The sequence below is a fragment of the Numida meleagris genome, chromosome 9 (genome assembly GCF_002078875.1).
Source record: "Numida meleagris isolate 19003 breed g44 Domestic line chromosome 9, NumMel1.0, whole genome shotgun sequence".
NCBI lineage: Eukaryota > Metazoa > Chordata > Aves > Galliformes > Numididae > Numida > Numida meleagris.
This window is the reverse complement of record NC_034417.1, coordinates 10,325,288-10,469,466: the sequence shown is the minus strand read 5'-3', so window position 1 is coordinate 10,469,466 and position 144,179 is coordinate 10,325,288. Positions and strand designations below refer to the sequence as shown.

The window sequence follows — 144,179 nt, the reverse complement described above, 5'->3', positions numbered from 1 at the left end:
TTAAAGTTTGTCTTTTTGCTTCTTGGTACTTTTGGGAACTCAAGAGAAGCTCAGCAGAATCCACCACCTTGGTTAGGAACATTTTAATTCCCAGTAGACTCATCTCAGTCCTATGAACTTACTGACTATAGGATTTTACATAGAACTCACATTGAGTAAAGTTCAAGTGTAAAGGATATGTCACGACTGGTGTTAATAGACTCATTTTCTAAGAGCATTAAAGCATTTATACATCTTCTGCTCCTTGGTCATACAGAGAATTAAGGCTGCAAATCAAGAGTTACTCACTAAGGCTGTACGGCCTTTCTTTAAGAGCAGAATAAAGCATTAGATTGCATGGTTCACCCTTGTGAGCTGTCTCAGATTTGAGGGAAACTTCAGTGAAGTGCACTCATCCATGAACACACCGGCCCTCCTTCTAGGTTCAATCTGTCTTTCACCTTTAGTTCATTCTCTCCCTTTAAAGAAGTCTTCTGCTACTGAGGATTATTATCTCTTACTCTCCAATATAATGATCCCTCACTTTCCCTGATTTTTTCTTACCTAACCATCAGTCATTCTAACCCGTTAACACTTGCTGCAGGGTAAGCTCATGGTGATGCAAGTGTCAGTTGGCTCTAGCATTGAGCAAAAGCAGCTGCTCAGTAGAACTACCTATAGCCTTCCCTCCAAATGTGATGGGAACAATCGGATTAACTGCATGAGTTCAACAAATTACATTTATTTTATTTGTCTTTCCAGGGAGCTAAGCATAATAAGACTCAGACTTTATATTCAATTACAGTTCTCCTGCCACTGCATATCATGTTTTTCCCTGTAATGAGGTTACATCTCGCAGGAGCGAGAGTCTCCATAAGCGAGCAGAAGTACTTGGTTTACGCAGTCTTAGTTTGAAGTACAAAGAGTTTGGAACTAGAAGAGAAATCTGAAGCATTTTGGTTGCTTCACTCAGCAACGTGTACATACAATCTCTCCAGCACAGAATTTGACTTCCAAATCAAACAGTTTTATATTAAAAAAAGCTAATTCAAAAGCATGCTACTCGTAATTTTAATTACTATTCATGCCTTCCTTTGCTGCAAGTTGTAGGGGACACAAGATGCAAGAAGCTCATATTCATATGACTTAAGTATTCAGGAGATAAATCACTGAATGATTCTTATTCATTAATCGAATTGTTTGAATACCTTCTCCAGCGCTGGCTGCTTTGATACTACAAGTAAGGCCTCCATTCATCCTGATGCACATAGCTGATCTCAAGATCATTTCACTTTAAGCATACGTTAGAATAATTAGAATAAATTAGGACGTACCCAATTTTTCAAACATCTTCTGAATTGAAGTCTCGTTGGCATCGACCATCACACGCTTCTCATCCAGCATTAGGACATTCATGGAGAGCCATTTAGAAGACATCCACAGTGGGTGATCTAAACACAGGAGAATTAACCTTCTACAGTAACCATAGATTTTGTATCAAAGTTGTTTCACTCTTAAGAATACTCTCAGAATTCTTAAAAAAGAAAGAAGGAATATACCTTCTGGGATGAGTGGCAATGGTGGGTGAATCACTGTCCAGCCTGCTTTCTTGAAGAGCTCAATCTGAAAGACAAATTTAGTTAGACTCTAAACAAGCCTCTTAAAGTATCACATGCACTTCACTTTTTCTCATTTTCTAGTCTTTTTCTTAATACAATCTAGGTATACAAATATGTGTTATAGACAAAGGTAATATATGCAGTTCAGAGCCTGTCAGGTTAAAATGATATTTTTAAGAGTATTATATTAGTATTATTTTTGTTATTTTTAGTATTATTACTTCCCTTATGACTACAGTAATCAGCGGTATGAATTAGAGTGCCATTAATAGAGATAGAACAGCAAAAATATCACTTGAAGTTATTTCTGCATCATGCTTCTTATTATGCATTTTATTTAACAAAAGAAAAAAACATAGGCATTGTAGGGAATAATATGTTTCTCTAAGGATTATAAAATTTAGTGAAAATAAGAAGAGGGTAATTTGGCTAAAGTAGAATTGTCTGAGCGCTCTTTATTCAAGTGTAACCACGAGAGGGAGCTCTGATTCTGAAAACTCGGTTAATGATGGAAAGGCTTCCCAAGTAAGGATTAGAAAAAAAGGAGAGAAGGGAGTAATTACTCACTGGAACAGCAGAAAACTATCAATATCTCCTTGGACACAACTACTATATATAAGTTATGGAAGCATTACAGTAGTTGTATATCCTATATATTTGCTTTGATCCTATGATATTATAAAATGGATCATTTTCATCACATTTAAATCATGTACACAGAAAGAAACACACAGCACATCTGCCTAGTTTCACAATAAGAAATCGAAGAGCAGCAACAGCAGCAAACTGGGGGATACATTTCTTAACTTACAATTGCTACTTAAGTTGAATAATTCAGTGTTACTCAAGTATAGACAATTTGTGGGTCAGCAATTGTCCAGCAGGGATCTAATCTATCTGAATAAGTTTTAAATACAAAACACTTGATACTTTCTCTTTTGCTACAATCTTACCTGATGGCAGGGACGGTCTGGGTTAGACAACACAAGACCAGGTCCAATGATATTAAATGTGGCATCAATGTGCATAGGGTTTGGATCCTTAAAGGATATTACATGCACTCTGTAGTCTGGTGCAAGATGTCTCCTCATCCATTCAATGCCCATGTAATTTGTAACCTAAAAACAGAACAAAGTTTCATGAGCTAGAACATAAGCAGCATCCAAACTTAGTTTATATAAGGTTTTATTTAAATAAATATTTAACACCAAAATGTTAGAAGTTTGTATCTCTAGCTAACACCTAACAGCCAAGTGGCACCCTATAAAATAACTTATTTTGTCAAAACTACTATTTTAATATTGTTCAGGAACTTAAAAATATAAACACCAATCATTAAGATAGGTAACAAAACTGCCGGAAGAAACCTCTGTTTACCTGACTCCTTTGTACAAAGATATCCCTTCCAGCTCTAATGAAATCAGCAGCATCAAAACATGGCTCAAATTCAGTAGTTACAAATTTTCCCTGAGCAGCCAGTTTATGCCTGTCTTCAACAGAGCGGATAGGATAATCCTAGTTAAAAAAAAAAAGAGAACAACTTTAGGTTGATGTTGGTAGGAGAAAGTTTTCAATCTATTTGCCACATAAGAGTCTTTTGAAATGAAGAAAATACATTTTAAATCAGTAACTAGCATGTTCCTTGAAGTTAGTTTAGTTTTCTTGCTTCTAAATGAGAAGAAAAAAAAAGCTTAATTATGGAAGTTTAAATAAGGGGTTTCAAGCACATTCAAGAATAGTTGATGAGTTATACTAAGAAGTTAACAGCTCCTCCTTAGAGCCACTGTCTCCATAGTATACTGCCTTCTGGATTCAAAGTATTCACTACCAGTTGAGTTTAATTATCAGTCCAGCAAATCATTGCACAGTGACAGAAATACTGGTATGCAAGCTATTTCCTAACAGAGGTGGACTTCGTACTCTTTCCATGTTTTAGAATGGAGCAGTACTTCAACTTAGAAGGTAGATTTTCAGGAACTTAAATACATTTTAGAATCATACAATGGAATTAAAAACAAATTAGGTGGAAAACAGCATAAACAGAAGCTACTAGATAAATAAGCATGCACTGGAATAGGCTCTGGATTTTTCCTAATATTGATCAATTATTCTAAGGTAATTTCATTTAGCAAAGACTTCCTTCCATCATTGGGAAGTGTCACTGTACCCAAAAAGTTTTAATCATTCCACAAGCAATTTTACTGCACTTATTGTAGATGCTCTTATCAAGACCCTAAAGTATTTGGGGGCCTATAGGAAACTACCAAAATTGCCTGAGTCAAAGTAAACTATTACAGAGGTTAAAAAAAAAAAAAAAAGCAGTAAAAATATTTAGAAATAGTTTAAATCCTCCACTATTTCTTCACTTCACTTCCAAAACACTAATCCTTCATGTAAAACAAGAATTACAAGGTCTGATGAAAAACACGCACAGTCTTTCCAACCTTCCTGATACACTCAGAAAATAGGGACATCCTCGGGGAATCTTAATTCTTTAAAGTAATCTTTGTGATGTCCTTCCAGCATTCTTTCCTTCTTAGCAATGCTAAGTTTCAGTCAACAATCAACTCACAGCAGACCTGAATTCAATAGGCACAGCTTCCTATTTCGTCTTACCCAGGCATACACTCAGTTTCACCTGGAAAGGCCGCAGAATGTTTGCATACATGGATAAGTTCCCTGTTTTCCCCCCTCTCTTCAAATTTTGTGAAACAGACATTGAAACTGTCAGAAGTTCCGAAGCAAAATGAGAATAATACCTGATCATAGAGCTCATCTGCCATTGTGGGTTTGGGGGCAGTTGTCCACTTAGCACCATTGTTGAAGTAATCTTTAATTATTCGTCTGTATGCTCTGTACTCAAAGAAACGAGCACGCCAAGCCATAGGTGCTTCAATGATTTCATTTCCTACCACCAGCAGGATGTCTCTTGGCATGGCAGCATACATACCTAAAAGGAAAAATTGCACTCATTGATGAGACAAATAAGCTTTTCTCATTTCTTTCAGGTTATTCATTTTTCACACTAATTTTCACCATTACTTCTCTCTGACCGACTTGCAAACAGCATCTTCACAGAAGTCAGAAAACCAGACCATACAGAGGACCTTACTGACATTCTTCAATTTTTCTAAGTGATATTTTTTGATCAAAATATTTTCTACAAATCCTCACAACGCTTTGCTACAAAGCCTCACTCGTAACAAGTTTACAGCTAGAAGGAAGTCATCTACAATCTGTAAGTCCCCACTTCCCAAACTGATGAATGGAAATTAAATAGTCAAGCATTTATGGATTACTCAGAAGAGTTCGATAAAGAAGTAGGAGGTAGCTGGTTATCTAAGTTGACCGCATTTCTTTGTATTACATCCTTTTAAACAGAGACAGCACAGAATAGGAATTTTATGCAATGTAGAACTATTCCCAGTAGAGTTTGTAAACAAGCAAAAGAAAAAAAAAAACAGTTAACTGCTTTGTTATTATATAGCGCAGCACTGTAGCATGTCAGAATCTCCTACCATAGAGATTTTCTAAGTCATTGCTACGCAGAACCACTATGACCTGATCTAGCACTGGTTCGTACTCCTGCTCAAAACAGGAAATAAGACTAGATGGCATCCAAAGTGTCTCAGACAAGAGCTAAACAGATTACGATGCCTTCAACAATGGAATAACATTTACCCGTAGATTCAAAATCAGGAGTCTTATACTTCACAGACCAGTCAATTGGATCGGGCCTCTTGACAATTACACCTTCTTTTTCCAAAATATTGCACATCTCTTCAATTTCAGCAATAGCTTTTTTCACGTGGTCTTTAGGGAAGCTTTGGCCTCCAAATTTCTGATAGAACCCCCAATACTTTTCATACGTATTGGCCTAAAACAAAAGTACAAGTGACAAAGAATAAGCAGCAGTTATTTTCATAAAAGTGAAACAGATTCACAGTATACAAATCTTCACGTTCAGAGTTTCTTGTTCTTTCACCAATTCCACATTGCTTTGTGTAGAGTTACCACCATCACATCCTAGCACATCTTACATTCAAGTCCAGCAATGATTCAAGGAGTTGGTAAGAGCTGTTAATGCCCTGCTGATCCTTCTAAAACATGGGGAGAAGCCTCAAGACTTCAGATAAACACTGCCAATTATTTCTTCTTGAGATTTCCCGTCCTAATAGTACACTGCTGTATTTTTGCACTTACTTCTGCTATTAATACTTACCATTGGCAAGATTTTGCTCAGATGCTTTACGATGTGCATGTGTCTAGTTACTAAATATGTGTAAGTGCAGGTGTTAGACTAGTTGTGAATGGCTGATGTCTTCACAAATACTTACACACAGTGTAACAGAGTTAAGTTTCAACTGTACATGCTGAGAAGACTCACTCAACTAGCAGACAGTTTTAGCACTGCTGACAGACTGTACATGTGGCATAATGCCCAAAAAGAGTCTTCTGATGAACAGCAGGAAAAAAAAAAAGATAAATCAGTTCTGGGAAGGGAAGAAGTATACATTTCATTCCTATTCGCAAATGCAGTGCTTTGGCTTTGAGATGGGATTTTCAGAGCATTTTATTTCCTCGTATTTTGAGTTATAGATGGGTCAATAGCTTATATACCTCCTTTCTACTGATGGAAATACTATCACAAATAACATAGTAAATTCCTCCTTTACAAGTCTTTTCCCCTCTGCAGTCACAGTCCTACAGAAAATCTCAATATTAGCATATCACAGATGAAAACCATGACGGACTACATAAACATCTTCTATTTACACTTCAGTTACTATTTACTAGGTAGTGCTGCCACGTGGCCATGGAAGATTTGGGCCTCGTTACACCAGACCTGTACAAACACACCACAAGAAAGGAAAGCCTTCAGACATGTCATCTAACAAGGCTAGCAGAAGTCACCTTGTTACAACCTCACCCCGCTACTGTCACAGAAGTGGCATCAGGAATTCTAAAGCAGCAAGGGACAATGTGCCCTGCTGGCCAGAAGTGGCCATGGTTCAGGTAAAGCAGCAGTCTAGAAAATGCAAGTGATATGTTCATCTGGCAGGGGTGGATTAAACCAAGTACAACACTTAAAGGCAATCCTCTGCTCCTGAAATCCTGGTACTCAGGGTTAAGAAGAAAACAGAGGTTTTCTAAAACAAATTTAAAAAAAAATTAAGCTGCTTCAGCAGCCTGTCTTTGGAAGCACTTCATTCGGATTTATGAGCTGTGAAACCAGCAGCTTGGACGGGACTCTGCTAACACTAACTCAGACAGAGGAGCAAGCGCAAACAGAGCCCTTTTAGAATGACAACAGAAGGGATCAGAAATAGCAAAAAAAAAAGAGCCAGGACCTCCCTCTACCAGTTCTGCTCATTCAGCCAGAGTGAGGGACAGCAACAGGACGGGACACAGGAGAACCTGCCCTCTGTAACACAAGGCTTCTGCTGCCACTGCAGCCCCAACTGCCTTCCCAAAAGCAGCATTCTGGGCAGAGACAAGGCAGTGGTGAACCCCCAAACCTGAGTATTGCTGATATGGCAACTCAACTGAAGGTACTTCTAACAATCCAAGCTATGCACCTTACTCTATTTCTGGGAATTTGCCCTTAAACTAGAAAGGTAAGAAAGAAAAAAAGTCAATCTTTTAGACATTCTTAACATTTATATACAGGCAAAAGCCTCAGTATGGCCATCCTGCTCCTCCACTACTGGAACTTCTTCTCATCCTTCCTGGGGGAATGTATTCCATCCCTCCCAACCCCAGCTGAGGTCTTGGGTAATTTGATCACCTTGGGGTTGCCAGCTGTACAGAAACCACATGCAGATCACATGAACCGCCTAGCATTCCTATGGAATCCTGTTCTGCTAATGAGATAAATTTGTCCTGAGGAGTAAAGCTAGCTATTTTCAGAGCCACCCATGACATATTTAAATCTCATTAATTCCTTAGAGGTACAGCTCTCGTCTACTACTGCTCCTCTTTTTCAAATCTGAAAAATGACACTTGAGGTACACTAATCCAACGGTGTGATCTTAAAATGAAGGCAGAGAAAGGGTAACACAGCAAGAACACCCCTCCTATCCTATACCTTCTGATCAGCTTGAGGAAAAAAATCTATAGACTGGGATGTCTCTTCCATACTAACTGAGGGTTAAGACTTCAGGCCCCTCGGATCATATACTTGCAACTTATTTTAGACTTTTCAAAAAATACTGCAGCCAGGAAACAGGAAAGAGATTTAAATAATCTCCTCAATGCATGTTATGAGCTACAATCTGAAAGCATCCAAGAAATTGTAGTAGCCCTCGAGGGGAAAAAGCAATAACAACACACATTTCTTTTCAGAAAGAAATTTAAGTGTGCTGTAAGAGAAGGATTATCTTTAAGAAATGGGAGAATTACTCCCTATAGTTGTTATATATTTTAAACATTTATAGTGGGGACACAATATTGCCAGGGATCTCTAGACCTACCTTAAGGTAAGCTTCTCACTCAAGATATAACGACCCAACTCTCATACAATAATGCCTCTTCATCAAAAACGTATTATTCACGAAACATACTGGAAAAACATTGCAAAGGACAGTCATAAAGCTCAACTATTTGACTTAATGTCAATGGCTTCAGAAGAACACAAGTGAATGACAAGACTTTTGATCAACATGCTAATTCAAAAAGGGCACCCTCCTAATTAATGTAATGGTTAGCTTTCTAGTTAAGATTTCTCATGGTTTTCCAAAAGTGAATTTACCTCTATGTAACCTACATAATTCCATTTCAAGCTCCCAAAATAACACGCAATAAATTAACTGTGAAATTCATTCATTCCTCCCCTTTATGCCAAGCATTTCATTTCTACATTACAGCAAAAAGACTTCTTGTACTTGTGATATACACAGGTGAGCTGAATGCAGCCATACTTCCTTATATTTTTCAAATTTGCATACAATTTTAAAACACAACTCAGAAGTACCCTAAAAGAAAATACCGTCCAAAAGTGTTTTATAATTTCAGTGTGCTTTTCAAAGTATTTCAGGTACAATACCTTAGTTCTGCTTTTTTAAACTGTGTGTTTTAAAGCTACTTTTTAAAACCCTCATTCATACTTGGCAGAAGGCATGTGATACACACAAACCCTAATAGTTGCCATTTAAAGGAAAGTAGCAGGGAAAAAAATTCTTGTTTACCTCCTATTTCTGGCTGTTTTATTACACTGGAGCAACATGCATAGACCTCCCCTACCTTTCAGACACATGGCAGAGATTTGAACAACATCTGAATCTATTAATATCTTCCACTACTGGCAAAGTAGAATTATTCATCTATGCCTCCAAGGTAGAATTACTGTGTCAGCTTCTACAGCACAATTAGGACAAAAGCAGAGAAAACTAGAAGAAACCACATCTCAGAAATCACACGCTATTACTAATACCTGCTGTGGCCAACGTATTCTTCAGATTAGACATCTTAAGTAAAGGACAGCTAAAAGTAAAGCTTTCTTTAACCCCACATAGTAGGCCTTCGAATTCCAGAGTTAATTGTATACTTTGGCATTCCTTGGTGATCTTTTCATATTGCACATAATAAAAACTGAAGTTCTGCATTCATCAAAACCAGGCCAACTATGACCTTCCAGCAAGGTAGACTTGAAAGAGTATTTTTTCTGACATTAAAGCCCTTGGCCACTACTTGAGAATAGAATTTCACCCAAATGTGATGTTACCATGTAACAAAGATAGACATTAGGGGTTTGGTTTTTCTGCATACTCTTTCTGTCCATTAACTATGGCATTTTATATGAAAGTATATAAATGTACACACATACATTTTACATTAGAAATGCCAACCCTCACTAGCTTCTCTTTCTGAGGCTGCTAGAATTTCTCTAGGGTGTCTGACATAGGATTCTGGAGGTTGGTAAGCAAGCTTCAGCTTTCAAGGAGTAAATAGAAGCCGTAAAGAAGTCAGTAGCAAATTTTCATTGAGCTCACTGGGGCCAAGATACCTTCTCAAATATCCCAGCATACGTCAGAGGAGTACTCCTCTAATTGGCAATCAGAACCACCAAGCTGCAGTAATTCATTCATGCTCCTGCAGACACTTCTGCCCAGAATCATCACCCAAGTTTTAAATGAAAATTTACTAGGGTAAAAGGGGCTGGGGGATGAAAAGTCTTTTCCGTTAGTACATCCAGCACTTCCACTAAATTACCGTTTCCAGGACTTTAAATATCTTTTCAGTACAATCTCTTCTCTGCCAAAAAGGTGCGGGTCCTGGCAGGGGGCATGGAGATGAGTATTAGAGTGAATGTGTTTCTACTTCCCTTTTTACACTGAGATCTTCAGCCAATTTTGTAAAGATATTCTTAACATTTTACTAAGGTCTCTTCAGCAGATGTGTTGTGCCAGCTCATCTCACTGGGACAGCCATGCACTGTAACATCCTGACTCTGTGGCAGTAAGCCCCCCTCACCCTCCCTACATGCTGCAGCTGTGCTGTGGCACTGGAGGAGAAAAATACAAGGTTACCCCCAGGAATGCAGGTAATATCACACATTCAGCACCTTTAAAGTCCACGTAAAGTTCACAGTAAGAATCTGGAGTAAGCCTAGCATTTGATCACTGCTCTTAAACTAGAGAATGAGAGCTTCTGCTTGGTATAAAAGCATTCAAATCCTAACGTTTCATGTAAAGCTTTTCTTAAATGTTCATAAGAAGCAAAGCAAGGCAGAAATGCAACGTTTAGAGAACAAAGAAATGTGGATCTAATTACTGCTACAGTTTTATACACGAAAAAAAGAATCTGAAGAAAAGGTGAGAACACCCTTATATACAAAACATGGGAGTTCTAGCAAAAGCTATTTAAACAGAACAGTCCTGCTAGCCTGCAGCTACAGACCCCTGTCTTTCTCACTAGAAAATTACACTCTCCCTCCTCAAGTGGTAACCCTAAATAGTTCCAAGCCCCAGCTCACCAATTAGGTGGCAGGTCTGATGTAAGTTTATCCTAAATGCTACAATGTGTAGCCTGGCAGCATTTGGGCTGTATTACTGCAGCATGCTGTGCATATTGAAAACTCTCTACTACTAAATTCCGTTAAAGCTAAGTTAGCTGAGAGCGGGAACAAGAACCGTGTCCCGCACCAACGTGGAGATGCTGTAAAATCCCATGGATGTTAACCACCTCCTTGAGAGGAGAACACTCATAAGCAAAAAACACACCTTGAGCACTGCAATGCTTAAGTTGTCTATACAGAATCTGCATTACTTCCCACTTAAAGATGCTTTTTCCCTTCTTTACCTTAACCTCCACAGAAAAAGGAGGAACATAGGCATTTTCAGCTCTTCCCACAATGACCTCTTCCAGGGGATCCCACTCGTTGTAGGAGCAGACAGGGCACTCCTTGGGTGCAGGGCTGGGGGCCTTGTCCTCAGCAGCACAGCGGTTCTGGGAGGCCGCAGCCGCCTGGGTGCTCTGCAGAGATCGCTGCACCCATCCTGTAAAGGCCCTTCCGAGCTTAAAACAGAAACAAAAAACACATTTTCCTCACAGAAGGCAACACGCAACAGCTCAGTCCGCACTGAGTGCCTCACGCTGCAATCGTAAAGCGACGAGCATCGTTTGGAGCATCGGCGGTAACACAGTTTATTAGAGGCATTCTGATTCACGGCACAATGCTCAAAGGACAACATGCCTTTTAAAGCGCACTCAGGCGAACAGCGCTGACAGCGGTGAGCGGTGTCACCGAGCCCGGCGCTGCCGAGCCGGGGCTCTCCGTCCCATGCCCGCTCTCCCTCTGTGAGGAGCCCCGAGGGCACTCAGCCCCAACTTTCCCGCCCAGCACCAACCCGCGAGCCGATGAAATGCGCCGCTTCGGCTCCCCGGCTCCCCCCGCGCAAACACCGCACGCGCAACATCTCCGCAGACGCCCGGCAGCCCCGCACCGCCCGGCCCGCGCCCTTATAGCGGCTGGCCACGGCCCGGCCCGCCCAGCGCGGAGGGGCGCGGCCATTTTCCCCTTGGCGACTGCGGGCTGTCCGCGAGAGGCAATGCCCAAAACAGAGCCAGCGCTGTTTGCCCGTACATGGGTCTCATTATAGTTATTTAGTTATTGAAGGAGTATTTCCATAAAATCCCAAACAACTGCAAATTCTGGCTTCATCAAATGCAAATTGTGTTATGCTGAAAAGTCATCCTAAAGCGGAGACCCACCATTGGTGGCTCCTAGGAGACCCTACAATCTCCTGATAATATTAACAAACGTTGTCTTCAAATAAATTTCTATTTCAGCAAAACTACAGTCTACAATGAGAAATTTGCTTGCTTCCAGCTCTACTTATGTCTAATAATAGAAAATAAAATTGTAATGATTAGCCTGATACATATTGTTCTGCATTTTCTCAGCTTTACATAAAAGTACACTGTTAAATCATCTGATTTTGCCTTACAAAAGTTTTTTGGTTTTTTTTTTAAGAAGTAGATATACCAAAAAATATTTTGGCATGAGTTATTTTGTTTAAATAATAAAAACCTTCCTTCCAATCCTATTATTTTTGGTTTTTCCTTTCCGTACCACACAGTGCCATTTGCTCAGCTTTGCTCAACCCCCTTCAGTCCTTGTTCATTGCTCAGTGCTAGGACGTGGGGATGTCCATGAATAGGCATGAAACTCGACATTACTTCTATATATAAGACCACAAGCAGTGCTAATGAATTTAGCAGACATATATATACAGAAGAGAAAAGGTAAACATTATTAGTACTAATGTATATTAAAACGTAAACTGTGGTCTGAGAATATAGCAAATCAGCGACAGCTTTTAACAGGAGTAAGACAGATACAGGAGTAAGCAAGTTTTACGCTACCAGGTAATTAATCATTCAGCAGTTTGCCTTTTTGGCACAGACAAATGCTGCAGGACAAGTAGAACAGTACAGCTTCTCTCAATATGAAGAGATTATTGTAGCTGCTATGATACTGCTAAGAGTTATTGTAGCTGCTATGATATCTGGAATGCTTTGTCCTGTTTCATTTGACAGCAGAATTTTTTCATGACTCGCTCATCTTAGTTTGTTAGGGCTCATTTGTAATATAGTTGTCTCAAAATCTATTTCCTTGTATTGAATATTTGCTCGTATCAGAAAGTTTATTCTTCATTGTTTCAAAAGGCATTTTTTTTTTACCATCTATTTATTTTTAAAAATAATATATTCTAAATATGCTCAAATGCTTGTTATTTCACTCCGTTGATTTTGCTAAGGTCAGTCTACTCACATTGACCTTCTCTGAAAGAATTAATGATTGGCTTGAGGCTAAATCCAAAGGTCTTGCTTCTTTTCCCGTCCTTCTCAACTTATCAGCTAGTTTGGGACCTTTGGATCATTCTTTCTCAACTCAGTTTACACAGTTTTTACATAGTTTTTTCTGACTCTGCACGATACTTCTTTTCCAACTTACTATATTACATGGGTCATTCTGAAAGTAAGCCTCCTATTTACTTCCATAGAAACTACAACAGATACAAAGTGCACAATAACATTGTTTAATAGAGCAAATTCTCAGCTACAAAACACTCTTTTTCAACATAGTCACCACCATGAGCTATGCATTTTCACCAGTGATGAACAAAAGCCTGCATGCCATGTTCATAAAAGTCTGCACCAGCAGAGGTGACCCACTGTTGCTGTCACCACTGCTGAAACTCACCACCACCGCCTCACTGTGCCCACATCCACTCTTTGGTCTCCATAAACATTCACCAAGCATCAATGAATGTCAGTGGGTGCCATTTTTTTCCTCGTGGAAGAATTCAATGCCATACCTTTCATACACACTTCTGTATCAGACACCATTCTGTCGGACTGCCCCCTCTGCTGCCATCTGCCACATGGCTCTACTGCCATACCACCAACATCTGCCTCTGACTTCATGGGCCAACATGATAATATAGGAGGTATTTACTTTATAAGGTCCCTGAAATTGTTCCCACCATCATTACAGTAGGCTTGTGCTGAATACCCTACTATTTATTTATTTTCCTGCTGGACTGCATTTTTCATGCTTGTGTTTTTTCAGTGAAAACATTCTTTCTCATATCTCAAAGGCCTGTTTCTTCCTGCCTGAGGTGCAGTTCCTCCTGGACAAAAGCCAGTCTTCATTTAAGTACACTCAAAGCAGAAATCCTTTCCTTCTCCTAACTAGCATATATATTATCTGACCTTGAACCCTTTATTCATGCTTCATAGCATTTTCCTTCCCTCTTCCTCTGAGGACCAGCCATTTGACCACCAGTTTTGCCCTCACTGTGGGCCTTGATATCTGTAATGCTATCTATGCACCCATCATCTAAAATGCAATCAGGTATCATTATGCTTCTTTCATCACTTGACTACTTTCTGTGTCATTTGAAAAAAATCTCACTTGTCTCCTTAAAGTAATCACTCGCATTTCTCTGCATCTATTTTTTTTTTTCCTTAATACACAATATGGACTTCATAAAACTCACATTTGCTATGTTTAAATCTGTCATTCTTCACAGTTCACTCTTTTGCATCAACACGAGAGCCTTCTTACTTTTTGTATGCTACGTAGCTCTCTATATTTTCTTCCCCTTCTACAAGAAGGGCTTGATCTATTCACGTAAGTTTAAACAGTGATGTAAGTCATGGAGCACAACTGGAACAATTGTTCAAATAAAGCCAATTTAATTCATTCACATAGAAGAAAGTTACCTAAATTTAGGTTAAGTTATTTGTTACTTAAATGAAACTCTAGAACCTCTGAACATTACATGAGTTGGTTTATCCACATAATTTATCTTTGTGCTCTTTCTAGGTCTAATCAGACATGTGATCTACTAAGCAGGTGCTGAGCTCTTTGGATCAAAAATCATATAAGGCCACATAATGAATGTTACTCTAACACAACTGCTAGAATAATTGCAACATCTTGAAAGCTCAACTTGCTGCCCAAAAGCTTGACAGTTATTCTCAAAATTATGTATGGATCTAGTAAAGATATTTTATTCTACTACAAACTTTGTTTCAGTAGAGAATTTTAACTTGAACCAGGAACAGGAGTTTCTTATCACTGTGGCTGAGGTCTGGCCTATAAAGATTAACAGTCAAATTCGCTTGTTGTTTCGGATTTTTTTGTAATATTCTATCCATCATTTTTGAATGACATAAAGGGCCTTGCATGCTTTCATATACAACCACATCATTTCGATAACTATGTCACCAATTTAAAGCAACGTGGTTCCAGTTAATCAGAAATATTCTGCCCCAATAGTATCAGAGAGAATAAAACATAAAATGGTAAAATTCTAGTTTAAAAACATATAATTAGAAAAAAGCAATGGGGACATGCAGTACAGAGAAGTTAACCCTGGCAACAAGACTACTGTTAATGAAGATCAAGGTATAAACTTAGCTATCTTTTAGTATAGTATCTGGTCTCAGTCTCCTGTATCTTTTTTCTCTAAACTACGTGTATGTATTAGAGAAAGAGATGTCTCAAGAGACTGTACTTTAAATGTGAATTTCCATCTGTCCAGGAACTGACATCCCACCTTCCAGAGCATTTGCTGTCGTTTAAAGTTGTAATGTGAAATAGCAACATGCCTGAGGCACTTGAGGGACGTGATATTTAAGGTTAAAAAACAGCTTATGTCATCTTTCTGCTATATTACTGATTAAAATGACTTGGTATAAGATGTCTGGTCTGAGCCAGTCTTAACATTACACATATTCAATTATTTTCACTGTTCAACAATAAAGTCACAAGAGACTTCAGCTCCTTGTTCCTTTTCAAGGATACAGCTTGCTAAATTCCATCAGAATTCACCCATGAGAAGTTGGCACTGCTGATCTTATCTGTTAGTTAACAGGAGCAACATGGAAGAATCCAATATGCTTCTTAGGAGGCAAGTTTCAAAATTCCTGAAGTACAGAAATCTGGACTGTTTGAGTCGGGAAGAAGAGATACATCGGAAATACTACAAGTTGGTATTATTTCTGCACTATTATTTCCTTTTTGAGCTCATATTTATTTATTTGTCAACTCTATATGGTCTCACATAACATCCTTGTCTCTAAAATGGAGAGATGTGGATTTGATGGAAGGACTACCAGCTGGGTAAGAAATTGGCTGAGTAGCCGCATCCAGAGTGTTGCTGTCAATGGCTCGTTGTCTAGGTGGAGACCAGTGGTGAGTGGTGTCCCTCAGGAGCAGGTCCAGAGGAGGCCACAGAGAAGATCAGAGATAGGCTGAAGGCTCTGGGGAGACCTCATTGTGGCCTTCCAGTAATTAAAGGGCACTCACAAGAAAGATGTAGTGACAGAACAAGGGGTAGTGGTTTTAAACTGAAAGAGGTTAGATTTAGATTAGATATAAGGAAGAATTTCTTTGCTATAATGGTGGTGAGGCACTGAAACAGGTTGCCCAGAGAAGATGTGGATGCTCCATCCCTGGAAGCGTTCAAGGCCAGGCTAGATGGGCTTTGGACAACCTGATCTAGTGAAAGATGCCCCTGCCCATGGCAAAGGGCTTGAACTAGATGATTTTTAAAGGTCCCTTCCTACTCAAACCATTCTTAAATTCTATATATGCACACACGCAATCCATAGTCATAAAACCTGTGTTCTTCAGAAAGACTGAAATTCCCTATCTTAAAGAAATCGTGTGAAAAATTTTCTCCTACGTGAAAATGGATGAATTATGTAGATGTGTTATGTAAGAAATGTAAGCAGTAATAAATCAAACATTTGTAAGATTCCTAGCTCACTGGCACGATTCAGTTAGTGCATTTTTTTTTAAATGCAAACGTACCTCATATCCCTTTCCACTAAAATGTCTTTTAAGTTGTATTGCAATATACAACTAAATCAAAATGGTACAGTACAGGCAGCAGAGGTGCATATATGTTAAGGGCAGGACAGCAGCCAACAAGAAGCTAGAACTTGCAATTAAATAGCAAATAATGACAGAGCACTGGTGAGATAACCACTCGTCAATTTTTTTGCTTAAAGTTAGTCCAAAAGAAGTTTTGAAATTTAAGCAAATAAAATAGTCCTTGTTCACTAAATCCATCTGAGTTCAGGAAGACAGGGCTTTCTACTGTCCTACTGGCTACTCACAAATCATGCTACATGCTATAGAAATGCCTGACTTAATAATCAATTTCTTTTCCTAAAAGAGCTTGCAAAACGCATGCTCTGATTAACTACACTGTATGTGCTTGTAAACATGAGTACAAACATACATATAAATATCTGTTTTAATTTTAGATGCCATGTTTCTATTATAGAAAGGTGACAGAGCTGAAGAAAGTTCTGTGAATGCAAGGGACTTAGTGATGATAATCCATGACATTTTACACTGTCATTTCTAGAGACTGTGCAGTGCTGACTACTGTAGAATGCAGAAGGTTCATACAGCAAAAGGCAGACCCCTGGGTTGGATGGATTTCATTCAGACCAGTATTTCCATGTATACAGCAACATGATCTGCCAACATATCCTAGGGTCAGTACTGTGACAATACTTTCTGTCAGGGCTGGCAACTGAACTTCACAGCTCTACGACATGTGAAATCTCTTGAATCTCAAATAGATAGTCTTTGACAAACACCTTTAATTTGGAGTTAAATTTGAAGACTGCTTTTTTTTCTTGAAAAATAATTATAGACATCATTAATAGAAATTTGCTGTGCACCTAAAGTAACTGCAGCTTTTTTTTTCTTCTTGCTCCTTCTAGAGTTAAAATTACAGCAATGACATATACGTCTGAATGGTTTCAAAAAATCTGGTTCCTTAACCACTTCACTAGTGGCAACTGTAAGAAAACTACTGTGATTTTTGTGCCAATACTTAATATTTGTTCCACTTGTTTTTTTTTTCTCTTGGAAGAGACAGAAAGCATAGGCTTTCCAACAATGTCATCCATCCCAAGCTTCAAGGAGAGAACAGCTCAATGCACCGAAGTTGTTAGACTTCTACATACTTTAGGGAGAATGCTACAAAAACAGCTTTCTTTCTCTTTGCCTTTTCCACACTGAAGCACAGAACAGGTTGAAGAGACTCTCTGACAAAAGTAGTAAGTCATAGAGCCTCAGCTACTCCGTGCAGCTTCTTGAGCTTTTAAACATTCCCTTCAACAGATGAGTAACTACTCAAGTATTATTTCATAGCGCATGCATACAGTTCATTCCTGTGAAAGAGGCTGGAGTACACTTGGACTACACAACATCACAGATCTTTTCTACTCAGGTTGCTATAGTTCAGCAAATAAGGCTGTGGGAATAAAGCTGCCTCTCTCCTCATCCCTTTTTCAAAGAAAAGAGAGTTATTTGATAAGCACTTTCCATCACTTGATGTTCTTGTTGGTAGCATCTGTGACTAATGCTTAAACTTTAATTCCTCTTAAAAGTCTAATATAAATGTTTGTCTTGATGGTAGGATGGTATCAAATTATAAGATAGGGTTTGAATAGTTATTTCATAAATTTATTGTGACTTTTACACTGAATTCGATTCAAGTCTAAAGTTAGTGGTTCAAAAATAACACTTGATCTAGATGCACTTATGTCATCTACTCTTCCATCATAAATGAAAAGAAAAAATACGGTAAGAGCAAAATTTGCTGGGAAGGAGTAACTTTAAATTCTCCTGAGGTTGTGGGTCATCTAAGCTGTATGTTTAAGCCTTATCCTTTCATTTCCCCAAAAGAAAATTGAGCAAGATTCCCTTTGGGGTCTCTGTATTAGGAGATGGGATAATTCCTGAGTTTTGACAACCACATCTGTTCTGCTGAATTACAACCATCTCTACCCAAGGAGGATGAGGATGGGCTCAGTGACAAGAATCTAGTTACTACCCAGTGCCAGGAATCCCTCATATGTCATTGTAGAATAGTACAGTTTGATTCCTAGAATTTCACACCAGTTGCTTTTAACACCTCTGCAACAGAAAGATGATTTTCACTATGACTCAGAGAGCTTCACCTAGAATTTCTTCAGCCTGTTGTATTTGAACAGAGAGCTATAGCTGAGCTGGCATCTCAATAGAAAGTAGTCTAAGGTTTCAGCTTTCATACCTTAGAAGCAAACATGCCATTGTAAGGAGATTTGGCTAGAAATTTCGTAGCAAAACAAGTTTTTAGCTGAAAAATGCCTATTTTTTTGAAATGAGAAAGCTTCATTAAGAGGTTTTAGATCCAATATATGTAGGTAGAACACACAAAAGGTTCTCTTTCCTTCTATACTTCTTGCTCCAGTTTTCCATGAAGGCCACTGGGAAGACAGATGCTGACTGCCTGCTGTGAGTGCTGCTGTGTACTACAAGCCTTCTGACTTTGCAGGAAAATAGTTTAGATTTCCAACAAGAGCTGCTGGAAGCTGTTGAAGGCCAGGACCCTTCTCAAGATACCATACATGCTTCTGAGCAGAGGGCTAAGCAGAAAAGCCAAGATATGCAGGATGGAGTAGCTAAGATCCATAGTTATTAATTACATATATAATAATAGCAGTGTCATTTCATATTATTTGACTAATGTAGCTTGCTCCCATCTCCTCTGGAGTGGAGTACATCTCCCGTATGTCTACTCAATTAAATATCTATATGTAAGATATATAAAATCTGGACTATCTATATGGTTTTGTCTAATGAGTCACACTATGTTTATTCACAGCAAGGTTGCACCTCTTTTACCTTTTACAAACAATTTCATTACCGTGAAGGAACATAGAAGAACTTGTGATAGAGCTCAGCAAAGTAAAGGCACCCTACAACATACAGATTTCTTTTTTTTCTGTTTTTGTTGCTGTTGTTCTTTCTTTGTTTCTGGGGAGGAGCAGATGGACTGGGCAACCCATCAGGCAAAACTTTCTTGGAAATTCCAGCATCACAGGAGAGGTTAACTCACTTTGAAGAATTTTCTGGAGGTTGGTGATCGCAAAATATTTCAGTGAACAGAAGTGTCAAATCAGCTGTAGAGCTGACTGCCAACTCAGCTCACACAAGTGACCTACTAGAAACCCTGATGAATTACAAATTTGTAAGCATCATCTGTCAGAAGTGCGGAAAGATCTGGAAAAATACCAATGAACTGCTGATGTTAGCATAGTTTAAGTGGTGCCAGAGCATTTATTTTACCGACCCTTATCTCATGAATCTCTGCCAGACAGGGAGGCCAAAAATGGAATGGCTTGAACTTTACTACTAGTAGGTTCACTGATTTATCTCTAACCTAAAATGAACTTGGTTCTTGAATTCATAAAAGTGATTTTTCCTGGTTAATAGACATCTTGCAACTCATGCAGAAGAGGAAAGCAAGCAGAAAGAGAATTTGAGAGCTCAAGATGCTGCTTATTATTGCCTCACTCCCTCCTTTTCACAGTTCCTACTGCAAATAGAACCCCTTGATGAGTCAATTCCATCCAACGAGTCAGCAAAGAACTCACCCAGAAAAATATATTCTGCTGGTTTAGGGAGCTGGATTGGTCACTGAAGTGTCAAAAGAGCACCAGAGCTGGAGCAACAGAGGCAGTGGAGCTATGAGATCAGATAAGGATGAGAGGGAAACAGAATCATCCCTTTTGCTACCACTGGTGAATTAGATCAGGTCATCCTATCTCTTCTAACTGCAACGACCTTACAGAAACACTGCAGTAATACTGCAAATAAATCCTTAATAGCAACTGCATTAGCTGTGAACATCAAAATCATTCAGAAAGGCGTTTCAAACTGGAAACTGAAGACAGAAGATTTCAGTTTAGCAATCCTAAAGATTATCCAGTTATGGCTTTCAGTGGGAAGGGTCAAATGAAGCAGGCAAGAAAAGAAAAAAATCTGGATGATCTGTGACACAGATTCATTCAAACTACAAGTCATCCACTCTGAACCCCAGTGATCTGCCATTGGTTAGTAAGTGGAAAGGAAGTGTTTTGTGGTTTGGTTACCGGCACTTGAGATGGCTAGAATGGACTGTGCTGTCTTGTACCATTACAGTGAGATCTCCCACCAAACCATTAAGCAATAGAAAACAGAAAAGAGAGGAGGCTGTATGCACAGAAAAAAACCAGCAGCCTGGAACATTCTATGGTTAGGGAATACAAGGAGTGCTCGGCTTTCCTATGATCCCTGCTCACATATTTTCTCCTTAACTAGCAGTACAGGGAACTCAAACCCCAATGTAATACAAACTTCCAGTTACTTGTTACCCTCCAGTGACATCTTGTGGATAAACAAAAGCTGCCCTTGCTTACCACCTAACTCAGCAAAGCCAGGCACCTGTAGAGCAAAGTCTCTTCCCGAGTCCAAGGAACTCTGTAGCATCCTACACAATTCAGCTTTTCTTTATTTTTTCTTTCCCTTACTGTTCTATGGCTAATGCAAACGACTACTATAGCAACAAGCCCTGTACAAAGAACTAAAAATAGAGGTGAACAAGAAAAAAATCAAATGGGAGAGGTGAGCACAGAAACAGAAAAAGAAGAGCAGTGAATCAATTCCTTGAACTACATTTTCTATTCATAAACAGATACTACCTTCTAAAGGTGAGAGTAAGCAAGTGTTAAGCAATGAGGGTTGGACAGCGTAAGTCAAGGCGAACCTACGCACTGCTTGCTATAGCGGCAGGAGAAAGCAAATAATCAGAACCACATAATCATAGCTCATTGTGTCCCAAAAATATTAAGTGACTAACCCTCACAGTATGCCTGTGCATCACTGACAGAGGCTAGAAGCAACAACTTAGCTCAGAATCAAGTTTGGACACTAAGAAAAGTGAAAGGTTACTAATACATTGCTAAGAATATTAACTGATTTTGGAAGCTTAATTTTGGAATGTCCATTTTGAAATACTTAGGCATTCTTTATGAACAACACAAAATTAACTTATACAGTTAAATTAACATGATATGTCACCTGCAGTGGTTTAATTTATATTATATAATATAAAATATATAATATAATATAAAAATTATTATATATAATAATCTAGCAAGAAGACTTGGTATGATTATTCACTGTTTTCAGTAAATGTCCCTAATTTCTGGAGCCAATCTAGGAAATACAATATTAAAACTTCTCATAGGTAACAATCTATTTAACTTCAAGAGTTTCTTTTTAATAATTTGAGTGATCAGCTAACATTTGTGTCTTTTCCAGGTTATTTCTAATATTTATTCTTGAACTGCCTTCTAAGAAGTTCCATCAAGGCACACTTATTCCAGCATATGTATTTCTAAACAGTTACTCCAAAATAGCTGAAGTTCTTTAAACTTACATTCTATCTTATGTCATGATAATACATACAAAAGATGTAACACTTCGGCTCTTGGAAGGAAACAGGACCTCATAACTTGCTAGTCACAGAAATTCATACGTTATTAACAATAACCACCTACCCAACTGAAAATAGAATGCTCTTATCCCTAGGAGCTCTGACAATACCCTCAGCAAATATTAAGAACATTCTGACAGCGACTTTAAGGGGAAAGGACTGAGTCAGTGTTCTCTAACATTGTAAATCACTAAGTATTTTTATTAGTATTATTATTAAAAAACAGCAACTCACCAATGGGTAGTAATCTGCTCTCTTGCCATTTTTACCTACTAAGTCTGTACACCTACATTCACCAGCGTAAGCGGCTGTTATTGCTGAAAATAACATAATATAACCTCATAATGTGGGAAGGAAAAATTCATTCCCTTCTGAAAACTGCTGACACCTTGAGATGTCATCTCATGGAGGACACTGATGCAGGGAAATGAAAGAGTTCCATGAACGTCAGCTAAACGCGGAGAGATCACAAAAAGGTATCTGTGTTTCAAGAGCTTCCACAAATCATCAGAAGGATGAAAACTGGAAAGGAAGAGACTATGAAGGGGAGCATACACGGGAAATCATAAACTCACTAACAGAGCTCCCACTGAAACTGCAGCAGGCAGCTGTGAGTGGCTTCCCATCTCCATACAGCCTGGCTGCAGGCTCTGCAGGATACCTGGGTACAGCCAGACATCAGCAGGCCAAGGCCCAGCACACCCGCACTGCTGCCTGCCTGCCTTGTGGGCATGAAAACAAAACAACATATGAATTAGCAGTTAATTACCTATTAAAACTGCTGTGATAATGAGAAACACTTAAACAAAACTGTATCTAGCAGTGCACTAACACACCTACACCCCTTGGGACTACTGAAGAAAACTAGGTTGTCCCTGCGTGCAGCACTGACTAATCCCTAGCAGGGCTTTGCATCAGGTCTTTAGAGAATAAACAAATCTTAGTGCTAAATCAGAAGTATCTCAATGAACATTCTAGACATAGGTAGCTAGGATTCAGTAAATACTAGAGAAAATAACAGGAACTCATAAGTATCATTTGTTTTAAATTTGCAGGCTACCCATTTGGGTAGCCTAGCAATGCTGACATAATTCCAGCCTGCTCTGGTGAATTCCAGTTGTCATTGCCAGGTTAAGCATCATTAAACATCGCCTCTGAAATGTGACATCACCTGGACAAGATAGCCAGTGCCTGACTTAAATCATTACCCATGTAGAGTTGAAAACATTTATGAGGGCCTGTTAATTGAATGAGGGTGGAAAATGTGCATCCCAGGAATATCTCAGGATTAAGGGAAAATAGTGTACCTAAGTAGCTACTGTATGTCTGTCTTCATTGTGTTTTCTCTTTTCTTAAAGGACTATGGAATTTCTAATTACACTAGCAATTCTCTCATTTGCTCTTACCATTTACCAGTATGAACATAGGACTATGTTCAAATGTTTCAGTTTGGACTGGAAAAAAAATAAGCTGCATGAAAAAAAAAAACAGGCCATATTTCAACATACAAAGTCAGAAAGGTCTCAGTGAACAATATCTTTCCAGCTGCAATCCTTCAGCACAGTGATACCACTGTTTTCTCAGTTTAATGCAGCTCCCACTACAGACTGTTTTTTTCAAAATAAATATCCATGCAACAAATAAAAGCTTGAAATAGAGCCATCTTTTATACAAGAAGCTTTACATTTGTTTTGTATCGGTGAAGAAATAGCCAAGTTCTAAACTGATTCTAAATTTGAGTCAGAAAAATATTGCAGGTTTGTCACTCTAGTGCTACTTCTCAGGGTACTTAATCAAAATAAACACTGCTCCTTTGAGAAAGGCTGTGTGTTCACTGATGTTACCCAAGTGGTATAACATGGAGATACCAGTATCCCAAATTATTCAATCAACATTTAAATTTTTGAGTTATACAAAGCAACTGACCAGTCAAGGTAGCAGATTGTCTTGCTAACCCATGCCAAGCAGAAGACTTGACCAGTCTTCAACTGTCATTTTCTTGCTCTTTTCTGAAAAAAATTCTACTGCTCTTTGATCTGAAAAAGAGATGCAGATATGCTAATAGCACTGACACTCATTAGTGACCATTAGCATCGGCAGTCTATACAGATGGCCACAACAAACAAGAAATATTAATCCTTAAGAACTTGATAATGTACCTTATTAGTGGTCTGAAAATCTTAGTTTTAATTTGAATATTAAATTCAAAACTGAGTTTTAGTACCTGATAAAATGATGCTCTGGATCAAAACCTTAACAGTTCCTGATTAAAAGTTGAAAATAGCACAAGTAACATCACTAGGGTTTTCCTGCCTCATTTAAATAGGGCAATAAGTAAAGTCTTTCAGTAATAGTTCTACTTCCAGCTCTTCTTTCATTCAGATTTACTGGCCCACACATTTAACAGTTCAATTATTATCTGATGGATGCAGATGGTTTAGTCCTCTATTAGTAAGGTTTCAACTTCTGCACTGTATGGTTTTTAATACAATTCTCTTTAAATCTAGAAAATTTTATCTAATTTCCCCAGTTATATGATGACATTGGTAAGCAGAGCTGTAATTTTGTTTTGCAGAGTGCCATTGAACTTGCAACAACTTATAAGTACCATAAAGTACAACCAGTGAATGAGGGTTTCAATCCAGCTGTCATTAAGGGTTGCTTCTATCTTCTGGGTGACAAAGTAAACCTGTATACACAAAAGACTCAGGACATTTATAACTCAGTAAAAAAACTTGACCTCAGGTTTGTTGTGAGCTCACATTGTGAGCATGTCCAAAAATCCATGTTTTATAATATCCACGTTTTAAGGGATCTGTTATTCTAACCTTGCCAGGAAATTCTATTTCTTAATATTAGCAAATATTGGTATTTGAAATAATGTGTGAACATAGAATTGACTTAATAAAGCAGAACTTCTCTAGATGTATCTCAGTCTGATTTTAGTTCTCCTTTGAATTTCTTACCTAAAATCTTTTTGCTCCTTTCTTCTTGAGTTTTACCTTTCCTAAGCTGCCTGCTCTACAGTGAGGGTGCTTCCATCCTCCAGTGCATTGCTGCTGTCTTCTTCCAAATCTCCACTCTTCACAGGACTAATTTTGACTGTTGACCTGTCCAATTCTGTTCTTCAGTCTAAATAAAAAGTATGTAAGTAGATACTCCCCTTACTCAATTAGTTTCTCAAATGGAACACACTAGGACAATTCAGAGTTAGTCAGATGGAGACAGACACACATACATGATAATTTTAGGTCAATTCCATTCTTGTTTTCTTGAAACATGGTTACATAAAGCCTCCTGTGCACTGTTAGCTGATGAGTGCAGATGGAATGGCATGGTTGCTCTGTTTTTAAACTCAAGAGTTGAAAAACTGCACTAAAGTACAGTAAAATCTCTGGTTACATCATCCTCTTTTCACAGTGCAGAAGGGATGTTGGCATTGTCTACAGACACAGATCCTCACAGCAATTTAGAGAGTTTAAGGTAAGGTATTTAAAAAAAAAAATGGTGCAAAGAGAACAGAATTGTTAACACCCTATCGAGGCCAACGTATTTTGTCAAAACGTTTCTAGTTTACTGACTATCAGTCCTGGCAAAGGGTCGTTTATAAAGCAGAAGTTAGCATCTTCTTTACCACAGTCTACAAATCAGAGAGTTTCTTGTTGTACGTCAGTGAGGTTTATTTGACATTTTAATCTATAATTACAAACAGTTTTGCACCAATAAAAGCACGGGAATTTTCTCAGTGGTTGTTACCACAACTTACATATTGAAGAAAATTACATGTAGTATTGCATATCAATAAGCAAACTTTGGTTCACTTTCTATCTAAAGAGCTCTTATGCACCAATCTCTTTTACTTGTTAAACAATGGCTTGCAGAGGGCAACAAGGCAGTTGAAGGCCACACTGAATGCTACACTCTGGAAAGCTTGGGACACTGTAGAACTTAATTAATTTTTTCAAGGCGCTTTTTTTGAGCATCATCACCTCTTCAGGCAGCCTGGAAAGAATTCTGGCATTTGCATGAGGCTCCTTCTTGTCAGCATCTGTTGCTTTAGGATTACATTGCTCAAGAAGATCGGTCATTGGCACACTGTTGCAGCTAAGCGAACGTGCTGTCTTTTTCTTGCCTTGAACAGACAAATAACTGAATAAGAAAGAGGTTAACTTATGTTTGGTAACATCTTGTACATCTTCTGGAAAACAGTCATCTAGATCCCCTTGACCTTTCACTTGTTGACTGATCACACATGTACTGGGACTCACTGCTAACTTCTTAGGCTGACCTACTATTTTTCTGGAAGGTATTTTGAATTTTCCTTCTTCTGTGTAGAGCTGAGAAGCATGACTAATAACACTAGAACTAGGCTCAGATATTGTATTAGGGATTTTTGCCTCATCACCAGAACTGATGTGGTGCAATTCATTATGCTGGCTAATGATTTGGGCTGCAGTGCGTTGAATGATGTTCCAGTCTTGCAGAATATCTTCCCTGGTTGTGAACTGAGATGTTACAGTAAAGCGAATGATGAACTTGTCATGAATGGTTGCTGGAATAAGGAAGAGCCTGCCAGAACTGCTCAGTTCTTTCAGGAGCTTTTCTGTCAGCCAGTTGGGACCCTGTTTTAAATATGGATAGGAAAAAAAACACGTAACTGTTAAAATTTCCAGTGACATCCAAATATCTTCGTATGAATTCCAGCATTACAAATCTTACGTGAAAGCTTATTCATAGTTCTTAATGCCTATGGAGAGACCAGTTGTAGTCAAATTATTCCAAAAGGACATGCAAATGTCCCAATTTTTACCTTTAAACGAAACACAACCAGTCCAAGATGTCTCTTGGCAGGAATTTCAAACAGCGGATCACTTCTTACCAAAGATTCAAAGAATTTGGCTGTTTCAGTACCCTATGGTTAGGGGAAAAAAAACCAACAGAGCAGTTATACACTGGTTTGTCACAAACCCACTGTAAGACACAAAATTAAGCCTCCTTACGAGGCATCAATCCACTTACACATACTGTAGCAAAGCCAAGAATGACAACAAAGCTAAGAATGGTTAAGACTGTCTCTATGCGTCCAAATCCTTGACAATGATCAAGAGTATTTGGGCTATATATACGAATTCAGAGAAGGTTAGAAATTTAATCTGGGAAAAGAAACATTCAAAGTCTTGTTGCAGCAACCATTTATTCACAATATGATCTCCTGTATTTACCTTCCAAAGACTTAAGCCTGTAAAGTTTCATAGCAGTAGGTTCAGCAATCCATTACATCCTGCCTCCCAAACAGCTACCACTTCAGTTCAAAGAAAGCCTCTACAAACTTACTCAGTGATATGCATTGGCTTACCAAGTTGCTTTCCACTGCCTATTGCTTCCAAGAAGGGTACAGGAAATGTTTTGTCTGCATAGTCAATCTTTACACGTTACTTAAGGGTAAAAATCAGCACACAGTGGATTTCTGTTACTGATCTTCGCATGACTGAGTTTAAGAAACCCAGCTACTGGTAAATGAAACATAACACACTTATGCTTGCACTGTTAAAGCACATACATGCCGGACATGAGCTTGAAGCTTTTTCACCCCAAATGAACGAATCACAAACCACAGCTTCAAAGAACGAAATCGACGACTCAGTGGAATTTGCCAGTGCTGTGAAAATACAACAGAATATCAGTAAGGGCAAAAGCAACAGAAGGACTGTCCCCTTCCTGTACATGGTCTCTTGCTTCAGACCTGTGCTCAACTCAGAAATCTTTATCGACACAATAAATTTCATATTACTGAAACGTAGCTAAGCCTAGAAAAGAGCCATCATGGAAATCCTATGTCTGCGTATTTTTCAATTATTTGCAAAAATAAGATTTTGTCTATTCCCCTTAACCTAGAAGGGAGGAGCTAATCTACAGATATGCTTAGAATTTTTAGTTAATTTCCAGCATATAGCAATTAACAACTTGTTCACACTCAAATTAACTTGAGATGTAATCTGGCTATTTACAATTTAGGATCGAGTGTTCACTTCACTTCCTGTAATTTGCATATTTAAATGCCATCCTGAACATTTTCCCATGTCAACAGCAAGAATTCATGTAGGAGTAAATTCCTGCAGAGAAAATATCACCTACTGTATGGAAAAGAGTGACAAAAGTGTACTTCCAAGGAGCTACACAATAACATGCAAGGTCCTATTTAACCACAAGAGAGACTCATTGATTTTTTTTTTTCCACTCTCTACACACACTCCTAGTGAAAAGCACCATTGATTTCAAGAAAACAGTCATCTTTTCAGGACTTGGGTGAGATCATAGCAGAAACAATTGGCAGTTGAATATTCTTTTGGTTTACTGTATTGAAATCTGCTTTAAGATGGATCTAAAGCGAAAAGCCTCAGTTCTCCTATCTCAGTGCATTTTAATCAGAAGGAAAACATAATTCATTTTACCGTCGTTTCAGAGCCTGGTGTTTACATCGCTTACTCCTTTCTCTATTTTATCACATAGCAGAAATGTAAGAAAACCACCCAAAATGCCATCAATAGGAATTATGCAAAAAATAGACTGCACCAAAATGATTCTTCTAACTTAGAAGGCTAGGCTAGACCCCCACTTGTGTAAAAAGCGTGCACTTCAATCTCTATGAATTTCCCAAAGTCTTATTAATCTACTTATGACCTCAGTATGATTTTTTTTATGCTTTTAAGTAATAAGACTACCTGAAAAATAAGACCGGAGGAATTTCTCAGTCGACATTTGAACATTCTACAGGCAATTTAAAACACCGACTCAAATAAAAACTTACCATGAAATCAACAGCAGCTCCTGAATTGGGATGCCTGAGGTAGACAGGGTTAACACTGAAGGTTTGATGTAACTTGGATTTATCTTTAACCCTATCAATTGTAGAATGAAGTATATTTAGCAAAAAAAAAAAATGTGCAGAGAAAGACTTTACAATTTGCTTATTAGCTTTTTGCTGTCGTTTGTGTTTCACCTTTACTCACCAAAATCCAGTGCAGTCAAAATGAACCATCATCCATTTAGAAGGGTTAAAAGTGAAGGAATCCGCAAATTCAATTCCATCTAAGAACAATCGAAATTCAGGACACAGAAATGCTGTTCCTGCATATGCAGCATCAATATGAAGCCAGAGTCCCTCAGCATCACCTGTTGGAATTGAAATTGTTGTCATGCAAGGGATACAATGAAACAAAGGACCTGCTTAATTAAACTAGTACTTTCCTCTCAAAAAGCATGCATATGCTTGTGCAGGAGGTGGACAGGTTGACAACAAAATAAAATGCAAGACAAGCAATTAAAAATCTAGTTTTATTTTAAGGCTGTGGAACCAGAACCACAAAATAAGGAATAACACTGAATTCTGACATTCATCACATGTACATCAACTGATGTAGAGTTGGGTCTACAACAAAATTCTCAGGGATAAAGGGATAAAAAGACACTTACAAATTGGACCCAGCTCTGAGAGACTGTCAAAAGCACAGACACCAGTTGTACCCAAAGTTGCACAAACCTGGAAGGTAACAAAAACTGTTCAGAAGGCATTTTTTAATAAATGGATGCAGCATTTTAAAACTTGAGAGGCTATCAATATAGTTAAATCAAAATGTTTTATTTCAATAAAATATAAATTCTCCTACACATTTTCATCTTCAACGAAAGCATTTTAACACAGCAAAGTTACATCTAAGATATTTCTTACATTGACATTGAGAATACAACGCTATGTTAATACTCTTAACCAGAAAACGGAACATACAAAGACGGGCACTAGGCCTTTCTTTCTGTCTTCTGCTATGGCTTTCTTCAAAGTTTCACCTCTAAGGGAAAAGTTCTCATCCACAGGCAGAAATTTCATCTTCACAAGAGAAATCAAGCCAGCCTTTTCTACAGAAGAATGTGCCTTAAAAAACAACAACAAAAAACAGAACAGTAAGAAAGCAAGTTCTGAGCCTGAACAACTGTGATAAATTATAGCCTTATAAAAGACATTGGTTGCAATAAGGCCATAAATAAGGTAATTATTGTAATCCAGATCAATATAAGTCTGAAAGTTTGTTCCTTTTGAACAACTAAAAGAAATAATACACTGTAATTTCAAGAAACATATACAATTCATTTATTTGGGCACTGGTCTCTAAAATCTAGTAAAAGCTAAACTTGTCCCGTGAGGGTCATTTATCAGAACTCAAATCCTTAAGGACTCACTAGAAATAGATCAATCTCAGTGTATGCTCTCCTCACTGTTGTAAGACAACCTTGAAATGTGCCTTGTTCTGGGCTGGCATAGATCTGAACATCTCACAAGAAAAAAACCCTTTTAGTTATATGAAGGGAGAGCCAGCATGAGTGTGACTCCTGCTGCTGTCTTCCACAGGGGAATATGATTGTTCAGATTAGGAGCCAAAGGACAGAAGAAGTTTGCAGACAGAGTCACATCATTCTCTAGGCATTTCTCCAAGAACAAGCTTGCAGGCCTAGAGTGTGGTCTACAACTAGCAACATCACCAACACTGAGGTCCTGAGCGTGCCTGTCTCCAAATGGAAAGAGGCTGAGAAGAAACAAGAGTTTGAAGTAGCATGAGATCAGCACATAGCTACAGCTGTTGGAATTACTGGATAAAGTTTTGCAGAAAACAGGAAAGAAGTGCAGAAATCAGTAATTTTTAGACTCCTTTTTAGACTTCCGGAACACTGTGAAGTCTCATCTCACATCAATTTCATTTCCCCAAAGAAAATGGCTTTAGTGTGACTTGTTCATGCTTGTATTTTTCTTTTTGTACTGTAACACAAGTTCATGTTGTCATCTGATGGCTTGCATGAGACAGAGGCCAATTTATTCTCTTAGTAACTGTAATAACCTACTTGATCAGATGCGTAAGCAATGAGACGAGAATTGAGTGAGGACTCATCAGTGTCTGGCTCAGAAAGCTTCATCTCCAGAATTTTGTTTTTCCGTGCAGCCAGGAGCGCAACCAAGGTTGATTCACTCACGGTGCTCTGCAAAGACATTGCTCATTTACTGCAACATTTTCCTACTTCATTGCTATTTTGTCAGTGTTTTAGTAAAGTCATTCAAGTGCCCAGTTACCAACTCGGTCTTTGGTTCTCCTACTGCTTTTCTCAGACCCAGTGGAAAGTCACTAGCTGATGAGCAGCTCTCTGGGCCAGCAACACAAAACAAAGCCTTTTCACTGCTGTTTATTTTTCATGCACGGTACTGAGGTGAGAAATTAAATCACATTTTCCTTTTGTTCTTCTACAGATTTAAATGCAGTATCTCCTATAAAAAATACAAGCCTAAAGAACTGAATCCAAGTAACAATTGCTAAGAACATTTATAGGAAGGTGAGGTTCAGGCCTTGAATCTTGGGGCGCTCAGAGACACAAAGGCAACGTGAGATAAAGGAAAAAGAGTTTATGTGGATGAGAACTGCTGGGAGGACAGTGACAAGTCTTCTTCTTTAATTACGCAGGAATAACTTCAGTGAAGCAACAGACAACCAAATCTGATTATCTCATTTATCCTTAAGTCCGTCTACAAGAATACCTGCTCCTAGTGTATAACATATTAAGCACTAAAAGCAATAGCAATTCCTATTCCATTACCATCTAAATATAAACCTAAAATCTGGGAAATAAATGTCAATATTGGATTTGTCTCCATTTAGACTTTATTGATTTTGCCTCAAAAAAAATTACCACCTAGAAGGAAATTACTTGAGTGATACCAGAAACATCGGTGAGACTAACTCTAATCAACTTTACCTGTAACACTCCCCCGCCCACACTATCAGGATGGTGATGCAGGAATTTATTTGGAAGGCCCAGCATTTTAGCCAGCCAGTCCATCACATTCATTTCCAGTTCTGTACAGGCTGGACTGGAGGCCTAGAAAATTAAACAAGAACAAGGCTGTAAATTCACCCAGCAAACACAGCAGGAGTTCAAGCCTTAGAGAATATGCCACGTACCACATTTTAGTTCATAGCTATTACCATTTAATTGCCTTGGGAGAAATCTCACCTTGATGCAACAAAGATGCTGATTACAAGCTTTGTAGCATTGGTTATATAAACAGCTAACCCTGTAAGACTATGACTCCTACCTAGCAGAACAAAATGCTATTTTAATAAAAATGATGATGTTTGGTGAGTTCTAACGCAGACCTCGATGCTGAGATTGCAGCAAGCTATTTGAGGTAAAAAACACAGAACTGCGGTTCACAATTCACCACCACTGCTCACAGTCCCTAAACAGAAAAGTCACTGATCAATCTTCCAGCCAAGGTGGATTTTTGAAGGGCAGCAAAAGAAAGATTGAAGTTGTTCTGCACTGTCAAGCTCTCCACTTATGAAAGAACCAGTTTATGCGAGTTTACACTACAAACTGAACAGAAACAGAATTACAAACTAAATAGAGAATGTGGAAATGGACTCTTCTACGTACACAGTAAGCTAATCTGATACAAGTACACGGAGACTGTAACCTCCCAGTTCTTAGCTTTCTTAACATGGAGACATACATCTAAGTGGAACACCAAATACTCAGACATTATGGGGCAGGCCATCAAACATTCAATTTTAGAAGGAGAAAAATAGAAAATGTGCTTTCTCTAAATAGCAGGAGAACTAGAATGAAGCCCAGCCTAGCTTGCAGTCAGGGATGCTGGCCGCTCTACTGCCTGCAGTGCTTGTGCAAGTTTTAGTACTGAGACAAAACCATCAGGGAACAATGCTTACTGTGAAATTTGAAAATAATTAGATAACAGACCTGTCTAGTTGTGTATTTTCTCCATTTAACTCTTAATGCTAGGTGATGTTTGCTTTTATATATGATTTCTTTTTACAAGAGACATTCTTCAATTACACAAACAGCTTACAATAGCCTACAGTAAAAATTTATACTGATTTACAGAACCAGAAGGAATGATTAAGATCCCCATAATATATACAGGAGAACAATTTCTAAAGTAACAAAATAAAAAGAGTAATTTACCCAGGTGAATCCCAAGCAGTTAATTGCATCAGCCAGCATATCTCCAAGGAGTGAAGGCCAAGAAGTAAGAGCTGGGAAGTAGGCATGCATGTGTGGACTTTGCCAATGGACTACCTAGAATAAAATTATCTAGAAGTTAAGTCTGAAAATGTGAGAAAATTCTGCATGAGATGTAGCGATTAGTGTCTGTTTTCAGATGGGAAGGATCATAGCAGCATAATATGTGCAGTTATAAAACTGCTAGCAGAAAGCTAGAGATAGTATCAACAGGAGTGCAGCACTAGCAAATGATAAAATTGTGTCGTTATTAGATAAATTCCAAATTATAGCAAAAGCATTTATCTGAATTTAACAGGCAGACAAAGATTGTGAACAGGAAAGAATTGAACAACATCACATAACAAAGTCCGAAAAATTTACCCTGACATGGGGAATCCTTGCAACCAAGTCACTATGGCTCATTTTATCAATGAGCTTGTTTTTAGCTATGTGCCACAATTATATAGCCTTCTTCAGTTCTCCTGAAAGAGCTCACGTGCTGGTCACCAATGTAAGCATGCATCTAGACACACATCCTACAAAACTTGTGCATTCCCAGGTTTTGGGTGTTCACCTCAGTTAGTAATGACTTTTTACTTCTTACCCCAGGCATAATGATCTTCTCTATATCTCCAAAGATGTTGTCCCAGCTATCTGGGTCCATTGGGGCAGAATCTGGCAACTGAGTTCTCATGTAACCTGGCTGTACATCAGGAGTCACTCGTCTCTCTCTCACATTGCTCAGGTACTGGCAAATGTAATCCACCATCTCTTTCCCTGGAAGAAGCAAACCAATGCTTTGAGTTTAGATTGCGGGAAAAGTCAATTGCAGGACTAGCACATTATGCAATCTGTCGGGAACACTGGACACGGCCTAGACTGTTGCCAGCTAACAGCTAGAGAGAAGTTTGCATTACAATTTTAAAATAAACACAGAATTTACAAAAGAAAAAAAATGAAATTTGCTCAACATTTGATTCAGACTAGTCCTCTGAATCATTGTTTAACACTACATGATCCAATAGTGGGGGGAAAAAAAAAATCGACAGCACCGTCTGACAATAAACTCATTACCTTGCCCATCTAAGAAAACAGAGCTATTTTCCCCAGTACCAGTCTCAATTCACTGTATTACAAACCAGTCTCATAAATTAATGTTCTTGTTTACCAGGGATCATGCACATGGCACCCTGCACATAGGAGCTGTACAATCTTCCAAAGGTTTCCAGTTATTCAGAGTGAACATCCTTTGATAGGAGAAACACTGGGCAGCAATCAGGAGACCTAGAATTCTCTCTGGTTCTGTAACTAGATAATCTAGGGAAAACTACTCAAACTTTATGCATTGTCTATATTAGTCCCAACTAACAGTGTAGGGATATGGCTTCTGAAACAAACTTCATGGTGACTGAACAGATTCACAAGGTTGTCATCATTCAGTAATTCAAATGTACTTCTAAAATAAGATCATGACACAAGTACAGACTGACTACAGAGGGAATAGATTTCCTTACCTACAGATAAAATGAAATCATACTCACAAAAATGCAGTTCTCATAATGTCCCATACTTCCCTGTTATTATAGCAGAATCCCTTCTGCATCCTCTGAAAACTACACAGCTCCATGCTGTACCTCCACTTACAAGGCAACCTCCTCCAGCCTTGAGACCAAAGATCGCTCCCTGTCTGCAGAACTGCACAGAGTCAGCCAGGGAAGAGCCATTGTGCATAACCCCTTCACACAAGTTTATTCCGAATCATGGCTTTGGGGCTTTCCCACGGTATCTTAAATGTAAGATCAAAAAGTCTGTCTTCCACTGGCTCTAAGTCCGTTAATTCAAACTCAGTCCTGGGACACATTATCATCTCCACCCCAGCAGACATAAAGCCTCAAGGACATGGGCAGTTAAGCAGCCTCATTGCTGGGTACCATCCACAGCCCTACAACAGCTCTTCCATAGAGGCAAACGTTACCTATTTCCCAGAGCAGAGCATCACTCACCTCTCTGCCTGTACTCCTCAGGCTCCATGCTGATCCCTCCTAGGAGCACCTCTTCACGCTTGGCCTGCAACCTCTCAGGGAGCTGTGGGCAGACCGGTCTGGTGCCCTGCTAGCTGCTCACCCTTTATAGCTTTCTTTATCTCGGACTCACGCACAAGGTTTAACGTAGGAAGGTTATTGGTTTATCTAACTCCTCCCAACTGAAGGCTTTTACAGTCCCTCGTACATTCTCATCTGCGCTCTTTTGATGTATAAGACAGTACATTTGTGAGATGATCTGCCTCAGCTCCAATTCTTTCTTGTTTTGCAAGCATCTTTCAGAAGACATGCAGCAATCTATCATGGATATAAGACACATTAACATCAGAATCATGCAAGAGACGGAGCTGAAGAGCTTTCAAAAACAAGTGAAAGCAGCCAGATTTTTGCAGACTGGAATCAGTACTAGCAGTAGTCATTGTAACAAAGGGACCAGCACATAACAAATTAGACACTGTGCTTCTGAGTAGGTAAGGACTTATCAATCAATCAATAAATTAATTAGTCTAGAACTGAGCTTCCTCAAGAAGAGAGCATCTCCACAACTCTTCATCCTCTGCACTGTCACAATCACCCCGCTGGAAGGAAAGGCATTACAAACGCTGCCAGTTCCAGAGCTGCAATACAAAGTAGTGATTCTCTTTGTGGAAATTCTGCCCTTGCAGATCAGACTAGGTTATACCACATAGTTATACTTGCCCACTGATACCCCTCTGGAGTGCTGAGCTGGGGAAACACAGCTTTGCACATTGCGCTTGCTTTTCTCACACATGGTATGCACAAGCACTGGGACTAGGCCATCTATTTCCAGAATTCCTTCAAGTCCTCTACCTATATTGTTCTCAGTTTGAAAGAACAGTCACGGAGTCCCCCTTGTTCCAGTTTCAGTTAGGAACTGAAAACACAACCTGACCTGTCTTTGGCAGCAGAATCTTTGACACTTCAATGTTGAGCACTAACCATCTTCAGCAGAAGCAAATGACTTGCTCTACACTGCTATCAGGCAGCCCTGGGAAAAGAGAGAGGTTGGACTTAAACATTTTAATAGTCTAAACAACTGAGCTCTAGAAAGAGAAATGATTACATAGGATAATATACTCTATTTTTGCTCCTGCTTGTGGCTGGCCACTGCTGGGGACAACGTACCAGCCGGGCAGACCCTCAGTCTGATACATCGCAGCAGTTCCCCTGTTCTTGCCAAACAGAAAGGAACCAGCTCTCAGAGCAGCTCGATTCAGCCTGATCTTCCATGATTCTAAAAAGCTGTTACTTCTTCCTGCAGTGTACTTTCTACGGAACAGTGTAAAAACCATTCCGAGTTCCTGCTGCGATTAGATATTGGAGAAAGAGCTGTTTCAGAGATACAAAGATGCTGATACACACATATCAGATTAATATACTGAAATTAAAAAAAAAAAAAGATAAAGGCACTGAAAGAAGTGCAAGAAGAGCACACAGAAACATATGCACAATCATTTGTTTTATCTCTCATTCCTCAGGAAACATCAGGAAAAAAAATTAACAAGACGCTCCCAATACTTCATACGAATTTCGGAACCTCTCTCGACTGTACTGTAAATGCTTTCATAAAGGGGAACAAAGGAGGTGGGAGTCAAGTCATAAAGAGTCCAGTGATCAAAAACCGTGACTGTAGATCATTATAAGTAACAAATACATTATTTTCAACAGGAAGCAAGTCTGATCAAAGAAAGCTGGCAGCTAATTACAATTATGATTTCAATTTGGAACAGCAAATAAGGACCAATACTTTTAGCAATGTTTTCAGAGCTAAACTACACAATAAATACTTCATGTGACATATATCCTACGTCTTTTGCTCAAAGCTGACAGTTTGACCAGGTTGGTCTTTCATTCAGTACAGAAGAGAGTAAACAACACGTCCTGTTTGGAACCAGAATAAGATAGGCGATAACGAGTTACAGGTAGGGTAAATATTACTGGAGATAAATCTGGTTTTGTTTTAGCTACCCTGCACTCGGAAGGATTTTGTTACAGACCATGAGAAATAGAATATTTGCTCACAGGAAGCAGAACGAATAGAAAAGGTTCTTTTCATTGTTTGCTGCAAAGGTCAGTGCTGTCAAAACCGTGGGAAATTCTCCATCTGGACGCATACATTACCACTATCACCACTCAGGCTGATGCTGAAATTCTTATCGTTATTAAGAGTTCAGAGAGATTAAACCGTAGTTAAGTTTGTGGGATGTGAGGACACAAATGTTATTTTCATCACGGAATAATTCAGTTGGAGCAACGCCTAACCAGCACCTTACACTGATAACTTGTTCCTGCGTTTGCTAGTGACGTAAGAGTTAGTTTTTGAGAAAAGCCTAAAATACAATAATTTCCAATTAGTCACTGCTGAAGGCTTGCTTCAAGTCGTAATACCAAATTGAGTACAATGACGTCCTTGGAAAATAATCCTTCTAAAAACTACCACCACCAATTTTTGATTGCTACAATCTCTTGACTATTTGGGGGTCATATTTTCCAATTTGGATTCAGTTTTCCAGCTTCATACCAATGTTCGGGTTTTTTCGGAACTGCCAATTCTACAAACTCGGTCCCAAGTTTGAAGGTGGAAGACGTACTTTGTATTCCATAAAGCGACTCTTTTCCCACTCTTCCCTCCTATCTCTGATGATGGATTTTCTAAGCTTAACACAGTTTTTTCAGATTTTTATGAACACGTAACATATTGCGGTTTTGACCTTCTAGCGCACATACAAAACAACTGAAATAGAATTGATTCCCCACTACATGTATGTGGAAAAGATATTTAATTGTAAAATAGAAAAAGTAGGCCAGAGTACAGTTTTAAGGGTAATTGTCCTGTATACAGTATAGGTAAACTAGACTTTTTGCTTAACTTTATATAAACAATTCCATAAAAGCAGTGAAACATGGAACAACAAAGCAAAGCGCAAAGAGTTTTATCTTACAAAAAAAAGGAACCTGCACAGTAGTTTAAAATTTGATGTAACACAGCACTGAACAATCTTAAGGCAGCTCAGTCTAAGCACAGGACCAGAAGCCAGGAACCCCTGAGATCTCTTCCCAGGTCTACCACAGATTCTTGTGGTCTTGGAGCAACAAGGTCCAAGGGTCTTCAACGCTCCCCGTGTTGCGCTTATACCAGTTATAAAACTGAGACAATAACACTCACTTACCTGCCTCAGGCAGTACAGTAAGGGTTCTTTAAAAGATTTTATGATGCTCTGAAGATGTGATGTGCTATATAAATCCTAAGCGTAATATATCACTGCACAGACACACACAAACACAGTATCACAGTGAAGAACAATGATGCCGAGTAAGAGTAGCATCACTAAAACATAAAAAATTACTTGTCCAATTGCATAATTAAAATGCAAAAGTCTGTTTAGAAAAAAAGTATCACTGAAATGATTTCAAGGCTATTGGGGAAAACAGATCAGTAGGAATACTCTAAAATAACTAGTCGTGTTCCAGTGGAGACATTCGTTTCTATTCATTTCTGAACTTTAAAACGTTTGTCTCTGAGAACTGCAAGACACACAAAGTGAAGCTGCAATGCCTCCACCAACAAACTTCAAATCGTCTCTTACGTAAATTAAGATTTTGGTTTCGTTTTTTAATTACAAATTACATTCTTCAAGAAACATATCATCCACAATAAAACCAGCTGCTAGCTTACTTCCAATGACCTATAGGCTAAACATTGTTCTCATAATTTGCCCTCATCTTTGCTGAAAAATACCTATGCGAGTTGTATGTGTAGAAATTATAAAAACATGCAGCATATGTACAAACAAAAAGTTTAAAAAATATTAGCTTCATATACATGTAAATCTACCTGGATATATCTGAAATTAAATATAAAAATTTCACCGCCTAAAAAAAAAAAACCAAACCCAAAAAATGGTTTTCAGAGAATCTGAGACAACTACTTAAAGCTGTACAAAGATTTCCACCTGGAAATGTCTTATTCAGAGAAGTTGTTACCACGTAGAAATAACTGTTAGTTCATTTTGTCACATAATTCATTTTCAAGTTGTCAGATGAATCAACAACATCACCCTTAAAACTGTTCTGTTTTTCAGAAGTTAGATTCATACTAAAATCAAAAATTTCACAAAAACATTGGCTTCGTGTTTCTGGATCCCTTCAAAAAGATTTATCAACTTATTTTGAAACTGTAAAAAAAACAACTATTTACAGTATTTCATTTTAAATACTTTTCACAATTTCTAAATTCAGAGTTTTTATGTTACAAGAAATTCATCAGAGCTCACGGCTTAAGTCCAGTTATCGACTTGTAGCATCTTCTCTATCATGAAATCCTGTGTCTGCACCTATACAGAGTACAGTTCAAGATTGTACTGCACGTTTTTGAAAGTAACAGGCTTTGCAGTATGTTCTTTTTTATTAAACAGCTTCTTTATTAGTCTGGAGGCGGTTCATTGCCTCTAACTTCTGCCGATAGGCCTCTGCTTCTTGTTCTTTCTTTAGAAGCTGCTGACGGTATTTTTGTGCTTCTCTGTTTGCTTCATCCAGCTGCTTCTGAAGAGTTTCTCTTTCCTATTAGAAACAGAACCAGCAACATTTTGTCAAATATGTATCGAATGCAGGTTAAAATGGCAAATACTTGTTCTTTACATGCAGCTCAAGCGTTAGGGCATCCTGTAGAAATTGTTCGGTTCTTACCGAGGCAAATCTATACTACTGCTGCTGAGTAAATTACACAGGAATCACGATATCAGCCAGCTCCCCACAATAAGATCTGAAGTCTAAATACAGCAGACCCAGGTCTCTTTCACTGCAACGACACCAAGTCAGGCCTCATAGAAAAATGATCAAGTACAGAAGTGGATGGAGGGCAATAGCAATCAAATGCTATTAACGTTTTGCCAATCACTCAATTCCCTGTGATTTTTTTTTTTTTAAGTTAGCTTCTAATAGGATTGGAATTCAATCCAATATGATTGCCTCTTTCTGTTAGGCCTTCTGTTCCGCACAGGTATTTCTCATCACATAGTTAGAAAAACTGCTCCCTAACAGCAGTGTGCACCAGAAAGTGACAGCTGCTCACTAACTGGAATTCAAGCAGACCTGGTTTCTAAATGAAGTGACTTGAAGTGACTGATACCACCCCATCCAGAGATACTACAACATTCCCAAGGACACTGCATTATTACCAATTAAGAGGCATTTAGCTAGATGAGCTTTTTCAACACAAGAGGAGCAACTTATTTAAGGATTGCTATAAAATAGTTTCCAAACAAAATAATACAGAAAATATCACTTCTTATGAGGCTGCCTTAGAAACTAAGGAGAATGTATTTCTATCTCCTGTGACGCAGATACTGTCATTTTGTTTGATGCTGTACTGAGCATTATAGAAAAAGCTGCTTGCTTGGAAAAATAGTTTTGTTTTGATCTTCTACCTAATACCATTTCATTAAAGCGTATCATGTTTTATGAGTAAGGTAGGATTTGATTTCACTTCATTCCTTCCACTACAGCTCTCAGTAGCCACGGAAGGGAGGCTGCCAGAGAAGCAATCTATCTTTCAGAAAAACGAAACTGACAAAAACTGAGACCAAGTGAAAGTAAGTTACTTTTTCACCCAAAATATGGGTGGAAACTATGGAATAGTTTTACTTTTACCCCCCACCCCCAGAACACCACCTCTATTCTTCACCTCTTTGATGCACTCACGTACTTTCATGATCAGAGCCTGAAAACAAAAAAATACTCTGCCTCCCTTCTACTCGCTACTGTTCTCAGTACTTGTAACACCCACATTTTGCAGTCACATGCTGTGCTGAATGTGCTTAAATACACTAACACAGGTGATCTGATCACTGCTAACAGCAGCATCTGTATAGCAAAAACAACAGGTGAAGGAGAGATGTTATTAAGAGGTTGATAAGGACTAGATATAACACAAAACATAAAACACTGTAAATAAATCTGATTTTACACAAGGCTTTAGAAGCTAAAGGAAGCTAGCGTTCATGGGTTTGCTTCACTGGGAGCATGCACTAATAAAATGACAGCTCATCTGGTCTTGTTGCTTATTTGAAAAGGAAGTTCAGTCCCCACTTCTGAAAATCAGGATTCTGCTTTTTAAGCAGCATTAGGAATGGGCAACCCCTGTAGCGACTGGGCTGACCTGTGCCAAATGCTAAGGCAAAATTGATGGTAGAGCCCACATCTCACAAAGGATCTGAAATACACCAGAGATGTTCCAGCACCACTCCAAACGGAACACACTGCTATTTCTATAATTTATTATGTAATTTAAGCAGAACCAACATGACTTATGTAAACCAGCCACGTAGAATACCAAGCTGGGGGCAAAGGAGTACAGACAGCTCTCAGGAGAGCAGCCAGAACAAGGATCCCACTACCCCTGGGAAGCAGGCCTTCCCTCTGGAGGACCCCGAGCTCTGTGATATGCTGACCTGAGCATTATCTGCCTCACAAATGTCACACAATTCAATGTCCTACAGTCAAGATGCAAAGCTGCTCTATCTTCTGGGCTGCAGAAGAATGAGAACTACCAGCAGTTCACCTGCCAAGGCTCTGCAGTGCATTACAAAAACAAGGCTCTACTACGAAGCACACACAGACTGCAAACACCTGGGGTTGGAGATCAGAACCCAGAATAAGTCTTCTGCATGCTGTCCACAGAAGAGAGAAACAGAGCCAGGTACTCACAAGGAGTACAGCCACGCTAAGTATGACAGCACGCTAAGGGTGGGATAGAAAAAAGGAAAAAAAAAAAAATAGTCTTGGTGGCAGAGGTAAAACCAGTATCTTCCAGGCAGACTAGCCATTCACAGCATGTTGGTTAGCCCAAGAACTAATAGGTGCAGCTCTTAGACAGATCTAGTCTTAATATAAATAGAATAAGCTGAGGAACTGAGGCCAAACGTAGTAAGTAGGCAGTGAAAGAAATCGGTTCTTCTGGATGAGCAGTGTACACCTGCTGTGGACAGATCAGTGGAAATTAGTTCCTTAACTTTGACATCTATAATTGAGGACTATAACTGGGCACTCAACTTCAGCAAATCCAGAAAATATTCTTAAGGTGCTCTTCAGAACATGAGTGAAAATGCTTTAATTCTCTAAAGTCCTTTATAAACATATAAAAACCAACTGAGGTAAAAAAGTTAGAGAAGTCTGAGTGCTCTTTAGGAATCTTCCATTTTATGTGGGAATTTTCTTTACTACATACAACTTTACTTAAAAGTCTACATATTGAAGAGTGGGCAGCTATAATTCAAATACTTAAGTAACAAATAATGATAACAACCAAACTAAGGAAAAAGAAGGAATATGAATTAATTAATATAATTCATTTACAATTACGACTTTTTTTTAGTGTAATTGTCCTGAATGTTTCTAAAGCACGTCCCCATTCCAACATGCAAAAAGAAAGTAACATTCAAGAATGAAAATAAAATTCACTGTATGTTAATGAATTATGCATGAAAATGAAAGAACAACATCTGCATGACAGGGATAATTTGTTGCTGGCATCACGTAGTTTAGAGAGACCGCTATACCTCTTGAAAATGAGCTGCAGTGGTTGAATTCAACAGACCCATATGAGAAAGTCAAAAACCATCACTGCAGTTTAATCATTCACTATACCTTCACAGGAACGTCTGTCACCTCATATGAGTGGGAGGAAGTTCAACTTAAAAGACTGTCAAACTACAATTAACTGTTCATAAATTATAAACGTAAAACATCTGAAGACAGCACTCTTTGCCTTGAATCAAGTCTTTGTAATGAAATAAAAGGAATGAATCACCAACAAGGCAAAGAAACTAATCTTCAGTAATAGAGGTTTTTCATATCAAAAATCTTTTTTTAATGGGGAAGGGTTCCACTCCCTCCAAATTCAAGCATATACTTCTACGCTAACCTCTGAAGCAAACTGACTTGATGTGCACACCTTTAACGCCCCTGTTACCAAAGACAGGAAGCACCACGCTTGTGGAGCACAATGAGGCTCCTGGAGACAGCTGGCCTCTACAAAGAGAGAGAGCTCTGCACATGCATTCAGTTGTCCAATCAAGGATTAAGTCACTATTCAAAACTTGCACTTAGAAGTAACAGATAAAGTCCATCATTTTAACCAACTACTTTTAAGATCCTAGAAATGTTTTTAAAATATTTAACTGAAGCTGGAGTCCTCTAAGACAATTATTTGTGGGCTTTTTAGTAACTAACTAGGAGCAGGTCAACTTATTATTAATCAATCTGGATTTTTTTTCTTCAGCTAACAATTATTATTTAAGCAAACATAACTTCCTGCAGGAATAATTCAAGCGGATGTTTAAAAGCATGAACAAAAAAAAGTTTTTATTGTAATAATCATACATTTTTTAAAATGCAGCAAGGAAATGTTAAGTGTTGTGATAATATGTACTGACCACAAAGCTGCAAAAGCCAAAGGTATTTGATATGACAACTTAGGGATGGAGAAATTCAGTGATGAAAGGTGGTAATTACTGTTATTAGACATGGACAAGGCATAGCACATACTGAACAACAAACAGTACTCAATTAGGCACAAAGTGTTATTCAATAATATGAACAGAAGTCAGAGAATACAACCTTTGATAAATGAAGTATCATGGAGTTGATGAAATGAGAACTCACAGCCTAGTCAAGGCTGACAGCAATTTTCTTAAACTTTTGACCAAAACTAGTCAGCGCAGTTAGAAGTAGCAGGAGAAGGAATGAGATGGTTGACTTACATGGCTTAATATATTTAGAAAAAAATAAAGCCACAGCTTTAAATTGAAAAGCTGCATCTGTCAAATATGAAAAGCTCTTTTAATATTGACAGGTCTTCTGTGTTGTAATTTCAAAAAACTTTATGAAGCAGAGACGTGTAATAGTAACAGCTCCAGAATTAAGAAAAAAAGAGAGATAAAAACTGACGAACAGAATCTTACTGTTTCATATTTCCATCAAGAGTTATCTCGAATGGAAAGGAAACATTGCTAAGACTGATCTCACAATCAGGATAAGCACGTGGTCATAAAAGACAGATGAGAGGACACCATTCTCATTCACTGCTAGTGGAAAGAACTGAGTTACGTGATAACATTATCAGTGTCTAGTTTTAAAAACTAGCTAGTGATCTTAGAGAGGAAAAAAGCTAACAAAAACTTCAACAAATATCATTTGTACGTGCACAACCAGATGAAGCAAACAGCGCGCCTATGTACTTTTAACAACTTTGTAACAGATCAATTCCAGTAACACATGAGACTGAACAAGTTTTTGCATCACATTCTTCATTCTGCTTTAACACAGAAACTTAACTCTAAAACAACACCAGAAAGCGCAACCACGTATCCAGTGCTGAACACTCTGGTTAACACACATCATGTAATAGACTCCTTACTTCTATTTCTGCAGACTCCACACGATTTTCAACAATCTCAATGCACTGTCTCTTGACTGGTGGCTCTTCACTTATCACTGTTTCTTCAGCAATATCTGTCGCTGGAACTGTTAATACTAAAAACATATTTATATATTTAAATGCACTTTACTTCACACAATACTTACACAAAATAAAACTCATGCAGTTACATAATTTGATGAACAGCAGTAAAACAGTCTTTCCCTTAAGAAAATGTAGCTCTACAAAAGTGGTATCATACAGGCCAGTGCAGGGAAAATTTATTAAAGCATTATACGAATGGCTAAAGCTATCTGATAACTAGTAGCTGTACTTATTCATCGAGATGGTGGACCAAAACTTTTGTCTTCCAGCGTACAACTCTCCACACTGGGAACGTTCATGAAGAAACCAGAGAAGGAAGTTTTTATCTAAATAGCACTGGCAGAACATCTTGAAAAGAAACCACTCAAAAGACATGCATGTCACAGAACAGCACTTAGTAAACTAGAAGCTTCCACAAAATACATGTGGTCTAACAGGAAGAGACAGACTGTGTAATTCTGGTTTCAGTGGTTCTGAGACTACTCTGCCAGAACATCAAACTTACTGGAGATGAAGCCAGTAGTTATCACATCTCCCTTAGATGCATCATTTCTCACCCATGCAGTTTAGTAATTCTTTTCTTTCTCCTAATGCTGAGGCTCAGCTGACCTGTGGCAGCTCTCTGAACTTCCGGACCTCACGCGTCTGAGCATTTTATAGCGCAAGAATTCAAAAAGATATCTGAATTGCTAGCAACACAACGTTTTCCAAGCTACTTGCACCTAGCAACTTATTACTGTAACTAAAATGGTTTCTCAAGCTCAAAAGGCACAAGCTTCCACTCACCTTGCTGTCCATCTGGCATGGTCACAATTATCGGTTGCCCTATTCCACTGGTTGGAATTGAATGCAGATTACCAAGCTGAATGCCATCTGTAACTATAGTAATAACTTGCTGACCTCCAGAACTGACAACTTGCTGAATAGCACCATCCACAGATTCTGCAGTCACCACTTCTTCTGTTGCCACAACTATCAACAGATAAACAAGGAATTAAGCCTATTTATAAATTAAGTTTCATTGTTTCAAATGCATTTTAGCTGAGAAAGAATTCTTCCAAGTCTTTTCAAATTTGATCCTCCCCAATTTAATGCAATATCGCTTATTCTACATATCATGTCGTTAATGGAAAACCTTCATCAGGTGCATAAAATGCACTCATGTTTTGCAATATACATGCAATTTTGCCGTTTTACCTTCCTCATTATAATCAGTTTTTATTTAGAATGATCTTAATAGGTACACACCATTCAAAACTGACTATTTGGGTTCTGTATTAACATGGCAGCAAGAGGCTGAAAAGCACAACTACTCCTCAACAAATACCTTGCCAAGTGTACCTCAGGACTCAGCCCTGACTTCTGTGCCTATCACGATGGTCTTCGAGACAGTAACATACTGAATTACCTCTACAGAGCCTTACAGCTTTGTTTGGACTGCACCAGTTCTTCCACAACAAACATGACTTTAATTACAATACGAAGTACAAAACACAACTAAAGGAAAAGTTCTGCAGAGCTGACATTTTTACACCTTAGAAGAAGGATAATACTAAAAAAGTAAAATAAACATCGTACAAATATAACTTAATAAGCAAAAGTAAAAATTCCCAGCTCAAACTGAATACCCATGATTCAGTAACAAATATATAGTGGTGAACTCTCATTGCTCTTTGACATTAATGTATAAATCGAGTTAAGAGAATGCCTGCATCCGGAACTGCAGCACGCACTATACGTGCTGTAACTGGTGCCTCACACTAGCACACTTATTTTTTAAAAACAACAATATACTGAGTCAAAGAGCAAGATCACTGGTAGTGCAATCAAAGAATTTCAAACACACAACTCTGTAATTTATTTTCAATTTGTGAGGGTAAAAGCAAAGCCTTTGATTTAAATAACAGACATTAGAGGGCTTCCTATCTACAGAGATCCAATTAAAACCCTGTAGACCATGTTGTGATGCTCCAGATGAGAGAAGGTAGATCAAACCCTGAAGCTTTCATCTTTTAAATTAATTATAACACACTCAGAAGTCACTATGTAGTCCAAATGACTGCAGTCATTGCCTTCTGAAGATCTCTACGTTCAGAGATTACTGCCCTATAGCGCTGCTTACATATCCACAGAATGTTTATTCAGTAAACCAAAACAGAAAGTCCTGCATGAATAAGTGGTACTGTATTGAACTTGATTTGGCTTCCAAGTAAGGATGCAGCACTAAGAGAGACTACTGTGAAAAAAAAATCCAAGTTGCAAGTGCCAATACTAGCTGCTGGGGCAAACAGCTCTGATCTTTCAGTTTCAGAATCAACACGGCACTTTCAGTTATAGAAGGAAACATCATTAGGACTTCTGTAGGAGACTTTGGAATAAAAACCTTCAAGATTTTGTCTGAAAAGTAGTTATTTATGTAAAAGAAAAATACTCCCATAAATATGGTCCTAATTCTTTCCTTGCTCTCCATCTACATGCCTATAATCACTAACTGATACACTTTCATATGATGAAAAATACCGGCAAGACCTCTAGTGCATGCAAACAGAAACATATGCCTTGTTCCAACACAAAATACACATGTTAAACCAGACATTTCTCTGAATTTGCTTTCCATCCCAGAGGTCTGTACATAATGAACCATATATTAACACATAACATCCATCTCCTCATATGCACTTCACGAGTAAAAGTTAAAACAAGCATTCTACTCAGCTCCAATCAGAAGCATTTTTCTCTCTTTGATTTTTACAAAAACAATCTGTCTTTAAGCCACAAAGAACTAGAGAAAGAGATCACAGTAAAGTTAACCTGAAAACGGGAGAAAAATCTAGAAAGAAACAGCACAAGAGGCAGAGCCCAACTGCTTCATCCACATTTGTACAATCTGACATAAAGGAAGCTAAATAAAAGGCTAATTGAAAGCCAAACAAAAGAATTCTCTCCACTGAATCTTTTTCACTCTAAGGTCACTGAATGTTCTTGTGCCTATCAGATGAAATGTTAAGAAAAGTGCTGATTAAGTACATGCAAAGAACATCAGGGACTATCTCCTATAACCTAACAAAAAAAAGCATTCAAAGAAAATATTCTCACACCAAATGCAACTGGACTGCTGCATTCACAAAGAAGTGAATTAAGTCTCTTGAATTACGCTTGCTTTCAGCAAGAATGAATGCTAGTAACATTAGGCCTACAAACACCCAGTGTGGTCAGAAATCTCTCTAAGTAGTAATTGTACATGTGTACCTACCAACCTTTCCAGTGAAAGAAAAGGAAAGCTTTTGTTCACATTGAAAAAAAAAAAAGAAACAAGATTGTATTATCCTTTCTACATGAACTGCATCTAAAAGTCACCAGTTATTTACTTCAGTTTAGTTTATTAAATGAAGTCAAATTACATGGCTTTCTAACCTGGTGTTTCTGAAGAATTAGACAGTGGGGCTGATGCTTCTGCTAAAGCTGCTAACGTGGCTAATACTGAAGTTGATGAATTTCCAAACTGCACGGCAGACACTCCTGTCTCATCTAGTAGGAAGAAAACAAAAGTTAGCTGATAATTTGTTTTAACAATCAACGAAGTCCCTTTTACATTTTTATTGTACTGAAGTTTCTAACACACACTACTCTTAGTAACATTCTGCTAAGTCAAAGTGCTATTCTGTAAACAAGTTTCTCAAGTAAATACAACTTAAAATAAGTCTTCATACAGATAAATTATTGGAAGTACTTAGATGTTTAGAAACACATATGAAACACTGAAGAGGAATTCATAAGTATTCTATTTGTACCATTATTTTTCCTCAAGTCTTTTCACTGAATGTAAAATCCTAAAGACAACTAAATACCCATACCACTTGATGTATTTGCAATAGATACCAGACCTGTTAAGTTCACCACCCCTCCAGGTCCAATGATGAACTGTGGCGTTGCTGCGTGTATTGTCACAGTATCTGGACTCTCTGGATTCGTATTGATTTGGTTCTGCATTGCAATCTAGGAGACAAGGGTAATAACATCATCCCAGCTGTAGACATAAATAAGTTATTTACCTTACAAGAACTTGAATTATTGTGCATGCCACTCATGCAGGGAGGATCTCCCTACCTATACTCATGCAATGCACACACAGTGTCACATCTTGTGCTCTGTTAAGTGCATGAGAAAGTTTTTTCTGTTTTAAAGCTAAAGACACAAAGTCTGCTGAAGTGAAAGAGAATAACAGCACCCTGCCATCCCTCCTTACCATTTATCATACACCCAGAGGACCACGTAAAGACAAAGTCTTTTTCAAGATGCATAAGCTCAGTATCTAAAACAGAGGCCAGAAGAACTAAGACTGCAGCAGCAGTACCAATATGCCACCAAAAAAAATGGCTCTGACAGCTTGAAATTGCCATGAATTGTAGATGGCAAATCTTTCCACCTTTCTTTGATTTATTCATTATATCCCTTCTGCAATGAAGAGTGGGCTGAAGGGACAGACCAGACTTTTATACAGTTCAAGATGCAGGGGAACAACAGATTTATAGAGTGGCTTAATAATATCATGTTTTGCTTTCCAGTATTAAGTTCTAAATTATTAAGAAAATTAGTCTTTACAACCAGTACTGAAAAGTTATAGCCTGTATTTCCACTCAATTACCTATCACAATCCTAATCCCAACCATTTTGCCAGCTGCTTAATCCCAGTTTTCCCAATTCAGGAAAGATTGCTGCCTCTCCTCTCCCAACTTCCAGTTCCATCAGGAAATTTTTTAATGAAACTAACTAAACAACGTACAGTGAAACCTTCCTGCTATGGCGATATGTTAAATTTTTTGACTGTGAAGACACCACATGCTAAGAAAGTAACACTTCTTGAATTTGCAGGTGGAAGAAATATTCTTCAGCCAACTCATGTTTATTAACTGTAATCTCATTTCCAACTAAGAAACAAGACGGGAGTCTAGCATTATTAGTATAATTGACTCATGCTTGCTATAAAAGCTCAGCTGATCACATGTCAGAGCAAAGTACTTTGCTCTAAGTTCCTTGAGCATCATGAACCAAAAGTTACCTGCAATATTTCCGCAAGGTCTTCGTTTCCATTGTCTATTGCAATGTCCAATGCAGTTTTGCAAAATTTACTCTGAGCATGAACATCTGCTCCATACTTTATTAAGAGTTCTACAACTTCTTGGTGGTTATGTTCAGTAGCCCAGTGAAGTGCAGTCATCTTGAGCATGTCCTTAGCATTGACATCAGCACCATGCTACAAACAAGAACATTGCATAAACTGTGTCATTAGAAGCATATGAATTAAATAACACCACTCATGGAATGAAGCCCAAAACCATCCCTCTAGCAGTAACTGTTACCTCATTCTTATAGACTTCCTAAAAGGACTTCAATCAATACCACAAATTATTTATCTCAAAGGATCTCTAAAACGTAACACACCTTGGTTCGAAGTCAAATTAGGAAGAAGTCTTATTTTGGAACGGCAATAAATAACATACCTGAAATCATGCCAATTGTAATACCAAAATAAATTACAACTGAATAGAAAAACAAAGCACCCAGTACACACAGTATAAATATTCACATCATTTTGATATTAGTTTCATGACTAAAAGGAAATTGTATGTATTTTATCATAAGACATTGTAAAATCCCTATCTCAGTCCCGGCTTCAGCAGCAGTCTTTACCTTAAGTAAGACTTCTACTATGCTGGCATGGCCTTCTGAAGCTGCCATATGTAACGGCGTTCTGTCCACTTTCGTTCTGGCATCCCGACTTACACCTGCTCGCAGCAGCACCTCCGTCGTTGAGTAGTGTCCATACTGTGCTGCCAGATGAAGTGGAGATGTTCCCAACTGTAATTTAATGAAAAAAAAAAAAAAGTAGACCTTGAACAGATGGCAGCATGAAGAACTTCTTTTTCTGGAGCTAGCAAACCCAAGTGTTAGGCCACCACTTCAAATTATTTTCCCTTCCTGACATCAAGAAAGGAAGCTGCTGTGGTTTCCGAAGTATAAAGAGGAAGAAAAAAGTTTAAAATTGTTTTCAGTAATCAGAACACACTAAAAACAGATCACTGGAAGGAACTTTTTGAGGTAAGTCACAGAAAGAAAAGAAATTTAACTTTGAATTAGACATCAAATGATGTGACTGCAAAATTTCAAAACGGAACTCCCAAGGCTGGCAGTATTAATGCTTAAATATAATCATCCAGCTGTTGGAGTTTTTTAAGGGATGAAAAAAGTAAAAGAATTGATCAAACACTGCAAAATTTTCCATTACCCAATCAGTGGTAAAAGGCGCTCCATTTGCCATCAGAATGCGAACTTCATCATCTTGTCCCGCTCGTGCAGCTTCTAGAAGTTTCTTTCCCAAATCTACTAGTGACATCTAGTTAAAGACATAAAGGAATATAAAGAAAAAAATACATAACATTAGGACTATTTTAAGCACACAGGTATTGCTGTAGTTTTTAATGGCTATTTCTTAATTACTCTGAAAGCCTGAGAACTTAAAACTGAAAAAACTGGAATTTTAGACATTGACAATAAGCTTTCTTGACTGCAAGAAGCAGACTGATTTTAAATTACTGCTGTCAACATAAGTGATGTTGGGGGTGAAGATTTCAGGATAACAAGGCTGTAACCGCAGCAGCTTCCTAGTTACAGCAAACTAAAGTTAAACTGAACTAGACACACATTTCTTACAATAAGAAGTGGTTCAGAAGCTCTCACCTGATACTGCAGCTTTCTGCTGCTTTGTCCAGCTTTCAAGTGGTACTGTCAGAGCTGCCATGCCACACGGACAAAGACATTACAATCACTTATCCAGAAATGCCTGTACATATATAAGAAGTACCACCATGCAAAGGCATTCCGACAAATACAAAACACAGCACCTTTCTGACACCTTGCCCATCGCTATCACTTCATTTTGTTCACCCTGAAATAATGTCTGGGTTCCTATCTAGAGCACGAAGCCACAGGCATGTTACTGTGCTATCTGCAACAGACTGAAATGTCTGCCCGAAAACAAATGTTACTGCCTTCATCAGCTGTCTACAGTTACTGAAAACTATTCAAGCACAATTTGAGGACGGCGAAAGGACGGAGACACGAGCTGGAAAACCTTTGCATCATCTTTAGGTAATCTTTTCCTAAAGCATTCAAGTAAAAATTCAACGTAATACAAAGCATATAAAAGTATGTGTTGACAAAAGACACCTAGCTACGTTCCTATTGCACTAAAGACTTAAATCCACTCTATTTCATGCTTGCTATTAAACATGCTCAGTAATAAAATTTAGAACTAAACCCTGAGTCGTGTTACTAACAAAAATATATTACTAAGTTTTTGGTTTGGTATCTTTGTTTTACACTACCAGATGGCAAGAACACCATCACGTTCAGCAATTACTTTCCAGTCCCAGGCAAGAGCTAACCCATGTGACTAACAACAGCAAGGCCATGCTGTCTATTTCCTACACAAATTAACAGTACACAGTTCAGAAAGAAATCCCAGCAGGAACATTCTTTAATCTCTTTCCTTAAACCTATGCTTCTGACACAAAGCCAACTTGTTTAGAAAGTTCTCTGCACCTGGGTCAACCGGCAAAATCTGTGTGGTATGTTGCTCAGTAAGCTGAAAGCTACTGATTTTAGAAGAAACTAGAAAGCAGGAAGGGGGAAAATATGCAAATGCAGAACCTCAACGTGTCAGCAGAGACACAAAGAGGAGCAGAAGTGGCTGCTGGCATCAGCGTCCCCTCCACCAGAATAACACCCCATATCTGTGCCCACACACAGAGTCTTGTCCAGTCAGACAAGGGCAGAAGAGCAGGAAGGCAGCAAGGACAGCACAAATACAGACAGCGGGCAGGAAGGCAAGCAGCACGGTCAGATGCAAAGGAAGAAACAACAGCTGACTCTCCTCCAGGAAAAGAAAAAGCAAAAGAGAAACAGGAATAAGAGAAAAATCTACTGTTCCTGTTGGAGTAACAATATGAAACAATAGCACAGAAGGCATCTGTCAAGTGCAGCAGTGAAGTAAATGAGCAGTCTTCCCCTTATCCAGCAGCACCCTTCTTTGGGACACAGGTTGCATTTCAGAAGGGAAAAGAGCACACACACGCACATGTTTTCTGGAGATCTAATACCACGCCGAGGCTAGCTAGTGCTTAACCCAAAACGCTGAAGTTAGGAACTAATTCAGAAACACAATTCCTTTTCCTTATACTTAATTTTGTTTTTAAACATCGGCAGAGAAGAAATAGTGAAGCTTAGGAATTACAGGTAGAGACTGAAGGGACCATTCTCTTGGGGCCTCCCCTGAGCCCAGCGTGCAGAGCACCCCATGCACCCACGCTGTGCAGGGCTCGGCACAGAGGACAAGCCCCAGCCAGCACTTGGGCCTCACTTCGCCACCCATTAACCAACATGCTCTTTGGTCACTATAAAGTCTGTATCTCAAACAAGCACAAAACATCACACAAGCTCCCATATTTTTCAAGATGTAGAGCTTTAACTTCAGTTACAAGGACACAAATGCATTTAGCAGTGAAGCTTCACATCTCTCATGGTCCTTGGAAGCACGCATGGGCCACCTGGTGGACGAGCTACAGAGCCAGCAGCTCTGCACTGCTGAACTCTGTACAAATCACCTTTATGCCAACACTGCACTACATCAGGGAACGCTGCTGCCTTTCCAACACAACACTTGTATGCATTCAGACACTTCCTACCAACAAATAGGAGCATTCAGCCTAAAGCTGACTTCTACTTGGCAGACCCCCATGGACCAATGCCGCGAGGGCAGCAAACCCTCAGGTTAACACGCCCCACCCCTTCCTCAGCGCTTCCTCACCACTGGCATTGGCACTCACCAAGGATTTGCAGAATCAGAATTCCTTTTTCCCAGAAAAATCCTTCAGCTCCTCCCCCTCCCCCCCCCGAGATCATTTTGTGACACTGCAACAGCACAGTGACACTATCAAAAGCGAACTTCTCTATATAGTGCATTAAAATACACTTAAAATCAGAACTTCCACATCTCAATATTACAATGGGTACTGCAGTGCCATTAGCCGGGTGCCACAGTTACCTGGTTATTAAAGTTCACATCAAATTATTACTGCTGGTTTACTTTGATTTAGAAGGAGATCATAGCACATTTTTGTACCCCATAGTAGATTCAAACTGCATGTGATCTGCAAGGGAACGCCGTGCTGTCAGAGGGCTACGCAGCACCGCCTGCAGGTACAGCAGCAGTCTGCAGGCAGAAGGAACAGTTTTTAAGTTTGACTTAAAACACCACAGCATCTTTAGGCCTGTACTCTCAGGAGACCACATGTGGCCCTTCCTCCCCTTCTACTGCTGCAGCAGCGCACCCACGTTTGTCAAAGCCAGCGGGCACAAACCAGAGCTGCTGAGGAACAGCTGCGGACAGGGGGACTACACGGCTGCCAGCGCGATGCTACTGAGGCATGTTCCTACAGGAGACGCAGGTGCGCTGGAACAGCACAAACTGCAGCGATGTGAACTGAAGGCATGATAAGGATCTGTAACCACCTCCAAGAACCCCAGCACAAAGTCCTAGAAGACGGCGAGGAAGGAGGTTCCCCTGCTCAAGCAACACGCAGCACAATCACGCGGGAAGCCTGCTCAAGACTCACAGCTCTGGCATCCATTTACGTTCCAAAAAAGACCACCCTTTCAGCACGGCTTTTTTGAAATGGTGGAAAGAAACAAAAATAAATTAAAAACCCAACCCACTTCCCCAGGCCCAACCTTCAGAAATGCTGTTAGCCCACTGATTTCAACATAGCACAGTAGCCCGCCAAATTTAGAACAGCAATTTCTGGTTAATTTTCTACACCTCCCCCTACCATGGTAATATACTTCTTGTGAGTACAGAGTTTAAACAATTAGTGCCAACTATTTAAAACCTTAATCAAGCACTCTGCTTTGACCACTATTAGAGTTAACAGGACCGACTTTTTTTTTTTCTTTACATCTGAGTGGAATACTTGAACTCTGAACAACTTTTCAAACACAACTTCTTGTTTCAATTACAGTTTTGTAACTCCTACGGGAACTGAAAGGCCCACACTAAACCTACGCTTATCTCCATACGCTGGTGTCTCTTCAAAGGGTCAGCAGAATTCTACCTCGTGTCCTATCATTTAACAGTGACCTGTGTGGGATAAACTCAAGCAGTTTTGTAATGGTTCCTAACAGAATCAGACCCCTCCAAAGACATTTTGGCAAAGAGTCCACACGTCACAGCTCAAATCTCAATGTAAATACCACAGGTTTAAAGTACCCACACTTGCGTATAATGAAAGTTATACTGATGTACTAACAGCAAACCATTTTAATTCTGGCACCTTTGGCTTTTCTCTGGATTGTGCTGCGCTCAGAACTAAATTCTCACTCATTCACTCTAACAGAATTATCACTTTTATGTAGGACTATGTAAGCACTAGATGAAAAATACTGGACAGCAGATCAGGAAAGCTAACACTCGGCTGCATAGCTTATGGGCGAGGCATTCACACCTGCCTTTACACAGGTCAGCACCCCGTTAAGTTCATGCATTAACTGAAAGTAGCACCGATCATCAACATAACTCCATTAAATAGCATAAATAGTAAAGAAGCCTTGCCATTAAAAAGGAGAGCAGATTTGTCTGCAAATGCAACATCTAAGAAGTAATATTATGCAACAAGGGCGAACCACTGGCGCAGGGATCGGGTTGGCACTGCAGAGCTCTTGCACAGGTTTGGCACCAAGTAACAGGAGGTGGCATGCAGCAGAGCTGACTGACACGAAGAATCCGTGCAGCCTTAGAACAATAACACAACTTAAGAACTTCTCTCAGATTAATTGAAACTGGAAACATATCCTGGAAATGAGTCACCAGTCTCTTTAATTAAAGTAGCATTTTATTATGAGGTATTTCAACAATTTCTTGCACACAGACCGAGAAAAGCCCCAGAAAACACTGCTTTCAGGAACAAACTTAGGTCAGGAGGAAGAATGCTGTAGCACACTGGTTGTTAGATTCTGTGTGTGCTCTGAGCCCTATTCACAGCACATTTCTGAGTCCTCACAGCATACGTGCTTCGTCCAAAGCGCTTCAGTCTCATCAGTGTTTTCAAAACTCACGGACGGCTCAAAGACACTGTGCTTACAGACCCCAAAGGGCGCTCCAACCGATATGAGTTACTAACTATAAATGCGGAAGAACTCCTCTGGGGGATTTCAGCAACACCTATCGGCCTCGTCAACACAAACTACCTCGACTGCAAGGAGGGAAAAGCGGCACCGCGTCCCGAGCTGACGCACCACCTCCGTGTCTGTGCTCCCACCACAGACTCGGCTAGGAGCACAAAGCGAAGGTGACAGACCGCGGGCAGCGCCGAGCAGAGCCGCTCCCCCCCACCGGGGCCGCTTCCCCTCAGGGCGCGTTGGCGCCAAGCCGGGCCCGGCGGGGCCCCGCGCTGGCAGAACCGCGCCCCGGCCCCGCGCGAGGCCCCACGCGGCGCAGCGGGCCGAGCCGGGCCCCGCTCGGCTCTCCGCGGGAGCGGCCCCTCCGCGGGCGCCCCGTCCTCCCTTCCGCCCTCCCGCCGCGCGGCGGCCCCCGACCCCGGCGCTGCCCCGGCCCCGCAGGCCGCGCCCGCCGCCCGCCCAGGCCTCCGCCGCGGCCCAGGCCCCGCCGCCACGGCCCGCGCCCCTCGCGCGGCGGGGTCCCCGGAAGGCCGGCCAGCGCGCCCGCTCTCCCCAACAGGAAATCCTGGCTGGGCTGGGCGCTGCGGAGGGAGCCGCGGCGCCGGGTTCCGGGGGAAGTGGAATTATTTTTTACCAGCGAAGAGATCAACTTCCACATCCGGTAACAGGGCCCTATACAAAGGCGCAGACTGACCTGGAAAAGCTTGGCCGGCCCGGGGGGGTGGGGGAGAGACGGGGCGCGGGGATGGGGCCTTACCGTGCCGCCGGCCCGGCCGCCGCGACGAGGAGCAGGGGCGCGGGAAGCCGCCGCTCATCGGCGCCCAAAAGCCCCACACAAAAGTCCCCGCTGCGGCCGGCGGAGGGACACGGCGGCGGAGAGAGGGGAGGGGCGCGGCCCGGCCGCCCCGCCGCCAGCGCGAGCCCCGCGCCCCGGCTTGAGGCGGAGCGGGCGACCTGAGGCGGCGGTGGGAGGGACGCGCGACACTTACCATGGGGCGCGGGATTTATCTTATTACACAAAAATCCGCGGCCGGAGGGGCTCGGCGGAGGGATACGGCCTCTCTGCCGCTTGCCGCGCATGCGCGGTGGCGCGGGGAAAAGGCGGGGGAAGCGCGGGCTGGAGGGGCCGCCATGTTCCGGCCGCTTCCCGCCCGCCGGGGGCTGGGCCCGCCCGTGGCCGCGCGGAGAGGCCCGCTGCGCTGTGGGGGGGGTGTAGGCGGGGCTACGAGCACGCGTTGCGATTCTGTACTGCGCCTCTGGGGCTGCCTTGCCCGGAGCTTGGCTGAGGGGCTGTGGGCACAGCGAGCTGGGGGTCGGTTGCCTGCTCTGGGCCTCGCGTTTGGTGTGCGTGACAGCTCCACTGAGCCCACAGCCGGGCAGTCTTGAGCCCCACGGTTGCACTGGAGGCTGCACCTAGGGCCCTGAAACACTTGTGAGTTTGGCTCAACCCAGGTGCAAAATGCTCAAGCAGCAGAAGTCAAGTGCACGAATCCCATAATCTACATCCTTCAGAAAGTTGTATCAGTCAGCAAATCTGCCTCTTGTTGTTTAGGGAGATAATTACACTGCGTGGATTCCCTTCATTTCTATCAGTCTTTTCAAATCCATTATTTCTGCCCCTGCCTGGCTGAACACAGCTGGTAGCCAAGGGGACACTGGGGAACAAGCCTGGACATTGCCAGGCTGCCGTGTTCCTCATCAGCACAGACACTGCAAGCCAGCCTTCGTGTTTCTTTTCCATCACTGACAAGTACTTCTCCTCAGCAAGCACCTCTCTCACCGTGCTGCTAGTCATCATCACACAGTGGCTTGCACAGAAAGCATTTCAGTGTCCTCACGCGTGTGCACCAACTCTTGGTGGCATTTGCTGCAGTACTGTGGATGAGCACAATGCTCTGTGCTGCTGAAAGTCTTGTGCAGAGGGGAAGAATTCACTCTTCATGTAGTCACGGTTCCATTAGCACAGTGCAAGTTTCATTACGATCATAACTCAGTGAAGTAGTGAAGAAAAAAATTACATTTTTGTTAGAGTTCACCAAAATTACATTTAAGAGAGAGATGTCTGACACTGGCAGATCAGAGCACAGCTCACATCTGTAAAGTGCATGGTTTGTTCTGCTTTATTTCACACGGGTATATGGGAGAGTAACTTGAGGCGCTTGTTAACTGAATAGTTTGATACGTTCTATTAAAAAGCATACTGATTCCTACCGTTGAAATTCTTTTTGTATTATTTATTCACTATTGCTACATAGTAACATGCTGATAGGAAAGTACCTTTTAACCTCAAGCAACTCCACAGCTCGTTATAACACAATGGAGGTATCAGCATGTTTTAACAAGTGTTTGATTAGGGTGCACTAATTGTATAGGCAATGGCAGGTCCTCCCCCCGTCTATATGGCTGGATACATAAACGTTATAGAGGGCTGGTTCAAGAGTAATGCCTCCTGTTTTATGATGCTGGCCCACAATGGCAGAGGCTGATGGTGGTACGGCAGCAGAAGTTGAACCTTCCCACCAGTATTCCATTACGTTTTGTTGCCGTGCGACAGATGGCAGCAGAGGGGCAGTCTGACAAAGTGGATGTGAGCACAGTGAGGCGGTGGGTGGTGTGTTTCGGCAGTGGTGACAGTGGATCGCCTCCTCTGGAGCAGATTGTTGTGAGCACGGCATGCAGGCTCTTGTTCAGCGCTGGTGAAAGTGCACACACAGCTCATGGTGGTGGTGGCTGTGTTGAAAAATAGTGCTTTGTAGCTGAGCATTTGCTCTATGAAACTGTTAACTGTGCTCTTTATATCTGCTGCGGTTTCCATGGCAATAAATAGGAGGCAGTACTTTTGGAGTGACCTATGTACATGCAGGGCCAAAGGATTTTCTAACATAATTTCTTCATAAAAGAGGAGAAAGGTCCCTTTGGACAAAATGGACTGAACCCAGAGGAGAGTGATAGGACAAGGGGGAATGGTTTTAAGCTCAGGGAGGGAAGGTTTAGATTGGATGTCAGGGAAGCTCTTTACAGAGAGCGTGGTGAGGTGCTGGCACAGGCTGCCCAGAGAGGTGGATACTCTGTCCTGGGAAGTGTTCAAGACCAGGCTGGATGGGGCCCTGGGCTGCCTGGTCTAGTACCAGATCTGGAGGTTGGTGGCCCTGCCAGTAGCAGGGGGTTGGAACTTGATCCTTGGGGTCCCTTCCAACCCAAGCCATTCTGTGATTCTATGACAGCAGCCAGTGTGGACTCAGTAGCACCTTTCCCATTCTCTTCACCTTCACGGTGGTTTCACAGCCGCCTGAATTTTCTAAAGGAGAAGATCTGTCTTTTGCGGACTTCATTCTGCAGAGGACTGCAGCATAGGATGGTGCCAGGACCGCTGCTTCTTTTCCCCTGTGTACAAGCACAGACTCCAGCACGCGCTCGCCCCGCCCCGACCCTGTTCTCCCCGCACACCGACGCGGGCCGTCCCTCGGACCTCAGCTGCCTCTGGGCGGCCCGGGCCGGGCAGCGCGGGGCCAGGCGGGGCGAAGGGCCGCAGCCACCGCGCACCTCGACGCCCCGATAGGACCGCGGAGAGTCCCCGCCTCCGCGGGGGAGCGAGGCCCGGCAGGGAGGGAGGGAGAGGAGGAGGGAAGAACGCCGCCGAGTTCCGCCTCAGCAGCCATGGCCGCGTAGCGTCTCCGCGGCAGCCGCGTTCGGACATGGGCCTGCCCCGGGCCGGCGGGCTGAGGCAGCGCGTCCCCGCGGCGGTGAGTACGGGGCCGGGCCCGCTTCGGGCACCGCCTCGCGTCCTTCTCCGACAGCGACGGGAGGCGGCGGGCGCCCTTGGAGGGGACCCCGGGCCCGGGCGCGCCGTGCGGAGCGGGGGGTGCGGCCTTCGGAGGACGGCGGGGCTGGGCTGCGCGGAGGGAGAGCGGCGGGGCCGCAGCAGTACGCCCCGCTGTGACCTTGGGCAGCCGCAGCCCCCGGCCGAGGAGTGAAGGGCCGGGGGCAGGCGGAAGGAGGTGGCCCGGAGAGGCGCTGTCCGGGTGCGCTCGGCCGGGCGGTGCGGCGTCACAGATTGCTGCGGGCCGGGCCTCGGTGCGGGATGAGCCGCTGCGGGAGCCGGGGCCGAGTCTCGGTCACCGCCCTGGCACCAGCTGCTTGCAGGCCGGAATTCGGTATCTGAGGGCGTAAAGATGCATCAATTTCTACTCAGATTGAAGAACTTTCAAGCTCAGTATATAAAACCTAACTTTTTTTTTGTTTTTAAGTTAACTCCATAGCATCCTCCTCCCCTCCTCCCTCCATTAATGTCAGTTAAGCAGTTTAACATACTGAAAAATCCTTTCGATTCCCCAAAAGGAGCCATTCTTGTGCACTGCTGTGCTGTCACGCCATGGGCATGCTTGTGACACCCTGCTGCTGGGATGGTGGCACGGCCCAGGGACAGCAGTTGGGATGCTGAGTGTAAGCACCAGGCCCGGTACCAGGCCCCATGCTGCCTCTGCACACCACATTGCAGAGCTGAGGCCTGTGGCAGCACAGGAGCCTGCGTGAAAGTTCAAGACCTCACAGAGAGCACCAGCACTTCTCTCAGTACATAGCACTGTGCGCTGCCTGCAGTGTAACTGCTTCTGCGCGTCGTTCTTGCTGTTGTCATTCCACTTAAAGCTTACTCATATCCGTAGTAAAACAGGCATCGTAATTAAAGGTAGAAAAACCTGTTACCAAGAGGTATGCTTCTCCATCCATGTAAAAATACTCATTTTAAGTATTCTAAATGTCCCTACATACCCAAACACGATTACCATTATATTTTTGGGATATAGGCCTTGTTTTCAGCTTTCCTGAGTGTGAACAAGGGGCCCAAACGTGGGAATAGACCCATGGTTTCATCTGATCTTTGTTTTTAGGGAAAATAGTTGGCAAACCTGAAATAGGTTGGTTCTGATAAGAAAGTACTGTTCATTGCAACTCTTCTAGTGGGATCGAACACCTACACCAGCTATTGCAAGTTCTGCGCAATCTCCCCGTGTTTCACTCTATACACCTTTTTGCAATTATTTTGCTGGACAAAGCATAGAGACCTAGTCAGTTGGGAATCTGATATCTGTGAACACTGAGGTTCAAAATCAGCTGGTTATGTTTATGTATGAAGGAGCTGATGATGATTCTGAAGTCCTAAATTCTTTGTAAACAAAATATCAGGCCAATGAAAAGTTTTTCTTAAATGCAGGTGAATTATTGGTAAAGAACAGCAGCATTTGACTTCAGAACAATAATTTGTTGAAGATAGTATGATAAAAAGATAAGAACCATAGCAGGTAAAAGGAATAGTTGTGAAAACTTTTGGAAAGTGTAAGTAGTAAGGGCAGTTTGGGCTAGGTTGGTATAGAATCCCATACAATATTCTATACAGTGCAATAAAAGAGCACTCATGTCCATGTGCAAAAATTGACACTTTTTGTTTCCTGTTTGCTTCTGTTGTGGGAGAGAAGACTGACAAAAGTATGGTACCCATTGTCTGAATACCTGTATACTAATCCATATATTTGTAAGTGCCTGGCCATAGATCAGATTCTCACCTAGCAATTTTTGGGCAAGCCGAGCGTCTTAAGCATGCCCCCATGGGATGGAGTCAGCCTGAGGATCAGCTGAATACCAGGCACCATCTCCAAGTTTTAATCACTGTGTTCTGGAAGCACTGTGCCCAAAATGCAGTGGTAAAACAGCAAACAGCAGATAGCTTCTGCTTAAAAAGCTGTTAAGAGCTCATCTCCTTCTTCTACTATCCTTAGCTTACAGTAACAACTGGGCAGTATCTTCCTGTATGTCACAGTTTTAATAGGCGTTGCAATTGAGAAGAAGCCTATTGTAATCCAGAATGGTATTCCACTGGTTCTGTTCATTATTTTTCCCAATGTTAAATAATGGAGAAGAGACCCAGATATGCTCCCTGAAACAGCTGGTTCGTATTTTCCTATCGCTACTTTTCTTTTTTAAAGAATAACACAAACTTTGGTTTGGATCAATGTCACTGTAAGTAGAAGACCTTTGTTGGTCACTAGCTCTGGTCGTCTCAGTTTGGGTGATGCAGAGATGTGTTCATTCAGGTCCTCTGCAACTTGAACAAAACTCAGAAGTTTATCTTTGTGAATCTACATCAGCTCACAGAGTGGTAACTGCTTTGAAAAATAATATAAAGAGAACATGAAGGTACAAGCATGCCTTGAACTGCAGGAAAAGCCTGAGGAGTTTTAAGGGTCCTTCTGAACAGCCAACCCTGATAGCGTCAGTCTATAGGCTGCAGATAAGGAACTAACTTTTCTTTCACATGGAAGAACGAATTAGAAGCTGTAATTAAAAACTTATATTAACATCTGATACATGCTGCATGTAATTCCATTAAGTAGGCTGTTGAGAACTTGATTCCCTCCTCCCCCGCCCCCCAAAAGTATTATTTCTAATCCATCCTAAACTCATTTTACTGCAGCATGTTGCATGAATTACAGTGCTATGGGAGGTCAAAGAGTAATACCTCATTCATCAGCTGCTATGGGGAGCTGCTCATCTTCTGAGAAAGGTGTAAAAGTTTCTGCAGATAAGGAAATAAAAGTAAGTTTAGTATTGCATTTGGCAGCTTAAAAACCTTCAGTTCTAACTCTTATTAACTAGAGTGGGAAAATACAGAAAGTCTGTTTTCGTTCTCAGCCAGAGCTCAGATTTATCCTCTATCCGTTATTCTGCATTTGTAGAAATGAGGTTCCAGAGGAGCTGCATTATCAAGGTGTGTCAGCAACGCTGGAAATTTTGCAGGCATCTTCTGCCTTTCATTAAGTGGATCATTTTCCACATAGTCTTGTTTTTTCCTCATACACACAGTAATGTTAAGTTCACATCTTTTTCAGAAGATGTATTTAGTCATATTCTGACAGAACTCAGCCAAATCTTGCCACTTAAGATTAAGAAAATACCGATTACATAACAGCAAACATTGAAGATATATTTAGAAGAGACTTAGAGCTTCAAAGAAAAAGTCTATTTGCAGTTTGAGGTTGCCAGTTAAATATGTGTTTTGAAGGTAGGATTAGACGTGCAGCTCTAAGATCTTAGCACAAGTAAAGCCTCTCCTTGTAATTCTGCAAGATTATTTAAAAACAAATACATCTTTGCATTAGACAAGAAAGTGTTTAGATTGGGAAGGTCCTTTAGCTAGCAGTTGGATGTGTTTTGTTTCATTTCTACTGAACGTAGAACTTCTGATTAGTTTTCTGCTTTGTTTTCGGCAATTAAGTACGTCCTGAGAGTTAAAGCTAAGCATAAGGCATCTTATATTGGGTAGGGCAGATGCATGGGGTATAGTATGAATTCCTAATTTTACGTGCTAAAATTAGTATTTGAGGATTTTATGATTTACTTCCTGGAATTACATGGAATGCAGTCTCCTAAGGAACGGTTTTTGACAAATGTTCTAAGTTTGGACAAATGCTGTATAATTCTAGAGTTTGCAAGGGCAGCATCTGTGTCTAAGCACTATGTTACCTAGCTGGTAACAGCTGTGTGCCATAGGAAGGCCCATCCTCTTCCCCTGCCATCCCCAAAGGCTAAAATAGCTTACTGTATAGCATATGCAGACATTGTAGTTGGACTGTCTGCACGAGACTTGATGGACCGTGTCCAGTTCTGGGCTCCCCAGTTCAAAAAAAGACAGGGATCTCCTAGAAGGAGTCCAGCAGAGGGATGCAAAGATGATAAAGGGTCTCTCCCTGTGAGGAAAGGCTGAGTAACCTGGGTCTGTTCAGCCTGGAGAAGAGAAGACTGAGGGGAGGATCTGATTAATGTTTATAAGTATCTAAAGGGAAGTGGGAAGCAAGCGGATAAGGCCCGGCTCTTCTTGGTGGTTTGTAGCAATAGGACAAGCAGTAATGGCCTAGAACTTGAACACAGGAAGTTCCATACAAACACATGGAGGAACTTCTTTACAGTAAGGGTGACAGAGCACTGGAACAGGCTGCCCAGAGAGGTGGTGGAGTCTCCTTCTATAGAAATACTCAAGACCCGTCTGGACATCAACCTGTGCAATCTACTGTAGGGAAGCTGCTTAAGCAGGGGGTTGGCCTTTGTGGTCTCTTGAGGTCCCTTCCAGCCCCTTTAATTCTGCAGTTCTGTGACTGCTACACACAGAATGTCAGCTGAGAAGATCTAACAATCTCTTCTGGCCAGCTCTGCATAAGTGTGTAACCACTGCTTGGGAGTGCTTCCCAGAGGCCACAGAAAGACGACTGTACCTGGGAGTCCAACACCTACAGCATGGCCGAGATGTTTCGAGCAGACTTCAGTCCGCTTTAACCTTCCCGTGTCTTACCAACACGTAACGAGTCACCTTGCCGTTAGTAGAGCATCTGTGTGCAGGGCTTGTGTTAGGCTAGTCATACGATGATTATCCAGCACAAAATTCACGGTACAGATAGGTCAGATGGTTTCTGAAAATATATTTACTGACTTTATAGTTGAATAAACTTGCTGGATAGATGAACATTCTTAAGTCAGCATTTCCTTCCTCCTTGTTTTCCTTATTATTCTGCTTGTATTCTTGACAAGTTACCTAGCGTTGTTTCAAATAATTCTATCAATTGAGGAGGATTAATTTATACTGGTACCTATTTAGCCAGTCATGCATGAATAATACATACAATAGATAAAAGAGGACTGTTATGAATGATTAACATTTAAGTAGTTGCAATTTAAGCACTATTCCCCCTTTGGCAAGGAAGATTGGGTGTAGGAGGGAGCTGTTCTCCTTCAGCCCAGAGGAGAGAAGGGAGACCTCACTGCAGCCTTGCAGTACCTGAAGGGCGCTTACGAGCAGAAGGGGGAGCGACTTTTTCATGGTCTGGTACTGATAGGACAAGGGGGAATGGCTTTAAACTAAAAAGAGAGGAGTCTGAGGTTAGATGTGAGGGAGAAGCTCTTTACTCAGAGGGCAGTGAGGCCTGGGCACTGCTGCCCAGAGCTGTGGGTGCCCCATTCCTGGAGGTGCCCAAGGCCAGGCTGAGTGGGCCCTGGGCAGCCTGAGCTGGGGGCAGCCAGCCCACGGCAGCGGTTGGGGCTGGGGAAGCTTTAGAGTCCCCTCCAACCCAAGCCATTCTGTGATATATTTAACTGCTGGAATTGTTTTCCACTCATGCTTTTTGATACAAATGATTGCTTAGAGTAAGCATGAGATTATTTTTTCGTTTGTTTGTTTTAAATAGTGGCATATTTCTATAAGAAATTCTGGTTTTAATAGCAGTAATATAGATTAATGCCAAAGGCGTAGATGCCAGTGCTATAGTAGCAGAGTAACGTTTCACCAGATTGAAGTGGACCAGATCAACCACCGGAGCTGTGAGTGATTACCTATGCTCAAATTACATTTAGAATCATTAATTATAATTTACACTTCAACTGTGTAAGTTCCAGATTGTTTTATGTTCATGTTGATTCATGTAACATGAGCTAGATTAGGCAATAATCACGTACAGGTCACTATAGTAACTGCATTAGAATTTTGGAGTATAATGGGCTTTTTTTTTTTTTCCAGAAAACTACTGGTAAAGGCTTGTAAGAAGTTGTACCGTCCTAGGAGGGAAATAAATAACAACATTAACATGCCTGCTGTGGCTTCTGTACCTAAGGAGCTGTATCTCTGTACTTCATTGAAAGATCTCAACAAGAAGACAGAAATAAAACCTGAAAAGACCAGTACAAAGAGGTATCTATGTTTTAAGGGATTTGGAATTAACTATACAAAATACAAATCTCAGGAGCATATAGTAAATAGAATTTTTGATACTTATGTAAGTTAGATTGTTTCCTTATGTATTCAGCAAAATATTTTTTAAAAGAGTACTTTTTCCTACATCACAGCATGCTCTTTCAATACAGAAGATTTTAAGTGAGGCTAGTAAACAAACCAGCAAAGAGAAACGTCATTTGGAGGAGCATGATTCTAATTCATGTTTAGTGGAAGTTCTGTATTAAGATGGTAAAAACCAAACAATGCCTGGGCAGAGGCTGTGAACACTTGAAATGGCATCTTGCAATTAGAAGGTGTCTGGGGACAAGACAACAATCACGTACTTTACACCTCTTCTCTGATTTCAGTTATGTGCAGAGCGCCCTTAAGATTTTCAAAGCCGCAGAAGAAAGCAGATTGGACCGAGATGAAGAAAAAGCTTACATCCTATATATGAAATATGTGACTGTTTATAATTTTATTAAAAAGAGACCTGATTTTAAGCAGCAACAGGTATAAAAGCTTTCTGACTGACCTTTTCTGCATTAGTGGAAGTGCTAGAAGTACAGAAAGTTATCCTAACACACGTTCAAAGGGTTACGCTGATAGTACATAAATTGCCTCACTTACGCTGACATTTTTCCTTCCTATTTTTGACAAGTTTATTCTTGTTTTTACAGTTTGCTCTTATCAATTACACATAACATTCATAAATAGTCAGATATGTGAATGTTTTTCATGGAAAGTTAATCCTGTCATCTTTTGCTTTCTAACATCTTTTGGGACAGCACTAAGGAGTTTGGGGATTGTGGGAGTGTGTTTTTTATTCATTTCAAGCCTCTTTCACTGAAAATGCACGAATGTGCATTTTTGCTTTTAGTTTTGCAACTAGAGCCATCTCTTACTGAACACAACTGCCTTGTCTGTATTAGCGCTATAGAACAGCATTAATTACAAACTCATGTTTGAAGGGAAAATACTTGACTCAAAATGGTTTCTTCTGTAGAAATTATCATCCTTATAATACAGTCTTTCTGCAGATTAGCTATTCTTGATATGCACAGAAGTAGGCATCATTAAGCTGTATTGTTAATTTGTGGGCTGATGCTTGTAATTCTAGGATTATTTCCATTCCATTCTTGGGCCTACAAATTTAAAAAAAGCTATTGAAGAAGCTGAAAGACTCTCAGACAGCCTTAAACTCAGGTATGTGAATACAGCAGATAATGTTGTTCAATAAACCTGAAGCCTATGCATGCACAGTTTCAGGTTTGTATTGCTACATATTAGTAAGGGATTGTGCTTGCAGTAGCATTTAGATACCTGAAATTACTGACAGCTTAAATAATTTACCTACAATAGTGTGCTTTTATAGATCATTTTGTCATCATGTATTCCAGTAACTTGCCACTATCTGTGTTACCTTGTCATTCTTAGCACTGTGATTTATTGATAGTGTCTCCTAGTTTTGTTTAATGACTAATAAAAACAAACCACAAGATAAACTGTATATGCGCTAGGACAGATTGAGAGCCTTTTCCTCTTCCTCACCCTTTTCATCACAGTCACCTGGGACCAAATATGCTGATGAACATTACTAGTATTTGCGTGTGCTTAAAGCCCTCCTAATATGGGCTTGGTTTGTACTAACAAAACACATTTCTAGTGACTCCCCCCCCCCCCCCACAGTTCTTTAGGTAGTTGCAACAGATTTTCTTTACCATTTGCAGACACTTGTATGGAAATGCAGGTTTGGCAGTATGTAACCGAGCTGATTCTAAGGGGCTTTTGGTAGCTCATTTACAATGCTTGAGTTCTAAGCCTTTATGCCATAAGCCATGAAATTTTGACAGTATGTTGTAAGGTGGACTCAATCCTACGTGATAGTACAGTTTGTTGTGCTTCCAGCCTTACTTGCTATTCACATCCTGAGCTGCTGGCTTTCTTTGCCCCTTCCCCACCTCTTAAACTCTCTCCCATCAGCCAGGCACATTCCCCTTCCCCACACACCCACATTACTGTGAAAGCTTACCCACCCTATGCCTTTTGAAGAGCTTAATCTAAAAAGTCAGTTTAGGAGAACGATGAAATAAGAGTGTAGCTACATGTATATAGAAAAAAGACTTCCCAAAGACATCTGATGATATTATATATGAAACAACCTTTAACTAGTCCCTATTTTTCATTAGGCCTTGCCATTCAACACAAATCCACTGAGAGAGTAGACTCTCTGATAGAGTTATAGAAAATACAATTTAGAGATTTATTGTGTAGTAGCTTTTTATGAAATAAATTGAGTTTTGAAAGTTGACGCAATGAATAACTTTCAATTACTGTGACTAAAATGCGTATTTATTTAAAGGGAGGACAGATGAAACATGACTCTGTGTAGCTACAGAAGTGGTTTCATAGAAATTATTTGTGTAATTTCTCTTCCAGGCCATAGGCCAGCAAATAATTTTACTGTTAATTGTTAACTCTAAGTAGAGCTGCTGAAACATTGTTTGTACAGCCTTAGGAATACCTCCATGAATGAGCTACTATGTGCTTCAGAGGTCTATCAGTGGGTAAATGGGAAGCTGATCGGTAGATATCCCATATTAACCGAACTCAGTGGAAACTGTAAATATGCCTTAGTGCCATTAACTTCCAAGAACAACAAAATGCTCTGTTCTTGATTTGGCAAAGACACTGTAAATTAGAAGTCTGCTTAAGAAATAAAATTAGGCTTGCAGCCTACTTCCTACGAGCGGCCAATTAGTGGAGCAGGGTGTGCGGCAGAATTTGATGTCACAATCTAGTTTATTAATGCAGTGCTTAATATGAAATAAAGCTGCATAGTAGTGGTCATTTTAGTCCTTATTAGTCAACATGTAATTAGAACGAGCAGTAACTAACGCAGTGCAATTCTCAAGCCTTACTACTTGGCTCAGTCATCAACACTGTTAATTTAAAACACTTGTTATTTTGTGGAACACTAGTAACCCTTATCTTTTCAATTGTATTAAATAGAATGCTCTTTGATAGCATTGTGACTACAAGCCTGAAGTTGATTTAAAAGCTGTGGTACGGAGGCCACTGGTTTACAGTTCTGTGATTGTCCTTACACAGGCAAGCGGCTGAGGCTTACTGAAAGGGACACCTGTATGCAAGACTTCAGTCCACAAAAAATTTTGAGTGTGATTCTTGCATTGATGTCACTGTTGTCTCAGAACTTGAAATAAACAGCAGGGGCACAGGTGAGGGCATAACAGAACTGTAACATCAGCTTACACCCTGAAGGTGACTGCTGCTGTGCAGGTAGTTCTGATCCAGCTTCTCAAAAAAAGGAAGTTCAGAAAGTTATCTCGGTTCTCTAACTATTACCTGCACTGTTGCAAAACCACATAAAATACCTTGGATGACTGTTACAATACTGAAGTTTACTTAAAAGTGACCGCTTTGTACTCCTGCTTCTATGAAATGAGTTGAAAAACCTACTGCATCTAGTGACAACAGGTTTTAAGAAAAAAATTTTAAGCCTTAAAAGTAATGGCTGTGGAATAGGATAAGAAAAGCATCCCAAGAGTGGGAGAAACAATGCAAGCAGTCATGGAGGAAAATGGGGACTTGTTGCAAGGGTGTTGGAGTATTTCCACCATCCATCCCAGGACTTGCTGTTGTTGTTGGCAATTAACTAAGGGTAGCTAATTATGTGATATTGGAGGGGAAAAAAAAACCCACAACACTCTTCTGTTTCCATAGATATGAGGAAGCTGAAGTACGGAAAAAACTTGAAGAGAGGGACAGACAGGAGCTACAGAAAAAGCAAGAACCAAAAGATGATGGAAAGAGTCCGGCCAAAGGCTCATCAGAAAGTACAGCAGATTACAAAGGAAAAAGCCAAAGGGTAATTGAAGATGTTTACAAATTTTCTAGATCAGTTATAGTTTTAATCTACCATTTGGTATTTATTAGTAGCTATTTCTAGCTCAGAGTCATATTGTGGTGTTTAGTTTATGCCCCCCACTACCCTTTTCCAAAGATAACTCAAAAGGTTGAGTCCTACCAACCTCTAAGTCTTACCTAAGATGGACTTATAAAGAGGCTTCCTTTTGCTAGACTTCTTCCTGTGGTGTAGTTTGGCCAGTTTCCCTCAAGTTGTATGAGAGTCAGTGTCTGTTGGCCACCTTGGTTCTGACTATTAGATCTTAATTTAACTTACTGTTTTTTCCCCTCCTTACAACACAGATTAATGGCGAGAGGAAGAATTCACTGGAAGGAAAGGATCAGTCTGAGAGTTTGAGTGGTAAGAGATAACATTTACCCAGGTGTGGAAAAGAGTCTCCATACACCTATGCACTCATCACTTTTGCAGCTGCAGTTCTTTCAAGTTATTTCACTGTCTGAATATCTGGATAAAATTTTGCTATCCTGTATTTCAGTAATAGCAGCTCAGTCATAAAGCTCTGTATTTACATCTCATCACTTGAGCTTAGAAAGGTGTCCTGAGGTTTGTTTTGTTGTTTTTTTTAATTTAATAACTAGAGTGGTTAAACGAAGAAAAAAGTCTCTTCAACTAATAAGAAAAACTCTAGGCAAGGCTGAAGCGTGTCAGCTTTTTCAGTTAAATAAGAAATTTCCCCTGCCTGTCCCAGCCTTCTGTTTTTCTTGTAATAAATGTGCAAACGTTCCTCTTCAGCTGAGAACCCTAGAGAGCATCTGCAGTATGTAGCTCGCTTGCCTATATAGCTTACACTAAATGAGACCATGGCAAGTTAAACTAACTCATCACCAAAGTGTCTAGTAATGTCAAATTCAGCAGGTTTGCTGTTAATGACTACAGTAGTGGGAGCAAAAGAGTCGATCTGCTCTGCAGTGTCTCAGCTCCATGGCTCTGTGGGAAGAACATATATTAACATATTCTATACGCTTTTCTGTTCTGTGTCGTCTGTTTGCACTCCTGATTACTCCAGAAGTGATATAGCTATCTCCATTTACAGTGTAGCTTTTAGCATCTAACAGCTTTTGTATTTTAAGGAACAGTCACAGCTGAGAAACTGTTTGCAATGATGACAGACAAAAGCATTGAATTGATTATAATGGATGCTCGAAGCTTGAAGGACTACCAGGAGTCATGTATTCCAAGATCTGTCAGTGTCCCAGAAGAAGCTATCAGTCCTGGGTATGGAATAAATGTTAAATGATAATGAAACATTTAATTTCTGTAAAAGTAGTGTTTCTCGCATTCTCTTAAAACAAATACAAAGCTAACTCTGCATTAGAGAGATCTTATGCTTTTACAGCTTGTGCACTTCAGTTTCAGAGTCCCTGATACATATGAACTGTTGAAACATATCTGGACTCTGTTCTTGCATGTACTTAAAGCCATTTTATCTAAGCACATAAATGTACATGGTTTTGTATATTGTTGGACAAAGTGTTGCTTGTACATGTCATTTAAACGCATATTGATACATTTCAGAGTTACTGCTAGTTGGATTGAAGCCAGACTCCCAGAGGATTCTAAAGATCCATGGAAGAAGAGAGGACATTTTGATTATGTTGTACTGCTAGACTGGTTTAGTTCTGCAGAAGATTTAAAGCTAGGAACAACTCTTCAGAGTCTGAAAGATGCACTTTTTAAGGTTGGCAAGTTTCATATTTTATATTATTTCATCTTAATAAATAAGGTGGTCTTAAAGCACCTATAATTACAAAGTATGTGGAGACAGTGACATTCTAGGCAAACATCTTGGTTCAGTTTTTCAAAGGCTGCTTATTTTGATAGCAGAAGTATAGTCAGAGGCTTTACTTCCCCTGCTTATGCGGTAGTAGTAGAAATAATTCATTAAATAGGCAAAGAGCAGAATGATTCTACTCCCCAGCGGTTAGCTGGTAAACTTTAAGTACAAAGATAGTTGAGGCAGTTCTCTCTTTACTGCTTTACAGAATAGTTCCTAAACCTCTGTGCCTTGTTCATGTTTGAATATTAAGGACCTCGGGAGGAGGCCGAGCTGGAGGCTGAACTCTGAAGGGCTTTTCAGAAAGTTAACACGATGCTTACCGGTGTCCCTAATCACTGAGCAAACTTGTTAGATAAGCTGCTGAAGTAAATGTTAGAATAAAAATATTTTTCTGCACAGAGGATTGTCACTTGACTTTATAATTTAATGACTAGAAATAGAAACTTCATCAATGTGGTTAAGATTGAAAAATCCCACACTATGTTTAGATCATTTAATTTCAAACTTTTTTCTTATAGTGGGAAAGTAAAACTATACTGCAGAATGAACCTCTGGTTCTAGAAGGAGGCTATGAGAACTGGCTCCTTTGTTTTCCCCAGTACACAACAAATGCTAAAGTAACTCCACCCCAGCACAGCAGGAGTGAAGCAGTAACTGTGTCTTGTAAGTATAAAAACGTCTCTAACTACTGTATGTTACATCATTCAAATGTGTTTGAGATGGCCTTGTTTTGATTTGGGCTAGATTTCCAAACGTAAATTTGAGGGTTAATTTGTTGTTGTAAGAGCTATCTTGTGTTTTTTCTCCCTCCTGTCCCAGTGGATTTTACATATCCATCTCTGGAAGAGCCAGCTCCTGCTCCACCTGTTGCCCCTATAAAGCCTTCTCCAACAGAAGTGGTTGATAATGAAGAAACAGGAGCTAATTTGGAAGAGAGACTAAGGTCACTGAACAGACCAAGCGTAGAAGGTGCCGCTGTTCCAAAATCTGACAGCTCATTTGTAGTTAATCCAGCATCGATTACAAGAAGCATCCCTGAGGTAAGCTGTGCTCCTTTCTTTCAAATTCAGTACAAGGTTAATCTATCATATGCAGAAGCCTAATTCCACAGAGAGATGTTCTTGGTATTTGTTTAAGCCTTGTAAACAAGAATATTGGTATAGAGACTATTAGAGGTCTGTGAAGCTACAGTAAATAATCCACAGAGCTTTATGAAGCTGAATATATTTGATGCAATTGCAGAGTTTTTGCTGAGGATTTCTATACAAGCACAGCAGAAAGTAAAGGTCAGCAGTTGCTTATTAATTCAGAAATTCTATAAGCAAGCTTTTCCAATGAAAATATACAGATGATAAAACAGGAAGGGCAGCTAAACCACGGCTTACCTTGGCTACTCCAAAGCTCTGCTTTCCAGCCACCGTATCTTCCTTCAAACAGCAAAACATTTAGGTGACTCGTTACTCCTTGTCTAGTACTGAAAGCATGGGGACTTGTTTCTTCCTCTCACGGGTATGAAACTTTCTAAAAACACCTTCATAGAGTCCTTGCACTAAAATAACTTGTTTTCCTTGGGAGACAAGGCTAAAAATATTTGCTCTTTGCTTCTGCCTTTCTAGATAATTTCTTTAACACAGATTTCAGCTAAGATCTTATTTATTTTCTTCCTTGAACTATTCTTCATTTTTTCAGAACTTCTACTCTGGCATTAAGACAACCTGCTCTCCTAGGTCTGAACAGAAGTCAGTCATAAATACCTTTTCCCATCAGGCACATCTGCCTTAATTAGGTGACAGAACATGTGATTGAGAGAGCCCTGCCCAAATTAGGCTGCCTGATTGCCCTAAAACATTCACCTTTGAAAGCCTGAAAATGAAGACCTGAGTTGCAGTAATGTGTGCTTAGTTCTGTGCTTACGGTTCTTTAGGGCTTGTTGACTCTTACCTCACATCTGGAAATTCAATGAATACCTGATTTTACTAACAAGCAATCTGAATTACCAGATTTACTGAAATTGAAATTGATTCTCTGTCTGGCAGAAATCAACTTTATATGATCTTTATTCTTTCATGCATCTGACTTGGAAGTCCGGCCAAGAGAGCACCAGTAGCTCTAGTGAATTGTTCCTCTGTGCTTCCTGTTACAGGTTGATCGTTCTACAAAGCCTTCAATAAAAATATCTGATGATAATAAACCCAGAGCTGAAAGTACACTCGGTGACAGCCAGCCTATTGAGAATGGCCGAGTGGTTCCGGACCGGTCCACAAAGCCATCACTTGATGCTAAGAGCGTTCTGACAGAAGAAGAAAAAAGCCGCGTACACGCGGAAACTGCTGCCCTGATGGAGAAAAACAAACGAGAAAAAGAACTGCGGGAGAGACAGCAGGAAGAGCAAAAAGAGAGGCTCAAGAGAGAAAAAGAAGAACAAGAGCAAAAAGCAAAGGAAGAACAGAGAGAAAAGGAACGCAAAGAAAAGCTACAGCAATCCAAAGAGGAGAGAGAACAGAAGGAGAGAGATGAGCAGATAAAAAGAGAACAGGAGGAGAAGGAAAAAGAAAAAGCGCGCAAAGAAGCAATAGAAGCAAAAAAGCAAAACAAAAATGAACCAGAAAGCATTGGCGCAAAAAAGATGGAAACTGACAAAATAGCTATAGAAGAAAGAGAAAAAGGAACACGAACACCAGAGACACAGAGACGTGTGCTGGGTGATGCATCTCCAGGCAAGGTCAGCAAAAAGGGGAGCGTGGAATATTCAGGGTGATTTCAGTGCCTCCTGAAGTGAGGTAGCATCAATGCAAATTTTAAATATACACAGTATTGGAATCTTATGTAGGCCTGCTGTTGTTACATAAAGGTATAGGAGATAGTTGAAACCAAGAATCAAGTAGTTTCACAGGACAGCCTAAACTGGCTCAATTCTTGCTTGTAGGTGGGCAGCATGGAGTCCCCACAGGAACATAAAAATGACCATCGTGAAGGTAGAATGGATGGTTCAGTCTGCCATCCTCTGGTTCAGTTGTAGATCCACGGCAGCATTTTCTCTCTCACACCAGTCTATAACATACACTATACTGTGGTAACAAATTCTAAGGACAGAATCACGTTATCATAACCAACTCTGTAGTACCCCCAGCTGCATGAGCAGTGATATAACAGGATTTTGTTGGCTTGTATTGGAAGGGAAGTAAGCACCAATCTATTTTGTTTGCTGAGACCAAAGCAGTAGTAAGTCTGTCTTATGTAACACAACATTCAGGTACGAAGGCAATTCAAAAAAATCATTGTGTAGATTAGGAATACAAAAAGTGATGTGTAGATAGCTGCTGTAATGACTTCATTTATCAACAATGAAAAAAGAAAATTCAATTTTGCTTCCCTATTTTGCTTTATCAGCCTTTACTGACAGTCTAGATGAAAATTGAAAGCCTTCTCTCAAAATCTTTTGCAGCAAACTGAGCTTAAAGGACAACCAGACAGTGGAGCTCAAAAGCCAGGACCCCTTAGAGAGGATTCTGAACAAGATACTGAAAGACTTAAAGTAAATACACTGTGTTTCGTGTAGCCAACAGCAATCAAGCGCAGATGCTTTGTGATTATTATTTCACGTTAAATTCTACCTCACTTTAATTTTCAAAGTCATGATCTTAAGAAAAGACTTGTGTTGTGCTCATAGCTGTTTGCTTTTATTTTGTCCTATTCATCTGCAAAAAGTTTGTGAAGCTTTCACTAGAAATTTTCGTATGCTTCTGATAGCGTTTACAAGTGTTCCACACTCATTCGTCACCTCGTGTACTCTGTTGCGTACTAGCTAGAAAAGATCTTTGCTGTGTGTTTAACAAAAGCACATATTTCTAACAGAGTGGCTTATCTAGGGGAGGAATGGAGTAGTCAGGCTATTGCAAAGCTGAATTGTCTTCCTTTTCCTGGAGCATGTCAGCATACGGCTTTTGTCTAGGTTGAGTGATACAAAACAGTAGTATTACATTGCCATTTTTCTGTCCTACAGTGAGTTGCATTTTCAGCTATAATGAAAGATTTCTCATTGATCTGTTTTGCATTCAATCATGCAACTACATAGGGAAGTCACAGGCAGCTTGCTGCTCTGTGTAGGTAACTGTATGTACCTTACATTTCCGTTGTATTTATTAGTCTCAGCGGGAGCCACTGATGAGAGCGCGAAGTGAAGAAATGGGGAGGATAATACCAGGACTGCCTGCAGGTTGGGCAAAGGTAACTTTCTATTCTGATGTCATAATTAAGTCAGGTGTGCAATTTCGCAGTGCCATTCAGTTGTCACATTTCTAAGTGAGATCTTTATTTTTGTCCCTTCAATTTCCACACATGGTTATTTTCTGAACTTTTTCTGAATTTTTTGTAATTAAATTAGGGAATCTCATCTGCCTATTCTACCAGTAAGGAGTTGCTGTTTAAATGCATGTTGGTGAAAGTGGCACCTTCCACTAAATTGAATCCACTAAGTATTGAGGACAGTAACTACTGTTAAGGTCTCAGTGTTTAAGAAACTCGTGTATTGTTCTTGCAGTACTTTATAAGTAGATAGGGTTCGTGACAGATCTTGACCTAGCTTTAAAACTCTTTTTTTTTCCCCCCAAAGTTTCTGGATCCAATCACTGGAACCTTTCGTTACTATCACTCGCCAACGAATACTGTTCAGATGTATCCACCAGAGATGGCTCCCTCGTCCACCCCTCCAGCCACCCCGCCAACTCGCAAACCCAAGCCACAGGTGACTGTTGAACGCGAACGGGAGCACTCCAAACTGAAGCGCTCCTACTCGTCCCCAGATATAACCCAAGCCATTCAGGAGGAAGAGAAGAAAAGAATTCCTGTAACTCCTGCTGTCAATCGTGAAAATAAGTATGTCTGATAACTTACATCGCAGCATGGGCAGTTATAGCATATAGGATGATTTGGTCTTTAACTCACTGAAATCAATATTTTCTAAGTGGATTTGAAAGAATACAAGAGAGTTTTTCTTAAATGCATGGACAGATATCATTTGAGAATTAATGTAATTATTATTTATTAACATGAATTTCAGAGGTCACAGTGTCATTGGATGACAGCTGCTTTTTAGGTATTGGTATTTGTGTTAACATAGTAAATGCCAGTCTTCTGGCATTTTCACTCTGTGAAATGCAGTGTTTTTAATTTTTAAACATGAAGAACTAGCCGTTAATTTATTTATTTAATTAAAATAAATAAATGCTGATTTAGCCCGTACTTCAGCCCAACGTATGTAGACTTGTCACTGTTTCATTAACTCGTTTTCAGTACCTTAAACGATGCCCTTGGGGTGACTTCTTGTGCTGGGATGTTTTGTTGCCTGTGAGGGAAGGTGGTTCTGTTAGGTTATGTGCATGGTCTTGTCAAGTCTCAGACTGCTAAAAAAAAAAATAAAATCCTTCTTTACAGACCAGTCTATTACCCTAAAACAGAAATTTCAAGACTCTCTGCATCACAGATTAGGAACCTTAATCCTGTGTTTGGGGGATCGGGACCAGCTCTTACAGGACTCCGTAACCTAGGGAACACTTGCTATATGAACTCCATATTACAGTGTCTGTGCAACGCACCTCACCTGGCTGAGTATTTTAACAGAAACTTGTATCAAGATGATATTAACAGGTAACAATCTCTTATTCTCATCCTTTAATTTACAACTGAAGGATAAAAAGTGGGTTTTTTTTAATTAACAACTGTAAAGTCAGATGAATAATGCTGGGTATTTTTTCCAGAGGTTTCTCAGAATGCAGCTGCGGGACAGAATAGGCTTTACTGGGCAGTCTGAACTCAGCTGTGCTGAGTGCATTCATACACAGGCGTTGGTTGGTTTTAGTTGATTGGAGAACACTTGTAGCAGTTGGCGTGACAGGCTGGAAGCAGCAGTATCTTCTGTCAGACCAGATTTGAATATTTAAGTGACAGCATAAAAGCAGACAGAAATTTCGATTCAGACTAACAGCTTTTTTATTTTTATTCCATCTGTTTAACTGTGTAGGTCCAATTTCCTGGGGCATAAAGGTGAAGTGGCTGAGGAGTTTGGAGTAATAATGAAAGCTTTGTGGACAGGACAGTATAAATATATCAGTCCAAAAGACTTCAAAATTACAATTGGGAAGATTAACGACCAGTTTGCAGGATATAGCCAGCAAGACTCCCAGGAACTGCTTCTCTTTCTAATGGACGGCTTGCATGAAGACCTAAATAAAGTAAGCCATATATGTTATGAGTCACACATCTGCTAAATGAGCAAGAGAAGTAAATTTTAAAATATCTTATACTTCATAAGAGGATTTAAGTTGTGTGCTAGTGCAAATAATGAACTTTTTTTTTTTAAAGCACCTTCTGGGTACAGTTGAAAAAGTGAGCACAAATGCAGGTTAAGCTCACCATGGCTCTTTGGAGACAAAGTCCCATTTCTGTGACAGCCCTCTGGCTGGCAAGTCTTACATTACCAACGTGGCTTGCTGTTAGGGGTGGGTAGCAGGTGACTTTTGGAAGAAAACAGTATCAGTCCCAAAGCAGAAGTTGTTTAAAATCTACATTAGTTTGCAGTGGAGACGTACTGCTGCTTCTGTTATTGCAACGTTGTATACAAGGAAATGCAAGTATTTGGGATTATAGAATTCAGTTTTGTAAAGTATAAGATATTGATGGGAACAGAGGAAGAAACCTGTGGAAGAAAGCTCAGACAGATGGCTATCTTAACACATTTAAATGTTATTTAAATATTCTTCCTATTTTTATGTATGTTAATATATGGTTCTGGTGTTCAAATATCTGTTACATAGGCTGACAACAGGAAAAGGTACAAGGAAGAAAACAACGATCATCTCGATGACCTGAGAGCAGCAGAACTCGCCTGGCAGAAGCACAAACAGCTCAACGAGTCCATCATTGTGGCACTCTTCCAAGGCCAGTTCAAATCAACAGTGCAGTGTCTCACATGTCACAAGAAGTCCCGGACCTTTGAGGCTTTCATGTATTTGTCCTTACCACTTGCATCCACCAGTAAATGCACACTGCAGGTAAGCTGACACTAGAGATAAACATGAAAAACACTTCTCTTTGGCTTCGTTATGATGCTGCTTGTGCTGGAACGGGCTGCCCCGAGAGGTCGTGCAGTCTCCCCTGTTGGAGAGGGACGTGGTCCTGGACAGCCAGCAGGAGGTGGCCCTGACAGCCTCCAGGGGACCCCTCCAACTTCAGCCATTCTGTGATTCTGTGCTCAGCCTTTTGTTGAAGGAGTTATCAGTGTTCCAGCTTAGTCTATGCTAATGTGAAATGTGAACAGATCTGACAGATCTGTTATTAATTCTTTTTTTTTAAATTAGATCACTTCTTAAGAATTTTAAAACACAAGCAGGATGGAAATATTGAAGCCACGGTGTCAGAAAAGACATCCAGTATTTGCTCTTGTAGGTCATGGTATAAATGATTTTTTTTTTAATATTGTAGGTATACTATGAAGAACTAGCAGATAATCAATACATGCAGTAAAACTTTGACAGGTATCTTTAGCTCAGTTTTCTGCACCTTTGTGAAACATGGTGTGCAGATAACAAGCAAGGTGCTGCAAGTTAACAAGCAAATAGGAAATAAACGTTATTTATTCCATTATCTAAAGCACCTGTCCTTCATAATCCATATTTGTGTGTTCTCTTTTTTTAAGGAATGCCTTAGATTATTCTCCAAAGAGGAAAAGCTCACTGATAACAACAGATTTTACTGTAGCCATTGCAAAACTCGAAGGGATTCTTTGAAAAAAATAGAAATTTGGAAATTACCACCTGTGCTTCTTGTGCACCTGAAACGGTAAGTGAAACAGCAATTAGCGGAAATGAATTAGGATGAAATGACCAGGATTTGAGGAAGATTGGTTGTTCTAGTGCAGTCACTCGCTATTTTTAATTAGAGAAAGTTCCAGATATATTTCCAGTGGCAATATTGCAGGAACTGTGTTTTCACCTGCTGCCTGTTCTACTGGGCTGTAGTTCACAAAGCACTTCTGCAAGCCACCTCTTGTCACTTGTGCTCAGAAGCACACGCGTGAGCAGGAACTGTTTGTGATTCAGTTTAATCTTTAGTTGATATCATACCTGGGTTAAGAACAGGGAAAACACACACGTGGCTTAACATTCCTAAGTAGCTCGTGAATGACTTGTAACTCTTTAATGCTTTTTAATTCTCTAGATTTTCCTATGATGGAAGATGGAAGCAAAAGCTTCAGACCTCTGTAGATTTCCCATTGGAAACTCTTGACCTTTCACAGTATGTTATTGGTCCAAAGAATAATTTGAAGAGATACAATCTATTTTCAGTATCAGTAAGTAATTCACATTTCAAGTTACGTGATCTTTGTGCTAAGACTTTTTTTGGTCACTACGGTCGCAAATAAAGTTATGTTCTAAAATGAATGATCAGTATTTAGTTTAGAATCTCACATTCTACTTCATTTTTCTTGACCAGGTAAGAAATGGAAGCTTTCAAAGCTGTCAATTTTTCCTTCTCTTTTTCCCTTTTGCAGAATCATTATGGTGGGTTGGACGGGGGGCACTACACCGCCTACTGCAAAAATGCCTCGAAACAGCGCTGGTTTAAGTTTGATGACCATGAAGTATCTGAGATCTCAGCATCATCTGTGAAATCCTCAGCTGCATATATTCTCTTTTACACTTCTTACGAACAGCGAGCAGTGGAAGTGGCCACGTAAAGTAGTATGGGTTAAGAAAACTGGTTTTCTTTTTATAAGAACAAAGTAGTTATGGGAAGGCAAATAAACATGCAAAACTATGACAAATGTAGTCACTTCAAGTTATGGGGATGGTTGCAGCAGCTTCTCTGCAAGCAAGCTCCTTCTGGTCAGTACTATTGCTTAAATCAGATCGATGAATAATGCTTGTGGTAATACTGCCATCTGTGAAACCATTTAAAAGCATACTTGCATTACCATTTATTTAAAAAAACAACTATATTTTTAGTCTGCTCCAAAATTAAATTCTAGCTTAGTCATCTGAAATCTATTAACAAGTAGTTTAAAATGTCTACAATTCCCAAGGCATATCTTGATTTTTATCTTCATTCTTTCACTGTTATGGCCTTTTCACATTTCTAACCTTAAGCTTGATTCTACTGTGAATACTCTAGAATGATGTAAACAGTTAGGAATGTAAGTGTACATATTGATTGCATACTTGCACATCAGAACTATGTATATAAAACGTTGTCCTTTTTGTGAGAAACTCTAAAACCTCAGAGAATTGCTTTAATTTGCCAGCTCTTAAGTAACTGCAGCACTACTTATTTAAAAGAAAAAAAAAGCAGAGCTGTATTTTTTGTTAGCTTTTGTCAATATTTGTGCACTTCAGAGTTACTCTAAACAAACGAGACTTTTCCTTTTTAATTTTTTAATATAAATTTTCATGTATACATGCATTAAAAACCTTAAGAAATGATTTAAAAATATATCCTGTTAAACGTATGTTTGGGTTTGTTTTCATTCTCTGCTAGTTTTGTAGTGGTCAGGACTCTACGTCACGACAGCCTGAGTCGTACTCGCACAGTTAAAGCTCTTCAGCTGAAGAGTCTGCTATTTCGTGTAGAGCTACTTGGTTCAGAAACTGAGTTGAGTCCTGTGCGTTGTCCTGGTCTGGACAACGTTCCTTTTCCTTCTCTGATTAGACTGGCATTCAAAAATCTTAAATCCTACAGTCTGAACTTCTATCTGTCTACGTGCGCGCGTAACCAACAGAGAAACTGGAACCTTCAGGTAAGCACGTCCACGTGCTCAGCAGTTCTGCTCTTTTGAGGGGTCTGTGAAGTTTGTCATGAAAAACAAACGCTGGAGCTCAGGCAGAGGGAGCAGATGTGTGCTCCTTAGCACACCTGGAAGCTGTAACTCCACACTGCTCTCTAGAAATTATTTCCTGGAAGACCACAGCAGATGCTCAGGTAATAGGAGTGCTCTAATTTAATGATGGAACAGAACGTGGCTAACGCCCCATGAATTCTAATGGCAGTCCTCCATACTCACTGCTGGTTTTTCATGGCTTGTGGCTACTCGTGTGCACAGGGAAGGCCTGCCAGGTGTCCAGCAGGTGAACTGCTCTGTCCAGCTGCACGGAGGAGTCTGGGATCCTGGTGATGTGCGACTCATCAAAGCTGTAGGAGCTGTTGGTGACCAAGTCCTTGCAGAATGCTGCGTAGCGGCCACCATCAGAAACCCAGAGTGGTTCTGTAGCAAACAACACAGTCTGTTAAAACTCCCCTTACAGGCAAAGCTAAGATTTGGCAATTGTTTTTTGTTCGCACTTGGAAGAGGTGAGAGAAGATTCTAGCCTCCTTTGGGGCTACAGAGGAATATTAATTCTCACAAGTGCTTTAAAACAGAGCAAAGAAACACTTCATAGATTACTATTGTGCTTATCTATTTTGCCATATTAAATGTGAAACCCAGCTGCTAGCCCCTGGTACAGGTCACTATAAGCAGAGAGTGACAGAAGAAGAACCCACTTGATCCTTATTTGTGGGCAGGATCCACCCAGGATCAGTTTGTGCTGAAAAGGCTGAGCAGGCTGCACGCAGGAGCATGCGCTTCTCAGAACTGGGATGGGGCAAGAGAGGAGGGTGGAGAGGTGCTAACTGACTTCTCTCTGGTTGGTTACACACTGTGACTATCTCCAGCTGGAGAAGAAACTTACATGGGTTCTGCTGCTGTGCATTTCTCTCAGTGGATGCATGATAGGCTCAGTTTAGCTTGACAGCAATATAATTCTGAAATCAGCTACGTAGAGAGAGCTTTGTGTGTGTGTAAACGTGTTACTGGTAGAGGGTTAGTCAAGCAAAGAGGGACCATTTCTCTCATGCGCTCTAACTACAATTAAAAGAAACCAAACACCCTTTTGTCATTAGGGTGCGCACCACTTCCTGATGAAAAATGTGTTCAGGTACCGATGTGTTCAGGAAACACTTTGGTTACCAGATGCAGTTGTAGTCTGAACCAAAATAAGGGGACGCTGGGAGGGGCAGGGAGGTGCTGGTTGTTTTGTTGGGGTTTCTGTTTGTATGTTTGCGTGCTTTTCAGACTGCTGGATGTTAAGTGCCTGGATCAGAGACGGCTCCGACCAAGTCCAAACTAACCCAGGCTTTATCCGTTACACAGCACAGGGTGTTCCCTGCAGAAGCAGGGAAGGCAAAGCTCACCACTACAGCACACAAGCTGTACTCTGAGTCCTTGCAGAAAAGTGGGTAACTGTATAGAGAGAGATCCAGACTGCTGAGTGGATAGCAGATGTCAGTGAAGAGTTTCCTTTTGTAGTTGCTTTGCCCTTCAAACCTGAAATAAAATCTTGAACTATTTTAAATAACGTTCAACTTCTTTTACGGTGTTTTCTTAAACTAGCTTTGGTGGGGGGGGAATGCCTGTTGGCTACCCTGGGTTTTGAAATAGATCAGTGTTAATGTTGAGTCACTACCCTCCACTGACAGGAACACGCTATGCCTGCAAACAACGTCCAGCAGGAAAAGCAAAGATCTTGCTGCCGGATCCTTCAATCTACTGGAGATGGACACAGGAATTAAAAGCAGACAGAAGTCAAACCTCTGCGTCATTGTCACCGTCCCTTAAATGCTTTGGACTGTGTTGTCAGCTCTTCTTTCTTGCCAGGCTCCATCCCTCTTTCCTGTGTAACTTTTAGTATACACCGTACTTCTAAACTTCTACAATGTGGCCAAACTCTATAGCTGAGGACCAAAAGGTGGTTTGAGCATGGCAGGGAAAGCAAATGCTGAACAGGAAATGAAATGCTAGTTTATGCAACAGTTCTGTGAAGCCCAGCTACCCCAGAGTAATTGTTCTTTTCATTTTTTCAATATGTGAGCAGTTGACAATATCCCTCATATCTCATAAATCCCAGGAAACAGCCCTGGCTTACCCCACGTCGTTATTTCTCACTTAACGAGGAGCAATCTACCTCTGGTGCCTTGGCTATGCTGGCCCTGACTGCGGCGTCTTGCTTTGTTCCACAGCAGGAGCAGTGGGATCGGCTGTTCCAAGTCCGTGCATCTTGCTGAAAGAAGCATGGGACACAGTCCTAGCCAAGGAAAAACAAGTTGGACCAGCCAGGAAGGTTTGCCATCATTTACAGCTCTCTTCTGCACAGTTGGTTTTACTCATCAAACCGTGACAAAGCAATGCTGACGTTATGAATGTATTTGAAACAAAGCAGCCAGCACTGGCTTCCTTCCCCACTACCTCCAGCTACAGAAATGCTGTGGTAATAGAAAGGAGCCCTCACAGCTGGTGTTGGACAATCTTAACATCCACCATCCCGTGACACCTCAAGAGAGTCGCTCCCGTGACCTTGCCAGCCTTCCTAGCCCACAAAGCACTTCAGAAACCGAAACTCCACTCATCTTAGCACCAGAACCCATTGAAGGGAATAATAATTAAGGCCCAGGGAACCAAAGTAACAAAAATCCTGCATCTTTTTAATAACATGTATCAACATAAGCCACAAACAGAAAGCAGAAGTTTGGGAATGCATGAGAAGTCGTACCTGCATGGAGCACACGCTTTCAGAAGGGATGGGCAGGGAAAGAACGGCGAGGCTCTCATTTCAGACGTGTAATATTGTAACTGAGCCATCCCTCGAAGAGCTGCGATAACTGATCTTAACACTGACACACTCGGGCCCTCTGCTTTCTTCTACACCAGTTAACATCTCCTTTTGCTTGACTATATAAAAGTAAGAAATAAGTAACCAGCTGTTTCCAAAGTTACTTCAGCATTTTAAGGTCATAAGGGAAGCAAACGTTTAATTTAACCAAACGTAGGTGGCTTCACCTACAAAAGGCGCTGAGAACGAGTGAGGTCTGTATCATGCTAGGAGCACTGAAAACTTCTCCATGCACTCAGCAGCTCTTGGAAGCATTTACAGGCAGTAGCACTGCTGTACCTGCACCGTTCTGTGCTGCACATCTGAAAAGGGAACGTCCGAAGTTTCAGCCTCAGAAAACAATCACTGCCATTTGTCTCAACTCAAAGCTTCCCGCTAGAAAGAGTTTTTCAGCTGCTGCCCAAACGACCCTTTGCCCTGGTCCTTCTCTTCCTACTCTGCAACACCCTTCAGCAGTTGTTGTGGTTTTGCTTCCACTCCTGCTACTACTAATAGGATCACCTGTATCTTACGCTTAGCACAAACTCAGCAGTATAGCAGCAAGGCACAAACACAGAAATCATCAAAGAATCGCAGAATGGTTCGGGTTGGAAGGGACCTTTAAGATCATGCGGTTCCAAGCCCCAGCTGTAGGCAGGGACACCTCCCTCCAGACCAGGCTGCTCCCAGCCCCACGCAGCCTGGCCTTGAACGCCTCCAGGGAGGGGGCACCCACGGCCTCTCTGGGCAGCCTGTGCCAGTGTCTCACCACCCTCACAGTGAAGAATTTCTTCCTAACATCTTCCTAATATCCAGTCCAACACGGAAAAGCATTGTCTGGATTTTTTTTTTTTTTTTTGTATTAGCAGTAGTTATGGTAGTAGTGCAATTACACATACAGACATATATTTACACTTCTACACGGTTCAGTAATAACGAGATACATTTCATGCTTAGTAATGAAAGAGCAATTAGCCCTATATCCCTGCATAGCTTGCTTACCTTTCCTGCCTGTTTCATCAGGAGTCCCCATGTCAGGAACTTGCTCCTTGATTCTCTTGGCAAGCTGCCATTACCGTACCAATATTCTCATCCCCTGCTCTAAAAAAGCAAACACACAAAACCAAGTTACAACCTCCAAAAGCTCAGCATGAGTGCATGCAAGCACAGTATTTTATAGGGTAATTTGATGCACTTCAGTTCTGCTCCACCATGGTTGATATGAAGGAATTTTGTCTTAATGACAGGGGTGAGCACTGTTTGGAGCAAGAGAAACAGACGCAGTGCTGTACAACAAGCTGAGAACAACAGATAGAAGGAAGGAAACAAGTAAGTGATTCCTCTGATGTGATTCTGAGGCCTGGGAACAATGACGCTGCAGACTATTCAGCTTTTTCAGCTTCTACGAATTGTTGTATATTACTTGTGTGTTACAGAGGGAAAATGATCAAGAAGAGCAGGAAAGTACCTTGAAAAGCAAGTACCATGGTCATACACAGGCTGAGGACAACACTGAAAAAGAAAACTGCTTCTGGGAAACAACGCAAGGTAAACGCAATGGCTGTCATGCAGGCAGGACAGAATTTGTACTGAAAACCACACATCACTGAAATCCTGGAATACGTTCTTCCTGTGCTTATTCCTACTATTTGTGGAATGCAAATCGAGACCTTGAATGTGCTATTTATTTATTTTTAGCATTAATACGTGATACAGGAACCCACATCTGTGCTACCTACTGCAAGCTTAGGGGCTTAGAGTTAACTTCCCATTACTTTCAGTATGCAAGTACATCATAATCAGTTTAATTCAATGAGTTTTTCTTCTAATGAAAATATCCCAAGGATTGTGGTAGGGAATCAAAGGTATCTAACAAGGAAAAGAACGTAGCTTACCAATTTCCATTCACAGGAGACATTCTTTAAATAGCATAACCTAAATACCCCTTCAGTAGGAAAGTCACTGAAACATCTCAAATTTTCACTATATATAATTGGAGAAGGTTTGAATTAGTATTCCTGTAAAAAGCTATTTACAAAAACACAGCAAACAACACATGCTGATCTTTCGGGTTTAGGTAGTTAACAGAGGCTCTGATGTTCAGTGCTACTTGTTTTTATCTCCTCTTCAGTATTCTACAAGAAATACAAAAACTGAAAGATCCCAACTCTTTTTTATTCACAGAGGATAATGGAAATGCGTGCCAAGATCGGTAAGATTTAAAGACATCCGATGTCCTCAGCCAGATCTGCATGTCCCTACAGCTCACTTTTGGAAAACATGACACAAATAGGACAAGATATTTTCCTGAGGGGTAGGATACCTCTTCAAACCAACTCTTCTCTGCAGCATCTTTCCAATGCCTTCCTTGAAAGATACTTACGATTGTTTTCTGTCAATGTGAAAGAGAAGATTGTATGTGAAAGCTGCCATTGTGTTCTCCTCACTTCACATATAGGTTTCTCGTGTAATTCTAGCTGGAATCTCAATGAGTAAGCTAGTACTCACGGGAGGAAGATGTACAAAAATACGTCCAGTTAACCACTGATAACCACTCCAAGTCACACGTAGGTTCCCTGGCCCCATTTGAACCTTTTGGTCTCCTCTAGAAATCCTTCCCAGTTTTAAGAGCTAGCCTCACTAATGCGTAGCATGCTGTTTTTATCTTGGCTAACAAATTGGCAATACAAAGGTGTAATTCAAGGCCGCTGTGAATAGATGCCTATCACCTCACAACAATCGGAGGGGATGCAAGCAACCACCCAATGAGCTCCGAATTTTAAACAAACACTGTAAAAAACTAAGATATTTTATGTCATTTACTCATTAATCCTATTACATATGTTTATCCACTACAGTTTTCACATTTTTCCCCTACTTTCTGGTGACAGCCAGAGCTGAGATACCTCAAAGACGAGCAGCTGCTGCGTCCCAGCACGGCTAATACTACATTTCCATGTAAAGAGCTACCAGATTCACACACATAACCTTTCAGACTAAGACAGACAGCAGAAGTCTGTAAACAAGAATAAATTTATTTTAGATTCTTTGAAGATTTAATGATATACAAAATGTATACAGTATCATATCCTTATAACATTTTACCTTTCCCCGTCAAACATAAAACACCATTTAAACAGCTATTGTGTTCGTGCCTTAAGTCTGTATCTATAAGATACACTACCGAATAAAAAAATTTATAGAGCTATATACTGCCCTTTTAATTAAAAATTACAAATTAGTACCTATGTAACAAAAAAATCGCAGCATGAAACTTCAGTTGGACAACAGGTTTTTCTGGCTGAATGCTCAACAATATTTGGGACAGTTAAATTATATTTTATTTGCATGAAGGTGCATTGCAATCTCCCGTACTTTACATAATGCTAATCCAACCCTAGTCTCTCTTAAATAAGTACCACAAATAACATAACATTAAGGATGTTTTCTACACAATTTTAAATACATTTAAAAGTTATGTGTACATTCGGTTTCGATACACTAGTTTGATGAGATCTTTGGAAGGCAAAACTTCTGAAGCAGTCACTACGTACAACAAGAAGCACTTCCAACTTGTGTTCCCACAAGGCAACTTATTTGGACCAGTACGTACTATTTCTTCTATTAAATATGATTATACCAGTCTATCATGGCTTTGTTTGTTACTATTCGATGGTGATGTGATAAAACTGAAATGTATAAAACAAGAAATCTCATTATGCACAATTAGGGCTCTATTCCACAAAAAATAAACGGCTTTACAGTTACGAAGCTGAATCCTGATCCAGGAGACTCTCTCTCTATTGGAACAGATCAAGTTCCCACCTTCAACCTCAGCCTACTGGCGTCACGTACACGCCCTCGTTTGGCTCTGCCCTCTCCAAAAGGCCAGATTACAAGTCATCTGATGAGAAAAAGATAGCGGAACACTTCCCAACACGCTCCAAGAATATTCTGGCATCACAGAGGTAGGTGCTTTCTCCAATCTTTTTCCGACTGACAGTAAGATAGCTGCCAAACAGACGAATGCTTTACCTTAAAACATCAGCTACCAAAATCCTTTTGGTTGAAGGCATATTGCACACCACAGGACTACGGAGAGAAAATCCTCCACTAAACCAAAACAAAATAAAAAATAAACCTTCTGCTAAAAAGCCCCTTTTAAAAACATACCATAAATACTCATCGTAATTCAACCTCTAAAATGACCAGCTGCCAATCTGTTCTCTGTAGACGGTTATCACAAGTTGTTAGGTCCTTAGACTACAGACCAGCCAAAATTTCACTTATAACACAGTAATCCTTGTTTTGATGCATTTTTCTTTTAATTGTGGTGAAGGAAAGATAAGTGACAACTTTGTGACATTCCATGACGTTTGGATGAAGCCACTGATTTGATCACATCATTAGAGCATCAAACGAAGAGAATTAGCTGAATCTGATTCTTTGGTGCAGCTTCCAGGCTGAATTGTTAGTTCAGGGGAATCATCCTGAGGAAATATAATCTTGTCAGGTGTGTAATCATTCCTCTTCAGATCTATACAAACAAAATGAAGTCACATTGGTTACTATTTATTTGTAAAGCGGAATCAATGAAGCATATAAGTCTTTCAAATAACTGGATAGACATATGCACCTGTAAGTAAGAATTCCTCAATATGCAGTCAGCACTAAAAACGGATGTTTTTTATCACGCATGCAATTGGAAGTCCAAAGCTCTGCTTTAAAATGTAACGGGAACTTACTTATACTATTTACAGATATTATATAGCAAGTATCAGGTCGACTTTTAAGGGAAAATGGATCCTTCTGTTATCTGTTTCGAGTTTACCAGGAGTTATAACTCAAATAATGTCGAGAGGAGGGCCACAAAAATGATCCAAGGGATGAAACGCCTCCCCTATGAGGACAGGCTGAGAGCTGGGGCTGTGCTGCCTGGAGAAGAGAAGGCTCCGGGGAGACCTGAGAGCGGCCTATCAGTATCTAAAGGGGCTGTAAGAAAGAATGGAACAGACTCTTTAGCAGCGTCTGCTGTGATAGGACAAGGGGAAATGGTTTCAAGCTAAAGGAGGGGAGATGTAGATTGGATATAAGAAAGAAGTTGTTACAATAAAAGGATGGTGTAGCACTGGCACAGGTTGCCCAGAGAGGTGGTAGATGCCCCATCCTTGGAGACACTCAAGGTCAGGCTGGACCAGGATCTGAGCACCTGATCTAGCTGCAGATGTCCCTGTTCAGTGCAGGGAGTTGGACTAGGTGACATTTAAAAGTCCCTCTCAACTCAAATGGTTTTATGACTCTATGAAAAATTTTTAAATGACCTTTTTTATTGTACCTTCTGAATTCTACATCAGTCTAGCCTACCTGCCTCAAATATTGTGCATACAAATGCAGGATACGTGCACACTGTTAAATCCTTATTTTCAGATTATTTTTTCTTAAAATGGAACATCTTTTTAAAAGTAAAAATACAAAATTGATGCTTATTACTTAATCTACTTTCACGGCGTGACACAACTGTTCAATTATACATCATACAACATACCATGGTACACGAGTGTCTCAGAAAAAATACAGCAGCCACTCTTACCAGGAAGTTTGAGTTTCCTGCAGCAGGAATTACAGTGATGCTTCGCTCTGAAGTTTTTTATCGCATCCTCTCCCAGATTGGCTGGACCAAACACCATATCATACGACCTTAGAAATAAAGGGCATATAAACATAGGTTCACTGTGTTCTCTGGAAAAAAATGTATAATATTTTTCTTTAAACTTTTCTTCAATCTTACCTTTTTTCTCCAGCTTTTATCACAGACGGATCTGTCAAATTTTCACCAACGCCTTCAGACAGCAGAGGAAGAAACAGTTAAATCTTATACATTACATAAGCGCATTAACATTGAACAGCCTTGGCACTGTCAGCTATGACTTCTCAGCTTTCCCAAGAACGAAGGCAGAAGGAATCAAGTGGCACAGGATACTCTTCATTCTTACATGAGTTGCTCCTAAGTAGTTTGTACCTCTCAGATTTCCTTCACCTATTTTTACGTCTGCAATTCTTAACCAATTTTCACCTGAGAGAAATTTCTTACATAGAATTTCTCACAGACAATATCTGACACACGGTTTAGCATAAACACAGCTTGCTATATTACTACTACTCAAATGAGTCTATAAACACATTATTTTTACGGTGCTTATCATTAGGAAAACTTGTATGCATTTATATTCTCTTTAGTGCTGTAACATTCAGTGCCACGCTCAAGCAGCTCACCACCAGTTCAGATTAACAAGACCAAGAAATGCTAAATACTGTTTATTTTCTAATACCATATGAATTCTTAATAAAATGTTATTACAAGTGAGTCCAGGAGTTGGACTCTATGGTCTTTATCGGTTCCTTCCAACTCAGGATATTCTATGATTTTGTGAGAAAGACCCATATACATCTTCCTTGGTCCTCAACCCCAGTTTCAAAATAGGGACATTACCTTGCAGATCTAGTACAAGCAATTCCCCTCTTGTATATTCATATGTCCAATGGCTGAAAGCTAGCATAACCTCCTCTAGCATGTTAGTTGGAATTATTTCATCACCATTGTTGTTGTTATATTTTCTAAACTCTCCTGTCATGCACTCTTCGACTGCAAACCACTGCCCAGCAGAGTGGCAATATAACAGGAAAACTTCCAGGAACCTAGTAAAAAGCATACTTAATGAACATATTTCCAAACAGATGACAAGCATACCGTTACTAATGGATAATTATTTGATTTTACTTATTTAAAACATTTGAAACTATTATACAAAGTCATGCATATTATCACACAAGCCTAGAATTAGTGCAAGAAAATATCAACAGAAACATTGCCAAAAGTATTTGTTACATTCTTAATAACATTCTGAGACCTATATCTACATATCAACACCTTAATATACTTGATCCACATGTTCACAACTCTGTAGGCATTCTTCTATATCAAAAACATGCAATATACTAGAAGTTTAAGTATACTCACCGTGGAGAGTACGGAATGGATTTGGGCTTCATTTGATTGAAAGCAAAGGTGAGCTTCTGAGCTGCCCTCTGCTGCTGAATTTCCTAGAATCCAAAGCCCATATTTTATTAGCTGTATTATATAACAGGAAACATTATACGGTCAAAAAGGCAGAGAGAACAGTAACTGCAGTAACTGCCAAATTGTTTGCTTTTTAAATTATGTCTTCATTTAAGATTTTTTGCTTTTTTATTAGCTAAACCATACTAGAGCAGCTTTTTTTGTTTGTTTGTTTGACCCTTTAGCTCACAGAGAACAGCAAGCTAACTTAAATATAATACTCGTCTATGTTCAATAACTGACAAGAATAAAACTTACCCTCAAGCACAAGTGTAACACAGTATCCTCTTTATAAATGCTTGACCAAGTGTTCACAACTTCAGGAAGGAAAGACTTGATGATATAAAGATGTCCTGATTTTAGGATGTCATATTCTGACCATGTGCATACAACTTTAAGAGCTCGACGTAAACCTCCTCCCATCTCCTCTTTACTTAAAAATTCTATTTTTGCACAGAGTCCTAGTTGTGACCAGGAAGACATGCTGTTGTTCAGGATGTTGGGAGAACTTTCTTCAAGGCGATACACAGTGACAGGTTCACCTATGTTACAGTACAAAAAGCAATTAGCACATTTGATTTTTGAAGTTTAAAATCGAAGCATTGAACATCTCTGGTTTCTCAGATTGCAACACATGTGAAGTTGTCACTAACACTCCAAATTAATTTAAAAATTTAGACGAGGCAGCAGGAATTTCTCTCCAGTTTCTTTCATACAGCAACGCAGCGGCGCAATGTTGTGATCCCCCTGATTAGAACTACTAATGATCCCGATCAAACAGCATTCTGTGCAAACAACATTAAGAATACCAAATAAATGCTTACGTACACTTTAAACAAGTCAAAACAATTCTTAACCTACAGGAGTCCTTCCAGAATAGCTTTTCATAAAAATTTATCACCATTTCTGAAGACAAGTACAGTTAGATCTAGGTTTCATAAGCAAATGAGCTGCTCTAGAGAAGGTGTCACACTCATTTATTTTTTGAGTGTTGCAAGACAGATACTATTTCAGTTCGCTAACTACATTAAAGTTGCTACAACTGTGAAATTTGGCTTGATCATTCTATATCAGAAGAAATCTGGACGGGGTTTGTTTTTTGTTTTCTTCTCCAAAAGACTGTATTAAGCCAGCTGTTTGAACTCTGACTGTCTTCCCTCTACCCACTAGCAAGAATTGCAGTTCTTACCTCTTGGAGGCACAGGAGTGAAAGGAATGCTCTGTGATAACCTCATCAAGTTATTTCTTTCTACAGCTAGAAGAAAAATAACAGCATTCATCAGATTTTAAGGATTTAGTAAGTGCCATTAAAAATACGAATATTTATTCCTAAGAGGCACTGACCTGAGTAATAGTAGTTGATATCCATGATAGGCTTGAAAGGAGAAGCAATGCCTGAGAGAGATCAGAAACGATGAAAGAAACTGCCTGATACCAGCACTGTGCATTAAAATAACCACGCACAAAGCCCACTTTCTCCAGGTGGTTAGAGTTCAAAAAAGATTTGCTATGCAGAAAATTAAGTATCTCATTTAGCTGTTCAATACATCAGCAGAAATAGACTAATAGACTATTTGTTAAAAAAAGTAATCACTGCTACCTATCCCTTGGCTCCAAAAAATATTCTCATAGATTTGTTTATACGAAAAAGCTCCCAGCTTGTTTACAGAAGAAACAATCAGCATACCATTTAATGCATCTTCTTCAGATGGCCTGTGAAATGCCAAAAAAAACCAACATCATTGTTTGTTAAAAACTTGCTTTACATTCACCGATTTTAACACATCATCCCAGGTCACCTTGTTAAGCTGACAGTAGTGCCTTTACCCTGTTTTTCAAGGGCAGCACTACTGCTTAATTACAAAATGGTAATGGAAGGCTGTTAAGTAATCTCACAGTTTTAGAGCTATACTTTAAATACTACCCAGTCACGCACAACATTATGCAAAGTTTGCATCACAAGAGCTCATTCTCACAGCAGTGCTTTAATTAAATTGTGTTCACAACAGCTAACACTTCTGTTATCAGATTAATAAGGTAATGGTTTTAACAGTTAACTCAGGGGATAATTGTTAACAAGAGCAACAACTGCGCAATTTCAGAGAAGGTTTACAAGTCTGAAAGGTTGGATAAAGACTTTCCCCAGGACATTAGCTCCATAACAAGTGTCAGCACAAACATTTTCATGTAAGAGCATGTTTTGTCCTTTGATATGCGACCCCATTAATTTAAATGGAACCTGCCATAGCATTCCAGTGAACACATTCAGTTATTCATTTAAAAAAAAAAATCCTTAAACCTTATTTTTTTTCATTAAACACAACAAAATACCACTACAGCCAAAGACAACAACCAAAAAGAAAAAAAATATATATATAGGAATGGAATTTTTCCACTACTAGAGAAGTTACTTACATTTGACTGCTGCTTGAAGGTCTACCTTGCAACCAATCCTTCAAATCAAAGGGAAAAAAAAAAAAACAAAAAAACAATGCTTCAGTTTTGTAAGGAGAACATAATATATTTAATTTTGAGGGTAAGAGATGTATGTGTTTTGAGATCTTGCAGTACAGTCTGTTTATTGGAAAGACTTCATTAGACTGTACTGTAGTTGAGTGAAAATATTCAAATACATGTAAGGAATGGTAAAAACAAATAAAAAAATAGAAAAGGCTATATATATATATTTTTTTTTATAGATCATATAAACATTTCTGCTCTTAAACAAAAAGACTTGTTTAAACAGGAAGGAACATGTATTTTCATAGTAAGAACATTCACAATATGCAGTAGAGAATATGTAAAACTCCTTCTCTCAGCCAAAACAGGTCCCCTCCTGTTATCTCCTTGAACAAATAAGACTACAAATCAGTATTATTCTTTTGTTTCTTTTCCTTTTATTCCTTCAGTTCTAGTTCCACTTGACAACATCAGCAACAACAGCAGCAACAGCAACAATAAAAGGAGGAGGAGGAATACAAACCGTCAGCAAAGCTGCTTTAGAGTCTACCTGCTGAGCGTCTTCACTTGATGCTCTTCTACTCTTGCTGGGTACTACAAATGAAAAGATTCACGATTGAATAAAGATTTGTGTTTACTTCCCTATCTGACTATTACAAATTTCCAGCACAGATCTGACTAGATTGCTTACCTTTTTTATGACTATTTGGCTATTTGTTGTGGCAAACTCAAGGTAACAGGAATTAAGCTGGCATAACTATATGAATCACAAGGAAACAAACGGCACCAATCATAAAATCAGGATTGTTTAACTTTTTGTGTCTCCTTTGTACCCTCTTGGAATATGCATTGTCAACACAACTGAGAAAAAAAAAATAGGTCATCCGAAAAGATGACACACTTACGTTGTTCTGAATGGATTGCCAAAGGGTCCGTAAACCCAGCACAAGAACTAGACTGCTTTAGACCACAGTCAGGCTGAAGACCCTACAAAAGAAATACCCACACATATCAGTTTTCAAATACTACTCTTTCAGCATCCAATCTGCCTAGTTTTCTTTTTAGGACTACCTGTAAGTACATTAAAAGTATGTATGTTTTTTTAAACTTCTTGAAGTACATCGAATACCTTGCTGCACAAAAATGCTGAAGTCAAGCTTAATTCAGCTAGCGCTCTTCACAGTAAATATCAACTCTAACATTTTCAGGTACTTATTAAGACTACTGATCTACTCTGAAATAATATTTTAAAAGAGAATGTTATGATAAGATACGATTGCAGAAAGGTAAATTATGCTGGATCTTGACAAGTATCACATTCAGCTGTTCTGTCATCTGTCTTCAGTTAATTACCTATTCTAATTTGAGAACTTGGCTAAGACAAAAACTGAAGTTTGAGGAAGATCTAAGTATGTTTTGCCACAAAAATCTACATTTTATGAACTGAATCTCCTCATGGACATATTTCTCAGTTATCTACTTTCTGAATATCTACTTGCTATATCTAGCTCAACCAGTTTTCCAACTCCTGAGCAACAGCAAAGCTTTCAGGAAAAATGACAGTTCCCAAAGAGACGTTAAGGGTCGGAAATCTAGGTATGACAAATTATTTTATTGCACCTGAAATCCAGCCATTTGCACTTATGGAAGATTCTTCAGTCTGTGCTTCTTTATAAATTCTATTACTCATTCATAATGTCTGGATATCCCAACTTTAATGCGTCTTGCTTTGTGAAGACACTCATTGATTAAAGGCAAACGCTGCAACTTTTTGTTGAAAATAGGCTGTAACTACTCATTACACAATTGGCTAGCTTTCCCCTAAGTTTTGCCTTTTTGTTATTTTGTTTTTTAAATCATTACCAGGGTTCACTGTAAATTTCCTTTACAGATAAATGATCTACAAAAACAGAGTTCCCCATTCTCACACTAAAGAAGAAATTCACTATCTGGTGAAAATTGCCTTTATTTTAATAAATGGAAACATTCGTTACTTACTTGCATCCTGGTTGTTTCTATGCCCTCCAGTATGGCTTTTTTGAAGTCTTCCTGTTGCTCCTATTAAAAAAAGGCAGATTGTTAACATTATTAATAGTAGCACAAAAATTGACACACAGAAAGCTTTTTGGTCACATGTTATACTTATCAGAAAGCGTAGAAAGAGCAACTCGGTAGAATATTGACATTGCAAATGGTCATTAGGCAATTCTCAAGTCAGATTCTTCCCCAAATAAGAGGTAACTGCAAATAGTTAAACCAAGCCATTCTACGGTTGATTCTACGATTTATTAGCTTAACACTACAGTAAGAAAACCCTTGCTTCTATATATAAGTGCATGTGTACACATATGTACTATAAGCATCTGGAATACAGATTTGTCATGATTAATGACTTCATCGTAGTTACTTGTACTTTTCTTTAAGCAAACTATAATTATACGTAATTTATTTGAATATAAGTTTACCAGAAAGGGCTTTTCTTCTGCAAAGCACAACAATTTTTGAGTTAATTGCTGTCACTTCTATCACACACACTATCATCTTGCTGTATATAATATCACCATAAATCACTTAAATCTTCCTAAATGCTGATCTTGAAGTTTTCAAGTGTCAAATGTTTCATTTGAAAACAGCATCCACTAACTGTGGGACATATAATTTTACCTTAATTTTAATTTACAATTATCTTCACTTCAGCATTAGTAAGCTCTTCTCTTCATATTATGAAGCAACAGTACCTGATGCCTGAGTTTTCACTCAGTTGCTTACAGTAAGAGTGATGCGTTCCTTCCAGGCTACATTTTGAAAAGTTCTTTCACTGTATTTGTTCTTAAGACTTTTTCAAAACACACTGAAGTTAAAATTAAAAAAAAAACAACACACACAACAAAAAACGTTATCCCCATTAGCAGGTTTTTCAGGCAGTCTTTCCGTGCTTACCTCAATATCAGCACTTCTTTCTTTAATTTTGCTTGCAGCCTCCTTAAACCGCTGCAACTCCATGCTGTCTCTGTGACCTTTGACACAGTGAATTGAAAAAAGAATTTAAAATCAATGGCAATGGGCCATGTCTTGACCACGGCAATAGTCTGTATCATCATAACAAAGGGCTGCAAACCATCTAATTTCTGTGTGCCTGAATGCACTGGAGAACATTTTCCAAACACAGTAAAATTGATGTGACAAAATATTAATACAAAACTATTGCTTTTCCCACAATTGCATGGACTACCACAACTCAAAATGTGAAATTAACATTTTCAGATTTTACTTGAATGTACACTTCTCACATGAAAGGAACCGGATGGTCAGATTTACAGTGCTTTTATGCAGCTGTGATTAATGAAGGAAAAGCAGACAGTTTTATGAGGTAGCTTTTACAATATACCCCTCATCCTCCCAGTTGCAAGAAATACTCTCCAGGATTTTACCAAGCATGTGGCTTCGTAATGAATGAAAGCCTACTTGGATTGATAATGGAAAGCTGCTCTGCACCAGAAGTTTTATAAAATCTGGGCAGTAAGAATGAAGAGTATGTTCTAAATGCTAGATGTCAAAGAACCATACACTAAAAATTTGGCTCCAGTAAAATAAGTGCAGTTAGTATTTAAAGTTATTAGTGATGAAGTACATTCACAGATTAGACAGATTTATACAATCACTGAATCCATTACTTCTGTTTAGTCTTGCTTTCTGAATTAGAAAAAAGGGAGGTGGTGTTCTTTTAAATCAGGAGGAAATTATAAACAAATAGTTAGTGTGTACAAATGCGGAGACACTCTTCCTACAGTAAGAAATCTAAAAATGCTGTATATAGGTGTCTTCTTAGAGCTCTAAGTTTCACAGTAGCAAACTCTGGTCTAAAAATTAAAATTTTACATCCTCAACAAATCTTTGAAATTAATCGAGACATCCCTGAACTGGGGCAAGGCAACACTTCCACAGGGCACTTAACGATTCCAGATACACTGAACCTACTCAAAGCATTCTCTATTTCACAGAAATCGGTTAGTAAACCCACACCTGTATTTTGCAATGAATCTGCCACTGTTTTGCCATTCAAATATGAAGATACTCTAACCAGAAACATGTGACTTTTTGCTAGTAAGCAAAATTTAAGGGGAGGCATAATGCTGTTATTTAATGAAAGGATTTTGGAAGCTTTCTGAAAGGACTGCTAAAAGTATATAGCAACAGTGGAAGATCCCAATTACAACAGTGTTTAGAAACACAGCATAGGAGGATCCCTCAGTTTGACACAGATACCACAAAGATATTTGTCCAGGATTACATCAGCCTAAGAAGTCTCCTGTAATTAAGTCAAGGAATAGACAATATTTTTAAATTTATGAAATGAAAAGAGCTTTATAATAAGTGGCAAAGTTTATCTACAATGCCCACACCAAGTTGTAGAGCTGCTGATCGCACAAAACTGCTATACTCAACAACTGGCTAATGTTTTCCAGAAAAATATTGTCTATGTGACAGAATTATAAAGAAATGATAATTTTTAAGTAAAAAAAAAAAAAATGTTCAAGCAATGTAGGGAAATTAGAGATGTTAAAAGCAAAAAAAAGCAGAGCAAAATGGTAGAATAAAGTCACCTGCAACCGGAATACACCCAAAATACCATACAATTCTTGATAAGTCAAACCTTGTGGTTTAGATTTGGTCCACAGTTTATGAAGTAGTCCCATAAGGATGTTAGAACATAAATCTTGGTTTTGTAGTTCCATTGCATGGACATGCTGACTTTTGGAAAGTTCATCTTTAACACTCAATTTTCCATGTGAGTCGCCACAGTTGACTGTTGACGTCAAGTCGCCAGTTGACAAAGACAACTTCGTTTGGGGTTTGTTCTTCGATAAGTTGACAGAGGACTGGTGATCACATTTGTCAACTCTGCAGCTGTAGTTATCATTAGTGTCACTCTCATCATGAATAAAACCACAATTAATGTATCCTCCATTTTCAACACAAGGTTGAGTGAAAGCAAGGCAAGCAGAGCCAGAAGCAAGAGGATAAGAGCAGCTAATTATGACTTCAGGACATTCAGAATCTACTTTGTTATACTTACCCACAAATGCACCAAATTCTACATTATTATCTCCTTCTGTAGCCTTAGAACAAACAGTCTCTTCACGCTTTGCTGAAGAATCCAGCTGACTTTTGCAACTGGGACGAGATGGAGTGCTAACAAAAAATTTAGCTGTTGGGGATGTTATATGTGGCATGCTGTTGGATGAATTGCCTAATTTTTTACTTCTACTAGTGGATTTTGACATCTCTGAAGCCTGTATTCGCTGGCGAAGTTCTGGAGGGGAAACAACATTGGAAAATAAGGCACTGCCTGAGGAACCTGCCTCTTGAAAGTTTATTTCTTCTCTTCGGGGAACTTGAGCTAACTCCTGACCAATTGTCTTATGCTGGACTTCTTTGTCATCACGTATAGACATGTTACAGAGTAAAGCATTGTTATTTTCAAGGCCTCCTTGCGGAAAAGAACCGAAGACATTTCCAATGCTGTGCTTTTTCCACACAGAAGATCTTAGAGAGCCATCATCGATGAGGTTTTGTGCCAAGTGTTTTGAAATGCTCAATTCCCGTGTAATTTCATTGTGAACCTTGCTAGCTTCTGAAGCTTTCTGTGCAGTCAGTGTTTTCAGAGTATCCACAGTAAGAGCAGAGAGATCCTGTAGGTGGCCAATTTGTGAATCTAAAGACTGTAGTGACCGTTTTATGTAGTTGACACGATCACCAACTTCCTTTATCTGAATGCACATTTGTTCCACCCTAAGAAAAATCAAATTATGAAGGAGCTATGAAAGGTAGTTTTTCAATAAGCAAACAGAACATCTTTGTAACTTTTTCTGTCCATCTGAGGAAAAATAAACCCTAAGATTTCAAGATGCTATAAACTAGAGCATTGGACTTCTTTGTAATACAACATTTGTACATAATTTTGAATCAGAGAATTAGTGTACACATCAACAAAGGGCCTACAGCACACTTTCAAACACTTTGGTTTACAATTGCCTCAGCTTACCAAGTGCTGGCAATGCTATTCTACAGATCAGGAAACAAATCATATTATCAGCTTCTGCATAGCAATGGAAAGGCATCATCTAAAGTTTGCACAAATACTTTGTTTGACTGTTTTCTTGAACTGCATTTACCCTCCTCAAAGCAGTTAAAAACCACAGAAGTTCTAAACTTCTCTACTCAGAAATTTTATTTGTAAAAATTTTACCGTTCAAAAGTGACTCGAATCCTCTCCTCACTTCCAGAATGAAATTTGTCATCCTTCTCATTGAAATACATCTCAACACACAGCTCTTCAAAATCATGAAGTTTCTTTTGATCTTCTTCTGTTAGAAACAGTTCTAAAAACAGATTAAACAGTTCAGAAGATGAACTTGAAGTAAAGCAGTATAGGCAATGGAGATTAATAGTCACAATCTTACAAATGGTGATAGAAGAAAAACAAAAGTGAAATCTAGAACCCTTGCTCTCCTCGCTAGAGAAAAAGGTAGTTAAAGTCAAGTACTTTGCCTAAAATGAGAACAATGATATTTACACACCCCATACCCACAGGTTTTCTTTAAGGCAGGGGCTGGGTCCCTTAGATTTCTTAGCTCGATTTTATCATTATGAAGCATTTTATTTTTATTCTTTAACTTTCAAAAGAGTTTTACATAAGATCAGTTTTCCTAAAAAATATATATATATATATAAATATACATATACTACATATATTTCCCCAATAACACAAACAGAAAATCTAATCTTTTGGTGGCTTTTTTGTTTCTGTTATAACTTAGATTTTCTTGGGGCTGTATATTATACTCTCTAAAAACACTGAAACTTCAAAAAGAATCAGAGTTGTATTCAATATTGATGATAAAAAAAAAATTAAGACCTACTAAGAATCATAGAATATTCTGAGTTAGAAGGGACCCACCAGGATCATCAAAGTCCAGGTTCTCAACACTGTTTAGAATATGTGTTTCAACCAAGATGTCTACACTTTCCTGCTTTAATCATATAAAAAGAATCACAACAATTTTTTTTTATATAATTGCTCATACTTGGCCCATCTGAAGTCTTGTCTGTCTTTCTTCTTTTACATATACAACACAACAGGGAAGCCATATGGCTAAGAATAATAAGTGGTGGAGGCAGAACAGGTTTTTCATGATAGGCCATAATGAAATGATAGCGTTGGTACTTCCATACAATGTTTGAAATTGCCTTTACTTGTAAATACACATTGCTGAAAGGGAAAAGAAAAAAGCATTAAACAATTCAAGTTTTGTTGCTTTTTTGTGCTTTCTGTCAAGGTGTTTAAAAAAAACGAACAATAAGATAAAAATCCTTCACAACAGTCTTGAGTCCTAAGGCTAGTTAAGAAGGAAAAACACAAACTTTCACTGCACAAATAATTATAGTGGAAGATGGAAACATTCAAGAAAAGACCATGCTCTAAAGCAGGGAGAGGATTAGAAATCTCTCATCTGGTATCACCCCAGTACTTTTCCTCAAAAATGAAAGGCATTGAGATCAATTTTCAAATTTGTCAAGAAGTATTTGCAACTCAACAGTTTTGAATTATTAGTAGTATTATTTTAAATCAGACCACATTATTTCTGCAGCCTACCACTCCTCAGTGTTAGCAAGCTGCCTATTCCCATACATAAAATACTTACAGATAATTCCAATAGATTCAAATCACTCTACAACTGATCTCAGCTGAAGAGAGATTTAAATGAATTTAGGAACAACAGTCAATACATGGAGCCAGAAACAACCTTGTTTGTTTTCTCACAGAGAAAAGAAATTATAAAATGCTTTCAAGACATGATAAAAATCTGGTTTCCTTCAGTCTCACAGATGTGACATATATTAGTCATATCCCAAATTTCCCTTCCTTGTTGTGTGGTTTTCAGTGAGGAAGACCAGCTTTTGAACCTGAAAATGCTTTCACCAAATGGAATTGTTTCAAACTGGTAACAATTCTTATCATTATTAAAGTGAAATTAATATATCAAAAGATTAGCAAAAATTAGGAATTATCCCATATACTTACTTGAAAAATGCAATAAGGAGATTAACCATAATTATGTACTGTACAAAGAGGTAGACAGCTTGAAGAAATGGGGTCAACCATGTTCCTGGCCCACAGAGATGAGCAACTTGTGACTCAGAATTATTTGCACATACTGAGTTGGGGAAAAAAACATAATAGGTACAACTTTTAGAACTCACAGCAGATATAGACAGGAAAAAGGATCAAAGACTGCACAACAACCAGCATGCACTATTCTGCAATTCAAAATACCTCCATGCATTCAGAAATACAGCAGAAAGATACAGGATACAGTTCCCAGTTACTATACTATGGTATATTTATATTACTGGATTTAAAATAAATAAATACTTATATAAAAGAAGAAGAAATACACATATATAAGAAGAAGAAAAAGAAATAGCATAATATCATAACAGTCAAAAATTTTGGCAAGGTATCTGTGTGGAAAAATTCTGAAATATTGCTAGGAATAGCCTTATTAGAAACCCCAGTTAAGTAGAATTTTCATTCTAAGCTATTTAAGATTTATAACGGATAATGGAAGAGTCAAATCAAGAAGTTACATAGCTGCAAGTGACAAAGAGAAGATAATCCAGTGAATGGAATCAACGTCAACATTACTGGGCATTTAATTGCATGAAATGAAATCTTAATAAGACCATATCAGAATAAGTCTTCTTCTTACTTGCTTTGGTGTCTTACCATCAATTTCATAGGCATACACTTCACCAAAAATCATCCAGTATGGATGAAATACAATATCTCTAGCAAGAGTCCAAGATGGTGCTTCATTAGGGTACAATATTGCCTTCCTGGGAACACCGAAACTAAGCAGTACAAGTGCCATAATCACCACAATGTAAAACATGTTGGCCACCTAGTAATAGAAAAAAATCAGTTAAAGCACAAGGTCCAAATTATGGTTTCAGATCTTTAAACATTTTTACACTGACAGCAAAAGTTTGAAGAATTCTTTGTGCTGTTTAAGAAAAAATCAAATACGCTTGCTTTTCAGTCAGCAAATTTTGCTAAATAAAAAACCCTGAACAAAATTTCATTTTTTTTCCCTCCCCTTTCTTATAGCATGTTTATTGTTCTTGGCCAAAAGGTATTTTCTTTTTAACTCAAATACTCATTATGTGGAAGAGCAGCAGCTGATGAAGAAACATTACTTCCCGAATTCAGTGAATAGCTGTACAAAATGCAAACGTAGCTTCCCAAGGACTGAAAAAACAAAACCTATGATACTGGCAAGAAGTCAGATTGAGAAATAAGCAGCTTGACACCCAACTTTTAAAGTATGACAGTATTTAACTTTGTAGGAACCATTTTAGAGGGGGAGGAACATCCTTTCCCCCTTCATATATATGGTTCTCAAGGCTTAGAATGTTGTCACTTACACTTCATTACTCCTCTTATGGCTTTCACTGATCACTTTTCTCAGTCTTACTGTAGAATTCTACCTCCACTCTAGCAGTATTAATACTAGAAAGTCTGTAACTCCTAGCATTAGCTTCTCTTTATTATAGTAATTTACTGAGGTTTTGAACAAAGATGGATCTCAAAGATGGTTTGGTAGCAACCACTCATCAACTGTTTGCTAGAAAATACACTTTCACACAACAAAACACAACTGCACTACATGACTGGTTATGAACACAGCTGGAGTAAACCTCAATGTTGGGCATCAGCTAGTATACCAAATAACATTCTAACAGGTTGTAAGAAAGAAAATTCGAAGGCCACATTGTCATGTGCAGTAGAGCACGAGAGTATACACATCTGTATGAGAAGGTAGCCTGTGGGGAGTATCTAATCTTAAGAGAAATTGTGGAAAGCTGCCCAGAAATATTTAGAACAGCTCACTTACTGGGAAATTAAGTTATTTATAAAGTTAAACCTTGTAGTAGATAGCACAAAGTCAAGAAAACCTCAGGAGTATAAATAGATTTCAAAGGCAAAAGGGAAGCAATGCTAGATTAACCAAGAAAAGAGTATCATGATAATCTTTCAAGTCCATGACAGAGAAAGTTTTATAATAGACATTTAATATGACATTTAATATTTAATAGATCCATGACAGAGAAAGTTCCATAATAAAGACGACTTCTAATCAGTGCTTGTTTTGAAACACACTAAGTTACATTCCAGCTAGCTACTTCTGCACACTGAGTTGCTGACATACTGCAACAGGATAAACAACATGTTTTTAAACAAAATTTTGAGAAGTTATAAACAGATGGAGCAGGAAAAAGGTATTTCAGTCAAAAAAAAACAAAAGTAAAATTGTCCTTACCATTTTTCCAATCATCATAACGTAAGGGCCAGCCTGCTGGTTTACAGCTAGAAAATCCAACAATCGCACATACCAGAAAATTATATTGAGACAGTATGTTATTCTTCCAGCGACAAATATGTAATTTTCTCTGTAAGTGTTTTCACCAAAATTCCCCTTTGCTCCAAATCTTAAAACAAAGCCGATGAAGAAAGTGACAATAGCAACTGTGTCACTAATATTGAAGTAATCACTGAACCACACTTTAATCTTCTGATTAATTTTCCCAGCCTCAGACATAAAAAAAATCTGCAATAAAAAAATAAACAAGTCTACTCTCATTTAGTCCACATAAAACAACACTGAAACATATGAACCATGTTTGGAAAATTTTATACATGCAAAAATAAAATACTTAGAGTGGACTGAGGAATCCAAAGAATAGCTTTTAACTGTGCCAGCTTCGTAACTATGACAAGAAAACAGTGCTTCCTTCTGTCTGAACAAGTTATGAAGGAATTGTTTTCATTTTATTTGCTATTTTGTTGGCGGGGGGGGGGGTTGCTGATTTTTTGTTTTTGATTTTCCTCCAGGTGGTTACTGTAGCGAAAACGAGCCCTACTTTCTGTCTCTCAGCTGCACCTGAAATGCACAGCTAGCAAACTAGCTTTCCCTCTCCCATTTAAAAATTCTTATAGAACTTCTCAAAAGACTCTTGCTCATCAGCAACACTGTAGCTGTGGCAGCTATCTATCTTGAAGAAGCTTTTTCTATTTTTGTTTCATCTTGGTCTTCGTGGCAGAGTTTGATTTATGCTAACAGATGCATATATATTTAATCCCCCAGAAGAGTAAGGCTTTTTGTTAGAACCTGACTAGACACTCACAGGTGCAATAAATAAACAATTTTTATTTTTTTTTTAATCAGCCCACTGATTTTTTTTTTTAGTTTTCTGAAAAATGACCATGATAGAGCAAAGGCATTATGCATCATATACTCAGATTCTTGGAGTTTCTTAGGCTGTCTTGTTTATTACCATAGTTCAAAACACGCTGTTGTAATTGACACAAAAATAAAATCACAGACTCTTAGAGACATACCTCACGAATTTTCTCAATTGCTGATGTGAAAATGTACGCAATAACAATCCACTCTTGGACAGAAGGTACTTCTTCCATTTTCACGAGAACCACAAATGTGTAGAGCATGAGGAACCCTAAGTATGCCAACTGAAAGCAGCAAGGAAAATTATACATATAATTACAGAAGACAGTTCCTATGTAATTCTAATGTGTGTGAATTTTTTTTTAAATATAGTATACAATAACAGCTTCAAGTAGAATTACAGAACAATGTTTTAACTTCTTAAGCAGACAAGTTATTATTTATATGGGAATTGCGTTTTCTTAGAAAAGAAGTTTGCAGAATAATTTAAAAAAAAATTTGATCATGAACACTTTTTATCCTAATAAACAAATATAGAATTCCTGCTAACAAATGATGAAATTAATTACTCAGGCCAGAATAAAAGCGTTTATACTAATTAGTCTTAGCATAAAAAATTACTATTTTTCAAAACCAAGACTATGATCTTTACAAAGACTAAGCATTACATATGCATTTTTTTCAGAATCAAGTACTTCACAATTTCCAGTTTACCAGAGTTAAGATTTTTTTTTGCTTTTAAAAAAGCATTTAAACTCTGATGCAAGTCACAGAGCTATGTTACAGAAAGAACCCAAATACCTGCACTAGTTTTCCAACTAAAAAAAAAACCTAAAAACAGAAGAAAACTCACCGTATTAAACCAAAACTTCACAATTGGTGCATGATAAAATGCATAAAACTTCTGTGTAATTGGAAGTCTTTTAGGTTTTGCTGGGGTCTCCATATCATGCTTCTCCGCAGTACTGTCCAAGATCCTTACTTCTTTAAACACCTCCTAAAATGAAAGGATTGTTAGCTTCACATACAGAAAGGCATGCATTTGGAGATTCATTTTAGCACTTGCTTTAATTTTAAAATGCAATTACTTGTTTTAAATTAGAAATATTTTTTTTTATTATCCACCATCATTACCATTGGTATTTCATCCGCTGCGTTCTGGAAGTTGTTTTCACTGTCATCCATTGCCATTTGATGTGCATCTTGAGACTGAGGAATATGTGACATTTCAGCCTTAGTCTTATATTCCAACAGAAGTATAGCAGGAGGGAGTAAAATACTCAATATCACCTGAAAAAGATGAAGACTAAGTTCAAAAGGTTCACAATTACATTAAAATATCAGAATACAGCAATACATAAAATATTCGCTGAAAATACACTAGGCAGATTGCCCTTGCTTGTTAGTGAGGAAAAAAGTGTAGGAACTAATTAGCTATTATTACTTACATACAAACTTAGGAGGCTAAGATGATATATATAGAGTGTTCCTTCACTTGAAGATACAGGGAAGAGAAAAAAAATAATCAACAAATTCCAGAACTAGAAGCCACTAGAAAGAACGTACTCTGAGCCTGAAGATCCAGAGAAATTCTGTTTAAATTTTTTCTTTAACCCACTCCCAGAAGCTCTGGAGCCACAAACTGTCAAGGCATATTTTAAAAGCATGTATGAGTGGGGCTTTTTTTTTCAACTCATGGTAGAAAAATGAACGCTATGGTATGGATGAAGGGGTTAAGTAAATGCTATTTATTGCCATTAGCTGGTTACAAAGCAAGCAAGAAAATTGTTAATGAGTTATCAAGGAGGATTTTAGTAGGTCACAAGTTAAGTTATGCTTGTAGATATTTTGTAGCAAAGATGTATTTCACTACATTTAGCAGCAGTAAGTTTTTGGTACAGCACTTCAAAGATATATTCAGCTCCCATGTTGGTTCAATTGATCTGTATTCAAAAGGCACTGTCAGAAAGCCTATCCCCCATTTGCCTACCCTTGTTTCATTCTGTGCCCTCCTTTTGCTCAGCTTCTTCCGCCAAAATAGAATATATAGAAAGTTTTTCTACATCAAGTCTGTGTTGCCTGTAAAAATCCAAAATGCACGAAACTATGTTCTTACAGTGGGTTTTCTGTCTGTTGTTATTTTTTTTTACCACTATATTTTTAGTAGTGGATTAGTATTCACAAGATCTCTTTAAGCCTATGATCAAAGGCTACTTGCCTGTTCTTTGCCTTTTGTATTTCTGTACCTTATTTGAAAAGACAATAGAGTGTCAAAAGAAGAGTTAACAATAAATAATTCCAGTTTTGATTATGTTACAGGAGACAGTTTCAAAGGATTTATTAACACAAGCTATAGTGGTGAAAGCTTTATACTGAAAGCATTTAAACAAATATTTTCCCTTCCATCTAGACATACATTCTGTTGATCCTTTTTATGCCAATAATAAACAGTGATGACGCTTACCTTATACCATGAATTCTTCCTCATATTCAGCCTTCCCATCCACATATCTGATAACAACATTTGTGTACAAGTGTGAGCAACAAATGGACGAAGCCTTGATGACACTGCCAGCTTCAGACAAGTTGAATTGCTCCAGTTTTTAAGCTCATATGTTAGTAACTTCATTGCCATAGTTTCATCTTGTCGGAAGGACTGTTCTAACAGTTCAACTGCCAGTTGACCAAACTCACTAGAATGAAAAGAAAAACCATCAAAACAAACAAAACTTAGCATGTATAGATTTTGAGTCAAATTTTCTTGTGTAATCAAGTTCCCAGTAACATAATTTGACTGGACTACTGCCTGTCCCTTCTGGTAGATGCATTTATAACATGAATTTGTGATTTCTGTTAAAAAAAACATACCTGGACTATAAATACCTGCTAAAACACTATACAAGAAGGTCAGATGGTTCCAAGTGGCACATTCAGTCCACTTTAATTTAAATATAAAACCTGATTTTAACAGCTCTCTGAGTGAGCAATATCTAATACCCAACTTTTACTAGAGTACCACTGCATCCTTTTTGCAAAAAGGAACTTCCTTTGGGTATGCTAATGGAGTAGTTTTTATTAGTTAGTAATATAGCCCATTGTTTTTATTGAAAATTCCAAGAACAGAGTTTTAATTATATAAATATAATTTACTTGGAATATTGTTTCAGTTCTTCTGAAGTATCATCAACAAGGTCACTTTGTTTTGCTTCGTACGCCATTGAACGATACACTTTGCACGCAACTAGGGCTTTTGCCATGGACTCCTCCCCATGCTGCCAGAAGAAAAGGGCCATCTTCTGCCTCTTCATTAGCACTGCCCAAAGTAACAGCTCATTGAGAGGATAAGGAAAACGTCTCGTTTCAGGATCATCTATGTCTACTATTTCATCTTTGGTTCTTTTCTTTTTTCCTTCTTCTGCACCAGTGTCAATCTTTAAAATAAAATCAGAAAGTTACATTTTCATATCACTATACTTGATCATTACATAATCTGAATTAAAATGTTCAGTGATCTAAGGTCAAGTGATATATATTTCTTAAAAAAAAAAAAAAGAATTTCTGAACATTTCAGAAGCAGACGGAATTTTTGTTCTTCAGCTTTAAAACTCAGTTAAGTACAATTCATTTTTAATAACAGCAAGAATGGACTACCTTAATTTTATAGATATAACGAAATGCAGTAACTATCATACCTACATAGAAACTAAGAAGCTCATGGAAATTCCTCTAAAATATTCTGGCCAAATCTTGATTCATCTACAAAATCACGTAGGTTCCCCCTCAATGACAGAACTGTTCCAAAGATGAGCTTTTTGCTCACTAGAACACCAGAGATTATCTGGAAGACTAACACAGACGTTACCTACAGAATCCCATAAGTGTGCTAGACAGTTTATAAACAAGTACAAAAGGTTGAAACTCCAGCTTTCCTCAGTTCAGTGGAACTGCTGCTACTCACTTCAGTTGCAGCTGGAATTCAACCAGATTCCCCACACTTAGCCGCTTAAAATTAAACCTAATACTTTCCCCTCAAACATCTGTACCTTTGGTTTGTATGGCTGCGCTGTTTTGATGAAGTGATTATGTCGCATTTTTTCCTTTTTGTCTGCCCTGTTACCAAAAGACTCATGGCTTTTACACAGCTGAGGAGTAGTATTTGAAGGATTTCGCCCAGATCGCTGTAGCAAAAATAACAGGAAGAGGTTTGGCTAATTCTCTTCACATCTATCTATTAAGCAGTATATAATAAGCTATTTACAGCTAGATACTTAGTTGAGCAATTAAACAGTGATGAATTTATATAACAGCAACAATTAGTGTTCTCATTGGTTACATAAGAAGGATAATTATTTATTTATTTATTTTAAAGTCACAAAACAGTAAAGCAATTAGTGAAACTGCCAAGAAGTTACAGTATCTGCATCCCACGCCCAAGGGAATCTGCGTGTTTGGCACCCGTTCTTCCCCTCTAGGAAGACAGAAAATGCCAGAAGAAATTTGGATACACTGGAGTAAGAAACAAAATGATAAAACTTTTTTTTGTTCTCAATCCCAAACAGCTACCAGTTGCCCTCATAGGTTGTATCGTAGCCTATAAGAGAATTAGTCCCTTGACAAAAAGAACAAAATAATATAGCTCCAATTTTTCACAAAAATATCAAATTTTCTTTAATTGAGTTCAAAGAAATCAGCATGCCTTGTTACCCAGTCGCCACATACCCGATTGTTCCCACTGAGACTATTGTATATAGCTCTAAAGCGTTTTCTTGTGTAGGTGCATCTATAGGTTCCTCCCATCAAATATTCAATAACCAGCCCCACATCAATCAGGTTGATTTTATATCCTGGAGGAAGATTTCCCTAAGAATACAAAAGGCATTTTCAGTTTTGCAAATTATAATCTCCATTTAAACTTGCTTAGAATATTTCTAAATTTTGCAACTCTAAATATAAACAAATTAAAAAAATTAAGCCTTTTATATTTAAAAGACACAAAGCTTCTACATGGCTCAATGTTTATCAGTTTCAAAGAAGACAAGCTTATTGCTTCTCTTCTGAACTATCTCCCCTAGTAGGTTAGATGCTAGGAGGCAGGGGCTGTCATGTATTGTTTTTGTTTTTGTTTTTTTTTCAGCTTCCAAATTCTCAAAAAGCAAAGCAATAACAACTAAGATGAAAAAGACAATACTTTCCATATATAACACACATCCGTGTGGCAGCAAGGTGCCACCTACTACACACAACTACAAATACTGGAAACAAGAGAACGACCGCAGATATAGTTTATTGCTTCAACAAAACCTAATTAGTAAAGCCAAGATTAAACTGACATTCAAACTTATGAAATAATAATAAAAAAATCTGGTTCTAGTTTGACAGATTTTTACAATTACAGCCTACCTGTTTGACATCCCGAACAAGATGGAAGAGCGTTGGGTTGGTTGGGCCTTGTTTCTTTATAAAAAGAGAAGAGGGAAATAAAATTGTGTGCAGTGACAACATGAGTATACTACAGTAAAAGGCCAGTATTTTTGAATGTTAGCTAAAATAAATAAAAATACAAAAAGAATGACTAGCCATTCACTTACTGTATTATAAAGTTCTTCCAGCCTGGGAATCGTAAGAAACTTGTGCATGCTTACTCCATTTTCAATCAGAAGTTTCACAAATGCAACTCTATCCATGACAAGAGCATCTAACATAGCCTGTTCCAAAGAGCCAACCTACAACAAGCACAGAACCACAGAAGTACCACAGAACTAAGTGTATATAGATTACAAATCAACCTCATTCATCCCCAGAGTTGGTACAGAGAAACTCTATATGTCTTAAAATACTAAGGCCACATTCAGTTCAGAAAATATCCTCAACTTCACACAATTACAAGATGAGAGAATATTATGAGGACTTTAGTGTTTTCTCTGATCGTATACTCTTCCATAAGTATCTCTTACTGACACACTCGACAGCAGTATATTGGACTAAAAAGACATTTGGTTTAACGTACAACACTTAAACCACCATTTGCTTTGAAATGGTCAGAACTATCACTGCATATCACTAACATCAACTCAGCTTCCACCTTCTGCAGCATCATTTCTTCTCTAGTTCAGAATATTTAACACATTTCTAAAATTTCTGGGCCATTTTCAACTACACAATAGTAGCCACAAGACAATACAGCTATGAGACTATGAAGTATGAAAAAAATTACTGTCCTAAAAATAACTGTCCATATTCTACAGTATCTCTCTATACAAGTCAAAAGATTCTTTCTTCACAGCAAGTTAAGTTTCTCTCCTACAAAATACCATTCCATTTAATCCAGGCCCTTTACATACCAGCCATTGTTGCCCATAAACAAAAACATGATTTTTGGCAATGTCAACTCTATCCCACGCGAGTGTCAGAACAAGCTGGTCAAATGCAGACGCATTTGTGCCTTAAGAAGCAGAAACAATGAAAAAGATGAATTAAAATATAATAAACATTCTTTCTTCCTGTAAAATAAGTAATACATCAAAAAGTTATATGGTATATTTTATCAGTTATGAAAGTCTATGGTACTAAAAAATGGGAAAACACAATGGATAAGTATTTTCTTAAAAAGTAAAGACTACTCCAGATTTTTAAAATAATGTAATCACTAAGCAACAACAGCTGGAGATTCCAAAAGCACTTAAAAGTCTCACCTTTTAACAATGCTGTAAGTATTGCAACATCTATGTCCTGATGTTCATCTGACCCAATATGAAAGACGGTAATCTGTTAAAAACAGTAAAATGGAGAAAATATGTTAAAAATTTATTTTCAGACAAAAGTGATTAGCTCCAAGCTTTTATGTCTTATCTTCAATGCAATTTAAGTCTACACTCAATTTAAATTCACCTTCATTGTGCACCCCATAGTATAAGACAACACAAGACAATCAGCTGAGAAAACACAAAGCAGAAATCAGTTAAACCTTTCAATCAGTCTGAACTTCTTTTCCCATTATGACCACAATACTCCATTGGCTATACATATACATAGTATTCTATTTACTCCTTCAGTTAATTCTGTATTATGAGATTAACTTGTCAACAAACATGCTTAGATGATTATGACAATTTTAAACCTTAGAACAGCACATTATGATGTCCAAATGAGACATCAATATCTGAATGCAGGCTGTATATAAAGCTCTATTAAGTGCTTTTGCTTTAATGATAAAATGAAAGAAGTCCTTTGTTAGTACTGTAATAATTAAAAGAGGAAAAAAAATCACACGCTCTCAAAAATCAAAACGAGAAAACGTGCCATATCCCACGTATAAAATACATACACACTATGAACAAAACAGAATCCAGTATTCAGAAAACAAACAGGCTTGGAAACAAAGATAAACCTGAATTACCAGAAATAATTAAAAGATTAAAGTCTCCCTTGATCATGAGATAAACTATCCACAAAAAATGACTATCTTCTATAATTGGTGAGATCCACCAGAAGCGACTTTGAATAACACTTGATCATACACAACACTGAGATACAACTTAACATTATATCCAGAAATGCCATATACCTTGTATAAGATTTTTCTATAGCAAGATCTACTTACAAGTTCTTTTTTTTTCATGCATTCCAGCAGCGTCTGAAAGAGATGAACTGCTTCACTTTGACCAAAGTTAAATGTCTTTTTGATAGTTGAAATGATTTCAGGCTCGGCACCCTCAGGAACATTCCTGAGATTGAACACAAAAACACATTGTAACATATCGTTGCACATAAACAGTAGGAATGACAACATATTAATTAGTTTAATGATGTCCATTCAAAGACTTGTAATCTATAAGCTTATTATTGTTTCAGCGTCAAAGCCTTGGCTAACCTTTAGAAGTATAGGTTGCCTACCCTATGACTGTAATACTGGTTCCTAAAAGTAACTGAGCTCTCTCCCTTTCTTTCCCATAGCCAAATCTGAGATACTCTCAACTAAAATATTTTGACACAAAATACTGCACACTCATCCCTCAGAATAAGACCTGCTTCTGATTTTACTCATTATGGACAAAACTGTTTGGTTTAGTGGTATATTTCAGCCCTATGTTCCTAATTCTGAGGCAGTCCCTGCAACTAAGACCCAATTACTTTTAAGGATTAACGCAAGTCTGACAACTAACTAGAAGCCACTAGGTACTGTGGAACACAAGTATATCCCTCTTACAAGTTGAACCTATACTTAAACAGATAAGTGTTTTCTATACTGAACAGAAGTCTGTGAAAAGCTCACTTTTAAGACTACTCAGAAGAAACAATATAGAAACTGATTCCTTTTCTGAAAAGTTGCTACTAAGCAACAGCTAACAGTATGAAAATATCTCCACTCAATGTAGTCAAGAGATATTTTCAGGCAGTTTGGTAGCATTATTCTCTGTGTTATTCTCATAACTCTGGAAGGCCTGGTCAACTCTAACTTTTGTTGAGCAAGCCTGTTGTGTACACTTAATAACAACCTTATTTCTCACTTGAGCTACTGTGCCTTAATTAAAATCTGTAGTTGAAGCAGACAGATCATTAAAACAGTGAGTGGGACTTTCGAGTCACAAAGGTGTAACAAAATTGCCACACTTCAGTTACACATGAGATATTTTTGCTGGTTTAGGACGTAGATACACAGGCTTTTCCTAACCTTTAACACCTACTGCTAATGCAAGTATACTCAACTACTTTGTGCAACCGGTACAAGGTACGTAGGAGGAACCTAGAACTAGAAAAGAAGTCTTGGTCTTCAGCCAAAGCTATTACAGCAACAAATCTGGAAAGCTGCGTCACATGCAAGGTTACACTCTACACTTTTAGCTTTCGTCTTTCCATGGATAAAGCTCTTGCACCAATTCATTACAGAATGCTCTCGAAACCCATCTACATATAACTACCAGTTTGGCTCGCAGCACTAGGACTTACCCTCCCTCCTCTGTTTGCTTGTGAACATACGCCAATATGTCTGCAGCTCTGCCTGTTCCTTCACATACCACCACCGGCACGGGAGGACTTTCATGTAGGAAGTCTAAAACTGTAAGTATGACATTGGGGCCCCCTTCGAATACAAGTGCTACCACAGGTACACCTTGGCCAATTCCTAGAAAGTTATAATTAAATATTAAAACACTTTTTTTTTTTAAGTCACATTTTTTCACTATCGTCAATATCAACAGATATTTAAGCATAAGACTTGAAGCGTTTTATCAGGTCTAGCAAAAGAAGTTTCAGTGCCAGAGTTACAGGAGAGATACAACGGAGACTGTTATACATTCACACAAATGTTAACTAAGTTGCCACTTTTATTTACATAAATGCAATAACGATGGTAGATATTATGTCTGCACTGCTTCACACATCAGTAAGTTTGAAAAAAGAAATTGCTTTCAAAATATCGTTCCCGTGCTTTAAAACAAAAGAAAAAAAATTTGAACACACTGACCAGCAGCAGGATGACAATTGTTAGTCATCTGCACTGACTGCTTTTTCAGCTCTGACCTAAAGCAGCAGTTGAAATTTGAAAAACAATCATTCAGACTTAAAACATACAAAAAAGACTGGTTGCTGTATTTTCTTATTCAAATGCTTGAACACATCTTATTCATTAAAGCACAGTAACACTCAGACCAGAATTACTTACTTGCATGGATCCGTTGCAAATTAATAGTTTTTTCCAGTTCTCTCCGCAGTTTAACTTCTGCTCCGTACTTCCCAACTGTTCCATCATCCACCAGAATGAAATGGGAGTGGAGATTATTTAGCACGTTCAGTTTACTTAATGGGTTTAACAAGGTTTGGTATGGAGCAACCACCTAAGTATAAGCATACAATAATATGTTTCATTTGTAGAGATTCAAATTTGTCTCAGTAAAACTCAATGATATTTTAAGACACAGTAAGCACTGACACGAGTAGGCATGCCATGGGTCAGGATTCACCAAGAGACACAGCAGCTTTGTTTTACGCAAAAAAGCATGCAACTATCACAAAAGAATTCTATTTTGAAAGAAAGCATAGAAAAAATAGTTTGAAAATATGTCTTTGGGGAAAACTGCTCTCACAAACATCAGCCCTGAAGACATCAAAATTTATCACCTTCTGTAAATGCGAGATTTCCGTAAAACTTCAGCATTTTTGTTATTTGATTCAGTAATATCAGTAGGGGAAAAAAATATATAATCCAGTACTTAAAAACAAGCTCCTCCTCTAGCACATTTGCATTTTGCAACTTGTTTACGCTAATGAACTTGCAATAAGTCACGTATGTCAATGCACCTTAATAGTAAAGCAAGCACTTCAAACATACAAAGCAATAAAAAAAAATTCTTGAGCAGATTTGACACAAAATAAAGCAGGTAAATAACTATTGCAGTTAGATTATTTATCCTTACATCTCTTCCAACAAGGTCGTTTCTGTTTTCAATCACTCCCCATGGAGCAATCCCAATAGTGCAAATCTTTCGAGATGATCTGGAAGCGTGTTCTCTTAGAGCATCACCAACATGTTTTGCAACACCTGTTTGCGTTTGTACACAAAAAAAATACTTCAATGTATCAAATGCCACATCTTATTAAGAAATACAACTGTTTCATTAGCTAATTGGGCCTGTAAGGATCTGGGAATTTATTTTATGCAACAGAAAAGAAAAAGCACCCATAGTACACCTATTAGAATGGGACAAAGTACTGTGTACTGGTATATCAACAAAGCAAATATTAGCCTAGGAAGAACTACAGAGTCTCCAGTACATTAATCTACTTGTCAAAACTGTACCAAGTTTTTCTTCTTGCAGTTTCTAAAGCTAAAACAAACCAACCACCCCCCAACACCACCACCACCCTTCGTGTTGCTTTTCCCGCTACACATGTTCAAAATTTATTGTTTCAGTTTCTCTTGACCAAATTCCAAATTTACTTCAAGATGTAGCTATTCATTCATTTAGACTTTTGGCTTCTATAAACTATAATCTTCTTAACTGTGCACATTCATTGGTATTTTACCTGTATTCACTCCTCCAGTTATAATCCAGGCTCCTGTTGTTACTGCAGCTTTAATGAGACCCTTGCCAAGCAACTGTTTGATGCGTGGGTGAAGTTCAAATTTCTGCATGCCCCCATGTACAGAGATAACAAGCTTTGGCAACTCCATCTGCCATTCTTTAAGCATAAGTTGCAGAATAGCTTCAGGTTTAGTGTCATACGATAATCGCACATACTGCAGACGCAAGAAGAGAGTTAAAATGTTCTTAAAAAGAAGCCATCACAGAATCCATGAGTACAGAGAAGAACCAGAATATATTTCAGGACATACAACCCTATTCATGGGTATGGAAAATGTAATTTATTTTCTCAAAGCATGGCAGATGCAATAAACGAACAATCTTACTTTACACCCCTCCAATATTAAGGACAAGACAATTAATAGTTTTGAAAGCAAGTTCTAGAAAGGTAATAACTACAGAAAGATTACGTTATTCCACCTCATTGGCACAGTCCCCTAGAAAAAAAAAATGAGTTTTTAATTAAAGTACTGGCTCATCTCTAAATTTCTCTAAATTTGAAGAAATTCAGAAATATTAATAGAAGTTCTGCCACCTACAAGGGAGAGGCTTGCATGTTTCTTGTGAAAAGTCTTACAGAAAAACAGTTGCTAGCTTTTCCATCCCCGTTCCTGATGGGAAGGAAATCTACATTCTTTAACAGGAAATTTCCAAAACAGAAGCTTTTTAACTTGCTGTGTTTATTGGCTTAAGCAGACGATCAATCAGTTAAAAATACTACTGCATCTTTCATATATACTGTACAAGAGAGGAGGGGGATATCGTGCAAAAATTAAGCCCAATCTGGATAATGTTCTAACTAAAACCATCACTAACCCAGTAACTTGGTTTTAGCAACCCTTCTAGCAGCCATCAGAAATAACCACTGGCAAGTTGCTATTTCTGTGCTCCTAGAAAAGAATTCGCAGCAATTTTAAGTTATACTATATGTATGAAGGAACAAATACATCACTATTACCAACACAAAAGAATCCTGCCAAGAGCCCTTCTCTTCAGAGATGATGTGATCTAGAGCACCACACTGCCCCTGGGGGCTCTGCTGGCTGCATAAAGAACACAGCTTCCTTATCAAAGGCTTCAGTTGGACTACTGGAGCAACACTGTATCAGTGTTTTTAACTAACCCTTCACCCAAAAAACTTGGCTGTTCTGATAGGTTTGATCACTCCGCAATAATTCTGACCAAATCTGCTAGAAAAGTCACATATTTCATCTGTTCATAACTGTAAATGATTTTTCAGGAGGACTCAGATAGCAGATGTTATTTAGTAGATTCTATAAACATTTAACAGTAATGAGTAAGCAGCAGCCCTGATGAGTAAGCTGTATTTTAATGATGTCTGAAACAATGACAGTAAATTATTAATGTAATGTTTTGCTGAAAGGATTAGGAATTGTCACCATTTGCAACATGAAGGCCAGCTTGTACATGAATTCAACTAATTCTGACAGCTTTGAGTGATTTTTGTTATAAAAACAAATCAAGGGAATTAGGAACAGTTCACAATAAAAATACTATGATAACAGAGGGCACTGTTTTGCCACAATATGAGAAGCGTCATTTTCATCCTTCAGCCTCCACTTTCAAAAACTAAATGAAGCATCCACCTTCTGTATCAAGATATTTAAAGTAAGAAATCAGAGTTTAGAATTAGTTGTCATACATACCTTAGCCCTGTAAGAATGAGAGCCACCTTGAAAATTGATGACACCATAAGCATCAGTAGAGGTTTGTTCTGTATGTTTTTCCACTGACCATTCTTCTATTTCCTGGTTACAGTTCTCACCTAGCTTCACATCGGAGTATTTCATAGCGAGACTCGCAGTAAAACAAGCATGTTGTCTGACCAAGCGGCCACAACAGCACCTGCACCCAACCACAACTGTCGTTTAGAATACTTGAATAAATATGTCATTACAAGATGAGAGAATACATCTTTTATCTGTAACAGAGATTAGTTCGATTTAGAAAGAAAAGATGCTAAATATTATATAAGCCTCTTTTCTAGAGCAAGCCGTGTTACCATAAATATTTAAGATAATAATTAATGACAATAATATACATAATTGCTATGCAAAATGTTGAAGTTCACTGTGACAGAAAGTAGGAGGCCAGAAGTAACTATAAGCAGCCAGAATACTAAAAACTGAAATTGATTATTTGACCTAAGTAATTTATTAAAGTTATATAAATGGATGATCTACATTATACAGACAGTTTTTCATTCATTAGTTATATTTGTTTTATATCTAACCTTTCACTGCTTTGTCACTTGCAATACTGACCAAGACTTTTAAAACCACTATTATAAAAGTGATTATTTAACGGAAAAAAGTATTCATAAATACTGTAATTAAAAGAACTCTTACCTGACAAGTTGCTGACAAATCTGACATCCTGGAAGGCATCTATAAGAAGTATTTAAATATGTGAGTAAACATCAGCTTAAATTTTAAGGGAGGAGTGGGAGTGGGTGGAGAAACAAACAAACAAAGACAGATCAAATGCTGCTCATACCACTTCAACTGCTTGCAAAAAGATTACTGCACTACAGTAAAAAGAAAACACACTGTTGAAGTTTGCCTGCTTTAAACGTGTTAACTTCTCTAATTTACATGACTGCTGTAGACATTTCAAGCAAAAATCATAAATGCAAAAGCTTCAATTCTCAGCTTTCAAATCAGTTTTTAGGCTTTGGACCATTGGTATCTGAAGTCCAAGAACATTTCAGCCTGGATTATGCAGTACTTGGATGGAAACAGTTTGCCAGATGCCAAGCAGTTAGTTAGACTGGCATTTACTTTGACACATTCTAACAATATATCACTGCCTCTGTTCTACTAACACACATCCAAGCTGAGCTGCCTATGTGGGAGGGCTATTCCATTATTTCCCAGTGGCACCTACAGAAAAAGACGTTTGAACAAACCCTACAGAACAGTGTCTTTACACAATGAGTTTATTAAATAAAAACAAATCTTTATTTCTACCTTCTTCCACCTTAAATATTTCTTTTGTTTTCCTGAGAATCATTTTATTGAACAGTAGCATAGCAGGTATAAGATTCTATCACTATTTTCCACAATTTTTATAAGCATCTGCTAATCAAACATGGTTAAGAGCTGGTATGCAAGAGCATACAACTACATGTTTTATACATTAACCTTAAATAATGTTCAGGCTTTCAGCAGAGACAATTTTTAAATTTTGTCTTCTTTATAAGTTACATTTGGCTACTAATCATCCACACTTCCATACTGAACCTTTAGCTTTAGACCTTCTCTAGCAGTTATGAAAGTATAAATATCTATGCTAAAAGGTATGGATCAAGGACGGCTACAGAATTCTCCTGTCCGCATCTCATTCTTTTATGTCCAACTCAAGAACAGCAGCAAAACAACAGCAAGCAATTGAGTCTGAAGGACATCTGATGGGAAAGCTGTAAAGTCCCTATACGCTGTAAATGAGTTAACCTAAAAGGGCAAGTGCAGGAGATCGTTTTGTTCTTTGGGAAATGCTCTGGGAATTTTAACAGCTTCCTAATTACTTTGTTTGCATTTGTAGATTTTCCATCTGCTACAATCATGGCTATAAATTCTAAAAGCTTCTCACGTCACATGGTTTCAAGGAATGTGGTGAATTATTTATGTTAACTTAAAAATTCTAAAGCTTTTACTTTGTTCTTTTTCTTCCTAAAAAACAAATTCTTAGAGATAAAATAATACCTTATTTCCAAAAGAACAAAACTGATTTATAACTTTTTTCCATGGAAAAGACTGAAATAGAGGTTTCCTATAGCTCAGGAGGAACAGTTTCTCAACTGATCTAAAATACAAAAAGCTAAAAAAAAAAATGATGACGTGAAATCGACAAGGAAAATAGTTCTCATTTTGGTTAGACAAAACTGCCTAAAATACCAATTTATAATCTATTTGACTTTCATCTGCAACACAGATGTTGTGACAATGCACATCAAGTGCAAGTATTATAGGAGTACTGAAATCATCCCTATAACAATTAGTGAAAGTAAATGTTACGTATCTGTTGCTTGATTTCATATCTCTGAATTAGCATACACTAAAGCAGAACCTGAGATAGGTAAAACGTTCTTCATTAGACTCAGCTTCCCCTATAGAAATGTATTTCCCCATTTTCCAAAGTCATTTTTTTCCTTGCAGATCCTAAAGGATGAAAAATGACTAGATGTGACGTGGGATCTTTTGATATCTGAACTGTTTTTGTTTATATTCTCTGCAATTGAAGCTCTCTCCAAAGTCTGTTTTGGAAGTAATTACCCCCACCCTCACCCCCGCCCCCATCATAATCTTCATTATTCTTTCTACAAATTCTTCAACCCACCTTAATTCACTGTCTACTTCTACACTTTACCATACACTCACATTGTTGTTCTTAAAATTCAGCATTTCTCTGAGACTTTCTCACTTTTCAGAACTATGCTACCAAAAAAAAAAGAAAGATAAAAAAAAAAAAGAAAAAAAGAAAAATCCACCAGCCCACTCTGTAGACACCTCAGACATCACTAGAGGGACTGGTAAGAAGCAGCAAAGAGAACAGGGGAACACTGATTAGCATTTCTGCAATGTGAAATAAATTCAAGAAAAAATAAATCCAATCTAGACACACAGAATGACAAGGTCCAGACAAAAAAAACAGTGAACTAAAAAAACAAAAACAGTACTTAATAGAGATTGAGTAGCTAATAATATTATGCACTCTTCTTACCTGTGGGGGTCTTTTGAACTCGGTATAATATACACGCACTCCCTCTTGGTGAAAGTATTTTCTATCCAGGATTTCTGTGACTGAAAAACAAAAAAGGTAACAAAGAATAAAACCTTACACTGGAAAAATGCTTTTCAAGTAAACAAGAATTAGAACTCTCTTAATTTTGAGACGAAGCCAAGTGACATCTAACAAAGAAGCTGCATTACCACGGGATGTTTTGCTGTCACCCAAAAACTAACAAGACCGTATATGACCCTGTAACAGCTCCAACAGCAGCTCACAGTGCCTACAACTTGAGATGACCAGAATCATGAAGTAACACTAGCTTTTTCTGTACACAAATCTTCTTAAATGTTGGCTTTGAAATTGTTATTTAGATTTTAATAGCAAAAATTCGCAGTTTGCAAATAAAGATGTACAAAACTACAAACAGGAGCTCAAAATATACTGTTCACCTGGTTTAACAAGAAACAAACTAAGTCATTAGAAAATAACTGAGATATCAATAGTTTCATCTATTTTACCTCTTTGAATAGGGTAAAATTTTCATCTTGAAATTGCAGGTGAGGGATTTTTCTAATTGGTCTTTCTGGTAGACACAATCAGATCATAACCTTTACTCTTCATCAAGAAACTTCAATAGAAATTTCAATAGAAAACATCTCTAAGTGGTATTCCAAGCTTCAACTTGAAACATGTTTCAAACACAGAATTAAGGATATTTTCTTCCTCAACTGCTTAGCTATTCTAATAGCTGGACACAGTTTCAATTCAGCTTGTTGAAGAAAACACATTACACTGTGTATGTTACAACTGTGTTCCACCATAATCTCCAGATCATATGCTATCTGCGTCAGGGTTCAGCAATGCATTGAGAAAGGAACTTGGATTTTTAGCAATTCAAAACAAGATAAAGCTTTGAGATGCCAGTTTGCCCCTTATGCAATATTACCTTAAACCCTTATTAAGACTATATTAAGATTTCCTCATTGTAGACAACTTGCTCTATTTTACATTTATATTTTACCTTTAGGAAACTTTGAGAAACTTTATACTTGTTTTATTCTATCAGGGGGGAAGGCTGGTATGTGTTATTGACAGGTACCTGTTAGAGTTCGGTGGGATCTATGAAGAAATCAAGATTTTTTTTATTTTATTTTATTTTTTTTACTAACAGAGTCAGTAAACAGATATTTTCCGACCCACTGCAATTTCAAGATCAATTTAAGATAACGCAGACAAATTTTTGAAGTAGGACTGTACCAGCTAGTTTGGCCCATGGAAAATTGCTCCTCAACTGCCCGCTCTCTTTCAAAACCTTTCCCAAACTCAGCAGAGCTTTCCCTCATTACTCATCACGACCGCCCTCCAACATTTTGTTTAACGAACTTTGACTACGGATCCGCCAAGGCAGCAACGAACCACTGCTCCAGGTTCTGACCTCACACCTGGAAGGGCACCAGCCCCATGCAAGAGGACAGAGAGCTGCAGGAGTGCTTCCTAGGAGAGGAAGGAGAAGGGCAAGGGAAGGGTAGGGGTACATCCCCCAGGAAAGAACCATGGAAAGCAGAGGACTTGAATACAAGGGCTCCAAACAGCATTAGATCTTCTCTAACTTTCATTGGAAGATTAGCAGTGATATAAAAATAAATTTGATATATACGTAGGCATACATTTATATAAGAATATTCATATTATATAGAAACTAAATGTATATGAGGTAGCCCTTGGGTTTTTAGCTTCCTTCTCATATTGTATTTTTGAACTCTATTACGCTCCCATCTTGGTCTTTGCGATACAAATCCCAGCTCTGAAGGTTACTTTCTGCTTAGCCAAGTGTCCCCACTGTTTCTATGAATAAGTATATCCATACTTCATTTCTTAAAACTGAGGTCTCCATACAGATCATTATTTTAACACTGCAACAGTTATGAGCATATGAGCTCTGCACATCCTCCTGAACATACAAAGACAGAGAAAAGCAATTTAATACTGAAATGTTTAGTCAGCTGGCTAAAACCATACCTTGAAGCAAGCTTTCACAGACATAACACACTAGCTATTGAAATCGGAAGCGTACAAACCACGTGTAATTACGTCAATCACTCCAAAGCAATGCTGTTTACTGTTAATAAGTAGTGATCAAAGCTGGGGACAAGGAACACATTCATGACACAACATCAGTTCTCATAATAAGTGGATCTGAAAATTTGAAGTAAAATACCAATTAGATTTGGGGTTTATTTCATAAAGAAAGTACAGTTTCAATCGTTCTACAACGATTACTGTTTATTCTTCAGCAGTGAAAGAATTCTCAGCAGCACACGGGCACACCTGTACTACTGACATAAAGGAGGATCTACAATGTTATTAAAACATACTTGGAACTTATAATCTGGCAAAAACAGACCTTCTTCAGAAGCACTCCTATGCTCTAATTAATACTTATCACAAGAGATTTTATAAAGAACCTGCTGATTTCAGTCTTGTTCCCAGTCAAGGGGCAGGGCAGGGGGAGGAAAGAAACAAAAAAGAACAGAAAGAGAGAGACATTTCCCATAGCTGGGTAAAGACCATGTTAAAAAACGCAGGGAGAAGTGACACATAGCATTACACTCCCTGTAAATGACAACTGTTACATAACCTTGCTGAGATGACCAGACGAAGAAGGAAGAGGATGTGAGGACACTTAAGGAAGTATTGCTTAGAGGCAACGACTGCAACTAATTTGTCATCTAAAGATTAAGATAAAATAAGAAATCAAGTCTGTATTTAAAATATGTAGTAATATGTATACATCATTATGAACACTACTGATCTACTATGAAGAATTGCTTATTCTTACAAAAAAAAACAACAAAAAAAAAAAAACCTTACCACCCTGCCCCTTCATCTCACATTAAGTGTTTTGTAAGAGTCCCTTACCCAACGTTCTACAACAAGAAGACAGCTAAGTTCTGGCAGAGCAGTGATGAAACACAGTGCTACTATAATGCCTCACCAAGCTAGTCTGAAATTCTCCCTGTTAGGTCTGAATTACTTTCTGCATAGTTGTTTCATGTTTGGTAAGATCTTAACAAAACCTCGCGAGGCTTTCAAGGAACAAAAATATAGCAGTAGTAAATATACTAGTATGGCTGATAATCATAAATTTGTTCATGTACAAAAAGATTTCAGTTTATTTTTTCTACTCATTTATGATATTTCATACTGCTGAAGGATTCTAGGTTACAGAATATATGTTACAAAACTAAGTTCAAACTTATCCCGAATACATAACACTTGGACCTGCAACGTTGCATACCGACCCAACAGTTCTTCCGACAACCTTCTTCTATTAAATTAAAACAGCTGAATCAGGAAGCTGATCTGGATTTAAAAAAAAAAAAATAAACAGAATATTTCAGACCATGACTTCTGTGGAAGGCTGGTAATGCAGATTTCACAGACCTCAGTTTCAAATTTAGAAGTGATATCACCTTCTATGGCATCTCATATTCCAGCTTTCAAATCTTTGCTTATACCACACTGGCATTCAATAAAGGCAATAGTTTTTGAAGGAAAGGATCTTCCAATCTTATTTGTCCTTCATTTAAAAATAAGTAGGCTGTATATTCGTTCCCCACTGCCTCCAGTTTTCCAAAAAGCTGAGATTTCCATCCGGGCAAAGAACAACGGTGGATAGTTTCAGCAAGCCTGAAAACAGGCAGATACAGTGGAAACTGTGGCAGGAACATGCACGCTAGCACTGCCACGGAGCAGCCCTATCTGCCTAGGTCTCAAATAACCAACAAAATAAACTTTAAAACATTTGTAGAAAGACTTTCTGTACTCAAGAGCGTCCTTCAGCTTGCCTGTTCAAGGAATTGTCCACTAATAAGTTACTACTTCTTATGTAACCATACACACACTCTTATCTAAGAAACTCACTCCATTGGTCAAACATGTGCTGTATCATGGGACTGAACTGTGATCTCTGTTCAGCTAACACACAGCTGAGCACTGGGCTCCTGCAGCTACAGCTGAAGGGCAGAAATTCCAGACCAACTTTTATCTTACTGCTTTTGTAGTCACATCAAATAAAACCAAACAAACCCAAACTAGGATGAATATAGGATCAAATTAAGGTAATGCCTACCAAATAGCTGGGAATTCATAAAACTTCTTATGGGAAGAGGAGACATAAATAAGATGTATGCTGGATCTCACTCCAAAGACTTCCAGCAGCTTCAAGCAGGCAGTAAGCATGGTGCTAAACTTGTTCTCACTACCATCTAACTGAGCAATATTGAAAACGTGCATTCCAGGCTAAGTGAGGGAACCAAGCCTTTGTGCATGGGGTGGAGTTACCTGAGAGGCAGCTATGCATACATATCACAAAGAAAAGTTTCGTACTGAAAAATCCTGAGAGCACAGCCCATTTTCTCCAGGAAACACCTAGAGACTTGCAGAAAGTCTTCAGAACTTCTTAACTAACATTAAGTACATAAGCAGATGGGAGGAGAAATGAGAAAGGTAGCAGGTACCTGGCATCAAACTGCCTCAAGTTCATCTTAAACTCGTGGCTCCAGCAACACCCAGACTTCTAACTCGCCTGCTTTCCTTGCAATTTGAAATTACATACCTCTGTAATTACTGTTTGTTTGTTGGCTGGCTGTTTGTTAGTTTGTTTTTCTCTTAAAGGAGAGGGAAAGAAAACAAAGCATTTAGCCAGACAGCTTTACAAACTCTAATTAGAAGACTGCTGAAGAAAAATAGCACTGGTCGTCCACAGAATACACAACACACACAAAACAGCTACAAAATTTGTTCCTGAATCAATTAAGACACCACTGAACCTGACCAACTTTTACAGTCACATTTGTTATGTGCAATACTAGAAAAATCACATGCCTAAGTATTATCATAATGCCAAAACGTATTTATAAATATATACATATAGTGTGCTTTCATCTATCCCAGTAGAAAATAGAATATGAAATGTCACTCTCAGCAATGAAGGATACTGCATTAACTTGTAATCATTGTTTAATACTGATTTTTTTTTATTTTTTATTTTTTATTTTTTTGAAGGGCTATTTTACCTTCAGTTCACAACTGGGTTATTTTATTATTATTTTGAAACAACCACCAGTCTCGTCTACAGGAGGAGGTTCTTTCAGCTACGTTTTCCCCACGCACAGCGCAGCACCTCCTGTCACAGAACCTGCACGGCCCAGACACAGACAGGTCCCACTGCACCAGGTGTCTTTGCTATGCTGAAGATCCTGTTCTGAGCACAACAGCTCACCTGCTTTAACTCCACTGGTATGAAACTGAGTGGCTCTAGTTTTCTGGGTTGAAATGTTTCACCAGTGAAAGTAGCACTACAGTCCTGAAAACGCTGGCCTCAACAAAAAAAAAGTTCTATTTTTACTTTAAACAAGAACTGTTGAGGAAGCAGGGAGGGAAAAAAAGAGTAGTCAGAGTATCTTCTGTCAGTTCTACTGCACGGCACATTCAGAAACAAATCTCATCTGAGCCAGCAAGCACAGATATGCATCTCCGTATCAATGGCTCCCTCAGTGCTGGAAACAAACCTTCAACAATCCTATTCTTTATGGAACAGTGCAGGAGATTTGCTTGGACCAGTTTTCACAGCAGCCCAGGTCTGTAACAGAGCAGCTATTGTTTTGTTAAGTTCTTCTCTGACGTAACACAGCCACCACTTAACTCACCAAATCCGTCTGCAGTGCTGGATGCAAAGAATACTTGGGATTTGTCAAAGGCGATTTTTACAGCGCTCTCTCAAACTTGACGAAAATGATTCCAGCGCGCTACTTAGATCCTGGGCAGCTCCTGGGGGAATTTCTCCACCAAACAATTGCAAAGCATGAAACAGAGTTGGTTTTCTTTTGTAGACTTAAGTCTGAAGACCACAAGTTCGTATACAATTCCAAAGCCTTCATTTTTCATCCTGATAAACCAGAATAAAACTCACAGATCTCATGCTTTTGGAACATTTTTATTATGTTCAGACACAATCCATTTTATGTCCATTATAGAATCATAGAATCAGCTAGGTTGGAAAAGACCTACAAGATCACCTAGTCCAACCATCCACCTACCACCAATAACCCCGCTAAACCATGTCTCTCCATGCTATATCTAAATGTTTCTTGAACACCTCCAGGGATGGTGACTCCACCACCTCCCTGGGCAGCCCATTCCAGCGCCTGACCACTCTTTCAGAAAAGTAGTGTTTCCTCATGTCCAGCCTAAATCTCCCCTGGTGCAACTTGAGGCCATTCCCCCTCGTCCTGTCACTAGTTACAAGAGAGAAGAGGCTGACCCCCAGCTCACTACAACCTCCCTTCAGGTAGTTATAGAGAGTGATAAGGTCTCCCCTGAGCCTCCTCTTCTCCAGACTGAAACGACTCCATTATGAAGGAAGCTTCATTGCTGAACTTGACTGAAACGACTCCATTATGAAGGAAGCTATTTTCTAACTGCAACATAGTTCTTTCAAGGAGAAGCTCAGAACAAACCAAAGTACCCTGTGCAGGTGAAGGGAGCGGGGGAAGAAGGGGCAGACACTGAATTCTGCCCTTCGTTTCCCAACTCTGGACTACAGAATTTGGAATTTTATTAAGAAAACTGAAGAAGGTAAACCAGTTTCGCTGTCAATCAGGGTAGGTAAATTGATTTCAGCACAGTTTACATTCGCAATCCTCTAGACTAATGAAATAACAAGGAAAAAAAATTTAGCTCTTCTGAAGAATCTAAATGATTTTCTATGAGCTCCTGGATCAAACAAATCTCAGCGCACTGCACAAAATAGCTCATATACCAAAGCTATGATCTTGAAGTAACAAACCAGGAACTGATCCACTGAGCTTTCAAAGGAAAGGAAAAGAATTCTTCAACCCCAAAATTTGAAGCCTTCGTTTCTGATGAGACAGGTGAAACAAAAGGACTGAAAAGGAGCACGTGGGAAACCACATGGAGAATATAGCTACAGCTTCTCAGCCCGCGTTTTTAACTTCCATACCCACTTTCCTTTGTTCAAATGAGTGACTCCATATAAAAAATAAATATAGTAAAAGTGCATAGAAACGTTTTCAAACCCATCACATACTCCCTGCTTATTTCTGCCAGGGTCCCTCATTCAGAACTCATTTTTAAGGATGTCCAGGCACCAATATAAGCCAATCCCAAACAGCTTACATTTTTAAATACACTATCTACTTTTCCTTCCTCAGCTACAGTGATAAAATTGCATCATTTTCACCTCTCCCAGCACAGATTTATCTGCAGACTACAGCCATTCTCATCTTCTTCTTGCCTGCACTTTGCAAGCCTACACACAATCTTAAATAAGACCAGCAGGAAGGTAAAGTTAAGTCAGCACACTTACCAGTACACGAAAGAAACGATACCAAGCCTTTTTTTTAAGTGGGTCAGTTAACTTCTAGGAGTACCAAGGATGGTCCTTCTCCCTGGTCCCTCCTGCAGGGCACAGCAAGCCATTCTGTGCACATCTGCTACAAGCCCTGCACTTTCTGCCTCACCAGATTTACTGCACGAGAGAATTAGTTCAATTCATACTTCCCATTCCTTGCAAATGTGAGGCTCACCTCGTGTATGCCATGCAGGATGTATGAACAGGCATCCCATAAACTCCTGGTTTATTTTTGGAAGGAATGAAGTTTGGAGCAAGTTATCAGAGGTAAAATAATCCGCAGAGTCCGGATCCGCTGGCTGTCCCTTCCCCATCACACAGGGAATACAATCACAGATGCGAAAAATGAGTTAGCTCAGGAAATACAGTGGTGAGAAAGGGCTCCTGCCACCATCCAAACAATTAATCCTACCCTTAACTTTCTTCTAAATCATAAGCTCAGTTCCAGCTGCCGCTATTCATAGACAGCTTACGCACTGCAAGTTAACTTCACATAATGCGGCAGACACATTTCTGTTTTATTTGAGCTTCAGATTTAAAGAAGGTCCTCCCTTTCTTGTTCATGAAGTGCAAGAACATCTGATTAGTGAGCTATATGCTAAAGCACATTAGAATGACAAAAGCAAACTGGAATGGTATATGTTGTTGGTCTTGCTCTACCACCTATTACCCTGTTCTGTTGACATATCTGACTTATTTTTAATGTCACGTGAAGAAAGGGACTGCTCTATCATCACAAGATGAGTTTTGGTGCCTGCTGACCCAAGTAGGCTATTATTAACTCACTAGAGCAATGGAATTTTGTTATCACTACAGGATGTTTGACATAGCTGGCCTCAGACAACCCTGTCAATATCTTTAAATTAAAAATACCTTAGAATTAAAAACAATCAAGAAAGGCTTGTACCCATGTTTAAATCACTACAGATCTATAATACTTCTCTAAGTAGCATAGGTGAGAGGAAGAGCAGAAGAACACACCAGAGTACATGCAAAATAGGTGACAGCACCAGGTCACTGCTAAGGATGATGAAGTTTCATATAGCTTGTCTTTAGGCACAGTAACAAGGAGAACCAATTTACGTTTACAACCAGAACTCTGGGCATTAGGAACAAGGCCCATCACCAAACATGCAATCAAAGAGCAGCCTGAAACAGATTTGGAATTCTGTTCACTTTGACAGTGAGCGCTATTAAAAACTCATTTTATACAGTCTACACAAGTCAACTCAGATCAGAGAAATTACTAATATTAGGCTAGTTTTAAAATATGAGCATTTGACCTGAGGTCTGATAGGGACAGGAATTAGTCATGCAGTCTCTGAAGTGCCTTTATTTCCTTGGTAAGAGGAGCACATGTGCTACTCATGGGCAAGATCGCAGAGCTGTGATAGGGCATATTGTCTTCGCTCCTGTTCTCTATATTCTCTCAGCCTGTACATCTGTGCACACAAAATAAGTCATTATTTGCTAGCTACAGTAGGGGAAGCAACCATTCTGGTCAATTATCTATAGCAGGGTTGTTAGAGATGAAAATAGGATGAAGTAGAATAAGAGAGAAGCAAATTAGGAGAAAATAAGAATTTGCTATAGTACAGCTCACCTGATATAGAATTACGAAAATTTCAGTATTCTTACATTCAGCTCGTTAACAAAGAGCTAGTAGACTCAGTTAGGCTTCCTCTGCCTGTCAGCACAGAGAACCAGCTCTCATAACAGAGCTAGCTAAGCCCGTGGTTGCTCAAGAGTCTACACTGACTTCAACCCTAATCTCCGGGCAAAGTAACGCAACAGCATTCTATAGACACCCACTGACCTAAACTCTTATCAGAAGGTAAAGTTCCTCACTAAAAATATGTGGGTAGTTTCTGTTTATTCTAGAAAAGTGCAAAGAAGTTAACTGTGTTTATTTAGGCAAATGTAAAAGCAGCTAATTTTTACCAGAAATGATACCTAATCCTCACTTACAGGCACTTCTAACGATTTCCATCCTGTTTCTGGGATGAACAATCAGTTGTTTGAGCTACTTGCTCTTATTTTGTTGGTTTCTCACAAGGCTAATCTAAAGATCCATTCCAAACGGCTGCTCCCCAACTGAAAGAATGTTGAAGCAATGCAGGTAACTCCATAGGATGTACAATTTACAGACTCAGTCTTCTCTCTTGGCTTGTGTTAAATGCACAATGATCCAGTTATCTTCTGCTGAAGGAGACGGAAGATGCTGCTGTTTTTTTCAGCTCTTCTATCTGATGTTAATGCAGAATTGCAAGTTACCCCCCCAAAAAAGCTACCTGCAACACATGTATGTTAAATACCACAAGCCTAAATAATCACACTCAAAATAAATGTACAATTTTTAGAGTATATTCTGAAAAGTAACCAACTTTTTCTTTTTTTGCTGGGTGTAGGGAAGACTAATCTAAATGATACTGTAAGAACACAATGCTACTTCAGGAAGAATTTCTGTTTATTTTCATTTTTTTTCCAGCTACTCATTTCCAGTTAAATCCACCGGCGTTGAGTGATGTGTGGCACGGTGCCCTGCCTCAAGCTCCTCAGTGGCCCGCTGAAGGAAAGGAGTGAAGGCAGACTAGAATTCTAGAATAACAAAGTCAAGAGTAATGAGGCAGCGTTCTGGCAATAGCAAAACAAAGATACATAAGAAATACTTGTTTTAACAGATGCAAACCTTAGAATTACACAGTGAAGGTGCCGTCACAGAAGACAAGCTGAGCAAGTCTCCACCGTGCCCTCCCACCCTCTTCCCAGATGTGCCCCTGTCTCCCACCAGAATTCCCACACCAGCCCTCTGACGAGGTCACTCAGCTCCCCAAGCCTGCATAACATTACTTCCAGGAAAGCAGATAGCAAGTAGATTTGACGTCAGAATTAACTGATCCAGATGCACAAACTAAGGCAGCAGAAAGAACCACACGGTCACGATGAGAGTGGGAACAACGGAATTAGGACAACCCCTTTGGCAGCAGTAAGCTATTGGGCTAGCAAACAGCACAGCTGATCTAAGCATACTGTCAAGATGCATCAAAATAATCCCCCAGAGCACACTTACTCTGGGCATCCAAGAAAAGATCACAGATCTGTCATGCAAAAAGGCATTCTTTTTAAGCACCTGCCTCCTGATGTTCAGGAAGGAAGGGAAGCTAAGATGGTGTTGCTTTATTTCTTGGAGAGCTGCCAACGAAGCAAGAACATTTTGCCTAAGGTCAGGTATTAGGTGAGCAGATATCCTGGGTTTGAGAAAAACATTCACAGAATCACAGAACTGTAGGGGTTGGAAGGGACCTCTGTAGATCACGTAGACCAAACCACTGCTAAAGCAGGTTCCCTACAGCAGGTCACACAGGGAAGTGTCCTAGTGGGTTCTGAATATCTCCACAGGAAAGTCCACAGCCTCTATGGGCAGGCTGTTCCAGTGCCATGACATCTTCAAAGTAACGAAGTTTTTCCTCATTTTCATATAGCCCCAAGGGGGGGCTGGCTCACAGCCTACCAGTTGTCCACCAGGACACCCAGGTCCTTCTCCACAGGGCTCCTTTCCAGCAGATGAGCTCCTAACCTGTACTGATGCATGTGGTTATTTCTCCCCAGGTGTGGACTCTGCACTTGACCTTGTTGTCTTCACCCAACTCTCCAGTCTGTCCAGGTCTCACTGAATGGCAGCATGGCCTTCTGATGTGTCAGCCACTCCTCCCAGCTTCATATCATGAGCAAACTTGCTGAGGGTGCGTTCTATTCCTTCATCCAGGTCGTTGATGAAGACATGGAACAAAACCAGACTGACTCTCGGGGAGCACCACTGGGTACAGGCCTCCAACCAGACTCTGTGCAGCTGATCACAACCCTCTGAGCTCTGCCAGTCAGACAGTTCTCAGTCTGCCTCACTGTCCATTCATCTATCCCACATATAAGCTTACCTACCAGGATGTTAAGGGACACAGCATCAAAAGCCTTGCTGAAGTCAAGCTACACAACATCTACTGCTCTCCTCTCATCTACTTGGAAACAAAAGTTCAAGTCTTGTACGTTTTCTACACCAGGAAGAAAGCACAGCCCAAAGTTTATTGTATTATGTTGTCTAGCAAGGGACTGTGATTATTTTCACAGCGAATACTTCTTCTCATGGTCTACAAAACAGCAAATACAACCAGATTGATGCATTCAAACAATGCTTTGTTTGTTAGCAGAACAGCCACCTGTAACACTAGCTTGGAGCTGAAACCAGGACACACACGATCAGTGCCTTCTGTTCTTTCCCTACAAAACCAACCTAACACCACCACACTGTTCTGTTAATGCATTTGAAACAATTGCATAGTAAGCGAAGAGTCCCCAAGTTCTACACAAAGAGGCAGAATTTATGAAGAAAATTGCATGCATACAAGCTGATTTTCCTACGGCTTAAAAACTTGAAAAGGATTTTTCTGCATAAGACTTTTATAAAAGGAAGAAAAAGTAAGGTCAATTGCTCAATGAGGCAAAGACACAAATCCTCATCAAAAGCATTTCTGAAGTTGGAACAAACTAAAAGGACAAAGGTTAGTTAAGGGGATATTCCACTTTGCAGTGCCTCCGGCTACAGTGCCAGTTTTGGAGGTTAATGTCCATCCCAGTCTCCACATCTTTGCTCAGTGCCTCTCTTCCAGTCCAAGGTAAGTGCCCAAAGGGCTGCCCCGTGAACTAGTTTGCAGCACAACCCCACAGATGTTTTCAGCAGCACAGTTGAGAAGTCAGCAAACAATAGCTTGTGAAATAGGGAAGAACAAACCTCTTCCAACTAGCTCTGCATCCACAGGTATTGCAACACGAGACCATACTAAATTCCTAGAAAGTTGTTAAGGATATTTGTCAGCTTTGGTATCAGCAATTCATTACTCTTTCCCTAGAACAAGATTACTGCTATAAGCAAGAATTCCTTCTAGATAAACCACTCTCAAACTTTCTGGGCTGAAGCTCACCCTCAGCCATATAGCTTTCCAATGCTTTCAGTTCAGTTTTTTACATCTGCTATTTAACAGAATTCTGAAATCTACTGTTTGGACAACACTGAAGTCAGGGAACAGAAGGAAAACAGCAATACTTTGTAATTTAAAATATCATTAGCTGCATCCACTTCTGTAGGTTAACTAATTTTTGTAATTGAAGAGAAAGTTGATTAACTGTTCTGCAATTACACAACTGGTATTTTTAGGCTCCAATTACGTGTCACTTAGGCACATAACCTATTTAGGTGATTGAAGTTATGCCCAGCAGCATTTGCATGATCACAGCTACCATTAGGCCAGGCTTTGAAAAGAAGCTGGGCTTTTTCAGACTGGCTCTAGCCACAAACTAGTATGCTGGATTGAGCTTACTACACAAAGCTAATTAGACATGCGATTTTAATGATGTGGTACATCAACATGACTGTCTTTGAACTTGGTCACATGGCTGCAGTGCTGAGCTTTATTAAACTCATTAGCAGAACACAGCTACGCTCTCTCCTACCCCAAATGAACTGGTTCAGCTTCTTCAGAAATTTAAACAAGGATGGGAATAGCATGAAAAAGCAAATAAGCATGTTAAGATCATGGAGAATATATTTTTGTTTTGTTTTGTGAGAACAAATACTTTGTTCTGTTACCAGTAGTGCATCATTTGCCATTACAAATACCAGTAGTGAATCATTTGCCATTATAAATAGCTTGATGGGAGGGATTCAAACCCACCTTTGTGCAGGCTCAGTTCACAAAGAAGGACTGCAGCACAGCATATCTGGGAAAAAAATGTTAGCTAACTTACATTTGGTAGAGTACATTCAAAAAAGGTCAGGGAAAACATCCTCTCAGAACTGCAATTATTCAAGCATAGCTACTCCATGCCTACAGCACAATTAGACAAAGTCTGCAACACAGTTTGGTTTATATTTTGATGAGGCTACAGAACCTGATTCGTGCTGGCACAGCTCCATCCACGCCAGCACACAAAGCTGTAAGGTTTAGAAAACAATCCCATACAGCAGGTGATACGCAGAGTAATCAGAACAGTTACCAATGTGATGGCACAAATCAACTCTCAAGCATCTCAGAACAAGCTTCCACAGCAAATTCACAGCTGATGTGAAGTTTGGGGTGAAACAATCTCATTTTCCTAAGACTCTGCACATGCTCCCACCATATCTCGTATCAGTGCTGGCATTTACACAGTCACATGGAGAGCAGATTCGGGGAAATGACCGACAAAAAAATTAATCCTCAAAAAAAAAAAAAGTGACTAGATTTTTGTTCAATTCGGATCTTGGAAACAGCTGAGTGACTGAGCAGAGTGAAGCACAAAGGGAGGATTGGAAAGGCAACAGTCAGGGCTTAGAAGGGTTTACATCGTGGATGTCCAAACTTTTGGCTTGCCTGGGCCACACTGAGGGAAGAGAAATTGTCTTGGGCTGTATATAAAATATATAGTATAGTTAATGCATATAATTAACCAAATATTTTCTTTTTTTTTTTATTAAAACATTACAAGAAGAACAACAAAAACATAAAACTAGTGGCATAATTGACCTTGTTTTTGTGAAACTAAGTCTGGCTCAATGGAAGTGGTTACAATTCTCAGTGAATTCTCAAGGTATCTGATTTTTGATGAAATTTTACCCTTCCTGCACTACATCTTTGAAAACTGTTGTTCACAAATGTACATACCACCAAAAAGTGACAGCATCAATAAAGCGTGGTTGTGAAGCGAGGGAGATTTTTCTCTGGTAAGAGAGGTCTCATAAAAGTCTAGTAGAGACGCAATCAATTTTTTCTTTGAGTTGAACATTTGATATACAATATTTGATTGCAATGTTATACATTCTATTCGAAAATTTTCAGATAATGTATATATGTTAACTAACAACAGAGTCAGAAATGTACCAAAAAACTGATCATTTTTTTCAGCAATCTTGAAACCTATTCTCAAATTCCTTTATCAAAACGGAAAGCAGGACTGCATACGTTCACTGTTCACAGAAGTGTGTTTAGCCAGTGGATCAAAATGCATACAATTGCCACAACTTGAGCTAGTACCGCACTGCACCCTGTGCCCGGGCTTCAGTCCAGACACTGTTAACAGCACACCAATGGGTTGGTTGTTGCCGAGTGCTGGGTACATGCCCGGGGCCGTGCCAGGCCACATGCAGCCTGGTTTAGACTGACCTACAACCACACCTGAGCGTTCTAGCAGATCTGGGAGTGGCTACTAAAGATGTTATGGTGCTGAACATCAACCTCAGCCCTTATCTGGGATTATTATTCTGTAATACATGTATTCACACCTCAGGTACGCCAGGTCAGTCTTGGGAATTAAACTCAATGTAGTGAGGAATTATTGGAATATGTAGACTGTTAACTAATACTAGTTCTAAAAGTGCCCCAGGTTTTGATATTTTTAGGCAGTAAGTGCTTTTGAAATACAGTTCTCCCAACAGAGCAACTAAAAATTCATTTACAGAGGTATAAGTTTAAGTTTTAAGAGTCAAGTTTGTCAAGTCTGCATTCCACAGAAACCAATTAACACTTTGCAGTATTAAGATTAGGAGGAGGAAAACTTTGCAGGTATTAGGACAAAAATTGTCAAACGTGAACATCCAAGACAGTGGCTTATAAAGTGAAAACTGTTTCTGTTCATCTCTTAGCTAAGGTAGCAAGAATCAAGTAGATAAGATTAAGAAAATAAGTACCTGCTGGCAGAGAGAGAAGTGGGAACAATGCACGAAACAAAGGCCAGTATTCAGTTGCAATAACTATTGTATTAAAACTGGCTAAGCTGCAACTGACACTTTCCCAAGCCCTGAAAAATTACAGCAAAAGACTAAACTAGATTAATTTATAGTTGTAAATGAGAAAGTGTTCTCAGAAAAGGAATGTATTGGTGTACAAGAGAAAATACATACAGCAGTAACCAAGGACAAGGCTGCCACAGCCCGTGACATAGCTCCCAAGTTCTCCAGTCCAGAAAGAGGCTGCACACACACTCACTCTTGCATTCACATGTGCCACCACATCAAGGGTTTTCTGAACACCTGAAGCTTCCGCAGCCTGCGGCACCGGCGCTGTGCCGTTAACGGGAACGCTCACAGCTCCAGGATCTGCAGCTCCAGTGGCTGTCAGGCCACGACAAAACCGCGCATCAGAACGGGCACCCCAATGTAACAAAAGCTGAGGTGCAAAGCGCTGCGAAGTCTTAAGTCAGCCTGAGGATAAAGTAAGAAAAAGAAGATAGGAAAGAGGAGGCGATCCATATGGTGGAGGATGCATCAAAGTCACGTATCTGGGAACTCTTCCAGCTGTTGGAAGAGATTAAAAGGAAAATCAACGTCACTCAACGGCTGCAGAGTAACTGGGAGATGTTTCACCATTTCCAGTGTTAAGTTTTGAGAACAGCCAATTCTTCTTCAGTTGTCCAAAATGTTTTAATTCAGTTCACATATTTCAGAAAACTATATCCAAGCCATTTTAAGAACTGTTAATCCTGCATCTGGGCATTTTCTACAACAGGTTCAAACACCACTCTTAAAAGGGAGATGACTTCAAAAGAACACAGGTTGGCTTAGAGGTAACAATGGCTCTTGAGGAAAATCTTCAAAAATAACTTCTCTATTTTCCTCTGTAAACCAAACCTGCTATTGAATGTGTTTTTTCTAGGTCTGTTATTCTAATACTTTGCTCCAAACTGTGAAGACCTAAGCTGATTTATAGTTGTTAGCAGTAAGTCTAGACATTGATAAGATTCACATGCATACTTTTCAGATGTAGGCAAAGTCTACGCACACATTTACCCATATTCTTTAATATTACACATTAATCAGTTGCAAACACTTTGGAAAACACAGGATGCACATTTGAACAAAATAAATATTTCCTATTGGACTGTGTGTAAACTGATGATCTCAACAGGTTGAAAATGAAGTTGCAGTAAGGTTGCACAGGTTCCATATCAACTCTTTGTGAAATAGTCTTCAAGTTGGATATCGCCTGAAGACACTGCTCGTCAAACGACGTCCAGTAAAGAGCCGACTTCATTACTGAATCAAACTCTGACTTTGCAGCTGTAGAAATTGAACTAATATGTGCTAGCACACGTCACCTGCCATGCTCCTTCAACCAAAATAAAGATGGTTTGGGATGCACTAACTCAGCAATCGCATTTTTTTTCCCATGTACAGAGTTCAAACATTTCAGAAAATGCTCCTTCAAGTTGGTTCATAAGAGGAAAAAAAAAATACTGCTCTTAACATAAATGTTAGGTAACTCATTACACTGATCTGACTTCACTGAAACAATTTATTGAGGAAATTCAGTGGGTAATCTTATCTTAGGATAAAAAAATTAAAAGCAGAATTAAAGTTTAATCTAGACCATCTCAGTAACATGTGAATTTTGAACTAGTTAAGGGGAAAAAAATGCATAACTTGGTTTATAAGTTAAATCATCCCCTAATATGCTGTCAGGTTGTTACCGTACTTGCCACTCTCCTTAGCAGTTAATGGCTACATTTATCTTACAGACTATTCCTGCAACGTTCTCGCACGGTAAGTTGTTAAATCATTTTTCATTTTTAAATATTCTAGCCCTTTGGTAAGGCAGCTTTTCAAAACTGTCAGCACCACAGTCAGCACAGCAGTTATTTTTCTATCAGTATCTCTCACGCATTTGAAACACTTTTCCTCCAGTTCTTGAGGAGGACAATAAGGATAACTTAACAACGTTTACTGCTGAGTTTTCCTCTTGATTTTTTATGTCATTATCCCTTCAGGAGCACACTGTCCACTCATTGGAAAGAACAGATGGGCAAGGAACTTCCTCTGCTTGCCTACAGCAATGAGACAATCTGCATCCTCCCTACTTCTGTGCAAGAATTACAGCAGCTGGGAAAAAAAAAAAAACAACAACAAAATAAAACCACAAACTTCAGCTGAGCTGCACCATGGTTCTAGCAAAGCCGGGAATTAAAGCAAGCAGCTCACACCCCTGCTTCCAAACAGCCTGCCTCCACTTTTACATGTTACCAAAATATAGGTGTCAAGAAGACTAGAGAAAAGGAAGAAGGGGGGTGGGGGTTAGAACATTTTCAGGGGAGGTTGAAGACGTTATACTGACATGACACCTTGACTTGTACATTCTAATTATCTAAGCAAAAAAGATGGGATCAACTCAAGTGATCAAGCTCTTCTTCCCTTTTAATTTTCATTAGAGGGGAAATGACCTTTAATCGAGAGAGTAACATTTATTCTGACTTTGTTATTACTTTTTGGTGATCAATGAAGCTATTTTAAAAAGCACACATTTACTTAAACACATACATTAAAAAAAAAAAGAGAAAGACATTACAAGAGCAGTGTTACTGTAGTTGCCTCCAAATGGAGACAGGCTTAACTGAAGAAACAACCCCAAGATAGAACACTGAGTTCTTTCTCTGAAATATTTGAAATTTACACGCCAGTAAAACAGACGATTTTCAGGATCCTGTACTGAAGAGTTACCGTTTCTCTTCTCTTCAATTACGTTAGCTGTGGGATGCAGCAAAGGAAGTAGTTTTGCTGTTATTCCTCCACCCCTAAATCAATTAAAGGAGCTCAAAAAACTTTCCAGCTGAACAGCACAATGCAAGTTGTAAGTTCTGTGCAAAAAATCACACTCCTTTAAAGACTGCAAAGGAACTCTATTAGGAAATAAAATACAGTAATAAGATCATGGGGAATACAAAGGCAAAGAAGGAATGTTTGGGGCCAGTGAAGAAAGCAACAAGCCTCTTTAGAGCTTGTCCCCAGGTCAGTCAGTACTACCTGCTATTCTTCATGGAAACTGTGAAGCATATTCTCACTTGTTAAAGGCCACCACTGCTCAAGAGTTTCAGAAGGAAAAAGGGACACTATCTTTAATGATCATAAAATTATCCAAATACATACAGTGAGATTATTCAATAATCTATCATTCGAAAAGATAGCTGACATGATTTCAACCAGGGAAGCTAACATGCACCAAGTTTCTCTTTTACTCACTATTCTAAAGACTTCTGGAAACACTGTTTGTTCAGTTTACGCAATTTTGAATGCTGTGAATGCTTAAGGAAAAGAAAAAAAGGCAAAAAAGATAAAGCTGCTTATGATAAACCAAACATGAAAATCAAGGGCTGAATCAGATGACAGTGACTGAATCTCAGCTTTTTAAGAGAACTTTGGAAATTAATTAATAAAAATGCCATTCCAAACAATGGCTATCAGAGTTTGATACCTATTAATGCAGAGCGGGCTTAATTTTATTGCTGTATACTAATAAAATGACAACTTTCCTAAGAAGACATAGCTTTCCACGTAACATTAAGGAGTTCACCTCTCCTGCTGAGTCTCCCTGTGAGACAGAATTATTCAGATTAGAAACAAGAAATACGACCTCAAAGGTATAACTTCAATTCTGGAAAACACACACGTTATCTTACTGCCTGTTTGCCTTTAAAGAAGTGGAACAAAAAATAGAACCAAAGTTACTTCTTCCAGCAAATTACTACGGCACACAACTACTGCAGCCAAAGTAGACACAGTTAAAAGAAAAGAGATTCCAAAAGAAATAAAAATCTCTCTCTCAAAAAAAAAAAGAGATACATTTTTCAGGTTAAGTATATAATATTATTCTCTTGATTTTGCAGTGCAAAAGCCACTAAGGCTTTAAAGTCTGGAACTTCAAATCTGGGCTTCTGTCAGACAAGATGCTGACATAGTCAATTTATTAAAAATGCCACTGCTAGTATAACCAGGTATTAAACTCCAAATAATTAGACCAATCGGGGTCTTTCTGGGAAAGAAAATCCAACTTACTATGCAAAATCCTGTCAAGCATATATATCATAGACTATAAAAGCATCTCCCTTCCCTTCACGTGCGCTTTTTGACACATCTTCTTAGAGAGTACAGGTGAAAAATGGGCAACATGGTCAAACCCCAACCATGTCGGTATGAGTTATGTAGGTCTGTTTAGAAAACGCTCAGCTTCACAACGGTCTGCAAGAAGTAAAACCATTAACAGAATGCATCTCAGTGAGGGGCTTCAAAGAGAAGCAGGAAATTTTCCAGCCTTAGTGCAAAACTTCCAGGAAAGGAAAAAGCACAGCAAGGGGTAAAGATAACCATAAGAAAGGACAGGGGTTGGGATGCTGAAGTCTATCACCAGCAGAGCAGAGCGAGCAGGGAGGAGGCGATAAGACAAAAAGGTGAATGTGGCAAGACCGGAGCTAAAAAGAACGTCAAGGAACAAGAAAAACAGATGTTTAAGACACAATAGAGTATCTCTGTCAAAAAGGTAATTCACACGGGGGATGATCTGACAGAATTTTTTTAAATATAAGCGAAATATCTGTTAAAGGTAAGGTCATATTTCAAGGTACCTTCAGATGCTTCTATTTGTACGATGAGTGAAAGTTACCCTTCCAAGCAAGCTAAAAAAAAAATCAAAATAAAATATCAGGAAACTAAAGCAGAAACACAAGAACTGCCTAAATTCTTCCACATGTACAAAAAGTTTTTTCTCCCCCTTTAAATAGCAAAGTCAAGAGTGGCATCATACCAGAAGGTATGAGGGATGATACAGCAGACGCTTATCTCACACACACATACACTAAAAAAAAAAAAAAGCTGAACTCTCAACAGTCACATTGAGCAGTGCACTCTTCAGAACACTGATTTAATGCTGGACACAGTCCAGAAGTTCTTAAAAGCTGCTACATAGTGATGGAGCAGCAGAGAAACTTTGAGTAAAATGAACCTGCATGGCACGTCCTGTAACAGGTTGTTTATCTGGGCTGACTGAAGAGTAGTTACAAAATATCATGTAATAGGTGATAACAGCTAGGGAAGTATAAAAACGCTGCAAATAGGTTACAAAGGATCAGTTTACAAATCTGTAATGGTTAAGACCCATCAGTATGTTTCTAGGTCAAGAAAACCCCAGCAGAACATCAGAACTAAACTTAAAAAGCCATCACCCCTCAGCTGAGAAGATCAGAGTACCACTCGGGTGGAAGGCACAGGGTGCTCCTGACAGAAGGCTGCACTTTCAGCTTCCTTCTAAACGAGCTTCAGATTTTCAGATTCTAGAAAAAGCTCCCATTTCTTTGTAGCTGACAGATAAAGTCAGACTTGTAGGTGTGAATCCGTGTGGTTTTGAGCAATATGCTGCAAAATAAAGCACCACTCCGTTTAAAATTAAACAAAGCATCTGATGAGAAGTTCTAGCAGTGTTGAAATCCACGGATCTCTCTCCACGCTCGGATTCCCAGAACGATCTGAGAGCACTCTCCGCACACTGGCTCACTCCAAACCCAGTAAATATCGATTATGAAATAAACTAATAAGGATGAAGAACTGAATTTAACTGCAGTGCCAGAAGCAGCAGTGGAGTTAAAACTGCTTTCTTTGCGGAGGTTCATGCACCTCTTTGTAAGGGTGCACGTTCTCCAGAGCACGCGAAAACGCTTAAAAACTTTGAAAATGAACGGGTAGAAAGACGAAAACGAAAGAAGCACCGCATCCCAGAGAACCAAGCACGTGAACTCTAGCAGCCAAAGCCATTATGACGGATGGCGGCCGCGCTTCCGAGCGGCGCAGCCCCGGCGCTGAGGGCAGCAGGGCGGCGCTGCCGGACCAGTGCGCACCGCACCGAGCGGCTGCGGGAACGGCGGGCGCCTCACGCAGCGGCTCGGGCAGCCCGGGAGAGCAGGGCCGGGCCGGGTCGGGCCGAGCCGCCGGCGGGCACTGAGAGGGGACGAGGCCCGGGCGCAGTGCCGACCGTTAGCGGCCGGGCCTCCCCTTCCGGCACTGAGCTGACAGCCCGGGGTCCCCCGCCCCGCTGCAGCACAGCGCGCCGCGGAACAGCGCCCCGCCGGAGGGCCGGGACGGGTCCCGCTCCCCTCTCCCCGCCGCCCCCTCACCATTCTCCTCAGGGCCGGGCTGGGTCTCGGCGCCGACTCTGGCTCTCCTCGCGCCGGGCAGCTCCTGCTCGTGGTTCGGCGTCGGCGGTGGCGGGGCCTGTCTCCATCTATCGGGGCTGAGCTCGGCGGCTGCGGAGGGCCGGGTGGGGAGAAGCCGGGCGAGGACAACGCTCCCGGGTCGGAGGGGAGAGCGGGGCGAGGAGGACGGCGTCAGCTCGACTCCACACCGGGACCCAGCGCTCGCGGCGACCTCGGCCCGGCAGCTCTTTCTCATAATTGTGCGACTCAGCCGGCGGAGAGCCGCGGCGCTGCCGCGTCAGCGCGCACCGCCCCCGGGAGGAGGGGGCACCCGCGCGGCGCTGCCCTGCCCGCCGCTTCCCGCCCGCCGCGTGGCTCCTCACGGCCGCCCTCGGGGCGAGGGCGGGACGAGGGCCGAGCCTCGGCCTTCCCGCTCGTCTCCACAGCTCGGACGGCGGCCCGAAGCACTCTGACACGTTAAATGGCCGTCAGGGGCCCTGCGGGGCCCGGCCCTCTTACCCTTAGAGCTTGACACCTTTTCGAGCCTTTTTTAATGCAAACACATAAGCTTTAGCAACGATCTTTAAAACTTCAAAGTGACCAAACGCATTTTTAAGCTCAGTATGAGCAAACTTAGAGCAGTTTGTTTGGGGGGGCAGGAGGGGAGAGAAGGAGGCTGCACATATTGTAACTCTACCGCAGCCTGCACTGGGCCCAGTCTGACCATGACCAGCCAACGACAGCCGTGGATCAGCATCACTAAGCAACAAGCCCTGTACAAGAACTCCCATTGCCCATTTCATCACTTATCTTTTACATCAAGCTGTGTACTAAAGCAAACCAACAATCAGAATTTCTAAAGGAAGACAAGTGATTATTTTAGTTTGTTTCAACTTACTTGCATTTGCTAAATATGGAAAATAAAGATCTCCAAGAAAAAAATCTCTCCTCTGAACTGGATGTCCAACATCACTGCTGAACTGCTAACTTCTATTTAAGGCACACACGCTTAATTCCCTGTTTCCTTTGCAAACACAACATGGTTCAAAAGTGAGTTAAATCTGGCTCAAAGGCCCTGGCACTGTTTGTAAAATACCACAGCCCTACAAGAGTGTTCATTTTGTATGGTTCAAATACATTTTAAGTATTGTGGCACATGTATGTTTCTTATCATTTGTCTGTCCTATTCTGAGTTCGTGCTGCATCTGTTGCTGACAGCCTGAGGTTCAGCACCTACAGATTTACTACATCAACTCCAATGATTAGAATGGGTTCATTAAATCAAATCAAGCAATAACAAAAGCAGCAGAATTGGCAGCTAGATGCCAACTGTTGTCAGCTTTACGTGTGGCCTGTTGGATGGATGCACCACTTTCCCAACAATGCAATTCAACACCAACAGTGGAGCAACCGACAAAAATTTTTAGTATACACACACAAAACTGAATAACATTTCAATCTCACATTAACTGAGCACTACACAAGTTTTAATATGTAATACAACTAAACTAAATTGAAGATATTAAGAGACAAAATGTCCTTCCGTTAACAGCAACAGGGCAGAGTTGAGAAGTAAACTTGGGCAGTAACATCCATTTGCTGTAGACAATCGGTGCAAATCTGAGAAAATCCATACAACCCTGGGGCATTCAGCTCCACCTTACTGTGTTGCTGCAGGGGACTTCCTAATGCTTGCTTTCAGCTAACTTCAGAAGAATTTGTGGTATCTTACACAGGTATGAAAATTAGGCTCCTAGGATCAGGTGTTTTCAGGGGCAGACAATTCAAGACACTCCAATTAGCTCTGAGTACAACCTTTCACAACAACCAAGTTAAATTCACTCTTACTGCAGGAGAAAACCTAAGCCTGCTGATCCACAGCCACTTGCTCCTGCCCAGATTCCCTTGTGCTAGTCCTCGCCCTTGGCTTACTGAGCAGGAACAGAAGGAGTGGAAGCCCACTAAGATTTGCTGGAGATGGTTCAAGAACTTTCCAAAGGAAAGCAGAGAGTATGGGGGATTTCTGAATTTGTCAGATAACAAGATTATGTACTTCTGTCAATGCACCACAA

The 144,179-nt window shown here is 39.4% G+C and overlaps 5 protein-coding genes and 2 long non-coding RNA genes across 14 annotated transcripts in view; 1 reads left to right on the top strand and 6 right to left on the bottom strand.

Annotated features, from left to right (window-relative positions):
• Nucleotides 1-11,609, bottom strand: part of GATM (glycine amidinotransferase) — a 13,258-nt gene extending 1,649 nt beyond the window's left edge. The window contains exons 1-8 of the mRNA XM_021407894.1: nt 11,447-11,609; nt 10,899-11,114; nt 5,280-5,475; nt 4,358-4,548; nt 2,976-3,113; nt 2,552-2,716; nt 1,539-1,602; nt 1,314-1,430 (exon numbers count right to left, since the gene is read on the bottom strand). Coding sequence (XP_021263569.1) covers nt 1,314-1,430; nt 1,539-1,602; nt 2,552-2,716; nt 2,976-3,113; nt 4,358-4,548; nt 5,280-5,475; nt 10,899-11,114; nt 11,447-11,515 — 1,156 coding nt within the window. The 5' untranslated portion in view covers nt 11,516-11,609. The remainder of the gene's footprint in view (nt 1-1,313; nt 1,431-1,538; nt 1,603-2,551; nt 2,717-2,975; nt 3,114-4,357; nt 4,549-5,279; nt 5,476-10,898; nt 11,115-11,446) is intronic.
• HDC (histidine decarboxylase) lies at nt 25,186-36,411 on the bottom strand. Of its 3 annotated transcripts, XM_021407066.1 has the most exons (13): nt 35,960-36,404; nt 35,008-35,343; nt 33,609-33,781; nt 32,966-33,079; nt 31,736-31,858; nt 30,833-30,967; nt 29,727-29,870; nt 29,414-29,480; nt 28,951-29,113; nt 28,749-28,839; nt 27,501-27,599; nt 26,751-26,852; nt 25,186-26,562 (listed from the first exon to the last, which is right to left on the bottom strand). In XM_021407066.1, exons 2-13 carry the CDS (start codon nt 35,033-35,035, stop codon nt 25,804-25,806), a joined length of 1,998 nt encoding a protein of 665 aa, XP_021262741.1. In that variant the 5' UTR covers nt 35,036-35,343; nt 35,960-36,404; the 3' UTR covers nt 25,186-25,803. The 3 variants fall into 3 exon arrangements, with proteins under 3 accessions (XP_021262741.1, XP_021262740.1, XP_021262742.1); XM_021407065.1 differs by having other exon boundaries at nt 35,008-36,404; XM_021407067.1 differs by lacking the exon at nt 32,966-33,079 and having other exon boundaries at nt 35,008-36,411.
• GABPB1 (GA binding protein transcription factor beta subunit 1) lies at nt 37,831-56,984 on the bottom strand. 4 transcript variants are annotated; one of them, XM_021407073.1, is made up of 9 exons: nt 56,809-56,984; nt 50,874-50,981; nt 50,279-50,446; nt 49,647-49,841; nt 48,472-48,583; nt 48,002-48,115; nt 45,374-45,559; nt 44,483-44,598; nt 37,831-39,627 (listed from the first exon to the last, which is right to left on the bottom strand). In XM_021407073.1, exons 1-9 carry the CDS (start codon nt 56,809-56,811, stop codon nt 39,475-39,477), a joined length of 1,155 nt encoding a protein of 384 aa, XP_021262748.1. In that variant the 5' UTR covers nt 56,812-56,984; the 3' UTR covers nt 37,831-39,474. The 4 variants fall into 4 exon arrangements, with proteins under 4 accessions (XP_021262748.1, XP_021262750.1, XP_021262749.1 ...); XM_021407075.1 differs by lacking the exon at nt 56,809-56,984 and adding an exon at nt 56,577-56,720; XM_021407074.1 differs by lacking the exon at nt 56,809-56,984 and adding an exon at nt 51,326-56,103.
• Nucleotides 56,362-80,801, top strand: USP8 (ubiquitin specific peptidase 8). 3 transcript variants are annotated; one of them, XM_021407063.1, is made up of 20 exons: nt 56,362-56,480; nt 65,379-65,549; nt 65,942-66,086; nt 66,694-66,779; nt 69,318-69,462; nt 69,804-69,861; nt 70,593-70,737; nt 71,038-71,200; nt 71,818-71,962; nt 72,119-72,339; nt 73,443-74,021; nt 74,745-74,834; nt 75,446-75,526; nt 75,912-76,174; nt 76,733-76,945; nt 77,319-77,529; nt 78,112-78,348; nt 78,993-79,135; nt 79,514-79,646; nt 79,848-80,801. In XM_021407063.1, exons 2-20 carry the CDS (start codon nt 65,446-65,448, stop codon nt 80,031-80,033), a joined length of 3,348 nt encoding a protein of 1,115 aa, XP_021262738.1. In that variant the 5' UTR covers nt 56,362-56,480; nt 65,379-65,445; the 3' UTR covers nt 80,034-80,801. The 3 variants fall into 3 exon arrangements, with proteins under 3 accessions (XP_021262738.1, XP_021262737.1, XP_021262739.1); XM_021407062.1 differs by lacking the exon at nt 56,362-56,480 and adding an exon at nt 59,405-59,562; XM_021407064.1 differs by lacking the exons at nt 56,362-56,480; nt 74,745-74,834 and adding an exon at nt 59,405-59,562.
• LOC110403620 lies at nt 59,579-75,503 on the bottom strand. Its single transcript, XR_002441759.1, has 3 exons — nt 75,421-75,503; nt 62,334-62,390; nt 59,579-59,977 (listed from the first exon to the last, which is right to left on the bottom strand). It is a non-coding gene; the product is annotated as an uncharacterized LOC110403620 (long non-coding RNA).
• On the bottom strand, nt 86,992-143,065 carry TRPM7 (transient receptor potential cation channel subfamily M member 7). Its single transcript, XM_021407061.1, has 40 exons — nt 142,090-143,065; nt 120,687-120,766; nt 118,313-118,351; nt 117,611-117,809; nt 115,885-116,098; nt 115,275-115,399; nt 114,524-114,695; nt 113,809-113,983; nt 112,463-112,586; nt 111,555-111,627; nt 111,204-111,304; nt 110,451-110,585; nt 110,263-110,316; nt 109,582-109,722; nt 108,906-109,040; nt 108,013-108,293; nt 107,327-107,555; nt 105,997-106,152; nt 105,716-105,859; nt 105,018-105,146; nt 103,939-104,226; nt 102,345-102,519; nt 101,640-101,772; nt 100,642-100,826; nt 99,804-99,936; nt 98,631-99,346; nt 96,494-96,570; nt 95,552-95,611; nt 94,459-94,540; nt 94,077-94,147; nt 93,509-93,546; nt 92,781-92,806; nt 92,438-92,488; nt 92,283-92,348; nt 91,352-91,635; nt 90,995-91,077; nt 90,467-90,672; nt 89,765-89,816; nt 89,567-89,673; nt 86,992-88,513 (listed from the first exon to the last, which is right to left on the bottom strand). The coding sequence occupies exons 1-40, from the start codon at nt 142,090-142,092 to the stop codon at nt 88,383-88,385; spliced, it is 5,673 nt and encodes a 1,890-aa protein (XP_021262736.1). The 5' UTR covers nt 142,093-143,065; the 3' UTR covers nt 86,992-88,382.
• LOC110403621 lies at nt 130,577-142,083 on the bottom strand. The gene is made up of 2 exons (XR_002441760.1): nt 133,857-142,083; nt 130,577-130,728 (listed from the first exon to the last, which is right to left on the bottom strand). It is a non-coding gene; the product is annotated as an uncharacterized LOC110403621 (long non-coding RNA).

What these genes read in the sequence shown, in the direction of transcription:
- GABPB1 (XM_021407073.1), bottom strand. An exon ending in CGCCTTTTACCACTGATTGG is followed by an intron (nt 50,447 to 50,873) that starts GTAATGGAAAAT and finishes ATTAAATTACAG; the next exon opens with TTGGGAACATCTCCACTTCA. An exon ending in ACCTTGCGGAAATATTGCAG is followed by an intron (nt 48,584 to 49,646) that starts GTAACTTTTGGT and finishes CTTGTCTCCTAG; the next exon opens with ATTGCAATGCAGAACCAAAT.
- HDC (XM_021407065.1), bottom strand. Translation starts at nt 35,035, where the DNA reads ATGGAGCCTGAGGAGTACAGGCAGAGAG. An exon ending in TGGGCGGGGGAGTGTTACAG is followed by an intron (nt 30,968 to 31,735) that starts GTAAAGTTGATT and finishes ATGTCTTTGCAG; the next exon opens with AGCACCGTGAGTGAATCAAC. An exon ending in AAGGCCTAGTGCCCGTCTTT is followed by an intron (nt 29,481 to 29,726) that starts GTATGTTCCGTT and finishes GTTACCTTCCAG; the next exon opens with GTTTGTGCAACTTTGGGTAC.
- USP8 (XM_021407063.1), top strand. Translation starts at nt 65,446, where the DNA reads ATGCCTGCTGTGGCTTCTGTACCTAAGGAGCTGTATCTCTGTACTTCA. An exon ending in TCAGTCTGAGAGTTTGAGTG is followed by an intron (nt 69,862 to 70,592) that starts GTAAGAGATAAC and finishes TTGTATTTTAAG; the next exon opens with GAACAGTCACAGCTGAGAAA. An exon ending in GAAGAAGCTATCAGTCCTGG is followed by an intron (nt 70,738 to 71,037) that starts GTATGGAATAAA and finishes GATACATTTCAG; the next exon opens with AGTTACTGCTAGTTGGATTG.
- TRPM7 (XM_021407061.1), bottom strand. An exon ending in CAGCGGATGAAATACCAATG is followed by an intron (nt 105,860 to 105,996) that starts GTAATGATGGTG and finishes CTTTCATTTTAG; the next exon opens with GAGGTGTTTAAAGAAGTAAG. An exon ending in AGAATTTGGTGCATTTGTGG is followed by an intron (nt 96,571 to 98,630) that starts GTAAGTATAACA and finishes ACTGTGTCAAAG; the next exon opens with GTCACAGAGACAGCATGGAG.